General features: G+C 34.5%; 6 protein-coding genes, 1 non-coding gene and 2 pseudogenes across 7 annotated transcripts; 4 read left to right on the forward strand and 5 right to left on the reverse strand.

Moving 5' to 3' along the window:
- The first annotated feature begins 10,230 nt into the window (after nucleotides 1–10,230).
- LOC140892891 (uncharacterized) lies at nucleotides 10,231–12,430 on the forward strand. Its single transcript, XM_073301926.1, has 2 exons — nucleotides 10,231–11,192; nucleotides 11,648–12,430. The coding sequence occupies exons 1-2, from the start codon at nucleotides 10,244–10,246 to the stop codon at nucleotides 12,397–12,399; spliced, it is 1,701 nt and encodes a 566-aa protein (XP_073158027.1). The 5' UTR covers nucleotides 10,231–10,243; the 3' UTR covers nucleotides 12,400–12,430.
- Nucleotides 12,431–23,630: 11,200 nt separating this feature from the next.
- LOC140894107 (small nucleolar RNA R71) lies at nucleotides 23,631–23,741 on the forward strand. Its single transcript, XR_012153657.1, has one exon. It is a non-coding gene; the product is annotated as a small nucleolar RNA R71 (small nucleolar RNA).
- Nucleotides 23,742–27,602: 3,861 nt separating this feature from the next.
- LOC140888322 (uncharacterized) lies at nucleotides 27,603–28,479 on the forward strand. The gene is made up of 2 exons (XM_073296007.1): nucleotides 27,603–27,927; nucleotides 28,034–28,479. Exons 1-2 carry the CDS (start codon nucleotides 27,603–27,605, stop codon nucleotides 28,477–28,479), a joined length of 771 nt encoding a protein of 256 aa, XP_073152108.1.
- Nucleotides 28,480–36,579: 8,100 nt separating this feature from the next.
- Nucleotides 36,580–38,653, reverse strand: LOC140888323 (uncharacterized). The gene is made up of 3 exons (XM_073296008.1): nucleotides 37,966–38,653; nucleotides 37,547–37,663; nucleotides 36,580–37,313 (listed from the first exon to the last, which is right to left on the reverse strand). The coding sequence occupies exons 1-3, from the start codon at nucleotides 38,651–38,653 to the stop codon at nucleotides 36,580–36,582; spliced, it is 1,539 nt and encodes a 512-aa protein (XP_073152109.1).
- Nucleotides 38,654–47,955: 9,302 nt separating this feature from the next.
- LOC140892344 (uncharacterized) lies at nucleotides 47,956–49,408 on the reverse strand. Its single transcript, XM_073301195.1, has one exon. The coding sequence runs from the start codon at nucleotides 49,218–49,220 to the stop codon at nucleotides 48,153–48,155; it is 1,068 nt and encodes a 355-aa protein (XP_073157296.1). The 5' UTR covers nucleotides 49,221–49,408; the 3' UTR covers nucleotides 47,956–48,152.
- A 10,698-nt stretch (nucleotides 49,409–60,106) lies between these two features.
- Nucleotides 60,107–64,471, forward strand: LOC140890522 (benzoate carboxyl methyltransferase-like). Its single transcript, XM_073298372.1, has 5 exons — nucleotides 60,107–60,181; nucleotides 60,945–61,158; nucleotides 61,269–61,444; nucleotides 62,716–62,973; nucleotides 64,041–64,471. Exons 1-5 carry the CDS (start codon nucleotides 60,107–60,109, stop codon nucleotides 64,389–64,391), a joined length of 1,074 nt encoding a protein of 357 aa, XP_073154473.1. The 3' UTR covers nucleotides 64,392–64,471.
- Nucleotides 64,472–64,650: 179 nt separating this feature from the next.
- Nucleotides 64,651–72,831, reverse strand: LOC140890523 (ATP-dependent DNA helicase Q-like 3). The gene is made up of 19 exons (XM_073298373.1): nucleotides 72,490–72,831; nucleotides 71,604–71,711; nucleotides 71,473–71,480; nucleotides 71,289–71,372; nucleotides 70,438–70,578; nucleotides 70,260–70,294; nucleotides 69,358–69,441; nucleotides 68,890–68,978; nucleotides 68,404–68,556; nucleotides 68,220–68,316; nucleotides 67,468–67,471; nucleotides 67,225–67,374; nucleotides 67,043–67,135; nucleotides 66,902–66,967; nucleotides 66,668–66,801; nucleotides 65,856–65,947; nucleotides 65,621–65,751; nucleotides 65,383–65,489; nucleotides 64,651–65,241 (listed from the first exon to the last, which is right to left on the reverse strand). The coding sequence occupies exons 1-19, from the start codon at nucleotides 72,638–72,640 to the stop codon at nucleotides 64,806–64,808; spliced, it is 2,163 nt and encodes a 720-aa protein (XP_073154474.1). The 5' UTR covers nucleotides 72,641–72,831; the 3' UTR covers nucleotides 64,651–64,805.
- A 1,689-nt stretch (nucleotides 72,832–74,520) lies between these two features.
- Nucleotides 74,521–78,756, reverse strand: LOC140888324 (uncharacterized; annotated as a pseudogene).
- Nucleotides 78,757–84,944: 6,188 nt separating this feature from the next.
- Nucleotides 84,945–98,908, reverse strand: LOC140888325 (uncharacterized; annotated as a pseudogene).
- Between the last annotated feature and the right edge of the window lie 23,581 nt (nucleotides 98,909–122,489).

Raw genomic sequence — 122,489 nt, forward strand, 5'->3', positions numbered from 1 at the left:
GACGACTTTTATTGCATTCTGGGAATAGATATGTTGACTACCTATCGAGCTTCAGTGGACTGCTATCAGAGATTAGTACGCTTTCATCCGGAGGGGAGTGAGAGCTGGTTTTTCTATGGTGAGGGAGCGCGACCCCCGATACCTTTGGTATCAGCTTTGAGAGTCTGTCGAGCTCTAGAGTCTGGCGGGGAAGGCTACCTTATCTATGCAGTTGATTTGTCTGCTGAGAGTATTGAGATAGAAAGCATTCCCGTTGTGAATGAATTTCCAGATGTATTTCCTGATGATATTCCGGGTTTTCCTCCTGCTAGGGAAGTCGAGTTTGACATAGAGTTGATGCCGGGTACTTCACCTATTTCTCGAGCACCGTTTCGTCTGGCTCCATCAAATATGCGTGAATTGATGAATCAGCTACAGGATCTTTTGGACAAAGGGTACTGCATTGACTATCGGCAGCTGAATCGAGTCACTGTGAAGAACAAGTATCCGTTGCCTCGTATTGATGACTTGTTTGATCAGCTGCAGGGCACATCAGTTTACTCCAAGATTGACTTGAGATCTGGCTATCATCAGTTGAGAGTCCGTGATCAGGACGTAGACAAGACTGCATTCCGTACTCGCTATGGGCATTACGAGTTTCTAGTAATGCCATTTGGTTTGACTAATGCACCGGCTATATTCATGGATCTGATGAACCGTGTCTTCAGGGAGTATTTGGACAAGTTTGTCATGGTCTTCATTGACGACATCTTGGTGTATTCGCGTAATATAGAAGAGCATGTTTCTCACTTGCGGTTGGTACTACAGACTCTTCGAGATGAGCAGTTGTACGCCAAGCTGAGCAAGTGTGAGTTCTGGATGGATAAATTGGTCTTTCTTGGCCATATCATATCCAGGGAGGGGATTTCTGTTGATTCAAGCAAGATTGAAGCGGTACTTAATTGGTCGCGTCCGACGACAGTTGCTGAGATCCGTAGTTTTCTGGGTCTAGCAGGGTATTATCGTCACTTCATTCTGAACTTCTCTCAGTTAGCTCTACCGTTGACGCAGCTTACTCGCAAGGGTGTGGATTTCGAGTGGTCCTCCGAGTGTGAGGAGAATTTCTGTGAACTTCGACGGCGGTTGACTTCTGCGCCGGTGTTGGCATTACCGTCAGGATCTGGAGGGTATGTGGTATACACTGATGCTTCTCTTCAGGGGTTAGGTTGTGTTCTGACTCAGAATGGGCATGTGATCGCATACGCTTCTAGACAGCTGAAGCTTCACGAGGACAACTATCCAGTCCACGATTTGGAGTTAGCAGCCATTGTGTTCGCTTTGAAGATCTGGCGTCATTATCTGTATGGCGAGAAATTTGAGATCTTCACCGACCATAAGAGTCTCAAATATTTGTTCACTCAGGCGGAGTTGAACATGAGGCAGAGACGTTGGATGGACTTGCTTAAGGACTATGATTGTGAAATTAAGTATCATCCGGGAGCTGCTAATCTCACCGCTAATGCTTTGAGTCGCAAGGTGCGACTATCCGCACTTCAGACTTGTTCGATGTCTAGTGCGATCAGTGACTGTTGTACTTCAGGTTATACCTTCAAGCATAAGAAAGGTATGCAGAGTATCCAGATGTTTGCGATATTATCTGAGCCAACCTTGTATTCGCGGATCCGAGATGCTCAGATGTCTGATTCGAAGACCCAGCGTTTAGCTCGTCTAGCTAACGAGGTTAGCTCGTCTGGATTTCATTATCAGTCAGATGGCTTTCTGTGTTTGTCTGGTAGGCTTGTGATTCCGCAGGATGAAGAGTTGCGAGAGGAGATTTTGTCTCAGGAATATCGCACTAAGTTGAGTATTCATCCTGGGAGCAACAAGATGTACAAGGATCTACGTACTCGTTTCTGGTGGAAGGGAATGAAACGCAGTGTTTATCAGTTTGTTTTGAGATGTTTGGTGTGTCAACAGGTCAAGGAAGAGCATCGACGACCTGGAGGATTGCTTCACAGTCTGCCTATTCCTGAATGGAAATGGGAGTTTATCACAATGGACTTTGTGACCCATTTGCCGGTATCCCCGAGGAACTGTGATGCTATTTTGGTTGTAGTGGACCGACTCACCAAGTCAGCGCATTTCATTGCCTATAGCCGAGATTACTCTGTGGATCGCATGGCACGGATGTACATTCAGGAGATCGTTCGACTTCATGGAGTGCCTGTGAGCATTGTCAGCGATCGGGACCCCAGGTTCACTTCTAGATTCTGGGGGAGTGTTCAGCGTGCGATGGGTACTACTCTCAGTTTGAGTACTGCCTATCATCCGAAGACTGATGGTCAGTCAGAGCGCACTATCCGTACTTTGGAGGATATGCTTAGAGCGTGCGTCATGGATTTTGGTTCAGCCTGGCAGGATCATTTGCCGTTGATCGAGTTCGCGTACAACAACAGCTATCATACTAGTATTGGGATGACACCTTTTGAGGCGTTGTACGGGCGACGTTGTCGTACTCCACTCTTCTGGGAAGAAGTGGGGGAGAGACAGGCTGAGGGACCGGAGTTTATCCAGCAGGCGATAGACATTGTTGATCAGATCAAGAAACGGATTAAGACTGCACAGGATCGTCAGGCCAGCTATGCTAATATCAAGCGTAGGCCTTTGCAGTTCGATGTCGGGGAGAAAGTGTTTCTGAGAGTGTCACATTTCAGCAAGATTCTCAGATTTGGCCTTAAGGGCAAGTTGTCTCCCAGGTTTATCGGTCCGTTTGAGATCTTGGAAAGCATTGGCAATTTGGCTTATCGACTAGCTTTGCCACCGCATCTATCCAGTATTCACGACGTGTTCCACGTATCTCTGTTGCAACGATATGTGGCGGATGAATCTCATATTCTGCAGCGGTCTGAGGTTCAGGTGAACAAGGATTTGACTTATGTTGAGAAACCTATTCGTATCCTGGATTATAAAGATAAGGTTTTGCGGAACAAAGTCATTCCTTTGGTTTTAGTTCAGTGGCAGCGCCGAGGCACTGAGGAAGCTACTTGGGAGCTTGAGGACAGGATGCGTGAAGACCATCCTGAGTTGTTTTGATTTCATTCTTAAGTTGTATTCTGTTGCAAACTCTGTAAACGTTTGATTTGAATAAATAATGTTCCTGATTTCTGTATTGCATTCAGTACTTAAGATCTGATTTCGAGGACAAAATATCTTAAGTGGGGGAGAATGTAGTAGCCCGAAACCAAAATCAGTAATTAAGGAATTAATCATAATTACTTGAATAGAGTTCGGAAGCTCCGAAGGTAGGTTCGGAAGTTCCGAACAGGATCGGAAGCTCCGATGCAGGATCGGAAGCTCCGATCATATTACGTCAGGCATGACGATTGGCTAGATCGGAAGATCCGATCAGGATCGGAAGCTCCGATTACCCCTATCTGAAGTCAACAAGTGATATTTTGACACGTGGCAGATCAGGATCTTCGGAAGCTCCGATGGCAGGATCGGACGTTCCGATCGAAGATCGGAAGTTCTGATCGTTGTCTATAAATAGAGGGCTGAGGCTTCATTTCCAATTGCCAATTCCGAGTGTTTCCCTCTCCTTTCTAGTCTATTCGAGTTGTTCTAGCCTTCCTAGGCTTGACCCGGCGGTCGACGAGGCGTTCGATAGTCGTAGCGGAGTTGTGCCCAAGTTCTGGAGGCATCGACATCAAAGGGCTAACGACGGACGAAGGTATAGCTTTTGCTTCCTATAAATATTTAGGAGTATGCAATAGCTTAGTTACGGCTTTTAGAGCACTTTAATGATAGTAGTATCATTTGGCAGTGTAGAGCAGACTATAGGCGTGGACCTAGAGTTGGTAGAGCTTGCACTGATTTGAGGTACGAAAGTACTGTTCGAGATATCCTGACTGAGTATGTATGTATTATGTGACTGCATGGTTTATATGTCATTGATTTATGCTGCATTCATTTGCATACTGAGCTATCTCTTTCGAGATGTCTGTTAGTAGGGTTTTTCCCTATCCTGTTAGTGGTTGAACTTCCATCGATTTGGGTCCGGCATATCCACTGGTATTATGGTATGGGAGCCACCCCCTGAAGCGACGGCACAGCGTGCTACATACCAGGGCCCGGTCTGTCTCTGTTATCTGATCCTTGACCTCGAGTTTATAGGGAGTTCACTTTGCATGCATGTATACTCATACTCTCGTACTGAGCGTTTTATGCTCACGTCTCGTACTCTGTGTTTCTGGACACCCTATTTCCATGGGGCAGGTTTGCGATTGGACGAGGCGGGTGGATCCAAGAGGGGCTAGTCAGTGGTTGACCAGCTGGAGCTTCGTTTAGGTTTTATTTCTGTTGTTTTGAGGTTGATACAGCTATTCGATTTGGTTGTATATTATTTGGATAAATTACAGATTCCTTTACTTGGGATTGTATAATGTTATGGTTTCCGCAGTTTTATTTTTGATATCTATTTAATTAAGTTAATTGCATGTCTAAGTTCTGTTAGTAGGTGATCCGGGTAAGGGTCACTACAGTTTTCTTCCTTACATCTGTAGCTTAGAGTTTCACTATGAATCGCTATTTTTGGTGGACGTTCAGCCTAGATCGAAGCCTTCTTGTAAGATGTTTCTGCATAGATTTTTGATTCTCTTTCTTCCTTGATTTTGTCTTCGATTTTTGGTGTTTCCTCACCATGTAAAGGTGTTATTTTGAAATTAGGAACAACTGAACAATTTTTTGGATTTTGTCTTCCTTCTGCCTTTTAGCATGTCTCGATTTCGTTAGAGTGAGGCTAGATCTCTACAAGTCGAAATTGATTTCCACTCTTCGAAGAGCAAATGCAAGTGCAAGTTTTTACTATTTTAAAACTCATTCAAGAGTATAAATATTTTGATATGAAAATGTATGTTGATGTTCACATTTTAATGGTTTTATAATTTTGAAAAAGCATGAAATTATGAGTATTGAAGTTGTGAATTGTCAAAATCGTGAAACTGGATCGTTCTTGACGAGTTCTTGAATTACGATTGAGAATTTGAACCTTTTGGAGGTTTGTTGTGTTCTTGATGTTTTGATAAAACTTTATCTAAGTTATGTATAAAAAGTATGAGTTTTTAGATTTTGAAAGCGTTGAGTTAGTTTTCAAGATAAATCTTTGAAATGTGACATGTGATCGGTGGCATCGAATTAGCGACACTTGTCACAATTTTGAAAATAAAGAATAGTGTACTAATTCGAATGAGATGAGGCTAATTTTTTTTGAAAGCTAGTTTAAATGTCTACAACTTTAATGCTTTGAGTTTTGTCAAAATCGATTTGAAAGTTTGGCCAAATACGCCCCGAATGCATCGATTGTTTTGAATTTTCTGCACTAACCCATCCCGGGAGAATGAGCATAACGTTTTACTGAAATATCCAATTAAGGTGAGGTTTTTGGCATTGGAAATTCAAAATATATGGCTACAACTTTCATGTTTACGATTTTTCCAAATTTCGAATGACAAATATAGTTTAAGCGCCTGCAACATGCAACCCTAGTGCAGATCTCGCTCGAGCGCGAAAACTTGCGCTTGAGCGAGGATGGTTCTGCCCTGAAGACCTTTTGTTGCATGATTTTAAGTTCTAAATGCATGTTTATGATGTATTAAGTTGTTTTAAGAATTTTTAAGAGTTCCTATGCATAAAGTTTCAAGTTTTAAGTCAAGATTGAAGAGAACGACTCACGTGGATCGTTTACGTTATGTGATGTATGTACATGTCTAAGTTTCATTCATGAAACCTATGTTCAATATGAAAGTATGATTTTATTATCTACGATATGCATGAAGTTATCGAGTAAAGATTTATGTTAATTAAATGAAAGTTAAGACGGAAATTACGATTTTCAATGATGCTTCATAATGAATGAAATGATATGATGGAATGATAAGTTATGATGAAATGAAAGATGTTGAAGCATGATGATATGATACGATACATGAAAAGTTTTGATGATTTATGTGTTTTGTGGTGATTACACGGGTTATGCACTTCGGGATGAGCTCCGGAGCGGCTATCCAAACATGGCTCACGAGATGGATTACAAGGGGTATGCACTTCGGGATGAATTCCGAAGCGGCTATCCAAATACTGAAAGTTTACGGGCGTAATGCCATATGCTTGTTGTACAACAGGAAACTATGAATGACTCATTATGACGGTTACCACAATTCACATGCTTCATCACCCCAAATTGACAAGTTTTTAGGTTATGTTCATTTTATATAAGATGTCATTTTAAGTCTCATGATTTTCATATGATTTTAATTGCATATATTTCATTAAGTAACATAGTATTTATGTTATCTAATAATGCATGAAGATTATTTTCAATTTCTTTAAGTTAAGTATGAAAATGGCTATGTTTAAGTTCTTTGCATTTCATATAGTTTTGAAGATCATATCCAGAGTTTTTAAGTTTAAAGTATCGTGATGTTTAAGTTTAAGTTTTCAAGTTTAAGGATATCATTTTATGTATGTTCTAGTCATTTTAAGTATAAGGTATTTTGAAGTTATTACGTTATCGTTATGCATGCTTTTAATCTTGTTGAGTCTTTAGACTCACTATACTTGAATGGTGCAGTTGGATAACAGTTTTGATTTAAATGCTTTGGTGGGAAGGCTAAAGAGTCCAAGAGGCAAAGACATTGCATGTCACGACAGTTTCGAAGCTCTGACGTTTTTTTTTTAAGAAAAGAGATTTTTCTATGTTTATTTTGATTATGTTGTTAAATTATTTTATGATAAGTCTTTAAAGATCCAGATTTTAGTATTTTCATTGTCAGTCTTTTAAATGTTTATTTCAGTTTGATATTGTTGTGAGGATTTCTCGATTATTTTCAAATGTATTTTATGTAAGTAGTTTGTTTATTTTATCTCACATTCCCACATCCTTTTAAGAAGTTAGTAGTAGGTTTTGACGTGCCGTATTTTAGTTCGTCTTGACTGTAGGGTTGCATCCTCATTTCAAATATTTAGTGCATGTTAGAGACATGAGTTTTATTGTTATCGTTTTAAATTTTAAATTCCATTTTAAATGTTGACCGAGTTAGTGCGATGCATTCCCTGCACTTTTGAATAAAATAAAATAAAAATTCCCCCACACTTTTCCGCATTTACATTATTGAAAATGTATAAAAATACGGGACGTCTCATCATGCATCAAAATCTTATTCTAAAAGCCTTAACTAAGCTAAAACATACTTCCTGACTATTTATAGAGAACTTGAGCATACCTTCGTCCGTCGCCAGCCCGCTGATGATGATTGCCCCAGAACTTGGGCACTACTCCGCTGCGACTCTGGAGTACCTTGCCAACTCCCAGACAAGCCTAGGAAGGCTGGAAACCTTCAAAACACCACTCAACACGAGAGAAGAAGCTATAGAAATGGGTGCAAAAATCTGAATCTCGTAACCCCTATTTATAGGCGGAGATCGGACGCTCCGATCTCTGCATGCAGACCACATCATTGCATGCACCGTTCGGACGCTTTGAACTCCTGTGTGTCCGATCAGTGTTGGCACCTCATCAGCTGCATGACCTAACTGAGTTCGAACGCTCTGATCCTGGTTCGGACGCTCCGAACTCAACGTAGTCTCCGAACTATGTACTAAGCCTCCAAAGGGTTCGGACCCTCCGAACTCTGGTTCGAACCTTCCGAACTGTCCTTGGCCAAAAATCCATAATTCGTCCAATTAAATCCAAATTAAGTATCTAATCCATGCTTAACTATTTTTAATCATTAATCTTGTAAAATAGAACCGGGCTACTACATTAACCGCAAACAAACTATTCTAGTGTTTAAAATTAGTAACTAGCCCACTTTAAGGGATACATTTTATGAATTGAGCACCTTATTTATTTATATATTTAATTTTAGATTACACTAAAATTACTAAAATATGCTTACATCCATCACAACACAATCTATATTTGTACTAAAAAAATGATACTTTTCGCGAGTTAGATTGAGTTGAAAATCTGTACAAAATTGATATGCGAGACAATCTTGTAAAATATTTTTTTAATGTAGTAAATATATACTTTCTTGTGTCCTTGAATTAATCAAAGCATTTATTTGGGTAGTTCACAACTCATAAGTTTGGGCTTCAAGTCAAGCATTTGTATTGGTTTCAACTAGTCTTCAATCCAAGGGAGAGGGGAAAAAGAGAGAGGACAAGAAAGGATGCTTTTGGACGGGTATATATTTTGATCTGAGAAATGGATTTATTAGTCAATTTAATATCAATATAATATTAAAAAAATTATTACCACATAAACTTAGGTCATGATGATGATAAAAACAATTACTGTTGAATAATAATAATATATACTATATATAAAACATTTGTACATTTGACAAAAGAAGACATTATCTTTTGTTTTTCCAAAAATTATCTTATGTGATATAGATATTTTACTTTTGTTTTTTCTTTTATTTTTTTATTTTGATATTTTAAATTGCAGTTTAGACTCTTGATAATTTTTACAACTATGATATTACTCGTATTTCATTATAAATCAAATTAGTTAAAAAAATTATTGTACAAGCACAACGCATACACTGGTAAAAATAAAAATTGTTAACATAATAAATATAATATTATTAAACATTAATTAAACAAAAATAACAATTAAATAATATAATATATAATATAAATAAATAAAATTTTAATAATAATATAAAAATAAAATTACTATTTTTAAAAAATATTATTTTTAATAATAATAAATATAGCAACAACAGTAATAATTAATATAATAATAATATTTTCAGATACAATATTAATAATTATTATTTAATAATAAAATAATTCAATTCAAAAAATAATAATTATAATTGTAAAAAACACAAATAATGATGATAATAGTAATATCAAATAATTTTAGAATAATTATAATATGATTTAATTATTAATAATAATTGTATGTCATTCATATATTATTCGTTTTGACACCAATCATACGAATTGAATAAACTTATCATTCAACTCTAAAATCCTTCAATTCATATCATATTCCGTTACATCGTACCAAGCATGACATTAAGTTAAAATTGTAGTTAATTTTTTTTAATTAAAATAATGCTTTTAAAACTTTTTTAATGAATAAAAACTGTTTAAATAAGTCGAGTAAACTTATATAATAGTTTCAATTAATATACTGAACCAAATAACGCCCTTATCCGAACGTACGTAAGTTGAAGGCATTCATTGAATAATATGAATTTAAAGCTTGCTTTATAAGCCAACCTAGCTAGCTCGAATGGGAAATGGAATATTCCAGTTTTGACATTCTCCAATAAATTGTTATTTCACGTTCAAATGCAATGACTTTCAAGTCAATTGATAAAAACACAATTGACATCATATTTAAATCTTTTCATAAATGCAGTGTAAGAAAATATCCTTGCAACTTGTACCCATTTCCCATGATTAATCATGCACACTTGGTCCTTGATTCAAATATATGGAACCCATGTAATCCAATAATTTTAAGACGACAAAGTGTCATTCTCTAGGACTAGGAGTAGCATCAATTGAGCCTCAGTTTTGCTTACAATTTTTCTGTCAAGTAGTCTAGTACAATTCCTTGCTTGAATGCTTCCAAAGTTGCAGAAAAATATGAAAAAAATATTGAAACCGATAAAAATCCCACATAGATTAATTTACCCTTGTCACAATTTGTCCAAAAGTTGGTGTAATTCTATGTATGTTCGGGAGTGGACTGGGATAACTTACCGTCGTCGAGTGAGAAGTTTAGATATTTCTGCAGTGGACGTCACAACAACTTTGCGACCACAATTGGAAACTTCTCGATTCTGGTATACCATGACAGTCAATGAATTTTTTTTTGTAAAATTACAAACTTTTGATCCCAAGTCAACATTACGAGTTCGATTTTCTTGAATTGCGAGTTGGCACATTAGTATGTAGGACTAGTTGCATATAATATCTTTGTGAAATAACGAGCTAGATTAATGCTGAACACAAACACTTATAATTGAAAACACGTATAGATAAGGGGATGATCAATACTCAAAATTTTTAAACTATATACGGGGATATATACATTTGAAAACATAGGAAGATATATGTTCAATTCAATTATTAATTAATTCGAAAATCTATATCATACATTACAGCCTACATATAAATGTAAGAACATTTCCTTGATTTCCCATAACTAGATATTTGCCACGCGCGCTCACTTGATCTCATGCTACCGAAAGCCATGAGAATCGTTAGTTACTCCTTTGTGCTCACCTTTTTGCTGTCGACTAGTGCTAGTCTACTTAATTGCTCAACTATTGCTTATAAATTCACAAAAGATCATATCAACACGGATCGATGTTCGCTCCTCGCCATAAAATCCCACCTTATAAATTTGGACCCGTATCACATTCTGTCCAAAACTTGGTCCAACTCTAATCATGTTTGCAACTGGACTGGTGTAGCTTGCAGCCCTCGGCAGCGCGAAAGAGTGATTGCTTTAGACGTTTCCGCTATGGATATCACAGCAACTTTGCCACCACAAATTGGAAACCTCTCGTTTCTTGTGTCCCTCAACATAAGCCACAATCACTTTCATGGCGGCGTGCCCCAAGAGCTGAACCAGCTAAGGCGATTGGCGGTCATCGACTTCATGTCGAACCATCTCAGCGGAGAAATCCCGTCATGGTTCGGGTCCTTGCCTCAACTTAAAGTCTTGTTCCTCATGGATAATAGTTTCCAAGGTGTCATCCCACCTTCACTCACTAACATATCGAATCTTGAAGTTTTGGACCTATCATTGAATCAGCTAAATGGACACATTCCCCAAGGTATTGGAAATCATCAGAGTTTAAGAATCTTCATTGCACAAGATAATCAACTCACCGGCTCTCTACCACCAACGTTATTCAATGCGTCGAAATTGGAAGTTTTGTCTCTTCAAGGCAATAATTTAACTGGAAATATTCCTACCAACATTTGTTCTACTCCAAGAATCGAAATCTTCTCCCTACACTCAAACATGTTGACTGGAAAATTGCCTGCAAACTATTCTCATTGTACCGAGTTACAAGTCCTATCACTGTCGTACAACTTTTTTCATGGAAGAATACCAAGAGGAATTGGAGAGCTAAGGAGTCTTAAAATGTTATATCTCGGCACCAACCGTCTTACCGGTATGTATATAAATTGGCAATTCAAGTATGCTTAGTTGGTTTCTACTGGGGCTCTGTTTCGTTGCAAGATATGATTTCTAAGGTGTAATTATATATATTACTCATGTGAAATATCGAGATTACTAAAAACCTCATATCAAAAAAAATGATCTATTGGCTTTTTGTGTTTTTGAATCTTGAGCACATACATCCTATGTTTTCAAATTTTAAACACACAACCTATTGTCCGTACTTGTGTGCATGTTTTCAGGTGTACGTGCGCTCAAAATTTGAAAACACAAGAGATTAATTGTAGTCATCAGGAGTTTTTAGCAGTCTCATGATTTCATAAAAATGGTGTATGCAATTACCCTTTCATTAAAGATATCTTATGAAAACTTTCTGTATATCTACAATATTACAGTTGATGGAAGTCACCTAATTAAGGTTATGATCCACTTTATTAAACTTTTCAGGAGCCATTCCAACAACTATTTGCAACTTGCAAAATCTGGATGTATTGGTCTTGGATCACAACCAACTACGCGACTCAATTCCGAACTGCATAGGAAACATGGTTGCTTTGAGGGAAGCTTATTTACATTCAAATAAACTGACCTCTGCAATCCCAACAAGCTTGTGGCTTCTCAAAGATCTTCTATATTTGAATCTATCATCGAATTCATTGACTGGCTCTATATCCCCGTCAATAGGAAATCTAGCGGTTGCAGTGGTGGTTGATTTGTCGATGAATCAATTATCTGGTGTTATTCCAACAACAGTAGGTAGCTTACAAACCGTATGTTATTTCTCCGTCGCAAACAATAGAATAAGAGGATCTATTCCAGAGACAATAGCTAGCATGGGGAATTTGGAGGTCCTTAACCTTTACCATAACCATTTTTCCGGATCGATTCCCATTTCCTTGGAGAAACTTCAGTATCTCACACATTTTGACGTTTCTTTCAATGAATTAAGTGGTGAAATTCCTTCTGAAGGCCCTTTCAGAAACTTGGAAAGCCAATCTTTCTTGCACAATAGAGGTTTATGTGGTGATCAGAGGTTTCATGTCTCACCTTGCAATGTCCACGAGGATCCAAAGAGAAACTTAATGTTAGAGTATACTATTATTGTTATTGTTATTTTCGGGCTTTTCTATTTATCAGTTATGAAGGGTAGATTAGTCTTTTTCTTGAGTTTGCGCTGGATGTTTAACATAGCTATATAGAAATCTTATTGTGCAACTTTTCTTCATACAAGTTAATAATAAAGTAAGCCTTAGTTTTCCCTTCTCAATTTCTTCATGGTATCATCTTTCATTTTTTGGTGCATCCGTACAGTTTTTCGTTCGTCGCTTCTTGATTGGGCTTCTTTTGCTCCGCATCAACTTGGTTTTGTTTACTGTTTGGTTATTCGTGAACTCTGTTTCTATTGCCACCATGAATGGTCATAAAGATGATTTGCTTCCAACGATTCGTGTCCGACTAATTGAAAAAACTTATCGTACTTTACCTATCGAAAATCGTACATCATACTGCAAATTACGGTAGAAGAAAATTTTATACCAATAACATACAAAAAATTTTGGTACACCAAAATTTTCGGTACATATAACTAGCATACCGATTATACCAAAATTTACATTATACCAAGATTTGGGTACGATATCGATATATATCGTTTTATATAGAAAAACTTTATATATTTTTAAAATTTATAAATTAAAATATTATATATTTTAAAATTTTTATATATTGTTTCAGTATTCCGGTACATAAGTTTTCAAATTTCATACCGTTACCATACCGAAAAATTCGGTATTGTTAACGTGCCGAACAAAATTCGATATTCCGAAAATTCGATATTGTTTCGGTACGGTAAGTCGGTTGTTTTTTTAGTGAAAATTAATAAAAATTCAAATAGCCTTTAGGCTTCTAAAAGACCACTAACATTTGGATTTCTGAAAGATCAATAACCTTTAGGTTTTTAAAAGGTCAATAACCTTTGTGTTTCTAGAAGGTTAATAACTTTTTTTATGTGTCAAATAACCTTTGATATGTCGAAAGGAGACTGACCCTTGGCATACTGAAATGTCATTTATTTTCCTATATATATGTCATTGATTAATTTGGAAATTCATAACTTGGAATTAAAAGTTTCTTCACTCTTCTTTCAACTTTCTTCTCTTGGTTTCTGTCTGTGCTATTTCTCTCCAATTCGTGATAAAGTTCAGATACTATTCAGTTCGCCTGTATCGAACTTTGTGCTAAGTTGTTGCAGGTTTCAACTTTGTATCCCGAGAAACTACCGTCTACAGTGAACCTCGAAGAACCGTAGGAAGAGACGAATATGTTTTAAGAAAACTGTAATTTATTACAGGCCTCATTTTGGTTTTGAATTCTTTATCTTTACAAGATCTATTACTGTATTGTTCAATTTATTGAAATTGTAATACAAGTTCTTCCACATTCAAGTATTATCATGGACGAATCCATGTAGCACAGCCCATTTTTTTGGGGTTATATATATATATATATATATATATATATATATATATATATGCTTATTGTTTAAATTTTTTTTTTATAAAATTCAGCTTATGACTTCGGCTTCTCAAGTCTTAAATACAGATACAAATGAAATATCTTTTTGTTTCAGATTAATTTTTAAAATTATAATAGAATTGTGTGATATGAATGTAATAAAAAGTGATATTTTTTTATGATTTGAGAGAAAAATATATTACTTGAATAACAAAATTATTTGTTTTTGCATTAAAATAAATTGTTGTGGTTGAAAACAATGAAAATTTTGAGTCTTATTTATTGTTGTATTATTCTAAATTCATGAAATTTTCAAATGAGTTTCAAAATATATTATAAATAAAATATATTATATTTTCTCATAATAATATATAATTTATTAAATTAAGTTCAAGCCCACTCTATTTCTAATTCCTGGATCCGTCCCTGAGTATTATTATTGCTACAACTTAAATTGTAATTCACCCAAGTGTAGGTTGTCTGCAAGTAATATACTCGTGAGTACGAGATCGATCCACGGAGAGGATGCTGTAAGTTTAATTTTAGCAATGATATATTATAGATGGAAATATTATTATAAACTTTCAAATTCACAAATTATAAAATTGTCAAGGCTTCAAAGGTTCATTGTTGGTTTATTTAAGATTGCTTAATAAAAATAAATAAAAAAAACTAAAATAAGAATAAACATAAAAGAACAATGAAATATTTAAACAAGTATATCATATAATATAGTTCCCACTATATTAATATCAGATTAACCGATATTTAATACATGGTACCCATAATATATATATAGATAAATAATAATAAACATAAAAAGAACAATTAAATATTTAAACAAGTATATCATATAATATAGTTACCACTATATTAATATCAGCCGATATTTAATACATGGTACCCATAATATATATATATAAATGCATAAATATAAATTGACATAAAAGTAAATGTTAGATCAAATCACAATATTTCATTTAGAACAACCGGCAGAGCCACGCTATCGTCTAAATAAAATATATGACTTTATGTTAGATGCGATAAAGTAAATGTTAGTTGCGGAAAAATAAATGTTATATGCGAGAAAGTAAATGTTAGTTGCGGAAAAGTAAATGTTAGTTGCGATAAAGTAAAAGTTAGATGCGAGAAAGTAAATGTTAGATCAAATCACAATATTTCATTTAGAACAACCGGCAGAGCCACGCTATCGTCTAAATAATATATATGACTTTATTATAAATAGATACTTATATTTATAGTATATAATTATTGTAGTATTTATTGTATCATATTTGACAACAAATCAAGGTAACCACATTCAAGGTACCAAGCATTTGATGTAAATAGATAACAACAAATCATCTAAAATTATACCTACAAATAAAGATCAATTAGTAAAAATAAAAATAGAAAAGAAAAGAATATACAAAATATAAACAATCTTACTTGACCAACAATGAAACCTTTTCACCTTGACATAAAAAGATTTAGCTTTCCATGAACATGAAACTCAAGAATAAAGATAAAAGAAATTTCATACTTGAACTTGAGAAACTTGCACACTCAAACTTTTATTCTCACACACACAATATTTATTTTACAAATGAGGAATTCTCTACACTCTTGCACACTACAAAGCTTATACAATACATCTATTTATAGGCCAAATGAGAGCAAGGGTCCAAAACTCATTAAATATTGAATAGTAAAGTTGGTGGATGCTTGTCTCCTTGAATGTCAATACATTGACCCAACTTTAATTGGCATGTTTGATGCCTTAGACTTCCGATTTTGCTTCTGTACAAAACATATAACACGTAGCCCTTTGTCTGTAGATGTGTTTTGACAACTCATTCACCCCTTTTGGATAAAAATATGAAATACTTATGATATTTTTACTCCAAGCTGGTCATAGTAAAAGTAAATCTATCTCCATTTTGATGTTTGATTATTTTGATCATCTTAATGAAGTTTTTGGAATTTCTTGTCTTCTACAAAGTTGAAGATGCCTCTTTTGTGATTCTACAGGTTTTGAGATTACTCCATTATGACCTCTGTAGCTTGAGTAATTTTATTTTTACCAAACCTGCGCAAATCGTAAAATACAACATTTTAGTAAAACATTTAAATATAAACATATAACACTAAAATAATACAACTTCATAATTTTAATTAAACTTAAATTTTAAAACACACTTTTTAACATATAAATAATTATAAATTTTAAGTTTCATCACACCCTCAAACCGGCTAATTACTAGTCCCTTAGTAATAAAATATCATAAAATCACAAGTTAGATTTTTATTCCTTAATATATATATTCAAATATGCAAACTTTAAAATTTTAAAAACACACTTGTGAGGAGATCATATGTTTATTTATAAATCTCATTATCAACCAATATATTAATATGTAATTGGATGGGCTATACATATATATTTCACACAATATCAAAATATTAAATATATATAATTTTTTTTTATAAATATTTTATAAAAACTTTGAGAATAATATAATTAAAAGGATAATAGAAATCATTTTCATAACATGTATATCATCAGAAATATTAATGTAAAAGTCTCAACTCCATATTCTCTCGGGTTAAAGTATTTCATATATAGCTGTTTTTCACTCATGGAGTTGGAAGAAAATTATACACTCTTTGAAAATGGCTAGTAAAGCAGACAATCAAATAACCTAATATTGAAAATAAGTTAGGATGATTTACAAAGTATAAACCCATTTTTTTTTGTTTTTTTTTTGTTTTTTTTGCTTGGCTACAAAATTATTTTTACATAATCAAATACCTCCAATAAACTATAAATATGTAACACTTTTTTTTTCTTTTTTCTTTTTTTTTTCTTTTTTTTTTTCAAAGTTTATTTATTTATTTATGAGGTAAATCTATTAAGAATTTACCATGAGAATTATAGTAGAGATATTAATACTCTACGTCTTTACAATCAAACTTCAAACAACTTTGCAGCCAATTTTGTATGCACATTTTTTTATATAATTTTTTTTTTCAAAATGGGTTTAATCTAGCAATCAACCATTTCTTAATAATCAATAAAAGCTTATAAGTTGTTTTCTCAATTCTCATCTCTCATTCACAAAATTTATGTGAGTATATATTGCACTTTTACAAATTAATTCCTTCAATTATACATGTTATTATTCATTCAATCAATATCACTTTAACTATATAATCATAAAAGTTTTAGAAAATATGTTATTTGAAAACACACAATTATATATTATTTATAACTTATATCCCATCAATTATATATTTTCTATTAAATTGATAAAAAGAAGTGTAAACAAACATATATACAAAAGACTTCATTTTCTTAGTAGTTTGCAATTTAAATATATACGGAATATTAAAATCTAATATATTGTGATAATATGATAAATAAAAACTAATGCGTGTCAGGAGTTTTTGATTCCTTACTCTGCCATTGAAAAGAAAAATAAATATTATTATAGCAATACTTTTTTTTTAAAATTTTAATATTTTTTTTTTAGAGATAAACCCTCCACCAAACCTGAATATTACATTGTTTTTAATTTTTTTTTAAAGAAAAATAAAGAGTACATGATGAAAGAGATATCACCTGGAATTATTGAAGATGAGGAACAAACACAAACCATTTCATGACATGTTGAATCAATGATCCAGTTTTCTTTTCTTACTGGTTGGTTGAGACCAATTGATCTTTGTTATAGCTGAATCAGGTTGATGAACAAAAGCTTGGAGATCATCAATTAATTGGTCTTCATTCGAAGCAGAGATGAGCATCCTTCGTGAATTTTCTGAAATAAAATTTTGTTCCACGGCTACATCAAGAAAAGTCAACAAACCATCATAATAGTTATTGATATTCAACAAGCCAACAGGTTTATTGATATTAAGTTGTGTCCAAGAAACAACATGAAAAATTTCTTCTAAAGTACCAAAACCACCAGGTAAGACAATAAAAGCATCAGAATTTTCTATCATTTTAGTTATTCTCTCGTACATTGATGAAACTTTCAACTCTTCCCCAACCGTAACACCTGTAATATTTCCTTCAGCTAAAGCTGTAGGAATAATACCCAAAACCTGACTACCTCCAAGATGAGCTGCTGTTGATATAGATCCCATTAACTAAATATTGCCTCCTCCGTAAACCAAGTGAATTTTTCTCTCTGCTAACTTTTTTCCAAGATTAATTGCTGCATCAACAAATATTTCATTCTTTCCAGTATTAGAACCACAAAAGACACAAATATTTTCCTTTTTTTGTGAAGAAGATCCTGTCATGTGTTTTTTTTCTTTTCAAAAATATAGAGAGAGTTGAGTGATTTTATAAGAAAAACAAGGAATAAGACAGAAATAGGAATACAGATGTGAACAAAATGATGAAAATAGTAAAAAAAATAATATATAATAATAACATGCATGCGTATAAACAGTGATGTGATTGTGGCTCACAGTGTTCCTTCAATATTTATGAGTCGAGGGTTGGCTTACCATCCAATTTTCTTATAAATTGGCAAATAGGGTCTTTTTTTAGTCAGATTCCCAAGACCATTACCATGACGCTGCGCTTGGAATAGTTTCCATAAATGGAGAAGTTGACCTTGAACATCTCCACTAGAATGCGTCTCAAGAGTCAATGAGATATCATCTAATGACTCTTTACTCAGCCCATTCTTAATGAAATCAATTTTATCTTCTCTATTTATGGAAACATATCCCAAAGATCTGCATTGTCTATTACAAGTCCATCTGGCACAATTATGACAAACATCTAACCTTTTAGCCCTTCTTTTCTTCGCATAGGTACTTTTTTCTAGTTCAGACATATTTCGAACAAGTAAGAATTTTGGAACTTCACCACCTAATCGAACCTTGGCTTCAATTATAAGACGAAGATCCTCCTGGATTCCTTTTTGCATAAGCATTCTCAATCTTTCACATCTGCCTTCATAAATCATTCTCAGAACTTTTTTAGAAACAGATGGAAAATATTTACCAAGTTTTTTGATAGCTTCATCCATAATATATATATATATATATATATATTCAATTATTTTGGGAAATTGAAATAAAATCGACTGAAAGTAGTCACGGAGTACCGTTATCCGCCACTTAATCGGAAAGTGAACTTAATTCTGCAAAAATAAAATAAAATATAAGTAACAATTAAGTTGGATCATATAAAGGCATAAACTCTTCATTAAGAACTTCATTTTCTATAAACGGTTTAAGTCTTTGCCCATTAACTTTAAATACATTATTATTTTTAGGATTTTCAACATCAACAGCACCATGAGGATAGATAAATTTAACAATAAATGGTACAGACCATCGCGATCTAAGTTTTCCTGAAACAAATGCAAGCGAGAATTATAAGGTAAAACTTTTTGTCCGATTTCAAAAGATTTCCTCATAATATTTTTATCATGAAATGATTTTGTTTTATCTTTATAAATCTTTGCATTTTCATATGCATCATTTCTTAATTCTTCTAATTCATTTAATTGCAATTTTCTTAATTTAGATGCATCATCTAAATTAGTATTAAACGCTTTAATTGCCCAATAAGCTTTATGTTCAATTTCAACAGGTAGATGACAATGCTTTCCAAAAACTAATCTATATGGTGACATCCCCAATGATGTTTTAAATGCAGTTCTATATGCCCATAATGCATCACTTAATCTTAAAGACCAATCTTTTCGATTTGGATTGACTGTTTTTTCCAAAATTTGTTTTATTTCTTTATTTGCAAGTTCAACCTGACCATTCGTTTGAGGGTGAAATGGAGTAGAAACTTTATATGTAATACCATATTTTCTTAACAATGAAGAAAATGATTTATTTATAAAATTACTTCCCCCATCACTGATTATAGATCTAGGTATTCCAAATCGACTAAAAATATTTTCTTTCAAAAATTTTATCACAACTTTATGATCATTAGTTCTACATGCAATTGCTTCAATCCATTTTGAAACATAATCGACAGCCACTAAAATATAAGTGAATCCAAAAGATAATGAAAATGGACCCATAAAATCTATTCCCCAACTGTCAAATATTTCAATAATCATGATTGGATTTAAAGGCATCATGTTTCGTTTTGAAATTGAACCCATTTTCTGACAATTTTCACAAGATTTGCAAAATGAATGTGTATCTTTGAATAAAGAAGCCCAATAAAATCCACATTGAAAGATTTTTGCAGCTGTTTTCTTTGACGAAAAATGACCTCCACATGCCTCAGAATGACAAAATTTAATGACACTACTTACCTCATTGTCGGGTATGCATCGTCGAAAAATTTGATCAGGACAATACTTAAACAAATAAGGATCATCCCAATAAAATTTTTTGACCTCTTTCAAGAATTTATTGTTATCTTGTGAACTCCAATGAGAAGGCATTTTATTTGTCACAAGAAAATTTACAATATTAGCAAACCAAGGCATAGTAGTAGCATAAAATAGTTGATCATCCGGAAAATTTTCATTTATTGGTATTTCATTTTGAGATGATTCAGAAATTATTCTTGATAAATGATCGGCTACTACATTTTCTTTTCCTTTTTTTATCTTTTATTACAAGATCAAATTCTTGTAACAACAAAATCCATCTTATTAATCTCGGCTTAGCATTTTGTTTATTTGATAAATATTTTATGGCAGAATGATCAGTGTAAACAATAGTAGTAGAACCAATTAAATAGGATCGAAATTTATCTAATGCAAACACTACTGAAAGTAATTCTTTTTCAGTTGTTGAATAATTGATTTGAGCACTATTTAAGGTTCTACTTGCATAATAGATCACATAAGGTTTACCTTCTTTTCTTTGTCCTAACACGGCTCCTACAGCATAATCACTTGCATCACACATTAATTCAAATAGTAAAGACCAATCAGGAGGTTGTAAAATAGGTGATGTAGTTAAAAGATTAATTATCTTTTTAAAAGCAGTTTCACATTCTTGAGTCCATTCAAATTGTGCATCTTTTGTTAAAAGATTTGAAATTGGTTTCGATATTATGCTAAAATTTTTTATAAATCTTCTATAAAATCCCGCATGACCCAAAAATGATCGAATTTCTTTGATCGTGTTTGGTGATGGTAAGTTAGCAATAACATCAACCTTAGCTTTATCAACTTCAATTCCTTTTTCAGATATGACATGCCCTAACACAATTCCGGATTTAACCATGTAGTGACATTTTTCCTAATTTAAAACAAGATTTTTTTCTTCACATCTTTTTAAAACTTCTTCCAAATTTTTAAGACAGTTTTCAAATGAGTTTCCAAAAATAGTTATATCATCCATAAAAACTTCCACAAATTCTTTAATCATGTCACTAAAAATACTTAGCATGCATCTTTGAAAAGTAGCCTGGGCATTACATAAACCAAATGGCATTTTTTTAAAAGCAAAAGTTCCGAACGGACAAGTGAAAGTAATTTTTTCTTGATCTTCTAATGATATTGGTATTTGATAATACCCCGAATACCCATCAAAAAAACAATAATAAGGATTACCTGCCACTTTCTCTAAAATTTGATCTAAAAATGGTAACGGAAAGTGATCTTTTCTAGTTGCATCATTTAATTTTCTATAATCAATGCACATACGCCAACTAGATGGAATTCTAGCTTGTAATAATTCTCCCTTTTCATTTTTTATAACAGTGATGCCTGATTTTTTTGGTACTACTTGTGTTGGACTTACCCATTTACTATCCGAGATTGGATAAATAATTCCGGCATCTAATAGTTTTAAAACTTCATTTTTAACAACTTCTTTCATGTGTGGATTTAATCTTCTTTGTGGTTGTTGATATGTTTTAGCATTTTCTTCCAAGTGAATTCTATGTGTGCAGATTAAAGGATTTATACCTTTTATATCTTGCAAAGTCCATCCGATTGCATTTTTGTGTTTTTTAAGTAGTGTTATTAAATCTTCTTCTTGTTTTGGTAAGAGGGTAGAAGATATTACAATAGGATATGTTTGATTTTCACCAAGAAAAGCATATTTTAGTTCTATTGGTAAGAGTTTTAATTCAAGTTTTGGATGATCATTTTCTTTTACTTCTTCAAGTTCATTAATTTCTTCAAATAACTTTGATTTAAAAACATTTTTTGAATCAAAACTTTCCACTAAACAAACTTCAGATTGTTGATTTAAGTTTTCTTGGTGTATATTTTCTTCCACGATTGTTTCTATTGCATTATCATCTTCATCTTCATTAATACTTGGTTGTTTACATAAATTGAACACATTAAGTTCCAAAGTCATGTTTCCAAAAGATAATTTCATTATTTCATTTCGAAAATTTATTAAAGCATTTGAAGTTGTGAGAAATGGACGTCCCAATATTATTGGAATTTCATTATGCACTTCTATTGGTTGTGCATCCAAAACAATAAAATCCACAGGATATATGAATTTATCGACTTGAACTAACACATCTTCTACGATACCTCTAGGTATTTTGATTGACCTATCGGCTAGTAAAAGAGTGACAGATGTAGGCTTTAAATCTCCCAACTTAAGTTTTTCATAAACTGAATAAGGAAGTAAATTCACACTTGCTCCCAAATCTAACAAAGCTTTTTTAATTTTATTTTTTCCAATAATACATGAAATTAATTGTTGGACAACCAGGATCTTTATATTTTACGGTAGAATTATTTTGAATAATAGAACTTACTTGCTCCATTAAGAATGCTTTCTTCTTTACATGCAATTGTCTTTTCACAGCACATAAATCTTTTAAAAACTTTGCATAAGAAGGCACTTGTTTAATAGCATCTAATAATGAAATATTTATTTTTACTTGTTTTAAAACTTCATAAATATCAGAATCATTTTTTTGTTTTTTATTATTAACTAATGCATGAGGGAAAGGAACATGTTTATTTGACTCACATATTATTTCAGATAATTTATCATCAACTTTCTTAATCTTAGGACTCAAAGTATCATCTTTCTCGAAAGTATCAAGATTTTCATCCTTACTCTTTGAGTTTGACTGATCTTTGTTTTCATCACTATATGGATCATTAACTATTTTACCACTTCTAAGAGTAATAACAAATTTTACTTGATCAAATTTTTCTTGATTTTGATTTTTAGGATTAGGTTGTGGTTGAGATGGAAATTTTTCTTTTTCATGAATATTAAGTGCAGATGCAAATTTTGCAAGAGTTTCTTTCAAACATTCATAGATTGAATGTTTTGAATATTGATAGACTCTTGCTTTTGAATGTATGCATGAATTTCATCTTCAAAATGTTTTCTTGGAGGTGGGATATAAGGAGCATAACCTTGATGACTTTGGTTATTGTGAAAAGGTTGTTGTGAAGGTTGTGCATTATTATCGTTCCTCCAACTAAAATTAGGATGATTTTTCCAACCAGGATTATATGTTTGTGAAAAAGGATCTAATGTTGGTTTTTTAAAATTGTTAACATAATTGGCTTGTTCATGGAGACATTCTTTAAATGAAGGCAAAGTAGGACAATTTTTTGTAAGATGATCATGTGTGTCACATATATGACAAACAATTTCTTGAACACTTTTTAATTGATCACTCTTTTTCATTTCTAATGACTCGATTTTTCTTGCTAAAGATGCAAGTTTAGCTTGAACATCTACATCATCTTTAAGATGATAAATACCACCCCCATTTGTTGAATTATTGGTTTTACTTGGTGGTTCAATTGAGCCTATATTATCCCAATTTTGAGCATTTTCTGCTAATGACTCCAAATATTCTATAGCTTCATTTGGGTTTTTATCTTCAAAAGTTCCATTACACATGAATTCTATCATTTGCCTATCTTTAGGTATTAAACCTTCATAAAAGTGAGAAACTATCCTCCATATTTCAAAACCATGATGTGGGCATGTATTAAGTAACTCTTTATATCTATCCCAACATTGATAAAATGTTTCTCCTTGTTTTTGAGAAAAAGTTGTAATTTGTCTTTTAAAAGAGTTTGTTCTATGGGAAAGAAAAAATTTTTTAGAAATTGTTGTTGCATTTCTTCCCATGATCTTATTGAACTTGATCTCAAATTTTGCAACCATGTTTTAGCTTTATCTTTTAAGGAAAAAGGGAAAAGCTTTAATCGAACAATATCCATGCTACAATTTTGATCATTATAAGTGTTGCAAACTTCCTCAAATTCTCTTAAATGTAAATATGGATTTTCAGAATCTAAGCCATGAAAATTTGGTAAAATTTGAATGACTTGTGGCTTAAAATTGAAATTAGATGCATCAGGAGGAAAAACTAAACAAGATGGTGTACTAGTTCTTATTGGATTCATATGGTGCCTAAGTGTTCTTGGTTGTTCATGTTCTTGATGATGATGATTATTATTATTATTATTATTATTATTATTATTATTATTATTATTATTATTATTATTATTATTATTATTATTATTATTATTATCATCTTGATTATTAAAATTATCGTCCATGTTTAAAATATTTTCAGTTACTCGAACAAGTCTACCACTTTGTTTACGACTCCAAACAATCATACAATTAAAAACAACATACTATTTACATAATAACATAAATAAAAAAATTAAACTTAATTTATACCTCCCCGGCAACGGCGCCAAAAACTTGCTACAACTTAAATTGTAATTCACCCAAGTGTAGGTTGTCTGCAAGTAATATACTTGTGAGTACGAGATCGATCTACGAAGAGGATGCTGTAAGTTTAATTTTAGCAATGATATATTATAGATGGAAATATTATTATAAACTTTCAAATTCACAAATTATAAAATTGTCAAGGCTTCAAAGGTTCATTGTTGGTTTATTTAAGATTGCTTAATAAAAATAAATAAAAGAAACTAAAATAAGAATAAACATAAAAGAACAATGAAATATTTAAACAAGTATATCATATAATATAGTTCCCACTATATTAATATCAGATTAACCGATATTTAATACATGGTACCCATAATATATATATAGATAAATAAGAATAAACATAAAAAGAACAATTAAATATTTAAACAAGTATATCATATAATATAGTTCCCACTATATTAATATCAACCGATATTTAATACATGGTACCCATAATATATATATAAATGCATAAATATAAATTGACATAAAAGTAAATGTTAGATCAAATCACAATATTTCATTTAGAACAACCGGCAGAGCCACGCTATCGTCTAAATAAAATATATGACTTTATGTTAGATGCGATAAAGTAAATGTTAGTTGCGAAAAAATAAATGTTATATGCGAGAAAGTAAATGTTAGTTGCGGAAAAGTAAATGTTAGTTGCGATAAAGTAAAAGTTAGATGCGAGAAAGTAAATGTTAGATCAAATCACAATATTTCATTTAGAACAACCGGCAGAGCCACGCTATCGTCTAAATAATATATATGACTTTATTATAAATAGATACTTATATTTATAGTATATAATTATTGTAGTATTTATTGTATCATATTTGACAACAAATCAAGGTAACCACATTCAAGGTACCAAGCATTTGATGTAAATAGATAACAACAAATCATCCAAAATTATACCTACAAATAAAGATCAATTAGTAAAAATAAAAATAGAAAAGAAAAGAATATACAAAATATAAACAATCTTACTTGACCAACAATGAAACCTTTTCACCTTGACATAAAAAGATTTAGCTTTCCATGAACATGAAACTCAAGAATAAAGATAAAAGAAATTTCATACTTGAACTTGAGAAACTTGCACACTCAAACTTTTATTCTCACACACACAATATTTATTTTACAAATGAGGAATTCTCTACACTCTTGCACACTACAAAGCTTATACAATACATCTATTTATAGGCCAAATGAGAGCAAGGGTCCAAAACTCATTAAGTATTGAATAGTAAAATTGGTGGGTGCTTGTCTCCTTGAATGTCAATACATTGACCCAACTTTAATTGGCATGTTTGATGCCTTAGACTTCCGATTTTGCTTCTGCACAAAACATATAACACGTAGCCCTTTGTCTGTAGATGTGTTTTGACAACTCATTCACCCTTTTTGAATAAAATATGAAATACTTATGATATGTTTACTCCAAGATGGTCATAGTAAAAGTAAATCTGTCTCCATTTTGATGTTTGATTATTTTGATCATCTTAATGAAGTTTTTGGAATTTCTTGTCTTCTACAAAGTTGAAGATGCCTCTTTTGTGATTCTACAGGTTTTAAGATTACTCCATTATGACCTCTGTAGCTTGAGTAATTTTATTTTTACCAAACCTGCGCAAACCGTAAAATACAACATTTTAGTAAAACATTTAAATATAAACACATAACACTAAAATAATACAACTTCATAATTTTAATTAAAATTAAATTTTAAAACACACTTTTTAACATATAAATAATTACAAATTTTAAGTTTCATCAATTATACTCCCTCTTATTTCCCCAAACTTGATTTTTGAGATATTCATTTTGTGATTTTTGTTTGAGATATGAATAATAACTCGAATGGGTCAAAGTTAACTCTTCAAGTTATTAAGGTGACGACATCTCAAGTTATTGATCTTGTTGGTACGATACCAGTGAACCATGCTAACAAACAAGAAAAATTCGATTCCATTTCAAGATGTGGCAGCAGAAGATGCTCTTTTACCTCACTACTTTGAATACGTCAAGGTTCTTGACCGAAGATGCTTCCAAACTTGTTGAGGCCGAGGGAGATCTTCAGACATCCATTGTTGCTGACGTATGACACCAATCAGATTTCTTGTGTAGAAATTATTTATTGAATGTGATGCCCCCATAAATAATTGGGTCTGGTCCGACCCGAACCCGACAACCCATAATCAGGGAACATGGTTCAAAAATCACCTACTATTGTTAGGAGACATGATTTAAGACAATACAAAGCTCATTCGATCATGCCCCATGTACCAATTCAAGTTAGATGGACATATTCAAGATAAAGGGAAGAGCCCTTGACTCAAGCCCTAGCTTCTGAGCTCACTGGGCCGAGCCCTATCTAGGCATGGTAAAAGCCCGACCCGAGCTCAATAATCCATATTTTTGGAAATATACTTTGAGGCTCATCTAGTCTTATTTTATGAAAAGCCCAGTCTGGGATGGCCTTGTTAGGGAATGGGCTCATGATCATAAATTCATGGGCTTGAACCCTAACTGGTATGGTTGGAGCCCGACCCAAGCCCATGAAGGGCCCAATATCTAGAACCTTCCAGTACTCTCGGACACATGAAGATCTGCAACAGATAAGGACAATATCTTATGAATCCAAGATTTGATTTGATTTTCAGACTCATCAATTAGAGTCCTACTCTAACACATGTTCTACCTTGACAAGGTAACCTATCCCTCCAAGCCCCTATAAATACAGGTGTGGTTCATGGTTTATTCATTCATCTCTTCTATTCACTTCTTGTTCACACACTCACGCACGCATATTATCTTGTTCTTACTTTAGTCAAGATCTTTTACTTTCGAGCACTGACTTAGGCATCGGAGGGATCACGCCGAAAACACCTTCGGCGTCCCTTAACTTGGCTTTTTTTTGTGCAGAACTCCGTTGTGTCCTACAGACCCGATTTATTGAAGATTTGGAGATCCACTCTACCAGACCGATCTCGGATGAAAAAATCGATATCATCAATTGGCGTCGTCTGTGGGAATTTGAAGAAAAAGAATTGAGATGGCTGATGCGAACAGAGTCAACGCATAAATAAATCAACTTGTCACTACCACTGTCGAACGAGCGTTAGCTGCAAGGGGGGAAGCCAATCTCCCCCCACCAGATCAGAATGCACAATTGGAAGAGATCAAAAAATTGAAAGAAGAGATGGAGAACTTGAAGAAGAAGCAGTCCGGATACCTAGCCACGCCAGTCCGGAATATTCCTTTCTCTGCTGAAATACTGGAGTCCGAACTCCCCAAAAAATTTAAGTTTCCACATGTTGGGGAATATGATGGAAAAGGGGATCCGGAAGAGCACATGTCCCGTTTTGAGAATGCTGCGCTGTTGCACAAATATTCTGACCCGATCAAGTGCCGGTTCTTCCTCAATACTCTGATAGGGCCAGCACAACAATGGTTCAACCTATTGCGTCCAGGGGATATCAAGGAATTCAAGGATTTCAGCAAGGCCTTTCTACACCATTTTGCTAGTAGCAAAAAACAACCCACAACTAATCTCAGTCTTCGCTATCAAACAGCAAGGTCAAGAAGATTTGCGAGCATATATTCGTTGATTTAGTGCTTTGGCCCTTGAAGTACCTACTGTCACTACTGATCTGCTCATCATCGCTTTCACCCAAGGACTTACTACAGGAGATTTTCTTAAATCCTTGATCAAAAAACCGCCGTCTACATACGATGAGTTGCTTGCTTGGGCCAAGAAATACGTGAATTTGGAGGAGATACAAGTTTCTCGGTTGAATAGGGAGATAGACAAGCCTCAAAGCCCAAAGGACACCATGATCCCTAACACGCCTCGGAAGATGGGACCAGCTCCTCGGCCCGAGCTGCTAGGACAATTCACATCCTTCACCCCTCTTAGGATGAGTAATACTCAGGCCCTGCGAATATGCGAAGAAAAAAGACTTCTACAAAGACCCCCATGGAGTGAGCAGGGGCCTCGCTGGCCAAAATCTGATAAGTATTGTGATTTTCACAATGAATATGGGCACATACTGTCGACAATTGGAACAAGAGATTGAGAGGATAATTCAACAAGATGAGGTGATGAAAGATATATTGGTAGCGCGACAAGGAGGAAGGTATCGGCCCAAAAAAAGGGATCGGGATGGTCCAGACCATTTTGAGCAAAAGAGAAGAGGTCACGAAACGCCCAACACTTGAAGAAATATTATGCATAGGTGCCTGGACAATCCTACTCCACTACCGAGCCTCATAACACAATGGGTTATGAGTTATTTCATTAATTTTGTTAACAATAATAACCAAGTTATTTTGTTATTTTTCAAATTTTGGAAATATCTTTTTGAGTTATTAATGAAAAAGACATGTTTTTGTCAAATGCGAAGAATTCAAAAGCCCGACCAACTCGGCAATATGTAAACTCATGCCACTCATGGTTATCTCAAAAGCCCGACCAGTTCGGCAATATATAAATCCACGCCACTCGTGGTTATCTCAAAAGCCCGACCAGGTCGACAATATATAAACTCACGCCACTCGTGGTTATCTCAAAAGTCTGCAATATATAAACCCACGCCACTCGTGGTTATCTCAAAAGCCCGAACAGCTCGGCAATATATAAACCCACGCCACTCATGGTTATCTCAAAAGCCCGATCAACTCGGTAATATGTAAACCCACATCACTCATGGTTATCTCAAAAGGCCGACCAGCTCGGCAATATATAAACCCACGCCACTCGTGGTTATCTCAAAAGCCCAACCAGCTCGGCAATATGTAAACCCATGCCACTCGTGGTTATCTCAAAAGCCCGACCAGGTCGGCAATATTTAAACCCACGCCACTCGTGGTTATCTCAAAAGCCCAAACAAATCGACAATATATAAACCCAAGCCACTCGTGGTTATCTCAAAAGCCCGATCAGCTCGGAAATATGTAAACCCATGTCACTCGTGGTTATCTCAAAAGCCCGACCAGCTCGGCAATATGTAAACCCACGCCACTCGTGGTTATCTCAAAAGCCCGACCAGCTCGGCAATATGTAATCTCATGCCACTCGTGGTTATCTCAAAATCCCGACCAGCTCGGCAATATGTAAACTCACGCCACTCGTGGTTATCTCAAAAGCCCGATCAGCTCGGCAATATGTAAACCCACGCCACTCGTGGTTATCTCAAAAGCCCGACCAGCTCGGAAATATGTAAACCCACGCCACTCGTGGTTATCTCAAAAGCCCAAATAGCTCGGCAATATGTAAACCCATGCCAATCTTGGTTATCTCAAAATCTCGACCAAGCTCGACACCTACCACACACTTTGTAGTCAAATTCAAAGCTCAACCAGCTCGGCACCTACCACGCACTTCGTGGTCAAATTCAAAGTCCGACCAGCTCCGCACTCACCCAACTACTCGTGGTCAAAATCAAAGCCCGACCAACTCCGTATACAACACGGAATTCATGATCAAACTTAAAAGCCCGATCGGCTCGGCATACATCATGCGATTTGTGGTTGAATTTTAGCAAAATTCCAGCTCGGAGTATGCTTTACACTTGTTAAAATTTCATTATCTTATTCCAGCTTGGGAATATACTTTGCACTTGGTGGATATTTAAATCATGTTTCCAGTTAGCGAATATGTTTAATGCTTAATCAAAATTTTGCTATATTCTAGCTCGGGAATATGTTTAGTACTTTGCAAAATTTTGTCATATTTCAGCCTCGGGAATATGACCCATACTTGTTAATTCCATCTTGGGAACACGGTTTATAAAAAACTCACAGTTGTACTCCTATTCGAGATATGATCTGTACGGAGAAAATTTTTCCTAATCGGTTCGGGATCCAACCAAACCACTTGGTCTAAACTTCATACTTATTTTAGACCAGAAAGGGAGGTACTATTGATGCCCCCATAAATAATTGGATCTGGTCCGACCCGAACCCGACAACCCATAATCAGGGAACATGGTTAAAAAATCACCTACTCTAGTTAGGAGACAGGATTTAAGACAATACAAAACTCATTCGATCATGCCCCATGTACCAATTCAGGTTAGATGGACATATTCAAGACAAAGGGAAGAGCCCTTGACTCAAGCCCTAGCTGCTGAGCTCACTGGGCCGAGCCCTATCTAAGCATGATAAAAGCCCGACCCGAGCTCAATAATCCATATTTTTGGAAATATACTTTGAGTCTCATCTAGTCTTATTTTATGAGAAGTCCAGTCTGGGATGGCCTTGTTAGGGAATGGGCTCATGATCATAAATTCATGGGCTTGAGCCCTAACTGGTATGGTTGGAGCCCGACCCGGGCCCAGGAAGTGCCCAATATCTAGAACCTTCCAGTACTCTCGGACACATGAAGATCTACAACAGATAAGGACAATATCTTATGAATCCAAGATTTGATATGATTTTCAGACTCATCAATTAGAGTCCTACTCTAACACATGTTCTACCTTGACAAGGTAACCTACCCCTCCAAGCCCCTATAAATACATGTATGGTTCATGATTTTTTCATTCATCTCTTCTATTCACTTCTTGTTCACATACTCACGCACGCATATTCTCTTGTTCTTACTTTAGTCAAGCTCTTTCACTTTCGAGCACTGACTTATGCATCGGATGGGTCACGCCGAAAACACCTTCGGCGTCCCTTAACTTGGCTTTTTTCTATGCAAAACTCCGTCGTGTCTGACCCGACCCGATTTATTGAAGATTTGGAGATCCACTCTACCAGACCGAACCCGGAGGAAAAAATCGATATCATCAGAATGGTTTGGTTGATTCGTTATATAATGTGTAAAGTGAAAAGAAAACGGCTCAGAAATCTAGGAGTCTCTGGATCGGAAATACAAAACCAAGGATGTCGAGGCCAAGAAATTTATTGTTGGCCGATTCTTGGACTACAAGATGGTGACCGTGATCAGTCAAGTTGAAGAACTCAAAGTGATATTGCATGATATTCATGTGGAGGACATGTTGCTAAATGAAACTTTTCAAGTGGCAGCTATCATTGAAAAAGTGCCTCCGACTTGGAAGAATTTCAAGAATTATTTGAAAGACAAACGAAAGAAAATGAATGTAAAAGAACTTATTGTCAGGCTTCACATTGAAGAAGATAACAAAGGTTCTGAGAAAAAAAATTTTAATCTTGTTGTGACGGAAGAAAATATGGTCGAGCATTGTCTGAGCTCAAAGTCCAAGAAAAACATTAGTAAATTTGGGAGAGATTCCAAGTTAGGACCCAAGAAAGACAATTTCAAGAGAAATTTTTCTGGAAAATGTTACAACTGTGGCAGTCCAGGTCACATTGCTTCTGAGTGTAGGAAACCGAAGAAAAATACGGAGATAAATATGGTGGAGGCCATGTCTCAAGAGATCTCTATTATGAATCTTTGTGCTATATTTATTTCTCAGGCGGACTTGGTGGGTTGACACTGGTTCCACTCGCCATATGTGGCAGATGTTTGCAATTTTTGATGAGTTCGAGAATGATGAAAAGGTGTACATGGGAAACTCTGCTACATCTGATATCAAGGGACAAGGAAAGGTCATTTTGAAAATGATTTTTGGGAAAGAGCTGACTCTTAAAATTTCTAATATGTATCGGAAATTTGAAAGAATTGGTGTCCGATTCACTTTTGAATAAGCATGGCTTCCGTATTGTGTTTGACTCAGACAAATTTGTTTATCAAAAAGTTGAATATTTGTCAGAAAAGGGCCATGTTTGACGAATTATAGAGCTACTGTTGATTCTTTCCATGGAATGGTTATATTTAGACCTTATTATGGCAGAAAAGGAATTTTTACGATATGATTCACAGTCTTGCATCCCATTAGTGTCTGTGATGGAAATGTTTAGATTGTTGTCAATAGGAAATGAAGTATTTATGATTTATGATGTTGATGCGACGAATGAAGAATAATTGAAAGTTTCATATATTCATGTTGTCAAGGATTTTCTAGATGTATTTCCTAATGAGGTTTTGGGTTTTCTGCCTTAGAGGGAAGTATATCTTAGCATTGAGTTGATACCGAGGACAAGTTCTATTTAATTTCCAGAGCACAATATCGGTTAGCTCCAGCAGAATTGAAGGAACTCAAGACACAATTATAAGACTTGTTTGTTCGGTGCAATAATTGTCTCTGCTGGGTAGAGCAATCGAACCATGGTGCTTGGGATACTGTGCGGTTTAAAAGATTTGAGTTGCACCATTACCACCAGCTAAGCTTTTGGTAAAACAGTAAGTGCTCGGTCCTAAAATTGGTATCCGAGCCAAGGTCATGAGTTCGATTTTCATTTATTGCAAAGAGTGCAATTATTGGGAAGGATATTACTTGTGTGCAATAATTGTCCCTGCTGGTAGAGCGATCAAACCATGACGCTTGGTTTGCTGTGTGAGTTAAAAGATTTGAGTTGCACCATTACCACCAGCTATAGCTTTTGGTAAAACGGCAAGCGCTCGGTCCTACATTGTTGGAAAAAGGATATATTAGACCATGTATGTTGACTTGGGGAGCTCGAGTATTGTTTGTAAAGAAGAAAAACGGAACTATGAGAATGTGCATCGATTATAGACAATTGAATCGGGATACTATGAAGAATAAATATCCTCTACCATGTATTGATGACTTGTTTGATCAGTTGCAGGCTACATCTGTGTATTCTAAAATCAATCTTCTTCCAGATACCATCAACTTAGAGTTCGATAAGAAGATGTTCCTAAGACAACATTTTGGACGCGTTATGGGCATTATGAATTCCTAGTCGTGCCTTTTGTTTTGACTAATTCTCTAGTGGTTTTCATGGATTTAATGAATCGTGGGAATTCATAGACCGATTTGTTATCTTTTTTATTGATGACATTTTTATTTATTATAATTCAATGAAGTAGTATAAATAACATTTGAAATTAGTACTTCAGAAACTCATAACATCACAATTATATGCCAAATTTTTTAAGTGCGAGTTTTGGTTGGGCAGAGTATTATTTTGGTTGGACGGACTCGGTGACAATGGTCGTTGAGCTGCAGTGGTTGCGTGGTGATCCTATTTCTGTTCAGGTTGTTAGAATGTATTTTTACAACCTTTCGTTTGATGGGGTTGTATAATATTTTATTTAGCCCGATTGTTCTGCCGGTGTATGTTGTATTTATGGTTCAAGTTTTCGCTGGATTTGATAATTTTAATTTAAGATTTAATTGCATGTTTAATGTTTGAGTAGTTAGTGATTCCGAATTGGGTCACTACAAGCTATGTTGAAGGATATGAGAGCAAGGGTAGTGGACGGTGGGACGGCTGTTGGTGGGATAACAAATTCAGGGACAACCATGATCGAAGGATGGAAGGTGGCATGAGCCTAAGGGCTTTCTGATACCATATAAGATGAAGAGAATTGTATTGATATCTTTGTGAAAAATATATACAAGATACAAGAGGTAACTTCCTATATATCCATATCTAAATATATGAAAGATTTTATTCTAAATTATAAGGCACAAAATATGGAGATCAGGTTATATGCAAATATATGCTAACACTCCAATGGCTTGTATACTGAGTCAGGTTATATGATGTAGATACAATGTTTGGCTCCTCCTTCCAAATCAGTCTATTAATTACCCGCTGGAGTAGTGGTGGAAATATATGTGGAGACTTAATGTTCCTCCAAAAGTTCGAATATTTCTGTGGAAAGCATCTCGGAATCTCCTCCCAACAGCTATCAATTTACAAAATCACCACGTCCCAACGAATGGTATTTGCTCTTTGGTAAGGTACATTATGCTCCTACTACGTTTCACTGTCTTGTTGCATGTCGTGATATTCGTATTTCTTGGAAAAAAAACAACTTTCTGGAGTTTGCTGAGAAATATGAAGTTGGATTCATTTGTTGATTATGTTGGGTACCAGTAATATATATGGTGGTATGTGGGATGTTAACAAGCAATTAATATGATATTGGAAGCTTTTGATTTAATATGAACACTGAGCAAAAAATATGCGAAAGAATGAATCAGAGAAAGAATGGAGGAAATGATTTTTATTCTGCACGATACATTCTTCATACTGAGTATTGCCTTTTATAGGCAATTGATGATTACAATTCAAACATGAACACTACAAATTCAACACGCATGCAAAGTAATAAATGAAAGAAGACAAACACTAGCTATGCTTAAATTCCATCCGTTCATGTAGTCTTCTAGCAATAAATGTTGTGTTTCACAACTTATAAAATGTGGTCGCCGTCAATAATGATGTGTTTCACATCATGATTTACAATCACAATAATACATACAAATTAATATATTATATATTTTACACTCCTCCTTAATTTGTAATGCATATGCGATTTTTAAAATGTTCCAATTTTTCTGAAGATACTACCTTTGTGAATGGATCTGCTATTTGTTCTTCAGTGCTAACAAAAGTTAGCTAAATTTCTCCATCATTGACGAGATTCCTGATGAAATGATGACGAAGTTCTATGTGTTTTGATCTGGCATGAAAAACAGGATTTTTCGTCATAGCAATAACAGACATATTGTCACAAAATATTTTCGTAGGACTTTTTGACTCTTGTTGTAAATTTTTGAGAATTCTTCGTAGCCATATTGCTTCACAAGCAGCATCAGTATCAGCAATATATTCAGCTTCAGCAGATGAAAGTGCAACTGTCTTCTATTTTTTAGAAGACCAAGAAATTGGTTTTGTACCAATACAGAATACATATCCAGATGTGTTTTTCCTGTCATCAATTGATCCAGCCCAGTCACTGTCAATGTAACCAATTAGGCTATTGTCATCTTCTCTGGTATATTTTATACCATGATTTTTTGTTCCTATCAAATATCGCAGTATTCTTTTGGCAGCGGAAAAATGAATTTGACTTGGGTCACTCATGAATCTGGATATCATGTTCACAGAATGAACAATATCTGGTCTGGTGTTAGTGAGGTACATTAAAGAACCCACTAAACTTCGATAAATTGTTGCGTTGGCCTTTTTTGCTCCATCATTTTGCTGCAATTTTTCATTTAAGGCCATTGGAGTTGTGATAGGATTAAACATAGACATATTGAATTTTTTCAGTAAATCTTCTGTGTATTTTTCTTGACAAATAAATATTTCTCCTTTCTTCTGTTGCACTTGGATGCCAAGAAAATATTTCATAAGGCCCAGATCTGTCATCTCGTATTCTTTCATCATGGCCTTTTTGAATTCATCTAGCATCACATGGTTAGTGCCAGTATATATCAAATCATCAACATAAAGGCACACGATCAAAAATTCATTTGTACCTCCTTTTTTGACATAAAGAGATGGCTCACTTGGGCTTCGATGGAATCCATTGTTGATAAAGTAACTGTCAATTTTACTATTCCATGCCCGAGGTGCTTGTTTCAAGCCATAAAGTGCTTTGTGAAGACGATAAACCATGTTTTCTTTTCCTTTCACTACGTAGCCATCTGGTTATTCTACGTAGACTTCTTCCTGCAATTCTCCATTTAGGAAAGCTGATTTTACATCAAGTTGATAGACTGACAGCTCCTTTTGTGCAGCAATAGCAAGAACAATTCTAATTGTTTCCATTCTTGCAACAGGTGCAAATGTTTCATTAAAGTCAATCCCATGCTGTTGTAAGTATTCTTTTGCAACAAGTCGAGCTTTATGTTTTTGTAGATCTACTTTAATCCGACCACATCTTTATTTTTTGGGAGATCAACCAAGCTCCAGGTTTGATTTTTCATAATAGTGGTCATTTCATCATTCATGGCTTTTTTCCAGATTTCTTTTTTCACGGCCTCTTCAAAATTTTGTGGTTCACAAGAGAAAAATGCAACATTTGATAAATCATAAATTTCTTTTAGTGAACGTACCTTTCTCACAGGGGATTCTGAATCAGAATCTGAGTCAAATATATTTTGGCCGTGTACTGGATCCACTGAAGAACTTGCACCAGAATCTTCTGTTTGTTTTGATTCAATGGGATTTTTGTTTTTCCAGTCCCATGCTTTCATTTCATCAAAGTGTACATCTCTTGAAATTGTCAATTCGTTTGTTTTTGGATTAAACAAACGATAGGCTTTTGATTCATCACTGTAGCCAATAAAAATATATTTTTCACTTTTTTCGTCGAATTTCTCTCGTCATTGTGAAGGAATGAGAGAATAAGCCAGACATCCAAAAACTCGAAAATGTCTGATTTCTGGTTTGCGCTTGTGCCAATCTTCATAAGGAGTTTTATTTGGATTGGCCTTGGTAGGTGATTTGTTGAGGATGTACACAGCAGCATTGACAGCTTCCGCCCAAAAGGTGTAGGGAAGACCTTTTGCTTTCAACATACTTCTGGCCATTTCGACAATTGTTCGATTTTTTCTTTCAGCTACACCATTTTGTTGAGGTGTGTAGCGAGCTGTCAACTGCCTTTGGATTCCTTCTTGACTGCAATAATTTGAGAATTCTTTAGACAAGAATTCCCCACCACGATCAGTTCTGAGTGTCTTGAGCTGAAGATTGCTCTCTCTTTCAACCATCTTCTTGAATCGGACAAATACTGCAAAAGCTTCTGATTTTTGCTCCAAGAAGTACACCCACATCATCTTGCTAAAATCATCAACAAAAAGAAGAAAATATTTTTTGTTTTGAAATGATGATGTCCTTGTTGGTCCACAAATGTCAGCATGTATCAGTTCAAGTGGTTGTCTTGCTCTCCAAGCAGTCTTAGGAAAAGGTAATCGATGCATTTTATCATATATACATCTTTCACATGTTTGGTCCAAAAGTTCAATATCAGGGAGTCCAATCACCATGTTTTTCTGTTTCAACAATCTCAGTCCATGGTAGTTCAAATGCCCATATCTCAAATGCCACAAAAGTGATTCTTCAGATTTTTCAACATTTAATGAGATATTATTATCCAGTGGCATTGCCAACGAAAATACTTTGTTCGGAGCCATTTTAATTTCCGCAATCAGTTTCTTATCTTTGTCCCTTATTTTGCATTTACTTTTTCAAAATTAACTGAATAACCATTTTGAATTAATTGTCCAACACTCAGTAAATTTGAAGTAAGATCAGGGACATATAGGACATTTTCAATAAATTTTGTGTTACCTCCCTTTGTCCTTATGGCTACAGTTCCTTTGCCTTCAACAGGTTGCATTTTTCCGTCTCCCATCTTGACTTCCGATGAGAAACTTTCATCAAATTTGATGAAGTAATCCTTGTGTCCTGTCATGTGATTACTGCAACCACTATCCAAGTACCACATATTCAAGGAATTATTGGTCATATTCATACATGAATAAAACATGATTTTTTGATCGTTCTCCTCCGTGAAGTTGGCTTCGTTTCCTTCATTTTTTTGTCTGTGCCAACAGTCTTTATAAGAGTGGTTTGGAATTTTACAAGTTTTGCATCTATCCCGACAATTTTTTGATTCATGACCCGTTTTTCTCTTCCTCGTCCACAGTATCGATAATTTTTTAATTCTCCTCTTTGTTGAAATTGTTGGGATGTGCTTGATTCTCCACCTTCATATTTTTTCTTCTCCGCTATTTTGAGCTTGGACTCAAAGGCTTGCTCAATGGAAGGTCCAACGAATTTACACATCCTTTTTTCATGGGCTTCTAAAGAACCCATTAACTCCATCATCGTGAGTTTTGACAAATCTTTTGATTCTTCAATTGCAGCCACAACATGTTCAAATTTTTGTGGTAAGCTCCATAGGACTTTTTCAACAATTTTTTTGTCTTCAATGGTATCTCCGTAACTTTTTATTTGATTGATTATTTCAACTACACGTGAAATAAATGTACGGATTTCTTCGTTATCTTTCATGGCTAAAGTATCAAAATCTCGCCATAAAGATTGAAATTTGATGGAGATAACTTTCTCGGACCCTTGAAACTCCATTTTTAGAATATCCCAGGCTTTTTTGCAATTTTTGGCACCTATGATTCTGGGAAAAATGGATCGATTTACGCCTTGTTGAATGAACAATAAGGCTTTGGCATCTCTCCTGATATTTTTCCGGTACTCCTTTTGCTTTGCTTGAGTCCACGTGGACAAGGTTTCGGCATCTGCTGGTTCTGGTATACCATTCTCTACTATCTCCCAAAGATCTTGAGAGATAAATAGAGTTTTCATCTGGACTCTCCAAAATTCATAACTTTCCCCATCAAATACGGGAATGGGTGTAGTTAATGAATCTTTAGACATTTTTTGTCTTTAGAATATTTTTGCAAAGGAGAAATCGGACGTGGCTCTGATACCACAATTTTGTTGGGTACCAATAATATATATGGTGGTATGTGGGATGTTAACGAGCAATTAATATGATATTGGAAGCTTTTGATTTAATATGAACACTGAGCAAAAAATATGCGAAAGAATGAATCAGAGAAAGAATGGAGAAAATGATTTTCATTCTGCACGATACATTCTTCATACTGAGTATTGCCTTTTATAGGCAATTGATGACTACAATTCAAACATGAACACTACAAATTCAACACGCATGCAAAGTAATAAATGAAAGAAGACAAACACTAGCTATGCTTAAATTCCATCCGTTCATGTAGTCTTCTAGCAATAAATGTTGTGTTTCACAACTTATAAAATGTGGCCGTCTTCAATAATGATGTGTTTCACATCATGATTTACAATCACAATAATACATACAAATTAATATATTATATATTTTACAGATTATACGTACTGCTTTAATAAATTTGCTGAAAGTTGAGGATTTTGAGATGTTTGCCATGATGGCATGGGCAGCTTGGATTGAGTATTGTGACAGGAAAATATTAATTTTGATTGGGCAATATCAATGCTGGATATCTATCGAAGTGCTAACAGATTGGAGGGAATCGAAACGCCTTAATGGAGACCAGATATAAAGGGATCGGAGATGGACACCACCTCCAGGTAATTGTTTGAGGATGGATGTGGATGCGAGTTATGATGGGAACCGAATTGGAGCGAGTGTCGGGGTTGTCGTGCGAGATTATCATGGCCTTGTAGTGGGTGCAAAAGCTTGTACTATACAGTATCCGGGCTCAGTGAAAGGAACGGAGTTGGAAGCTATTCGCACTGGAATGGATTTTTGCAAGCGCCGGGGTCTGAAAAATATTTGCATTTACTCGGATTTTATTTTTTTTAAAAAAAGTTGACTCCGAAAGGAATCTCATCCCACATGAGTCAAAGATTAATTGTCTCATGCGGGGTTAAATCGAGGGATGTGCACGAGCGGTAGGGACCTGAGGGAGGGAGCAACATGACCAACTCCCAGTGCACGCCCCACAATATTTCTGCAAAAAATATGCTTCACACGAGGATCGAATGCTGAAAAATTTCTTCCCACGTCACCTTAGATCTTACCAACTCGCCTATGCCCCTGGAAGCTTACTCGAATTTTTTTATTGGCGGTTCAAGTGGTTAATCGCCAATCGGGAGACAGAAGCCTAGCTGGTGCAATAGCTATGAATTAACATCCAAGAACTTCTAGCACAACCGACTTTTATTTCTTTACAACATGTTAGAAAGTCGGCCAACGGGCACAGCTCATATTCTTGCTCGAAAAGCCCTTTTAATGGGCTTAAATTCTTGATGGATTCAAGAGGCTTTGCCTCGATGGTTGTATGATGTAATCACAATCACAAATGACCGTGGGTTCTTTCTTCCTACCTAATGAAATTGTGGTTCTTCTAAAAAAAAAGATGAATAGGACTTAGGAGAGACAAAACACGATATATATTTAAAATATTTGTTATTGTTTTAGCGTGTGTTCTTTTTATTTATTTTTGGTTAAAAAATTGTTATTGTTTTAATTCACATGTGGTATAAAAAACAAATATATATTTTAATATCGTCTATAAACCGACATTTATTAATACATAGTTTTAACACACAAATAAAGTATTTGGCTTAATTATTTTAATTTCTCACTTAATTAAAAATAATTATTACTAGATCTTGTCAATTAATTAAGAATTTATCATCAGGTCCTTGCATCCTATATATATTTTAAGCTTTGCCCAAGAACTCATTTTTTTCTAATGACCGTTAATGTACATGATAAAAACAATACAATTTTATCTAATGAAATATGATGCAAAATAGTCCGAGCTGGGTCAGCTGGACTCATCCAAGGAAAACAAGTTTGGGTAGTGCAAAAAGAAAGTTATTTACAAATGAGTGCTTGTTGTAATTAATTGGTTCCCCAACTTATTGGTAGCTGCAAATTAAATTAAACCAAATTAAAGCCGAATGGGGCATGAGTACTCACGAGGATTCGGATGAAAAGTAATTAATGGCAAGCGTGAAGCATGCATGATTCATCCCAAATCATGTCCTTCTCACTACGGAAACCATTTTTATCAATACTACTTTACATGCTTCCATGACCTACTAATTATAGACACATTTTTATGGGTTTTGCCCATTTTCTCATTCTCATCGCTAGACCAAATGTCGTCGGAAATTAAAGGAATACGACAACTAAAAAGTGCACCTACACATTGTCTCGAAATCGTTTATTTGATATGTAAACACCGTAATTACAACTTTTCGTTCTTATTATTTGATACATATTGTTCTGCTAGCTGTTGTAACATTGAATTAATTAATTAAATCGAAGATTAAATGCTTCTGCCACTCACAATTCGATCGGTTCATTACAAACACTACACAAGGGACGAGAAAAATAATTAACCCATTTATGCACGGGTAATTTGCACTTATGATTGTTATAATTATTTTGATTCCTAGCTGCTTTTTCATGATCATAGTGGGTTAGTGGCCAGAATGTATTTCACTTAAGATTTAACTTTAGCATCGATTCTTTCTTTCTTTATTTTTTTTCAAAAAAATATATTTGTCTGTTGACGTAAAAAGGTTGATAGATGGTGTATGTAGGACCGAACGCTTGTCGTTTTATATTTTAAAAAAATTATATCTAGTGTAACGTACGATCAATTCAAATCTTTTAAACCGGACATTGTCATTGATTGCTCTACCAAGCAAAGATAATTATTTCACCCAATAGATGAACATAACCATTTGGTTAAAATATCCCAATCTGTTTCTTCTGGATTAAAATTTAAAAGGAATTTTCTATGAATCCGTTTGGATAAGGATTTATAAATTATTTTTTTAATATAAAACTTTTTGTTTTTAAAAATAATTATAAAATATCTCAAAAGTTATTTTAAAAATAAATATATGTTAGGATAACTATTCTATAAAACACGTTTTTACAATTAAAAATTTAGAATGTTTTGTTTTAATCATGACTTTCATTTCTTAAAATTTTAAAAAATATATATGTCTCAATTGTTATCTAAAAACTATATTTGAAAAAAACTTTTTTAAAAATATTTTTCAATATAACGTTTTACAAAAATTTTATCAAAACACATATTTTAATTTTAATTTTTTTTTCATTTAAAAAAATATTTTTTAAAAAAAGTAATTGTACAAATGAATCTGATAAATGATAAATCCAACAAACAAAGTAAATAAAACTAATACAAGGAAATGCCATTAATCGTGAGGGGATTTAAGAACCCAACGGTGACAGTTGGAAAAACAGAAGGGGTCACTCTCCTTATAAAATCACGTAATAATTGGCTTTAACACCTGTAATTTAGTATTATGGCAATAAAGCATAAAGGCCACACAATACACTTCACTTCCAACTTTAGACCGGCCCCCACGGTCCACGCTAAACATTACTACATGGTTTAGTACACAACTTTTTCCAAACTAATTTAGGTTGAAATATTTAATAAGTAATGTTAAGTTAATGAAATCCAGATATATCCACAATGGTATGATATTGTCCACTTTGAGTACAAGTCCTCATGGTTTTGATTTTGGGAACCCACCCAAAAGGCTTCATACCAATGTAGATATCATTCCATATTTTAATCCATGATCTTTTTACTTAAACTTCCAATGTGGGACTTTTTTGGTCATCCAATGTGGGCCTTTGGTTGACCATTCCTAATAATCTTCGAATGTGGGACTTTGGTTGACTATTCTTAACAATCCTCCCCTCAAACGAAGTTTCACCAGGCCTCCCCTCAATCCGTCCCTCCAATCGAGCCTATTCACCTTCAATGCGTTGCAACACACGCCTTACATGAATTTTCGGGAGCGTCCCTCGAGAGCTTTTTCATGGATCTTTAATCGGGGCCTCAAACTTCTTCTCCTTGAGTTTCCGAGGATTCCACCCAACATTTGTTTTTATCAGACCATGACTCGTTTCCCAAAGACGGCGCCATTTGTTAAGTCAATGGAATCTGGATATCTCCACAATGGTATGATATTGTCCACTTTGGGCACAAGCCCTCATGGTTTTGATTTTGGGAACCCACCCAAAAGGCCTCATACCAATAGAGATATCATTCCATATTTTAATCCATGATCTTTTTACTTAAACTTCCAATGTGGGACTTTTTTGGTCATCCAATGTGGGCCTTTGGTTGACCATTCCTAATAATCTTCCAATGTGGGACTTTGGTTGACTATTCTTAACAATCCTCCCCTCAAAAGAAGTTTCCCACAGACGGCGCCACTTGTTAGAAATCAATCCGAAATTTGGTATTCGAGAATTCACTAAGCAAACGAACACACAAGACCAACAACACAATCCCAGAACAGATAAAATCAACGCACACAGATCAATCAACCAACTCACGCGAAAGCGATTAAACGACGCAAGTATTTACGTGGTTCGGCAAAGATTTGCCTACGTCCACGGGAGAGCAACACAACACTTTTATTAATCACCAACAGAACAACCCAAGCTCAAAAACAGAGTTTATTACAGAGATGGACTCAGACAAACTATCAAGCTAGATACAGACACGATTCAAGCTATTGATACTTGAATCTTTCCGTCACAATCTACGCTTTGTTTTCTCCTCCGAAATCTTTCTTCTTCTCTCTCAATATATTCTGAAAAATTTTGATTTTCTGTTATTCTCTTTGCGGCCATCTTCCATCTGCTTATATAGATAATTAGACCGACTTTCATCTTGGGCTTTAGGTCAACAGTAACTTACGACCCAATTATAAAGTCAACAAGGTCCAGCCTGATAAGCCTTCATTCATCAGTCTGATCTGCCCTCGTATTTCGATCTGCATTGATCTGCCTGCAAGCGTATAGCTTTCTCGGACACTTCATCTGACTTCTTAACCAAGTCACAATACTCGAGCAATCTATCTGCATGAACTCATCCGAAGTCTCATCTGACCATCACTTCGATCTGATCCCAGTATTTGATCTGACCATGAAACTCATCTGATCACCGAGCTCATCTGATCTGTACTATTCGATCCGATCTCTTTTTTATACTCATTCAATATGATAGAAGCATACTTCAACAAGTAATGCTACAGGTACAACGAAATTTATACAACAAATCTTACAACACAAAAAATTCAATACAATAATTTAATTTATCAAAATCTCACGATACATTAAATGCAAAATCTCGCGATAAAATAGTAAAATATCACGATATTATTGTTGTAAATATCGTTGTACACGATATTTGTTGTACCTCTATCATTTTCCTTAATTAATATCACTGATACCTCATACAATTTATTGCCTTGGGATTCTTGATCAATATCTTACGGGGTAGATTTTTAATCTCTCTTTCTTGTCTCTTTTTATTTTGGGTCAGAAACCTCAAATTAACCTTGATGTACTTGTGACCATTCTACATGTAAATTCATTCTATGTTTGCTCAGAGGGAAGGTTGCTTTGTGCTTCCCTTCTTCATAGATGAGTGTCTTCTCCTTTCTATTAGCTTTGTGCTATACTTAGTGTCGTTGCCTACTCTCTCGTTCTTGTTCCTGTGCATGAGCTCTTGCTGGATTGAGGGCAGTGGGCGTGTAGTTGAGATTAGGGGAAATCTTTTCGGTCTTCGTCTTGGTTCTTGGTGAATCGGAGAAAGTCTAGTGTCTGAGCCCCGAAAGCTAAAAGCTTAAGATTCCTATTTCCTACTGCTTCGTTTCTTTGTTATTATTCTTGTTATTATTCTTGCATATTGGGTGTATTGCTTGATGCTTTCTTTGTGTTGTTGTGCAGCTTAGGAACAGAAGCAAAAGCTCGACGAAGTGGTTTGAAGTCGGTCGGAAAATACCTAACAGTGGTATCAGAGCCACTGGTTAGTCGCCGAGCTGCCGTCGCCGTTGGGTTTTGCCGTCGGTCGCTGGGTTCAGAAATGAACAGCAGTAGCCGTGGCTGGACAGCACCCGCACCGCCTGGACAGCCTACTTTCCACAGTCGCTTTGGTTCGTGGAATCGAAACTCTAAGTAAGGGAGTTTCGCGCTGGTATATTGGCTTGACCTTGAACTTTTTTTTATCGCATTAGTAGCCGCTGGCCGCGGTTTAGGTACTGGGATTATGTGCTGGTAAAAACCTAGGAATTTCGTGCTTACTTGGTGCTTCCGCTGTGTTTGCTGAAATTTGTATGTTTACTGCTTGCGGGTATTGCTTAATCAGATTTCTGTGTGAAAATCTGATTTGTTTGGTTTAGTGTTTTATGTGTGAAAATTTGTTGGTTTTGCTCTTTGTGTTCTTTCTGTGTGAAAATGTCTTTGACTTATAACCTCGTACCTTTTAATAGTAAAACAAATTTTTCAATATGGGAGTAGAAAATGAAAGGAATTTTGATTCAACAAAAAGTTTTCAAAGCGATAAATCTTTCATATTCTGCCTCTGAAACTGACGACAAAAAATCTGAAACAAATGAATTTGCTTATTCTTCGATAATATTGAACTTGTCTGACTCTGTGTTAAGAAAAATTGGTAAACTAAAATCTGCTAAGGAACTTTGGGAAAAATTAGAAGAACTTTATACTGAGACTTCACTACCTAGTAAACTGTTTCTGCTTGAAAAATTTTTCCGGTTCAAACTTGATTTGAATAAAGATATAGATGAAAATCTGGATGTGTTTACCAAACTTGTTCAAGATATTAAGCTAACTGAAGATGAGCATATTGATGATTACACCCCTATTGTGCTTTTAAATGCTATTCCCGATTCTTACAGCGATGTGAAATATGCCATTAAGTATGGTAGAGATAAGATTTCATTAGAAACTATTGTGAATGATTTAAAAAGTAAAGAGATAGATTTAAAAACTTATAAGGGTGATAATAATTCTGGTGAGGTTATGCATGTGAGAGGAAGGTCTAGAAATCGTTTTCAAAGATCTTCAAACAACTTTTCTGTTGAAAATCGAGGTAAAAGTAAGACAAGATAACAGTCGAGGTCTAATAATAGAAAATGTTATAATTGTGATGAAATAGGTCATTTCATTCGAGATTGTACTTGGCCTAAGCAAAACCAAGACTTGAAAAATCAGCATGATGACGATATTGCTAATATGGCTACTTTTAGTGAAAGCATGGGTGATGTTTTTATGGTGACTGAAGTATGTGATGTGCCTATTGTGAATTCTGTGCATTCAAGTTTTCTGTGTGAAAATGAATGACTAGTTGATTCTGCTAGCACTTTCCATATGTTCCCATTTAAAAACATGTTTTCTAGTTATAAAGAAGTAGTGCATGAGTGTGTTTCTATGGCTAACCAGAAATTGTGTCAAATTGTTGGTGTTGGTGATGTAACATTGAAATTTGATTCTGGTTATGTATTGACTTTGAAAAATGTGAGACATGTGCCAGATTTATGTCATAATTTGATGTCTTGTGCTGCTTTAGAAGAAGAGGGTTTGCAGGGTAAATGGGGTAGTGGAGTGATGAAAATTTTGAAAGGTTGTTTAGTGATTTTCAAAGCCTCCAAAAGGATAAACTTATATGTTTGGCATGCTGAATTTGTTTCTCGTGTTCATGGTAGGCAATCTAGAGATAAGTTTCCTAATTCCCCTGTTTTCGAACCTGCCACACCTCCAAACAAGGTGGAGCACTTATCTGTTTCATGTCTTAATTCTGAAAATTTGCATAAGGTGCCAGTTGTGAACTGTAATGACCTCTTTGAGGTCAAAAGTGAATCTGAATTTGTGGTGGGTAAGGATTTTACTCAAAAGAAAAGAATAGAAGATAATGAAATATTTTCTCCTATTATAATGTTTGCTACTTTGAGTATTTTGATTGCGTTTATGCTTCAGTTTGATTGGGAGATTAAATATTTCGATGTTAGATTCCATTACCTTCTTGACGTGGTTGCAAAAAGGTATGGTTTATCTTGAAAAATTCTTTTCTTGCATGAGAATTTTGTGTTCTTATGATAATTTTAGATTTTGTTTAAGAATTTGTGAACTTTGTGTTGTAGCTTGTAGCTTACTTTGCGTTTTCTGCATGTTTTGGTTTAAGGACTAACTTTGTGTTTTGTTGTGGGGCGATGATGATGCTATAAATGACTCTCCGAACTAGTGAACCGACGTTGAGCCAAAAGGTGGAGATTTGTTGGGTTTTGGCCCAACTAATACCCAATATTCTCAAGCCCACTTTGAAGCCTAATATAACCCCTAACCCTAATAAAAAACGAGTGTGCGTTCCATTTGTTTGTGAGAGCCGCCAGAGAGAGAGAGAGCCGAGAGAAGCATTCCATTTCTGAGAAGGGCCGTTCCCCCTTGCGAAGTCTGCTGCTGCGTGAGAGCTGCTCAGAGGGAAGGTTGCTTTGTGCTTCCCTTCATAGATGAGTGTTTTCTCCTTTCTATTAGCTTTGTGCTATACTTAGTGTCGTTGCCTACTCTCTCGTTCTTGTTCCTGTGCGTGAGCTCTTGCTGGGTTGAGGGCAGTGGGCGTGTAGTTGAGATTAGGGGAAATCTTTTCGGTCTTCGCTTGGTTCTTGGTGAATCGGAGAAAGTCTAGTGTCTGAGCCCCGAAAGCTAAAAGCTTAAGATTCCTATTTCCTACTGCTTCGTTTCTTTGTTATTATTCTTGTTATTATTCTTGCATATTGGGTGTATTGCTTGCTGCTCTCTTTGTGTTGTTGTGCAGCTTAGGAACAGAAGCAAAAGCTCGACGAAGTGGTTTGAAGTCGGTCGGCAAATACCTAACAATGTTCCTATATTCCAGTACCATCATATGAAAACTCCAAATCAGTCTCATGACATGTGAGGATCACGGCCATTTCCATTAGTTAAAGTATAAACTTTGAAACATAGATCCTGTCAAAACGGATTAACGAGATAGATTTCACAATCATGTTGAAAGATCATAAAATTATCAACCTAACCTATATATCTTTGGTAGGGGTTTTTCTATGATCCACCGGGTGAAATTCACCCGGTGGAATCTGGGCCATTCATGGCCCGGGCCCCACACACAAATTGTGTGGGGTCCAAGTCCTATAAATTCATCCGGTGCAGCATAAAATGATCCTTTTGATAGTGGTCCAATAGAACAAAAATGTCTGACCAATTTTATTGAACAAATCCAACTCATTTTGATATCTCGAAGTATAAGGTTTGGCCATGCATGCTCCATTTTCACCCATCTGGCTAGCACAACACAACCAAATAAGTTTTTACATATAACTCTATTTTAAGTGCCTAAAAATAAACATTACTTATAGTATGTATATATGTATGAATGATATAATATGAAATGCTCGTAACATGAAAGTTTTTTAAATTAATTATAACCAAAAAACAAAAAAGAACACATCTCATGATAAATTGTCACTGATATCTACGGCAGAGATTACGCCACGTCACACTCGAAACTAATCACACGGTGTACACAATCACAAAGCAAGGAAGAACAGCCCTGGGATTAAACACCAACAGCTCCTCCTCGAACCCGCCACTGCCCCGACCCACCAGCGAATCGAACCCGGCATCCTCCTTGTCCACTATCCCCGGGTCACACCCGACCCGACCCGCCACGACCCGACATACAAGCAAGGCCCGTTTCACGTTCATGAACCCGAACTCCTCCTCGATGTCCTCCGGCACCGCCACGTGCGCCGTCCAGCTCGTCGGGAACGTGGAGATTCCGTCCATTTTCGAAGAGAATCCCGACCGGATAATCCCGCAGACGCAGCAGTACTGGTGGTTGCAGACGGCGGAGTCCGACAAGTCACACATGAAAGTGGTGCAATGGAATCTCAGCAGCTCGTTCCCGTCTGCGATGCATCTTTCGTCCCTCGACGGCTTGCTGATCTTGGAGCCGGCCGCTTTCGACTTGACGAACTCTCTGTAGTCTTCGAACTGGGTTAGGATCTTGGAGCTGTTGTGAATCTTCAGGATCCGGTGGATGGCGGGGGGTCTTCCTTTCTCCGGCCAGCCCATTTTGAATATGATCCGGACTATGTTCTCGCCGTCGACGAGCTCCGAAACCGCGTGCTTCGCGGACTGGTGATGTTCCAGATGAGCCAACTTCTGGAAGATTTCGCCGCAGATGGTACATGGGAAGATATCGTCCGGGGGCAAGAATGATTCTGAGGGATTGTTATTTTCTTGATCAGCGTGGAAGAAAATGGCGGGAGGATTCAGACGTAAGGATCTGGTGGAGGAAGAAGGAGATGGGATGGAGGACGGATGAGGGATCGGATCAGAGGAAGAAGAAGAAGAAGGGAGGAAAAAGAGGCGTCTGAGGAAAGAGGAGATGTTTTTGGTCGGCGGGGTGAGCTTTTTCTTGAAGCTGGAGAAGGAGGAAGCTGGGGAGAAGAGGTGGTGGTGGCCGCTGCGGCGCTGGTGGCGGCGGGAGGTGGTGAAGAAGCAGCCGAGATGGAGGAGGAGGACCAAGAATGAGAGGAAGCTGGAGAAGAATATTGGAGGGTGTTTAGGCGCCATTGGAGAGGAGTGAACAAAATGATGAGTGGAGAAGGAAGAAGAAATGGAAGAATAAAGATAAAGTTGGTTGAAAGGCAATTTCGTTCATGGATTCTCACAGTATCAGAAATCTCTCGTGGACCATCATTTGTAACCCTTTTCTTGTCGTTGATATGTTTTTCTTTTTTCGGGTTTGATAGACGATATCACGGATTTTTTTATGATTCGAATTGAGTAAGAGTTTCGTCACATAAATTAATAATCCGTGAGACGGTTTCAAAATATAATTTTTGTGATTTTTATACCGCCATGTTCCAAATTATTAAATTATTCATATTGTATATGGAGCTTCTGTCCATTTATCAAATCCTATAAGAAAAATAATAATTATATAATTAGAATATTTTAAGTTTACGTAAATCAAAAACTCGAACGCACAATTTCGATAATAATTAGAAAACTTTTATCGAAAACTATAACTCATGATAAAATCACGACTTTAAGTTTTCAAAAGGGTGCAATGGCCTCCATATGTATCACTTGTGAAGGATGTTAGTTTTGATAGAGCTTGGCAAGTTCGACTAATTTAGGAACTATTTCACGTGAAGCTAAAAATAATGTTATCTTGTTTGAGTACTCATCAAGGACTTGAGTTCGGATTATCTATTTATTTGTTTGTTATTATATATTGTAATGTTATTTAAATTGTTATTATATGTTAATTAATTCTATAGATTGTATTTGATTTGGAGTGAATATTTTGATTACTAGTGTCGGTTATGTAATTAAAGTTGTATGATATTTTATTGTTATAAAAACGAACATAATAATGAGATGAAGAGAGTGACAACTATTATCTAGTATTATTGAACTTCCGTATCCCACAATGGGCCATGGCATGTGATTGATGAGTCGTGATTTAGTCTCCATTTTCTGATATATATATATATATATATATATATATATATATTATTCTTTCACTCTCCTTTCCTTTGAGCCCACGGATTTTCCTTTCGCCATGTCTCATCAAACTCCAAAAATCGCCCGTGTAAAATATATATATTTCTTTGCAATTAATTGATCCGCAATAGCATCAATTTACAGCTACGTATGGTTCGTTTCTTAGCATAAAATATACACAATATGTTTTTACGAGATTGTTTCACAAGTTTGTTTTTTGAAATGAATTTTTATTCGACAAATTCCATGAAAATTTATTGTTTAATTATTATTATATAAAAATATTATATAGATCTGATCGATACATCTCATGAGTACCATATATAAATTCGTGAAACATTTGACAAGAAACCTAAACTAAACGCATTATTTTTAATTTTGTGATCGATCCATGATCATCGATTAGCCCCAACGACAAAAACAAATTTGAATAGCGAAGTTAGGAATCCATTGGTACAATTCAAAAGTTCGAAAAAACCTCTACGCATTTTAGTTTGTGTGTGTACTATGCTAGAATGTATATGCTTACCAGTAGTAGTATAACTAAAACTTTATAATTATTCTCTTATTCATGGGATTGATCATGTGATATCATATACATCAATGTTATATCAAAAAATAACTAAAGTTATTTATAAAAACAAAGATAATGGACTAGACCAAAATTTGATAAAACAGAAAACTAAAATCCAAAAAAAACACACACTGACTTTCCTTAATATCTTAAAGTTGAACTAGAAAGATAGAATTCCCTAAACCCAACAAAAGGATTTTTTTTTTTAATTTAGAAAAAAATAAATTAAAAGAAATTAAACATAAATAATATATATATGGAGCTTATCGAGAATGTGCCAACTGTCGGCTTTGAGTCAAAACTAAGCATTTAATAACGATGATGATGGTCACAATTATTGGTAGTTGTAATTAAACAGTCAAAAAGAAAATTAATCGTCAAGCAGAGATGATAATGGGATGGGACGGGGCATCCCAATCTTCGTCCCCAAATACAAAATTCGTTTCCATTTCCGTACCATTCTGGCATTCTTTGTTATTTTTATCGAGAATTTTGTTGAGGATTTACTGTGTATGTAGAGGGGTGAATATGCATTTTTAAAATATTTTGAGCTACAATAGCTCATTCTAGAAATGTTTAAATATGAACCGAACATCGAAAAATTATATCGAATTTTGTTACAAAACCAAACGAAAAACACTTGAAATAATCTCTCAAAAAATTGATTAAGAGCTTTGAAAATCGTTTGAAAAGAATGCAAGTTGACATAATAAAAATAATTTGGTTGAAGCATTTTATCAAACACTTTGTATGCAATATTTTTGTATTTTTAGAGAACACATAAAATAAATCAACAAATCATCCAAAACAGCAACAATAAGTAAATGCGATAAAGTAAAGATGCACGAATTTGTTTATAGATGTTCGGAGACTCAACCGCTCATAGGTTACCCCTTCTTCCTCACATGGAAGGATACACTAGAAGACCTTAACTATTACAACGTCTTGTAATACACTCACTCCAACCTTAGGAGTTACCCCACTGCCTAAATCGGAACTCCTAAACTTTCTCATTCCAAGTTGGGACTACACATCTCACGATTGGATACAGGATACACATTTTTAACATCTTTGTGCAAAGATACTCACTCAAATAATCTATACAAATCATATAACAAATATTTGTGATGAGTTGAGGTGTAAAGAACTTGAATGTGAAAGTTCAAGAAATTTGTTGTGTTCTTCTCACCAAGGGCAAGCTCTTGACTAGCTGAATGGATCTGTTTTGATGTCCTCTCTTCATGTGGAAAAACTCTAACTAGCTGAATAATCTTTTGTTCGTCCACTCTCTCTTCTCCTTAATCTTCAGATCTTGTATTTATAGCTTCCAAGAATGATATAGACATTAGATACAAGAATATGATTTTTGGAAAGGTTTTGTACTGTTTCTGACAACACAACAGTCATATTTATGCTTCTGGACAGTAGCTTTGATCGGTTAACTAGATCTGGATCTGGAGCAGTCAACTGGCAAGAGGAGGTGACAAGCTTGGTGAGCGGTCGAGTGAGAACAGGTGACAAGCTTGGTGAGCGGTGGTCGAGTGAGAGAAGGTGACAAGCTTGGTGAGCAGTCGAGTACTAACGGATGAGTGAATCACGTCTGTTCAGATGCTTATAACTCTTACTACGTTGCTTTTTGGGCAACGTGATAAACATAAACGTTGTATCCCTTCATCTTGGCTTTCCAACGCTTCAAGAACCTTTCAATTTAGAGTTCATATGAGAAAGTTACGCTCGTAATACCAGAGCTGCTCAACAACAGTCAAGGAGAATTTTCGCCAGTCGAGGACCTCAACGGTCGAGGAGATTTGAGTGGTCGAGTGTTTATAGATCTTGATGCGTTGATTTTTGGGCAAAGTGACAAACATAAAAGTTTTATCCATTCGTCTTGGATTTCCAACGCATCAAGAAGAATGCAATTTGGATTTCATATGAGAGAGATATGCTTGAAATACCATGCCTGCTCCAAAACGGTCGAAGACAAAATTGGCAAGTGAATGTGTTCAGATCGAGTGATTATATCTCTTGATTTATCGATTTCTGGATAAAGTGATAAACATGAATGTTGCAGTCCTTTCTCTTAAAATCCAGAATCACTTCATTTCGATTTTTTATGAGAGAGATATGCTCGAAATACTAGACAATGTATAGACTTGAGTTCTGTCAACAACTTGTGCTGAACAAGAAACTTCCACTCAATATATCAGCAACTTAGGCTCTGATTCAGACTTCTACTTGTAAAAATGATTTGTAGTTCATGTTCTTAGCTTTGAAACGCATACTGAATCATTTCATTTGGATAATGAGGCTAAGAGATGTGACCATTAAACCAGAGCTGGGGTCTGTCAATCCATTTGCCATTTCAAGTTCATCCAACCCTAATCTTCCAAAACATGATCTTGCAACTGCACACTTGAGTAAACTAGCAAAAAGAACGTGCGATACACGTTGACACAAATTAAATATAATATGAATTAAAAACAAATATATAGTTTAAAATTTCTTAACTTGTGTTATTAACAAACGATAATATAATAAGCATAACACATATAGAATAATATGGATTGAAACAAATTTTTAAAAAATGTTTATCCATCCATATACCATTACAATAAAACAAAAGGTAACAAAACATAATAAATCAACAATTTACAATTACAAATGTATCAAAGTATAATGTTCATAACCAATTAATATAATAAAGAACGTCTATAAAAAATTTGAACATATAACATTAAGTTAAATTATCTACGATCTTGTTAATTTTTTTGGTACATTTAAATAGGTAAGATAAATAATTTATTTTTAAATGTTCATAATTATTGGTTATTAATGTTATTTAGGTAGAAACTATTGGATATTGGACTAACTTTTTTATTAATTTAATTTAATACAATTTTTAATATACCATGATACTTGGTTTATTATTTTTTCATGATTTCTAAATTGTATAATTTTAGATAATGATTATAGAATATAATTAGGTGATATTCTTCTAACTACAATCATGATGCCATTTTACGGACTACATTTAATAAATTCTAAATTAAATTAACTATATATTCTATTGAGTATAATTAAATTAGGACATTTATATCACTTAAATTAAATTAATATGATATAATAAATTATAAAATGCGAAAATAGAATAAACTATTGAAAATATCGCATTAGTTTCACGTTTAATTGTTTATCAATTTTGTCATTTTATCAATAGTTAATTATTTATCATTAGAATAGTATAATTTCAAATTAAAACATGAATATAACCCGATCAACTATACTTTTATATTTTTAATAATTTTATTGGACTCCAATTTAAATAATGAATTAAATTAATAATGTTATTTATGGGGCTATTTTATCATCCGTTTAATAAACTTAATAAATTATTAAAAATAATTATAATGTAATTAAATAAAACTCCTACGGAAATAACACAAAAAATAAAAATAAAAATCACAAGCATAGCCAATTATTAATCATGAGTATAACATAACAACAAAAAATATCAAGCTAATTGTAATCTTGATTAAAAATAAACATATGATGCTAATAGACCATATATCAACTCATTTTTAATTATAAATAGAAAAATATTTACAAAAAAGATGTCTAAAAAATTGAGGAAAATGTGGGTAATTTAGTTGGTTAATAATTAATTATCTATTAGGTAACCGAAAATTTCTAATCTCTCTTGATTTTTAGTACTCTATTAATGACAATTAACTATATCCATACTGTGTTTAATAAATAATATTTTAAAAAATTAAAAAAACCAAACAAATTATTATAAGTTATATTGATTTTAAGTTTGATTTTTAATTCTTTTTTTTTCATTATATAGATAGTTTATTAATTATAATAATAACAACTAATTAGTGGCAATGATAAGTTGAGGAAAATGTGGGTAAGTATTTGGTGGGTCAAATTAATAATACTTAATATTTAAAGTAGGATGTTTTAATGAAATTAGTTATCTTGATTAATTATCAATTATCAATTAGAGGAGCAAATAACTGAAAATTTATAAACAATATTTATCCAAAAATTTATAAACAATATTGATTTTTTATGGTTTAATGATTAATGATCTTTGATGTTATAAAGAACTGAAAATTTATAAACAATATTTAACCGAGAATTTATAAACAATATAAATTTTTGATGTTTTAACGACAAGTAATTATATTAGTGGGAATAGTTAATTAGTTGAAAAAAATGTGGGTAATTTAGTTTTGATGTTTTAATGACAAGTAATTATATATATATATATATATGTTAGAAACACAATTGAATGTTTTTTTTATCATCAAAATCAATATTGCTTGTTTTTTCGGACCCAACAGATTTCCCGTCCCCATACTCGTGGGGACTTAATCTCCATCATTGTCCTCATACCCGAATATACATAAATATATATTATTCAATTTTATTGTAAAATACATAAAAAAATTTGTGTAAAAAATTTTGATTGTAAAATTAAAATTTAATATCAATAACAATATCTTAGATAAGAAATATCTTTATCAATCAAGATTATTTTTTTAAAAGAATGAAAATTGTTCTTTTAAAATAGAATATTATATAACAAACTTTTGGTAAGAATATATTTTTTTCATAAAACTTTTTCAAATAAATAATAAATATACATTTAATAGTTTATTTATGTTCTACGTAAAAAAAAATAAAGTTCAAATAATATTTTTATATTATAAAAGTTATATTATCATAAGCCTATACATTATAATCTTATGAAATTTTTTATTTTAAATAGTTTATTGGTTTCACAGTATTAATATTTGTTTCGTACAATGTTAAAAGAGTAGATTTTAAATTTTGAAAATAAATTAAATATTATAAATATTTATAACTAATATTATCCACAAATTTTAAATAAATTATATATACTCACGTCATGGATAAATATAGTAATATGTTTAGTTTGAGTTATTAATTTTTGGTATTGAGATTATGATTAAATAACGCATTATATTTTTGTCATCTATCAATGATAAATAATCTTATGTTAGTTTCATAGTCAATCGACTAAGAGTCTAAAATGGTGATTATTATTAATTCATGTGAAAATGATGACACGACATAAAAAATGTTGATGTAGTATTTTAACTTGTTAGATGGCACATTATCAGTTAGATTAAAATAGCTAAAAATTAAAATCTGGTGTACGTACCAAACCAAACTTTGAAAACTTAATCAACTAAATCCAAAATTGAGCAAGTTAATAGACCAGTATAATCATTTTCCCAAAGTAAAACATGAATTAAACATTCCGAAAAAATACGACCGAGACAAAAGATCATAGTTAATGTATCAAAATCAAAAAATTTAAAAACTTAATGGATCAAAATCCAAAATAAGAAAAATTATTGGACTAAAAAAATTATTTTAATGAATCTTGAAAATTAATATTACATTAGTTCTTCGAAGTACGTGATGTGTGCTAGTAACATTGTGGTTTTGTTTCTAATTTGTTTTGTTTCATCAATTTTTTGTAATTAATTTGTAGAATGAGGATACTTTGCGTAATTTAAATAAAGATAAAAGTAATGTGGTAATCATAAAAAATTAATAACAACACTATGAGAATACATGCCTCAACTTTAATATAGAAAAGGTGAAAGAAATTTTGAATTTATCAATTAAAAACTTCAACCAACCACGAAAACCCTCTAGATTGAAATATTGTAAATGACATAAATTAAATATATGCGCAAAAACGGTATAAGATAGTTTCACGGGTCAATTTTGTGAGACGGAATTTGGATCACCCATAAAAATATATTATTTTTTATGTCACAATTAGTATTACTTGTTATTTTAAATATGGGTAGGATGTGAATAAAACATCCATAAACAAAAACCAACATAAAGTTATAAAGTATATATCATGCAAAATAACACCATTCTTTCAAGACAACATTATCTTAATGAAAATGGCATTAACATAATGAGGAACTAGCTTGAAGAAAACTTTCAACTGTTGTGGATTGTTGTTTCGATTATATTGTCAATTATATATATATCCACTCTTCCTCTTGGATCTTTCTGATATTATTTTCGTTAAGAGGACTCGCCAGAAATATTTCTTGTCGATCCCATGACTTGATATTATCTTCTTCAAAACTAGATATATATATGTATCAACGTCATTCTCAATGTTAGTCCCAATTTTAATTAAAAAAACATTTTGCACCGCATGTCCGCATCAACCAATCCTTCAGCATCATCACCATAGGATTTTGATTAGGACTATTTTTTCCTCATTCACCATCAATAGATATGTTATCCCTTATTAAATTAATGATAAAAAATAACACAAAATGGGTCCGAAATGACGGGCTTGAGAGAAACATTGATGAGATCGGATCGATAAGCTAATTTTATGGTTATTATCTCAAGTAAACACAAAAGGGTTCGAAAAACTCTCCAAATTTAATTTGTATTCTCATTATTAGAACAAATTGTTCAAACGTCAATATCCAAATTCCAAACCACCATTGGCTCAAAAAAGTATTCAAATAACCGAGGGCCTTGAAAAATTTTCTGAAAATTGAAAAGGTGAAAATTACTTTTTGATCACCATTGGCTCAACCAAGCATGACTAGGGTGGAAGATTTTAATAAAACTATTTTGCCTCTATAATATATGTGCATGATATTTTCATGAATTAAATAACATCAAGTATTATTGTACTTCTGGTTGATTAATGAAGAATGAAGTGAGTCTATTCGAACATCTCGACTGCAAAATAATAATAAAAAATATATATTGATGAATAGGACTTACATTTTTTTAATTATGAATTGAGATGTTTTTACGAACATTTTTTTAAATGAATCGTTCTATTCGCGTGCACTATCGATATAACATATACTCACACCGAAGAATCTTGTTAACCTTTTGAAAATGGAACTCCAAACCAAAACAGCAGGCTGTCTCCGACGGCAGACCGACCCTACGCCAAGGTGCGATGATCAGCAATGTCGCGACATTTTTATTTTCAGCACGTAATCGGCAGATTCGACCACCCAATTGGACAAATATGGGGCCCATTTTATTTTAATCAATAGATCATATTTTACTATTTTCGTTTTATTTGTTTGACAAAATCGATCTCTTAAGGCATTTTCTTTCGGTTTTGGCTATTGTAGCCTACTTTTTATATACATAGGAACACCGACGTGACCTCGTACGTATGTATGAATGTCACGTTAAAATCGGGGTTTGTAACTAGGATTTTGCGATAGGGGGACTAATTTTACATGAAAAAAATATGAATAAAACTCATAGGGTCAATATACATATTAGATTTATGTTAATATTTTATTATTCATATATCTTTCAACTTGTTTATGATTTTAAAAAAAATTGAATATCAATCATGCTAGTAATGACACAAAATTTTAATATATCAATATCCTTATAAATATTTTCTATATTCAACAGTGAATGTATTTCAATAATTAAATTATATTTTATAAAAAAAATTTGAAAATTTGATCGGTTAATGAATCAAAAAAATTTCTCTTTAAAATAAGTTGAATAATTGTTTTATATTTTATAAATTATAATTTTTTTTATTGTGATAATGTACATAATTATAGATTTAATTTGAATTTATGATGTTATTTTGTACTCAATAGCATATAATGTTCAATATATTGAATGTTCCATGAAATGGTCTATATAAACACAAAATATAGAACCCTAAATAACTTAAATAAAACTCATATATATCAATAAATTAAAAAATCCAATCTATTGCAAATAATAATTAATATATATAATTAACTCAATAAATATATATATATATATATACACTAACTATATGGGCTGAAGCCCAGCCCAGCCCCCATATAGTTCCGTCCCTGGTTAAAATTATGTTAGCGTCACGTTGGTACCATATCAGTTACACACGATAGAAAGGACCAAATAACGGGGAAAAAAATACTATTGCTTGGAAATAGTTTATGTACACATAGCTCCGTTTGATTCAATAGATATGATAATGTATGGATAAAGTATATTGGGATAATTGAATGAATTGGATAAGATTGAAATAAATAATGATATGTTTGATTTGGATGATTAATATCAGGATTGAAATAATGATAAATTGAAAAATTAATTTTTTATCCTTATCATTATGAATAAAAATTAAATATTATATTAATTATTAAATTTTCATTAATTTTAAATTCAAACCACAAAAAATAACTAAAATATGAATTTTAATAATAATATAAATATGAATTTATTTTGATAATTAAAATATTAATAAATAATTTTAATATTAATATTAAATTATAATTCGTAATAATTAAAATATTACTGTTAAATAATTAATATATTAATAATTAATGATAATTAAAATATGGTGAAGAGTAATAAAATTAATTATTAAATTCGTTATTTAATAAATTATATTTATTCATTATTATATTAATGATTACATTTTCACTATTTTCAAACTAAAAAATAACTAAAATATTAATTAAAATATATAAAATCATTAGATTTAATAATAGCATAAATATGCCTTTACTAGGAAATAGTAATAATAATCTGAATATTAATTTTAACGTTAAATAAAGGTTTTAACATTATTAATTGTTAATTAATCATAAATTGTCCATTACTAATTATTAAGTAATAACAATTTTCTATTTATCATAAATTGCCCATATTTATTATTATTTAAAAGATATATCTATAGATTAATAAATATTTATAACATCATTGAAAAAATATTTACAGAATCAATTTTATTAAATTAATTTAATTCAAATATATAAAATAAAAATATAAAAAAAATTACTTGAATCGAAAGTAAAATAAAACTTATAACAACTTATTTTCATCACGATAATATAATGTTACATTACATTGTCAACGAAATTTTGTTCCTGAATTCTCACGTCTAGTTTATAGAATTTTGGATGGGGTAAATATGGAAATTGGTACCATTATCCTTGTATTGTCAGAATTGTCACAGCTAAAGAGGTCGGATGGTTTTTCCACCGTAATCATACTTTTTACCGGGCCCCTTAGTTTAGTAGATTTTTCTTATATTTGTATCAAACATGAGATAGAGGTGGACTAATTATATTTATCCACCGTAATCATTTCTTAATTGACTCTCAAAACACACAAGTGAGAGGACGAATCTAGTTTTCTTTTCTTTTCTTTTCCCAAAAACAAAACTATGTTTCACGGACCTTGATTATTCGTTATTGCCGTTTCATGAAATTAAAATAAATTTTTGTCTCTATCGATCGGTTTTATTTGCCTATATATAGATAGCCAAATACACTATAATTTTCTCACAATACTTCACAGAGAGTTTAAAATGGGACTGCAGAAAATTCTACATACAAATGCAGGAGATGGGGAAACCAGCTATGCCAACAATTCAATAGTTCAAGTAATAATTAATTATCTCTTCATTTATTTTCCTTTTTCCCCAATCCCCCCTATACATAATAAAGGAAATAGAAAATCAAGAATTTCGGGGATAATTAGTAATCATATCCTTATAGTTTGTTCTTGTTCTGAATTTTTTCCATCGAGTTTTACATGTGCGTGCTAATTATTTCCCTCACGTTTTTTCTTTTATGCCTTGATTTCGTTCAAGCCATTAGTCGTGCTTTAAGAGTTGACTACCAGTGCACGTGACTTCGGAGTGTTTGAGATAGCTTCTAGGAACCAATTATCAACTTTTTCTTAACAAAATTTCAAAATTTTGTTAAGGATCGAAAAGCTGAGAAGTACGTTTCCTACTAGCTCTCGAAATTAAACCATCAGCATCCATAACCTCTAGTTTCGTTGTGTTTTGCATCCTTAAGTCCTAAGGATTAAGTGATGTGGAACGCGATGAATTAGCAATATTGAAATTTGAAAGTATTGTATATCAGTTGCTCAAGAAATGAAATTTCATGTCAATCAATTCAATATGTCAAAAACTATATGCAATATTTGTTAACCAATGAATGTCATGAATCATGAATAAAAATAAAAGTTGACCTGAAAACTTACACGACGAATTTGACTATTTTTTCGACTTGAAAAAGTCTTGCTTGTTACATACACAGAGCTCGGAAATTTCTATGTTGTCAATTTGTCACAGAAAATATATGTATATAAACCAATCTTCTCTATATTATATATATATATATATTCTCTCTCAGAAATATGGAATATCGAAAACATGGCCAATATTAGATGGAACCCTAAAAAACATGCTCGATACCGAGAGATTCGACGAGTGCTGCTTCAAGATGGTGGATCTTGGATGCGCATCGGGTCCGAATACATTGTTAGTCCTCTCCCACATCATGGATACTCTCCAAGATTTCTCCAGTAGATTTCAAGAAATTCAAGTTTTCTTGAATGATCTTCCAGGTAAAATGTATTATAGTAAATTTCCTCTGAATTTCATTAGTACGTACTCCAAAACTTGAAGCCAAAGGATATCGATCCACTAAATGTTTATGGTTTTCATGTTAATATAGATAACGACTTCAACAATTTGTTCAAACTGGTGCGAAATTTCTACCAAGTGAAGGAAAATAAGACGAAACCGCGGTGTTTTATATATGGATCGCCGGGATCTTTCTATGATAGACTATTTCCCAACAATAGTATGCACTTCGTCTACTCTTCTTACAGCGTCCATTGGCTCTCTGGGGTATGTACTCGCACACACTATATTTATTGGACCTTGTCTGCTCAAATTTCTCGAGAATAAGGCTAGCTATACATTGGTCGGTTAGGTTTTTGGTAAAAAATTTTTTTTTGAATTTTTTGGTTTTAGAAATATATAATAGGAAAAACTGCAATTTTGGTCCTATGTGTTTGTCACTTTGCGATTTCGGTCTTTTATGTTTTCATATTTCAGTTTTAGTCCTGCATATTCTGAATTTTGGCAATTCCAGTCCTTTTTCTAAGAAAATGCTTACGTGGCACTGTACGCGTCAGCTCCACATCAGCACTGCATTGGTGCCATATCAGCGCCACGTCAGAACAAGGACTAAAATTGCCAAAAAAATAAAGATAGCGACTAAAACTGAAATCTGAAGATATAGAACCGAAATCGCAAACTGACAAATATACAGAACTAAAAAAGCAATTTTCCCTATATAATTTGATATTCGAATTATTTTTCTTTCTTTAGTTTCAATTCAACAGTTTTCTACCAAAAAGATTCGGTTTATTCGCTTATGAAAATCCGTGAATTTACTAATAAAAATATATTTTAAAATATAATATATTACAGATAATTTTTAATTTTAGTAATATTTTTAAATGAATTAAATAAACAACCATCAACTAAAAATCATTTAAAGTAATTTTTAATTCACTAAATATCATCTCATAAAATATATAATGTAAATAAAATCATTAATCTATTGAAATTTTGGTTTTTTCGGTCATTTTGATTTTGACATATATAATCCGAAAGGACCGAACCGAACCATACAAACTACAATTTTAACTTAAATAAAAGAATCGGTTTTTTATTCGGTTCGAGTATTTGTTTTTTGGTTTTAATAAAAGTTTGAAAACTTAAATAAAAAAATCGGTTTTTTTATTCGGTTCGAATATTTGTTTTTTGGTTTTAATAAAAGTTTGAAAACCCTTACTCCTACATCTTAGTCATTTGTCTTGAAACTTTAGTACTTTTTTCGTGGTAGCGTTGAGGTAACACTATAAACATACATCGACACCACATTAGCACTTCACAATGAAAAAGTATAAAATTACAAAAAAATAAAGACAACGAACAATACAAGATTTTTTTCGTGTTTTTTTTAAAGAGTTTTTACTTGGTTTCAAAATATCTCATGCATCTATATATATGTACATGAATTCCTCGATTAATATCATTAGACTTTATCATCCAATTCTTATGGTGCATGCATGATATTGATAGACCATATTTGGCGTAAAAAATGACAGGTTCCCGAAGGACTTGAGAGCAATAACAAGGAAAATATATACATAGCCATGACAAGTCCCGCCAACGTATTGGAAGCATATGCAAACCAATTTCAAAGAGACTTTTTCAAATTTCTAAGCATTAGAGGTGAGGAAATGATCCCCGGCGGGCGTATGGTGGTGTCGTTATCCGGTCGACGTGTCGAAGATGCTTCTTCCATGGTTGAAAATGCACATTACACAATTCTTGCAGAAACACTTCATGAAATGGTCGTCGAGGTAACGCTTCTATAAATACAAGTACATGTTTCACTCGATAAATGATCCTCTGCAGCAGCGCGCATGAGTAGGGGTGGACGTTCGGTACGGTATACCGCATACCGTACTGAATACTATATATCGTACCGAAAATTTTGATACCGAAAATTTCGATACCGATACCGTACCGAAAATTTCGGTATATCGATATGTCGGTATACCGAAATTTGGGTATGACAGAAATTTATACCGATATCGTACCGAATACCGAAATTCGGTACGGTATCGGTATGATACCGTGTATATCGATTTTTTTATATTATTTTTTTAAAAAAAAATATCGGTATATCAATTTTTTTCCGGTATATCGAAATACAAAAAATGCAAAAATCCTATACCGATATTGATACCGAAAATTTCGATACCGTACCGAAATTTTCGATATATTCGATTTTTTTCGGTACGGTAACGACGGTATGACGGCATTTCGATATTTTTTGCCAGCCCTACGCATGAGGTTCGTTGATCCAACGACGGTGTTGTACACAGCAATACCAAATCCAAAACCGTTTCATTCGGGGGAAAAGACCCTTTTGTCGCACACCTTGTATCTATAGAGTCATTTGGTATTAAATAAAACGTATGTGTATAATTAATTTTATTATATTATAAGGCGTGTGACAAAAATTATTAACATGAAGGGGTCAAACTAATAATCTACTTAAAGAACTCTTTTAAGACTGTCTAGTGGTCAATTTTATGGGATAATTTTTTGACACGATCTACTCATAAAAAATATTATTTTTTTATGTCAAAAATAATACTTTTTTTATTACAAATATAGATAAAATCGGCTTGTTTAACATATTTAGATACATGAGACTATTTCACAATAGACTTATTCATCAATCTAAAAACCCATCAGATCATAATAACTTACTAGTATATTTTTAGAAAAATGAGGTGGTGGTCTAGTCATTTAGTTTTATAAAAATTTAGTGTAGGATTGTGTTTTGGTCTTTGGTCCCTCGGAGCACATATTTAATATTTATAGTGCGTACACTGCCTTTACGCACATAAAATGACAGGGCCAGGTCGAGAAAGATGATCTATATTCTTTTAACGTGCCTATATACATCCCGTGCCCACGAGAAGTTGAGACGATAATCAGCGGCGAAGGGTCCTTCAAATTGGACAAGATGGACGTTTTTCCAGTCCCATGGGACGCTAGCGAAGACGAAGATTTTGAAAAAAGTAGAAGCGCAAAAGTTGTTGCGGATAGTGTTCGGGCTGTGGTCGAGCCAATGCTGGCCAGCCATTTTAGCAGGGTCGTGAATTATGATGCGGTATTTGAGAAGTATACAGAAAAATTGGCTGAGCATTTGTCCAAGGAGAAGCCATCTCACTTTACTATAGCCATATCTTTGAGAAGGAAATGATAAGAAGATGCACTGTAAAAGCTCCTATGAAAGGAATAGATCAACCAAAAGCTACAAGTGTTTGTATGAGCATTTCTTGTTAAGATATCAAAGATTCCTAAATGTATTAAACAAGTAACTTCACATAAACACTGAGATATCATCTTGTCTATACCCTGTTACGGAAAATTAGATCCTGACCTATTAACAGGTGTGTAGACTATTAGAAACCAGTAAACCACCCAAATGCTTTTGTGTTTTATATGTGACTTTTGTTTTGAAATGTGAGAGGTGGAAAATATTTTGGGGGAATGAAATGGAACTAAAGCATAGTGTTCTTACAGCCGTGATTGGCTCAGAGTTTTGCAGCTAACCCAAAGAGAACATAAGCAAACAGTTGTAGTTTATAAAGAAAACATGACATTCTGTAAAAAACTACTGAAACCTACTCTTCTCCATAGCTCTGCCAACCCCATCATCACTTGAGTGCCTTTTAAACATCGAAAATTTGTTTTCTGTTGCTTTTTTGCTGTTAATAAACTCTGAGAAAGACGGAACTGGTGGTAGAACTGTCACCTGGGAAATAGGAGCATCTGTCTTCATACTGATACCAGGATTTTCATCATGGGCTTGTGATACCACTGGATTCAATGTTGAGGATGATGGGGATAAGCCATCTGGTTTGGGTCCAACAACTTCCGATGCAGTACCATCTTCCGCACCCATTCTGCTTTTCAGCTCATCAGGACTTGTGGTTGACAACCACCTTACAATACTTGCCATCTGTGACAAATAAAATGACTTCCCACTCTTCCCATACTTGTGATAGCATTCATTCTCAAGTGTCTCGACGGATGTCCAGAAGTCAATCCTGACATTTTGTTGTTTAAGGAAGTAGATATATCCGGTCAATCAAAGGCATGAATTATGTGCAACAGTTTGGGGTCAATGAATCAAGAATATGATTAAAAGAAGGGTCAATGGATCGAGAATATGGTTAAAGGAAGGATACCTTAACTCGTTGAAACGGTGTTGGTTTTGCTTCATTGCGTCTAGTAACCTTTGCTTTCCGGAGTCTCTTAATGTTCCAGATATGGCATTTTTGACAACTTTATTGGCCTGCCAATAAACAGCAGATGCTTAGCAGCAGCACAGAGAGGAAAAAGGACAATAAGTGACTAAATGACCAAAGATTGCAGTCTGCTCAAATACGTTGAGCCCTTATAGGGAAAAACGAATACGATGTCAACCTGCTTTTCCGAGTCATTTTCATGCCGGTAATAATTCTCTTCTGCCTGTTGCAATGTCTCAATCCTGTCATTTAATCTTCTTTTCAATGATTTACTTGAATGTGCCACACTCTTTGCAATTTCAATAGCCTCTGGAGTTAGCAAGTCAAAAGAATGTCATGCTGAGGAGACGATAAAATGGCTAAGCATTCTAACATACAAACACTGCTTTTAATATTTTAGCGCATGTTTATACCATCAGAATCTGATATATCTTCCTCAGATTGACTAGCGTCATCTTCCCGATTCCAGAATTCCGAAAATTGTTCTCTATTGAAATTTGAAGCGCTGTAGCACAAAAACAAATGAAATCAATCAAGGACATCAAAAGACTGAAGTTCATTTAATGAAAACAGAAACAAAGCACAATATTCTAAAACCATTTCATTCACTAAGGAAATCAAACGAATGAAGTAAAACAAATAAATTTATTTAATGAACAAAGAAACGAAGAAGTATATTCCAAAACAATGTCATTCACAGAAAAAAATAGATGGCTTGCGAACCTGTTGTACTGGAAACTAATCAATGGTACCATAAACAAGAGTGAGGAAAATGGACACTTTTTTTAGTGTGGTGGGGTGGGGTTTGGGGAGGACATATTCTTTACTAAACGAAAGATTGAAGAAGAATTATCAGTCAATAATGTCTCACACAAGATAATATAGCCACTCAAGCCCTTTCACTAAAAAACATTTTTAACAACCATTTCGCCACATATCATATTAATCAACTCAGAGGCAGATCAGCCACATGGATCATCTTTCTCCATGTGGCTCTATAAAATGGCACATCACAATTCAAACAATGATGATTCAAGGTCTTCTTAATTACCAATACCATATGTTTTTGTTCTAACACTTCCTTTGGGGTGTGGTTGGAAGTAATATGTAGATAGACTCATTTCCACACCAGAGTATCTATTATCCACATAGCAAACACCATCACGAACATGGAAAAAATATGTATACATCAACAAAATAGTAATGAGAAAAAAGAAATGGAAACCTGCTAACGAATACTTGAGAGGACTCATTTCGGTATTTAAAAGAAGTACTGGTTGTAAGCTCCTTCAGGTGTTTTGAAACTAAATTAGGATGTCTGCATCCATCACAAGATTTTGCACATAACGATGCAGATACCTACTTGCAGAGAGACAATTACATGACATTATTTTCCCATCAGAATCAGATTCTCACAAGATGTCTAACCTACATGTGAAATGGGTATTGATCAGCGCACCTGCTCCCCAAAACTCTCAAGTATCTTTCTTCTACGGCAGCCAACATCCTCACAGTAGTTAATCATCTGTAAGGAGACAGGGCCAAAGTAGAATTAATATAACAGGATGTAAATGTTATCTCAGGGACGATGTATTCTTACCAGACAGAAGTTCGCTAGGGACTTCTTAGAGGAATCCACTTCCGAGCTTGAAGAATGTAACTTTTTGCTCTTAGCATTACCCAGGATGAATTCCTGCAATTATGTTTATTATGTTTTAGAATGATACAGTGCAAACCTGAAAAATCAAACATAGTAGTTCCATTGGAAAGATGATAGCTAACCATCTTTCTACGGTCATCCACCCCATAATATAATAGACTTTGGGAGGGCAACTGATCACGACCAGCTCGGCCGGACTCTTGATAAAAGGCCTCCATGGACTTTGGAATATTAAAGTGGCAAACAACTCTGACATCTTTCCTATCAATGCCCTAGCATTAGAGTGAACAAACCTTTAAGGGGAAACTCTTCCCATTAACAACGCTGAATAGGGAGCTTCACAATTTATCAAAAATAGTTCATACCATCCTGCAGTAAAACCACCAGCGCAAAACATGAGTGATTTGTATGAAGATCACATATATATCTTCAAATTAAATTAACTAGAAATACTTTTAGATTCTAAAGGATAAGGTCGTTATAAGTTCAACCTCTGCAATTCATATAGTAAAACCAGGTTTCCCAATTCCCACTATCAGACCGTACATCAGCCAGCCTAATTTACGTTTTGACATGAAGGAAATCAAAACAACTTTCATCAGCTTCTACTCTCCTCTCGCAATCACCACCACACGTTGCCCCCACCCCAACAGTCTCAAACATCTATTCCAGACGATCTGCCACTGCCCCCAAAGAGTAAACATTTGGTTGGAGGGGAAGAAGAAAACAGAAATAGAATGCTTACTCTATTTATTATGCGATGAAAGTATTATTATGACTCCATTCCACGTGATTAATAGATTCAAAACTGCAAAATTGGACTTCAGTTTGTTTCATCCAACAATGGGAGAAATTCTGACCACACTGTCTAAAGCATTTACAACCGACCCGATACTTAGAAACATAATAGATTTGTGCTTGCTGCTTATTTCTTGCCCCTTTAAAATATGGCGACAAATTTCCTACTAGCCATAGCAGCAAAAAGAATTTTTTACGACATGAGCTGCCAAATTATATGATGCAAATTTGCTAAGAAAAATGGAATTCACAAGACAGATAAATGAAATACCAAATAACTTCACTAGTTGAAAGAATAACAAAGAAACAAAAAATATACCCAAAAGCCACTGTAGCAACAATTACTTGTGTTTTGAAGGAAATCCAATCATCCAATGTAGAACTCCGCAATTTACTGTTCAGTCCTGCATGATATGCTAAAGTGCCGGAAAAGACCCAATTTAGAAATCTAAATCTAAAAGAAGAATACTTATAAAAACTGCCACAAAGCATCGCTCCATTACCAGCACAAGAAATTCCTTTCTTTGATAGGTGGACAGCCAAGTCATCGCAAGTTGTCCGCTCAAGGCAGTAGACTATAGCACAAATATTCCCAAATGATTTAAGATACTCACAAAGATCAGAGTATGGATCATCCAACAGGTCTTTGAAGCGAACTGCAGGATGAAGTGGTTTGAGAAACGTATATGACGTTACTAAATCCTCTCTTTAACACTCATAACAGAGTGATCATTCATTCAGATTCCTCATTAGTGGAATCACATTTAAGATTAGTTTCCCTGTACCGGGTTTAATGAGTTGGAGGAGTTTATGAATTTGAAAACTTTTGATTTTATGTTAAAAGTAGGTTATTTTATAAATATTCATAAAAGATGAATCAATGAGCATCATTACTGTCATGAAAGCTTTATCGTGATACAAATGAGCATGGATACAGAGACTGGGGCAGAAGAAATTAGGTGACATTGATCAAGCTATAGGAACTCCACCTTCATAATAAATATTTGGGCGGTTGAATGATGACTTCAGTACGAGAGGGTTTTGTAAACACAAGGACTCTATCACGTCCTCCTGAACTCTGCAGTAGTACCAAATCTAAGATTAATAACTCCCTGCCACATATTACAGAGAGAATGATGTTACTTTGGACAGCAGTGTGGAAAAAAGGAAGCCTCATATGAATTTAATCCAACCACAAATAAACCACAATTTCAAATTCCCAACCAAATTCAGAGACCAAAACAAAAACTGGTATAGAAGATGACAATTAACAAACCACTCTACTGTTACTTTGCAGATGATATCTTTGACGAAGCAGACATACCAAATGCTTTCAACATCTAACTGAATTGGGTTGCACAGTCGCAAAACATGAGAAGACATGATATTAATAACAAGAAGTATTTCAAAATTTGGTGCATGAAACCGCAATTGCTAGTTAACATGGACACACTCACTTGGGAGCAGCTGTAGCGGTCAAGGCCATAACTGGTATGTTGGGCAGTCGTTTCCTTAGAGAGGAAAGTTTTCGGTAGCTTGGCCTAAATTAAATAGACAATCAACAAAAAATAACAATTAACAACAGTAGAGCAGAGAAAGAAAATAAGAGAAGTCAACACCATGCACACACACACACACAAGGGCAGGTGCACACACAAAGACAAAGAAAGGGAGAACAATTATCTCGTCTTAGTCCAGCGAGTTTGAGCACATAACAACAAATGGGAAACCATAAGAAAAGTAGTAGTAGTCATACAAAAAAAGGTAAGAAAAATAGCATGTTAAGGGAGTGGACAGACTCTCCCTCCCATTGTACGGAAGAAGCTGGAGACCACATTAAAAAATATATATATTAATGTTCACGAACATGATAAGAAACCCAGGATTAAGTCAAAAGAGGAAGTTGAAATGTGTAAACCAATAACGAATATGGATTAAATAATTCTCATCCTAGGCGATGCTTAGCTTAGTGGGTGATAAATATCATAACTAGACTCAAAAGCAGCTCTAGTTTATAATTGAAAAGCTACATATACGGTTCCTTACACAGTCAAAGACCTTGAGCCTGGACATAGTTGACCCACAAGCAAGAAAAAAATATACTTGTCAAGATTTTGCAATATGAAATGAAACATAAAAATTTAGGAAATGTATACTTTCTTTAATGCACAAGTAACACTAAATATATAATTTATTTCCGATATTACAGTGAGCAGTAGCATGAACAAAACCAACGAAAACATTGAAAAGCATAAAGCTGATGATACTTATCTGTTGTTATGACATGCAAAATAAGGTAAACCAAGTCCAATGAAATAGGTTCAAACAAGGAAATATACATCAAAGTTCAAGAATCCACCTGAAATCATGACCCCATGTGGAAACGCAATGAGCCTAAAAAGTTAAAAAATTGGAAGTAAATTAGTTTCCTGACAGGTTAAAAAAAACAGATAAATCATGAGGCAACTTCAAAAGCTTCTTGTGACAACTAACAACTATTTATACATTGCCATTAAAAAGCACAAGCAGTTAAAGACCTCATCTATTGCAATAAGATTTAGCAATCCTCTGGAATGAATTTTTGCCAGCCTTGCCATAAAACCAGTTGTTGCAATCAGTTCGGGTGTCACATACAGTAACCTCAAAGATGGCTTCCCTGATTCAAGGTCTTCATAAACCTACACGTGCATATGTGAATCGGATGAACACCAATGAATAATGATATATCCATACACACTGAGAGATAATATTTAGGTGCACAATTTTTACACAGTGAAATAGTAGGCTATGATAGTGGAACTTATTGTATGTATAAAGAAGCTTCTTACTCAACGTCTAACCACAATACGAACTGAAATTTATATATCTATATACATAATGAAATAGAGAAGGAACAGAAAGATAGAAAAATCAAACTATTTGAGAACTAAAAACTGGAAAACCTCTATTGCAAAAACTTTTAGTCACATAAAGCATAAAAAAATCACGAAGTGGTGAAAGAAAATATTCAGGATTGTATTATTATAGATGCCGAAAGTCAAAGAAAGAGATCGGAGTTCGATTGTTTCAGGTTTTACATGGATTCTCAAAGAACATCAAATATGTTTGCAAGCAAATGGGATAAGTTTTACCCCCACCATCTGAATGTCTCCGCAAATATTGTAGAGGATGTATGCCAGGTGCTACAGAGCTATAAGTAGTTATTAATATTAGGGTTGCCTTAACAACACACTCAAAACAATATTAAATAGCTCTCGTTAACGCAACTGATTTGTGTGACTACTCCATACTTCTGCTCTGCTCACTGGATCCACCAGAAGGTGATTTGCCAATCTGTCTAATCAGTAAGCACTACTCCTAGTTGAAGCAAAATCTATATAATCTCAACCTTATTCTTGGCACTCGCGGTCTGGGTAGAGGAAAGATATTCAGCAGCAATCCCTTTCTCTTTTAACGCCATTACTTGATTTTCCTGAATAAAAATTAAGATGAATTTATAAAGTAGAAATGACATTCACTCCCGTAAATAAATTACAGAAACAACAGGCGGACGAAATGTGCCATGTACTCACCATAAGGGCTGAAATTAAATGAAATGAAGCAGAAGAGATCAAATCTTATCCTGAAAGATGAAAGAGCAAAAGAATCTGTGCAGGTCTAAGCTTAAAAAAACATATATCAACAAAGACTTTCTCTAATTCACCTATCAAAGGACTGACAACAAGAACTATTCCTGGTTTTGCTAGTGCTGGAATCTGATAACAGATTGACTTTCCCCCACCAGTTGGCATCAAACAAAAACAATCTCTACCTGCATTAGAATCAACAAATTGCATCAATTACCTTACTACATTCACAGCACACCAAAAAACGAAATTATAAGCATTAGGATAAAAGGGCCACACAAAACACACGTAGAAGCATATGTGCATAGATGTGTACGCCTATATAATGTAAGCATGTGTGCAAGACAATAGTTATTAAAAGCCTTAAGGCATGCACCCATGATGAGGGCGCATCTGCACCTCAACACATGCTAAAGTGAAATACCTCTATGAAGAGCACCCATGATGAGGGCACAGCTATGATCAACCCTTGCACCTCAACACAAGCTAAAGTGCAATACTGCAATCCTTTTGTGAAGGGAACCTTGTTGATGAATCCCCAACGTTGGTGGATTTAAATGATTCAAAGTGCTTTTTTAAGCATACCTTACGTTTCAGATGCAGCAATTCCAACATGAAATGAAAGATACTACTTATCAATAGTTTTGCTAGTATAATTGATGAGTGATGGTTTCATTGGTATTTATTAATTCTTAAATCACATGTACATCATATGGGATGAAATTTTCAACTATTTGACCCTTGCACATTATCCCTTATGGTGTTTCACTTGTGCAAGGAACACGATTTTAACTCATGACGATCAGAATCGTTCCATTAACAATGCCTATCTTCTAGAAAAGAAAAATGGTGCAATTCTGAATGAACAAAAACGAGATCGCGGTTAGTTCCAGCTGCCAATGCGATTGCAATTTAGTTCCATCCCCTCCCCACACATTATGCCCACACAGGAAAAAATCAAACCTGACAAAACGGATTCAATGGCTTCCAGCTGCTTCCCCCGAAAATCAGAGTGGCCAAAATGCCATCTCAAAAGCTTCACCAATGCTTCCTTCTTGATCACCTGCTTCGGAGCCCCGCAAAGAGAGTGCAGTGGCAGCGGTGGTTTATTCATTTTTAAAACCCCAAAGTAAAATGCTTTGGATTATGTATGCATATCAGCAAACGAAAGTTACAAGTCTCAAAAAACCAAGACACAAACTTTCCTCTCTTCCACAATCGTCCCCCCTATGCATTTTCAATTTGGAAATTAGGGTTCTTCAATTTCTCAAAACTAAAGGAAAACCTGTAGCTTATGCTGTTAGAAATGTTTTCTTTTTCTTTTTTTTCTTTTTTTTTCAATCAGAAAAAATTATATATTTTGAATTTTTGTGAAAAGAAAAAAATTATAATGCATATATGTACGCAACATCAACATTGCGTGGAGTGGTGAACAAAACATAGATTTAACCCAAAGAATCGAACCGAATTAAATCAAAAATTTGGTTCGGTTTATTCGGTTAATTGGTTTTTCAAAATATTGGTAAATTCGATTTATTCAGTTCGATTTTGGTTTTGGATTTTAAAAAATCAGTTAAACCAATTTAACCAATATAATATATATCTATCTAAAAAAATTATTAATGAGCCTGATTTTGACTTTGATTCAGATTATATTGGTGTTTCTCTTCCTCGTTTGTTTTCTGCGCATTTTCGAACCGCGTCTAGCCTTAAGTCATTCAACTTCCTCATCTTCGAACCAATGGACTAGAAAGGTTTGAGGTAAACCTTTTTTTTTATGTTCGAAAAGAGTAAATCTTCATCGTCTTTGAACCAATGGTATCTCCTACTGGTGACATCACTGTCGAGTGTTCTCTTAATTGTGGAAAGTTATACGATAATCGAATTTGTCAAGAAGCCAATGGATCTGAGGACTACTTTGATAGTATAATTAATTTTTTTTAAAAAAAAACATCGATAACCGAAAAGATCGATGTTTATTTGGTTTGGTTTAGTTGGTTTCTATGTTAAAAATTTGTCGGTTCGGTTATTCGAAAAAAAATTTTGGTTTGTTCGGTTTTACTAATTTCAGTTCGGTTCTAACCGATTGCACACCCCCTAATTGTGATTTGTGTTTGTAACATTATACATAAACATTAAGTTTGTATTTATATAATATAATATTTCTTTTTAGAGTATTTGAATTTAATTTTTTTTTCTTTTGCAATTTAATAATTTTGTGAGTTTTTTTTTAAAAAAATAAAATTAAAGACGAGCATACCAAGATATCACTAAGTTGTAGTTTTTCCTCCTCCACAAAACTTAGAATAAAATAGTTAAAAAGAAAATACGATAGCCATTAATTTTGTAATAACATGTAACCGAAAATTATGAATTTATTTATATTATATATAAAAATTAAACTCCTATATTAATTATTTTGATGTGTTGATGAAACAATATATATCCTTAAAACATTCCAATTTATTTTTTCAAAAAAAAAAAAAACATTCCAATTTATCACCCGTTCTCCCCTAATTTAAGTATATCTTTAATCTCTTCTCATATAAAAATTTATTAATAGTTGATATATTTATAATTCTATAATTTTCATTTTATTTCAAATTAAATTAATCATATACCATTAAAAAATTATATTAACATAAGATTATTTTATAAATACAACTAGTATACTCACGCAATACGTGTGCATTGACGACTAATATTAATTATCTCACTATCTTATTTGGGAGTTGATATTTACATTCCATTTTGTGTTATCCACACTCCACTTCATGTGTAAAATATGTGTCCAATGTACTTACAAGTGGAGTGCAAATAACAAAAAATGAAATGTAAATATCAACTCCCATCTTATTTATCAAAGAAGAACATCACTAGGTACAATTATAATATAAGTTATAATATATCTAATAAAAATAAAAGATTATTTAACAAACACTGAATAATTTTAATTTTATACAATGTTGGTACTTGGTACAATTAATTCACCAGCTATTGTGGAAAACACTGAAGGAGCTTAGACATGATCTTCTTCAATTCTACAACAACAGATTTCATGTTGGTTACCCTTTCACGAGGATTCTCCACGGAACATTGTAGAGCTATCTCCATTATCGACACCAAGCATTCCATTTTTTCATTGAAATGCTTTTCTTCACCTCTCAACAATTCCAAATCTGTTACTTGTACAATTGCGTTAGGCACAGAATCATTCACCCACCTCCTTAGGCTTGAATCTCCGGTAAATTTTGTATCGTCTGGCTTCGTTCTTGTAAAAACTTCCATCAACATTATACCGTAGCTGTAAACATCGCATTTTACAGAGACCAACCCTTCTGAACCGTATTCTGTGAGGCCAAGAAAATTAACAAAGAAGTTCATCAAATGTATGGCGAAAGAGAATAAAAAGAATGTGATTGATGGTGTATTGGAGTGAAGAATGATATGTTTACCTGGTGCGATGTAGCCTAATGTGGCGAGGGTCCTTGTGAGCGTAATGCTGACTCCATCACTTAATAGCTTAGCGACTCCAAAATCGCTCAAGTGGGCAACCATATCATCATCCAAGAGCACGTTACTTGGCTTTAAATCGCAGTGAACTATAGTTGTTGAGTAACCATGATGTAGATATTCTAATGCACATGCTACATCTATCATTATTTTCAGTCTTTGAACCATATTCAAGAAGTTGTTCTCCAAATATAGCCAATTTTCGAGGCTTCCATTGGGCATATATTCGAGAACCAATGCCTTGAAGTCTTCACTTGAGCAACTACTAATGACTTTGCAAAGATTTCTATGGCGAAGCCTGCGCAGGACTTCACATTCTGTATCAAAACTCTTGAATCCACCTTCTGACTGCAAATTGAACACTTTTATCGCCACATCCTCTCCGTTTTGAAGCGTCCCTTTATAAACAGAACCATAACTTCCTTTGCCAAGTAAATGGATCTCATTGAATCCTTCAGTTGCTTTTACAAGCTCCTGATATGAAACTCGTGATGGTGCGGTATTGAATGAACTCTCTGTTGGGGTCTCTGTCTTGTTTTTCTTCCGGTATCTTGCAAGTATATATGACAAGGAAATGGCAAGAACTAGCACTGAAATCCTAAGATAACATACACAACACGAAGAATCACTTTTTTCCTTTTGGACTTGGTGATTGTATTTTCGTGACAATGTGAAACTCCATATTTAGAATCACCACAAAGTCCTACGTTAGACATGAAAAACTGGCTTGAAAAGGATTTAAAGGGGCCACCGGTAGGGATTGGACCGCTCAGCTCGTTGAAAGAAACATCAAAGTACTTGAGATACTCAAGTGTTTCTAATGACGTCGGTATTATTCCAGAAAGATTGTTGTGCGAAAGATCTAGTGTCTCCAAACTCACTAACTTACCGACTGACTCAGTAATAGATCCTTCAAATCTGTTTCGTGCCAAAGAAAGAAAGACAACACTTTGTAGGCCTCCAATTGAGCTAGGAATGATGCTTGAGAGTTGATTGTTCGACAAATCAAGGTTGGCTGCAACCTTCAGATTTTCGATGTCTGAATGCAGGACACCAGTTAAAAGGTTTGAAGATAGATTCAACTCGAGAAGATCATTCAGTTTCCATAGGCTCGTGGGTATGACAGAGTTTAATCTGTTGTCCCCCAAGTATAGTTGTCTTAGAGAAGTTAGATTTCCCATGCAATCAGGGATAGAACCAGTTATTTCATTTTGCTCAAGCCGCATTCCATTCAAACTCGGTATCATACAGAGACTATCAGGAATAGGTCCACTTATTTTGTTGCGGAAAAGAGCTAATCCTTGAAGTTCTTTCAAGTTTACCAATGTATTCGGAATAGCTCCTGTGAGTTTGTTACCATATAGGCTTAAGATAATCAAACTTTCAAGGTTCCCAAACGTGTCCGGAATGCTGCCTCGAAGACCACAGTTGTAAGCATAAAAATACTGAAGAGAAGTTGACAAATTCCCAACAGAAACTGGAAGAATTGCATTGAAAGGATTATCTCCAAAACCTAAATTTGTTAGGTGGCTGCAGTTTTTCATTGGACCGATGAAGCTTAGCTCTGATGTTTCACTAACAAAATAGTTCTCAAATAACATTAGTTTTTCTAAAAGATTCAACTTGCCAAAGGAGTTAGGAACTTGTCCACTGAGATTGTTGGAAGAAAAGTTGATGATGGTGAGTTTCGAAAAATTCGAGATAGATTCAGTGATTTCTCCAAAGAAAAAATTGTCATTAAGGTAGAGTTCTTGCAGATTAGGTAGCCCATGACTCAAAATCGATGGAAGGTAACCCGAAAGTTGGTTGTCTGAAGCACTTATCATGTTTAATGTTGAGATGTTGAAGATTTTTTCCGGGATATAACCTGTTAAGTGATTGACTCCCAAGTACAATACCTCCAAATTGTAAAGATTGCCCACTTCTCCTGGAATTGTGCCTGAAAAGCAAGAACATTTTAGTGTCAGTTTCTTGGATTCACAAGCTAAGCTCTACAATCTCATCAATTACTATACCTATCAGCTTGTTGTAGCCAATATACAACATTTGCAGCATTGTTAAGTTTCCGACCCCTTTTGGTATGCTGCCAGATATGTTGTTGTAAGACAATGATAGAATCTGAAGTTTCGAGCAATAGCCGATGCTTTCTGGAAGATGGCCTACTATTTCGTTCACATGGAAATAAACCCTTTCCAGTTGAGAAAGAGGAGAACACATACCAGATGGAAAGGGACCGGTTAGATTACAGTTTGCGATGTTAACATATTGCAAGGAAGAAATATTGAAGATAGATGAAGGTATAGAGCCCACAAGAAAGTTATCTCCCATTCCCAACTCCTGCAAATTATCAAGCATACCCAACTCTGCTGGGATTTCACCTGTCAAAAGAGTGAAACTTCATAAGGACTTAATATATATTTTAGTTTTTGAAATTGTCTTGATATTGTTCTGAAAAGGTTAAAAGACAGTTAATGGCATCAAAAAGCACCGAATAAGCCCATGTAAACTAGCTGGATTTCGAGACAAAGCTCAGGTTACAACCTCCAAACACAGTTAACAAATTTAGAGAAATGTCTCCTAAAAGCAGCAGCAAATGAAGCTGAGTTGGATGTTGCAAACACTACCTTAGAACACTTGTGGTTCCTAAGGTTCTAGCTATAGGAGAAACATGAACCTCAACAAGTTTCCTTCCAACAAATTTTAACGCCCCAAGAGGCACGATCTTATTCGAAAAGTTTTTGATAGCATCGGAGTAGTTAGAGTCTTAGAGAGACATGTTATATAAACAAGAATAGTACATTAATTAACACACATGCATTTGCATTCACACAAAACTTTAAAGTGAAGTTTTTGTTGGAAAACAGAATACATACCTGTAAGATGGTTGGAGCCAAGATACAGTATTTCAAGTGCCCTTAAGTTTCCAATTTCTCTTGGTATGGAGCCACTAAATTTATTGAATGACAAGGAAAGAAGACTAAGCTGTGAACATCCAGAAATATTTGGCGGTATGGCGCCTTCCAACTCATTGGTAGACAGATAAAGCTCTTTCAGATTCGACGTGCCGCGACACATCCCTTCAGGGAGATTACCAAACAACTTATTCCCTGTAAAAGCAAGACTTTCTATGGTGGATATGTTGAAAACGGACGCAGGTATAAAACCAGTAAGATTGTTATATTGTAATCGCAATTCCCTCAAGTTAAACAAACTTCCAATCCATTCTGGTACGTTTCCCTGCAAAGGATTATATGATATATCCAAAACTTGGAGCTTGGACATATTTGTGATGGAACCTGGGATAGGACCAGTAAAACTATTGTTCCTAAGATTCAAGAATTGAAGTTCAACCAAGACACCGAACCAAGAAGGGATGTCACCGGTGAAGCCATTGAACCGAAAATCCAAGAATCTGAGCCTATGCAACTGGGTCAACTCTCGGGGAAGTTGACCATGAAAACCGTTACCGCTCAAGTTGAGTGAAACTAAAAACGAGAGGTTTCCGAGTTGTGAGGGGAGATTTCCGACAAGTTCCATGCCGGAAACATCTAAAGCACTCACTCTTTGGTGGCGAGAACTGCACGTAACTCCGATCCATTTGCATGTTGGGAAAGAAACCGACCAGTTTCGGGACAAAACATGAGAAGGGTCTAACCCGAGCTCGGATTTGAATGCAAGAAGCGCAGACTGATCCGTGGTTATGTTGGTTAACGCCATAGCCAAACATGCCATTAGAATATTTAACAATGGAACTACCACAAGAAAAGGCTGGCTATTCATGCCCATTTCCTGAAATATAATTGGCACTTCAAATATTTGATAGAGATATATGACACAGTACGAATATTCTTGAAATGCATTTGAAGTATGTATAAATCAATGATTGTGTTGTTTAATGATATGAGTCAAACTACTCGTGTAATTGACTTCGCAGAATGAAGAACATGTCAACAGTATAAAAATATTAAGCAAGAAAATGGGATTTTGTAGAGATTTTTTAAAATAAGTGCTTTTAAAAGCTACAATTTTTGGCTTTTAAAAAAGCTTTAATTTTGACTTAAATAAGCACTTTTTTTGTCAACCAAACACCTTGTTAACTGAAAAACACTTTAAAAAGTGCTTTTTTGGCCTAACTTTTGAAACCAAACGGGGCCTATATATTTCAGAGTTGAAAGTGTCTATTTGTAGGATTACAGCTGGAACCTTAAAATGCCACAATTCCAATTACTAAAGAGTATAAAAATTGAGTAACGAAAGGTGTACAATTAGATTACATTAATTAGCATATATATCTAACAATGATAATGAGTTGAATCTAATCCATCTTCGTATAAACCCGTATCCATTTAATCCGGTCAAATGGGTAGCAAGGCGGGTCTAGAAGCGGGTCAGGGACAGATGCCAGATTTGGTCGGACCCACCACATATATATATATAATATTATTCTAACATGTGTATTTATATTTCAATATATATTGCTAAGGATTTATTGGCCTAACAATAAGAGTGAGAGTTCAAAACTAAGGTAATATTTGAGAGAGTTTTTAGAAAACACTTTTCATCTTTTCAAAATTTTGTTAAGAAAAAGTTGATAAATGCGTCCTAAAAATTATCCCAAACACTACTGAATTTGATCTTGAATTCAAATCCCAACGGTGTGGATATATTATATTAAAATATATATATATATATATATATATATATATTTGTATATGCATATTAATAAATGTTCAAATATTGTAATTATGGGCCATCATAAATCAATGTTATTACAAATGACAAGAATCATACACTATTATTGCATCAAAGACTCGGCCATATAACTTAAAAGGATTACAAGAACTTGGTAAACAAGGATTCTTGGATCAAAAACATATCACTGCTTTGGACTTCTGTGAAAACTGTGTTCTTGGGAAAACTCATAGACTTAAATTTAACACAACCTCTCATAATACTAAATTACCTCTGGATTATATACATGATGATATTTGGGGCTCTCCACAAGTACCTCTATCATTATCAAAATGTCAGTACTTTATTTTCTTTATTGATGATTACTATAGAAAAGTTTGGATTTATTTTCTAAAGTCAAAAGATCAAGCTTTTAGTAAGTTTGTGGATTGAAAAACCTTAGTTGAAAATCAATCTGGAAATAAAATCAAGATCTTGAGAACTGACAATGGTTTAGAATTTCGCAATCATGATTTTGATGAATATTGTGTTAAACATGGTATTGTTAAACATAGAACTTGTACCTATACATCACAACAAAACAGAGTAGCAGAGCGCATGAATAGAACAATTATGAACAAAGTAAGGTGCATGCTTAGTGAAAGCGGTTTACCACCAAAATTCTGGGCAGAGGCAGCTTCTACTGCCTGTTATTTGATAAATCTGTCACCTTCATCTGCCATTGAATTTATGGTGCCCGAACATAAATGGTCTAACTTGAAACCAAATTATAAGCATCTAATGACTTTTGGTTGTGTTGTGTATATTCATGCTAATCAAGGAAAGTTAAGTCCAAGAGCTAAGAAAGGTATCTTCTTAGGTTATCCCACTGGAGTAAAGGGTTACAGAATTTGGCTTTTAGATGAGCAAAAATGCATAATTAGCAGGGATGTGGTGTTTAATGAGTCTGTTTTTTATGCTAACAAATATGTCTCAACAGCAGCCAACTCTAAACAAGCTGAGAAAGTTTTACAGGATACAGACCAGGTTTACTCCCAAAGCAGTACACAAAATAAGGCTGAAGGTGGAGCTAATCACCAATTACCTGAGGACTCTTATGATATCAGTCACATGAAAAATCAGATATCAAATCAAGAATTTGATGTTTTAACAGAAAACAAAGATCCACATGTGATGATAATGATCAATAACACAATCTGGAAGGCTATAAACTGGCAAGGGACAGAATCAGAAGAGAAATCAGGTTTCCATCTAGATTTGCAACATCTGAATTCACTGTCTTTGCTCTTAATGTGGCTGAATTAACGAATCTGGAATAACCTACAACCTATGAATTCACTGTATTTGCTCTTAATGTGGCTGAATTAATGAATCTGGAAGAACCTACAACCTATGAAGAAGCAATGAGAAGTAAAGACAATGCTCTATGGCAGAGAGCTATGCAAGAAGAATATAAGTCCTTGATTAAGAACAACACATGGACTTTAGTCAACAAACCAAAAGATAAAAGGTTGATTGGCTGTAAATGGATATATAAAAAGAAACCTGGAATTCTAGGAGTAGAAGGTCCAAGGTATAAAACCAGATTAGTGGCTAAGGGATTCTCACAAATAGAAGGAATTGACTACCATGAAGTATTTTTCCCAGTGGTGAAACATTCTTCTATTCGAATCCTATTTGCAATCACAGCAATGCAGAACCTGGAACTTGAGCAATTGGATGTTAAAACAGCTTTTCTACATGGAAACCTTGAAGAAAAGATTTTGATGACTCAACCAAAGGGCTTTGAAATAGATCATCAGGCTGATAAAGTGTGTTTGCTGCAAAAATCCCTTTATGGTTTAAAGCAATCACCTAGGCAATGGTATACGCGTTTTGATGACTTCATGATACAACAAAGATATATTAGATCAAAGTTTGATAGATGTGTTTACTACAGGAAGCTACAAAATCAGTCTTATATACACCTATTGATTTATGTGGATGACATGCTCATAGCTTGCAAAGATCTTAAAGAAATCCAGAAGATAAAGCAGTAACTCAATATGACATTTGAAATGAAAGATCTTGGGCTAGCAAAGAAAATCTTGGGGGTAGAAATTAGAAGGGATAAACAGAAAATAATTTTGTATTTGTCTCAAGAACCATATATAACCAAGGTTCTAGAGCTCTTCAAAATGGCAGATGCTAAGTCAGTAAACACTTCTATTGATGCTCATTTCAAATTAAAGGCTGTAAAGGAAGATCAAGAGGAATTATAAAATATACATATGAAGAATGTTCCATATTCTAATGCAGTGGGAAGTATCATGTATATGATGGTCTCAACTCGACCAGACATTGCATATAGTTTGGGTCTTGTGAGTAGGTTTATGAGTAAACCAAGTAGAGAGCATTGGAGGGCAGTGCAGTGGCTATTAAGATATATAAAAGGTACAAAAGGGTTAAGGCTAAAGTATTCTAAATCTGTTGAAAACACTTGTGGAGTCACAGGTTATTGTGACTCAGACTATGCAGCAGATTTAGATAGATGAAGGTCAATCTCAGGTTATGTATTCACTGTTGGAGGAAATGTAGTGAGCTGGAAATCACATTTGCAAAATGTAGTTGCGTTATCCACTACCGAAGCAGAGTACATAATTCTAACAGAAGCTGTAAAAAAAGGTTTGTGGATCAGTGGTTTTGTGACAGAAATTGGATATGATCAGAAGGATGTTACTATCTTTTGTGACTCACAAAGTGCCATAATCTATCTAAGAATTCTATTTTTCACGAGAGGACAAAACATATAGATGTAAGACTGCATTTTGTAAGGGACATCACGTCGAAAGGTCTAGTTCAAATTAAAAAGATTGATGCAAACACTAATCCGGCAGATATGTTGACAAAGGTAATACGAGTTAGCAAACTCAATCAAGCATTGAGTATGTTACAGATTGTTGTGTAAGTCAGCCTAAGTCTGGAATGGGAACTCATTGAATTCATTTGATAAGCAACCTAATCTGTCAAAGGTGGATATTTGTGGATTATTGACAAAGCATTGGTTGTTATCAAGGGCTCAGATCAGTCAAAGGAAGTCAAGGTCTAATCCAATGGCTATGATTGACTCGGTTAGTTAAATCAGTTAATTATCCAAGTTAGTTTAAGAAGGACTTGATCGGGGCATTAGTAAGATAACAAACCAAGAACTCTCAGTGATCCAATTTTCATCTATCGCTCAAATCCTCTAAGAACATCGAAGGGTATCTTTTGGATAGAAGATTAAAGATCGAATAACATCTGTATTGAGCTGAAACTTCGGAGATCTAGTCCCTAAGATTCTTGTTTGTATTAGCCATAGGTTTTTGATTTAGCTTATGGTTAATCGGTAAAAAGAGGATTGTATTGTATTGATTTACGTTGATTATTAGTGAATTCTTTGGGTTGAAGCCCAGATCCTTGGATGTAGGATTAATCTCAATCCGAACCAAGTAATTCCTTGAGTTCTTCTTACTTTTTCTGCTCGTGTTCTTATATTTCGATTGATTTGTGTTCATCGGAAAGTTGAGTTATCTGGAATCTGCTTGTGTTATAAACTCTTTCTTGTGCTCTGAGATTCAACAAAAACACTCGAGAATATTTAATGATAAGGAAAGAATCTCGATAAACTCGGGATAAGGTCAAATCTACTAAATCGGTTAAGAGTCTTAGACGATCTGGCAACCGAGCCCTACTCGCACCGGTCTCCTACCTTGGGTAGAATTCTACCCCAACATGGATTCTACCCCAGCAAGTAACCTATCCCTCCCGCTCCTAATCCTATAAATAAATACCTTATATTTGTTATCGTTTTATATTTTCACCTCAATTCACTTACTTTCGTTTTCGTGCACTCTTCGCATCTTTGTATTTATTTGCCCTTCCCATTCATAACCCAAACACTGACTTAAGCATCAGTTAGGTCAGGCCGGAAACATCTCCATTAAAAGATGATACATGTCAATTCTAAGTCATATTGGCGTAATATATTGAAATATATATATATATATATATATATATATATATTTAGCAACTTATCAAGTAATTGTATCATGAATTATTATGAATTGATGATAATGTTTTAAATTTTATGCTCGTCTTTTAGTTGATATAAACTACGCATTCATGATTATTTATTAATTGTATCCAATAACGTAGCCATATTTTTATTTATATTCAAACTAAAGTTTTCTAAGCTCTCTATTTTTTGTGTTGAGCTTGCATCTTTTTATTTTAAAAATTTTTCACGGGATATTGACAAAGTGGACTAAACTTAATGTATAAAAAAAAGAAAAAAATTAAGCCACACAAGCGACCACACGGGCGAAGCAACACATGGCTCCGTCCTTAAAATTTGTATCTAAAAAAGACAAAAATATCCCTACTTAAATAAATAAATAAATAAATTTTGTTTTATAATTCTATATTTAATTGAATAAAATAATCAAATTTTAGTTCAATAACTATGAAAATTATATATAATCATTTTATCTTAATATTTTTTATACGCGAAATATATTTTAATAGTAATTAATTGTATTATTACATTAAATTAAGCAATAATTTTAATTATTTTAAAATAAAATTAGATATTTAAATTAATTAATGTGATTGTATAAATAAACTTAATTGAAAATATAAGTTAATGCATTGATGTTTTAATTTAAATTTTTAATAAAGAGTGATAAAAAAAGTTCATAAAAGTCATTTAAGGACAGTTTAGTCATTTTTTTAATCGAAAAGAGTGTGTATGTTACAGATCTAGAATCAAAAGGGACTACTAGCTCAACAAAATTTTCATGATGGTTATCGACAAACCCAGGATTTCATTACTCCTATAATTTTTTGATGACATACCGAATTAAAAGCCATATTAATATTTAATTTTTTTTTCTTTTTTTATTGTACTAAATTAAAAATTCTTTTATAGTGCTTTTTCTTGGCACTATTTCATTGGATCGCCAAGTACATCTAATATGTACATGATATAACGTTACTCTTGCAAGTAAGTTGATCCTTTTTTTCTTCCCACCATGAATATATAGTTTGAGATTATAAAATATTAGTAATTAATTAAGGGGAGACCAAATCAATAATAAATACTATAATAAGCTTATTATTACATCAAATAGCAGCAAAACGTAACTAATATATAAGAAGTAAACGATGGATAACACCCTAGATTTTTTATTTCACAGAACACAAGTAAAATCCAAATATTGCCTAGCTAGCTACTTGTGAAAATTTTGAATGAGATGAGCCATGATCTTCTTTAATGCTACAACTACATATATCATGCTTATTGTCCTTTCGTTCGGATTCTCCGTGGAACATTTTAAACCTATCTCCATTATCGACACTAGACATTCCAATTTTTCGCTGAAATATGTTTCATCTGCTCTCAACAGATCCGAGTCTATAATTTGCATAATCTCATTTGGCATAGATTCATTCACCCACCTCCTTAGGCTTAAATCCCCTGTAAATTTTATATCGTCTGGCTTCATTCTTGCGAAAACTTCCATCAACATTATGCCATAGCTGTAAACATCGCACCTTACAGACACCAATCCTCCGGAACCATATTCTATAGAACAACAAAAACAAGAAATTCATCAAAGATGTATAGTAACTAGTAAGTGAGTACAAAAAATGGGATTGATGGAAAATATTTGAATGAATCATGGAATGTTTACCTGGGGCTATGTAGCCTAATGTGGCGAGGGTCCTTGTGAGCGTAAAGCTAACGCCATCGCTTAATAGCTTTGCGACTCCAAAATTGCTCAAATGGGCAACCATGGCGTCATCCAAGAGCACATTGCTTGGCTTTAAATCACAATGAACTATAGGCATTGAGTAATCATGGTGTAGATATTCTAATGCACAGGCTACATCTATCATTATGCTTAGTCTCTGCATGATATTCAAGAAGTTGTTTTCCGAATATAGCCAATTTTCGAGGCTTACATTTGGCATATATTCAAGAACCAATGCCTTGAAGTCTTCACTCGAGCAACTGCCAATGACTTTGCAGAGATTTCTATGGCGAAGCCTGCGCAAAACTTCGCATTCAGTGTCAAAACTTTCAAATCCACCTTTTGACTGCAATCTGAACACTTTCACCGCAACCTCCGCTCCATTTTGAAGCATCCCTTTGTAGACAGAGCCATAACTTCCTGTGCCAAGTAAATGGCTCTGGTTGAACCCTTCGGTCGCCTTTACAAGTTCATGATACGAGACTCGTGATGGTGCTGTATTAAATGAACTGTCTGTCAAAGTTTCTGCCCTGATTTTCTTGTTGTGTCTTGCAAGTATATACGACAAGATTATGGCGAAATCTAGCACTGAAATCCCCAAGAAAATTTACACCGCACAAATAATCACTTTTTTCCTCTCTGTAATAATTTCATGACAGGGTGGAACTCCATATCTAGGATCACCACAAAGTCCTCCATTAGACCTGAAGAACTGACTCGAAAGGGATTTAAAGGGGCCGCCAGTAGGGATGGGACCGGTTAACTCGTTGAAAGATACATCGAAGTATTTGAGAAACTAAAGTTCTTCTAGCGACAATGGGATGCTTCCAGAAAGGTTGTTGTGTGAAAGATCTAGCATCTCCAAACTCAACAACTTACCCATTGACTCGGGAATAGATCCCTGAAATCCGTTTCTTGCCAAAGAAAAATTGACAATGCTTTCTAAGCCTTCAATGGAACTAGGAATGATGCCTGTTAGCTGATTTTCTGACAAATTAAGGGTGGCTGCAACCTTCAGATTTTTGATATCCGAAGGCAAAAAACCCGTTAGAAGATTCGAAGATATATCCAACATGACAAGTGTAAGGTTTGGACAGTATGAAATCACAGAAATACCAGAAAAATTTTTGAGTGTGTGTTATCTTTCAGTGTTGACAACACTTCACGATAACACTATGCAGCAGAATATTTAACTAACAGTAAAAGTAAATAGCACACAGATATTTATGCACAAGTACTAAGTACTTGTACTATACCTCATGACGAAATAATCACTAGAAAAACAAATTAGTTTACAAAAAACCAACTAGCCATTGTTTTATGAAAAACTACTTTTCTCAACAGATTGAGAAAATAAACGACTTCCTAAAAACTAGTAAGAACTAGAATAATAAATCAATAGGAAGTTCTAAACCGAAAAACGAAAAACCAAAGAAACACTTTCTGAACAACACTTCACTCGTGTGTTCTTCAGTGTTTCCAACACTACTCGGCAACACAACGTAGCAGTAGTATCTCTTCAGATATTCTTCAATGATCGATCTTCAATACTCTAGAATTTTTGCAGTACTTTCTCTATGTATTTTGCTCTCTACGCTTCACTCTCTTCTCTCTTGATTGTCTCTTCTGATCGGTCCAAGCACTTCTATAAATAGATCTTCAATATATTTTCATAAATAAGATACCACAAAGAATGAAAACCATATATCATTAGAAATAACATATTTCGAATCAAGATATAACAGATATTACCAAATTTAAAACATGTTCTAAGAAAGGCAAAACTATAAATATAGAAATTGAATGCAATAAGTAAATAATTTAAAAGACATGTGCACAACATGTTCTTTCAAACTCTTTCTTTTTGCCTTTCTGGACAAAACACACACACAAGTGCAAATAACTCCCCCTATCTTATGCAACTAAAGCTCCCCCTGAATTTAATCATCTCAGAACACAGTGTTGTGCGGTCGTGTTGGCAACACCAATTCTCAACACTTACTAGATTAGAGTAGCAAATAGTTTAATATTATATATCAGAGAGTAATAAGGAGCACAACCTAATCAACTCAGAAAAATATTACTAACTTAGAGCAAAATAAAAAATAAAAGATAAAAGATAAGAATAAGAAAAAAAATCCTAAAACCAATTACGATCAACCACAACTAATCATCTTCCTCATCTTCAGCTTGATCAGCACTTGATCCTACTCCCCCTTTTTGTCCAGAGGGCCCTGGTATTCCAAGTTTAGTCCTGTACTCAGCCATTAATGCTTCATAGTACTCGAGATCAGCTTTGGCTTGTGCAATTTTTAGTTCAGCATGAGCCATTTGAGCATGAATTGCAGTAGAATTCAACATAATCATAGCAGTGTTATGAATGGTCATGGGTGGAACAGACTCAGTGTTGGCAACACTGGGTACAGCACCATTCCATGGTAGATCAATCTTCCTATTTCCTTTCAGCAAACCAGGTGCGATCTTGATAAGCTCATCTCCTCCAATCAATTCTTCATCATCTTCTTTCGTGAACCCTTGAGATTCCAGCATGCCATAGATCAATGAAGGAAACGAAAACTTAGTTGCTTTCCAATCACCTTCTCTAAAAGTCATAATACTTTTAAACACCAAATTTCCAAAGTCCAAAGAAGCTTGAGTTCCAATGGCAAACAGCGCAAGTGCTTGTGGCTTAGTTACCACTGTTGTATTGGTAGATGACGTCCAATTCCTGATCGCAATTTTGTGAAGCACAGAAAAGAAAGAAGTAAGCTTTGCAGCTGACAACCTGTCTGGGTGCAGTGGAAATTTTAGAACCATTCCTCCAGTGATCACTTTAGTGACTTGATCAATATCCTCAGTAACTGCATCATCATCTACATCAGCAGTCTTGAAGTGTTCATTGATCAGAACAGGAGTAAAATCATACACCTTTCCCCGGATTTACACTCTTCCAAACTTAAATGATTCTTCATCTCCAGTCTTTATGTTCATATTGCAGTAAATTTCTAGCACAGCTCTTCTTGAAAATGGTCCGGCAGTGGTGACAGTAGAAAATAAATTCTGCTGTTTCAAGAAAGTCACCAAGTTCTGCTTTTCGAAGGACACTTCATCAATATTTCTTTCTTCCCAACAGTCTTTTCCAGACAGAGCTTCCCATTCATCAGCAGATTCCTTTGAATAAAACTGAATATTGTATGCCTTAGCAGGATCAATATCATAGTCAGGTTCAGCAGCAGTGTTGTCATCAGTGTTGGAAACACTGTTATCAACAGTTTGTTCCTCAGAACTTCCAGAACCATCAGAAGCAGCATCCTCATAATCTTCTTCCTTAGAACTCGAAGAAGATGAACTATCAGACTCCTGGGGCCGGTTATTCTCAAACTCTTGCATCATTTCAGCATCTGGTTCATCACCATCAGATGGAACTTGTGAAGGTGTAACTGGTTTAGCCTTGGTTTTCCGAATATTCTCCATGAAAGTGGCCAGTGAAATTTCCTCATCAGTAGACACTGGAGCCTCTGTGGTTGTCTTTGTGGTATTATCAGCAACAACAGCACTAGATGGCTCTTTTTCAGTAGAAGCCACATCAGTAGAAATTTCATCAGAAGAATCATCACCACTAGATGAATCTCATTTCTTTGATTTGGCCTTTTCAGCAACAACGGTTTTTGTCCTAGCAACCACCTCAAAATTCTGATCCGCAGAATCATCTCCAGATGAGAAATCTGAATCATCCAACATAGGACGTGAAGTCTCCCACTTACCACGAAATCTCTTATTGGTAGTAAAGTCGGGGTTGAAGCCCGCTTGGTGCTTTGACCTTCTCGCTATTGGCTGTGTTGGGAACACACGATTCAACATCAAAAAATCAGAAGGATTCTCAATGTTGATTTCATTCCCGGGTTCTCCTGGAGCAATTTTTGCCAACGGTGTAGGTTGAACGGCAGCAGGTACAATCGTGAGAATAAGATCAGAAGATACCTCCGAAGGTTTGTCTTCCTCTTGATAACCCATCTCCGATCGTATATCATGCGAATCGAAAGCTTTGTCTGCCATTATAAACAATTTAGAAATTAAGGGTTTCAAAGAATTTTTGCAGAGAGAGTTAGAAAAGGTTGAAGACGATAAGATCAATTTCTACAGTGCTTAAAAATATATAGGGATAAGGGGTTCAAACGGTAAAAAAAATCAAAAGCCCCTATCTCTCATATCAGACTAAGAATCTCCCCCTAACGGTAACAATTCTCCAACGGATAAAAAAAATCTCTCTAATTAAGGAAATTAAATTTGATTAATTAAGGATACCTTGAAACTCTCACTTAAGAATATATCAATATTCCCCAAAAATAAATAACTCCACATCGAGTTTTAACGCCACTGAAACATATTCAATCTCAACCAATTCAATTTTCAGCAAGTTGGGCAATTTTTCCAATTTTTGTTCGTCTTTGAACTTTTAACCCTGAGCACGATATGATCACAATAAATGCAAAATGCATGACCTAATTTATGTTTAAAACAGAATGTAATGAGATTAGATCAAAAATGCATGCAAAGTGTGTGCAGTACGTGTTAAGAACCAGTATTGGCAACACTTCCCAACAACACTGTAGTCTTCAAAATAATTTTGAATTTGTCACACTTTCAAAGCCATGTGTTTCTTCTTTTTATTTTGATTCAGAAGTAGTAGCCTGCACACTAAAGGAACGGTCTTCATTGGACTCTCTTAGTTAGCTTTTTCCAATTTTCTTCCAATTTTAGTTTGATTTTCAAGACATTGGTCACTGAAATTTTATCAAACCATGCTTTTTAATTTTTAAAACCACTTTTCACATGAGACAAGATCATGGAATACACGAACATCCCTCAACTACTTCGTGGTTTAAAACATATTTTCATGGCAAGTGTGTTCTGAAAATAACTTTGACAGAAGAACTACAAAGTGTCAGTCAGTATTATCAAACAGTGCAAAACATAGAACATTATGAATATGCAGTATGCCTAAAGTCCTAAAAATGCACATGCATGTTTGGTGTTGTCCTTCAGTGTTGGCAACACTTAAGGATAGCAACCGTGAGTGCTTATAAAGAACACATGTTGAGAGATTTCCTAAGATTGGAGAATCTCTCGAAGTTTAATGCTTTTGTAAAAATATCGGCCAGTTGGTTATTGGTTCCAACAAACTCCATTTGGATCATATCCTTCTCAACCAAATCTCAAATGAAGTGATGTCTTATGTCAATGTATTTAGTTCGAGAGTGTTGTACTGGGTTTTTTGATATATCTATAGCACTTGAGTTATCACAGTACACAATTGGTGTTTCACTTTTAAGACCATAGACTTGTAGCATTTGATTCATCCAAATTAATTGAGAACAACAACTTCCCGCTGCCACATATTCGGATTCAGCAGTGGAAAGAGACACACAGTTCTGCTTTCTACTATACCATGAAACCAAGTTGTTACCCAAATAAAAACAACCACCCGTGGTGCTTTTCCTCTCATCAACATCTTCTGCCCAATCAGCATCACTATAGCCTACCAAATTAGTATTGGTTTTTTTAGTGTACCATAACCCTAAGTCTAAAGTGCCTGCAACATACTTCAAAATTTGTTTTACAGCTTTCATATGTGTGACTTTAGGATCATATTGATATCGGGCACACAAACACACACTGAACATAATATCAGGTTGACTTGCACTCAAATATAGCAGACTTCCAATTATGCTTCTGTACAGAGTGTTGTCAACACTGTCAGCAACACTGTCTTTGCACAGTTTTTCATTAGTTCCCATTGGTGTTTTCATATGTCTAACATGATCAGTACAAAACATTTTCACCAAATTCTTAGCATATTTGCTTTGACACAAAAAGATTCCATCACTCAATTGTTTTACTTGTAATCCTAGAAAATAATTCAACTCACCTACCATGCTCATTTCAAAGGCAGCAGTCATGCTTTCAACAAAATCATTTACAAGTTTTTGATATGAAGCACAGAAAATTATGTCATCAACATAGATTATACAGATAAGAATGTTACCTTGTACTTTTTGAACAAAAAGTGTTTTATCTACCTCACCTCTTTTGAATCCAATGTCAAGCAAATACTCCGTGAGTCTTCCATACCAAGCACGAGGTGCTTGTTTCAATCCATATAAGGCTTTCTTCAACTTATAAACATGATCAAGATGATGTGAATCTTCGAATCCCTTAGAATGTCTTACATAAACTTCTTCACTCAAAATTTCATTCAAAAATGCGCTTTTTACATCCATTTGAAAAAGTTTCATTTTCATGTGACATGCAATAGTCAATAACAATCTCACAGATTCTATTCGGGCTACAGGTGCGAAGGTTTCATCAAAGTCCACCCCCTCAACTTGTGTATACCCTTGAGCTACCAACCTAGCCTTGTTCCTTACAATATTTCCTGATTCATCAGTTTTATTCTTAAAAATCCATTTTGTTCCAATGATATTACTATGATCAGGTGGAGGAACTAAGATCCATACATCATTCCTAACAAATTGTTCAAGTTCATCATGCATAGCATTGACCCAAAACTAATCTTTTAAAGTCTCACCAACATTTTTTGGTTCAATACTAGACACAAAGCAAGAATGTCTTACCTGAGAGTATGCGGAAGTCATGCACACTAACCCGCTCATCTTTTGATAATCAACTTTTTCCTTTCTTTGGGTTTGCATCCTTCCTTGTGCATCTCCTATGATTTGTGAAGTAGGATGGTTTTTCTGAATTTTGCTAGGTACATCATGTCCAGCATCTTGTATTTCATCTTCAAAATCATCCTGATCTTCTGTACTCTGTTCATTCATATTCAGTGTTGGACTCAGTGTTGTGCTGGGTGATTTTTCAGGTGGGACAACACTAGTAACAACACTGAAATTAGTCTGGCAAGAAACAGTATCTAGCAGATCATCAATATTGTCTTCAATTGTTTTCCCCTTCAGATCTGCATAATCATCAAATACCACATTAATAGATTCAATGATAGTTCTAGTTCTCAAGTTAAACACACGATAAGCTCGACTATTTAAAGCATATCCAAGAAATAAACACTTATCGCTTTTTGAATCAAACTTAGCCAACTGCATCCTTTCATTCAAAACATAACATATGCATCCAAAAATATGAAAATATTTAAGGTTAGGCCTCTTTCCCATGAGCATTTCTTAGGATGTCATAGTAGAACCTTTCCTTAAATATACCCTATTGGATATGTAACATGCAGTATTTAAAGCCTCAGCCCAAAATCTTTTTGCAATATTTTTGGAGCTTAACATGATCCTTGCCATCTCTTGGAGGGTTCTGTTTTTCCTTTCGGCAATGCCATTTTGGTGAGGTGTCTTAGGTGCTGAATATTCATGTGATATACCTTCTTTTTCACAGAATTGATCAAACAATGAGTTTTCAAATTCCTTACCATGGTCAGTTCGAATCCTGATAACCTTCAAAGCATACAGATTAGTAATCTGTTTTATTAACTTTTTGAAAGCTTCGACTGTCTCAGACTTTTCTCTTAGAAAACTTACCCATGAGTACCTTGAAAAGTCATCAACACACACAAATGAATATTTCTTACCTCCACAGCTTTCAACCTCCATAGGTCCCATTAAGTCCATGCGTAGGAGTTCAAGACATCGTGTTGTCCCACGGTGTTGTAACACTAGATGTGACACACGAGTTTGCTTACCTTTTTGACAGTCTCCACACACATATGGAACTCCAGAAGTTAGATTTGGCATTCCCCGTACAACATCATACTGGCTCAGTTTCTTCAGTGCTTTGAAGTTGGCATGTCCCAACTTTTGATGCCATAGATTCAAATCATCAACCTTGGTGAATTTGCAAGCAAGTTCCTCTCCAAGTTGATAACAGTTGTCCGATGATCTAGACTCTGTCAAAACACACGAATTACTCTTATCAAATACTTGACATAAATTCTTATCAAATTTAACATAAAAGATCATCATCACAAAGTTGACTAATGCTAATAATATTAGCATTTAATCCTTCAACATGTAGAACATTGTGAAGCTTCGGCAGTCCTTCTACATTCAAAGTTCATTTTCCAACAATCTTTCCATTGGCTCCTCCTCCATATGTCACTTTTCCTTTATCCTGTTCAACATAGTCAGAAAGATACTTCTTCAATCCTGTCATGTGGCGTGAACTGCCACTGTCGAAGTACCAATGACCTGCAACATTAGTTTTTAAAGAAGTATAAAAAACATTACAACTGGATTTAGCTTTTGGTACCCAAACCTTTTTCTCAGTATTTTTCTTCCTGACAGTGTTCTGGTTCAGTATTGGCAACATTGATGGCAACACTTGCCTGGAGTTCCAGAACATATAGTCATACCTGAGTTTAAAACAATAAGGCTTGATATGAACTTGCTTGTTACAGTAATGACAAACAAACATACGCTTCCTTTGCTTTTTTCCTTTGAACGGGAGCTTGTGTCTTCAATGGAATTGGTTTTTCCTCTGGAATTGCAATTGGAACACTAGCAGAGTTACTGTTCTCTTTGACAAAAACAGTTTGTGATGACTCCCCAACTTCAAACTTGCTATTATGAAATCCTAGACCAGCTCTATCATCTTTTCCCATCATCAGAATTTAATCCATCTTGGTCTTGCTTGAATTATAGTTTGCGAGATTTGCATTTGCTCTTCCAAGCTCTTCTTTGACCTTGCCTAGTTCTAAATCCTTCTTGCTCAGAACAACATCAAGTTTAGCCACTGAAGCTTTCAGTTCACTGTTCTCCTTTGTTAAAGCAGAATTTGTCTTGTTCCTTAATATCCAGTCATTATACAATTATTCATACATCTTCTGAGCATTATCACAAGAAAGTTCTACTTCACCAGCTTCCTGATTTGAGTCTCCAGAAACAGATGCATTCAGACACAGTACCTTTTGGTCAGTGTTGTGACCAAGTGTTGTGACACCAGTGACAACACTATGTTTCTTCTGTAGCACCAAAACTGAAAGGGCATTGTGAGTCTCTTCTTCTCCTTGTTCTGTTCCTTCCTCACCTTCATCATCACTTAGGGAAGCACACATCCCTTTGCGAAGTCTGGTTGGACACTCATTAGCAAAGTGACCAATCCTGTGCACTCATGACACTTCACAGACTCAAATTTCTTTGAGATAGTCATTGTTTTTCCTTCTTTCTGAAAGTGATTTTGACTCTTTGAAGGGATGGTATTCTGTTCTGGTCCACAAATCCTTAATGGTTTTCCAACAGCAGGAGCATTCAAAACTTTGGGTTTGTGACCAGGTTTCTTATAATCTCTCATTCTGTTCAAATAATTACCAAATTGTTTGGTAAGTAGGGCAATAGAATCATCTCCTAAGTCAGACTCGTTGACTCCATGTGTTAGATCAACAAAATCATTGTACGAGTCATTAGAAACTTGGAGTGCAATGGACTTACCTTTTTCCTTTTTTCCAAAATTCATCTCCAACTCATAAGTTCGAAGAGAACTCATTAATTCATCCAAACCCAGAATTGATGTGTCTTTAGATTCATCAATTGCACAAATATTCATTTGAAATCTTTCAGGCAGTGATCTCAAAACTTTTCTTACTAAACGTTCGTTTGAAATAGCATCACCAAGATCAATTGCCTCATTCTCGATCTTCCTCAAGCAGCGTTCATAATCATCGATTGTCTCACTCTCTTCCATTCTCAGATTTTCAAACTGAGTAATGAGAATCCTTTTTTTGGTTCGACACACACTATCGGATCCTTCACAGTGCATTTGAAGTTTTTCCCAAGTCTGTTTAGCACAAACACAGTTAGTTACAAGTGCAAATATATTAGAATCAAGAGAAGTAAATATAGCATTAAGAGCTTTGTTGTTCATATTCGAAGCAGCAGTTTCATCGGCATTCCATTCCGTTCCTGGTTTGAGGAGAAAATCTCTTTCTCCATCAGTTCTCCTTGGTGGATTACATCCTTGTAGCACACGCTGCCATGCCTTTTCATCAATTGATTTGATGTAGACACGCATCCTTACTTTCTAGATAGAATAGTTGGATCCATCCAAAATTGGAGGACGTTGAGCAGTTCCTGAATAAAGTATCTCCATTGTGATGTCCTGTCAAACACAAAAACAGAATCACACTTAGTATCGTCAAGTGAATGTCTCTGACGCCAATTGTAAGGTTTGGACAGTATGAAATCACAGAAATACCAGAAAAATTTTTGAGTGTGTGTTATCTTTCAGTGTTAACAACACTTCACGATAACACTATGCAACAGAATATTTAACTAACAGTAAAAGTAAATAGCACACAGATATTTATGCACAAGTACTAAGTACTTGTACTATGCCTCATAGCGAAATAATCACTAGAAAAATAAATCAGTTTATAAAAAACCAACTAACGATTGTTTTATGAAAAACTACTTTTCTCAACAGATTGAGAAAATAAACGACTTCCTAAAAACTAGTAAGAACTAGAATAATAAATCAATAGGAAGTTCTAAACCGAAAAACGAAAAACCAAAGAAACACTTTCTGAACAACACTTCACTTGTGTGTTCTTCAGTGTTTCCAACACTACTCGGCAACACAACGTAGCAGTAGTATCTCTTCAGAAATTCTTCAATGATCGATCTTCAATACTCTAAAATTTCTGCAGTACTTTCTCTATGTATTTTGCTCTCTACGTTTCACTCTCTTCTCTCTTGATTGTCTCTTCTGATCGGTCCAAGCACTCCTATAAATAGATCTTCAATATATTTCCATAAATAAGATCCTACAAAGAATGAAAATAATATATCATCAGAAATCACATATTTCGAATCAAGATATAACAAATATTACCAAATTTAAAACATGTTCTAAGAAAGGCAAAACTATAAATATAAAAATTGAATGCAATAAGGAAATAATTTAAAAGACATGTGCATAACATGTTCTTTCAACAAGATCATTGAGTTTCCATAGATTTGCCGGTATGGCGGAACTTAATCTGTTGTTCCCCAAGTTTATTTCCCTTAAAGAAGTAAGATTTCCTATGCATTCAGGGATAGAACCACTTATTTGATTTTGCTGAAGCCACATTCTATTCAAATTTTGTAAAGAACAGAGACTATTAGGAATAGATCCGCCTAATTTGTTGCCGGCAAGGGCTAATCCTTGAAGTTTTTTCAAGTTTCCCAAAGTATTTGGAATAGCTCCCTCGAGTTCATTCATGTCTAGGTATAAAAAAACGAGTTTTCAAGATTTCCGAATGCCTCAGGAATGCTTCCTCGAAGACCACACATGTCAGCTCCAAAACTTTGAATGGAAATCGACAGATTCCCAACAGAAGCTGGAAGAATCCCATTGAAAGGATTAAATTCGAAACTTAATTTTCTTAGATAGGTGCAATTTTTCAATGGAGTAATGAAGCTTAGCTTTGATGCCTCACTAACAAAATTGTTATCATCTAAATGTAAATCTTCCAAAAGATTCAACTTCCCAAAGGAGTTGGGAACTAGTCCTTTGAGATTGTTGTAAGCAAAGGTGATGAAGGTGAGTCTAGAAAAATTCGAGATGGACTCCGGGATTTCTCCAAAGAAAGAATTGTCATTGAGGTAGAGTTTTTGAATATTTGGTAGCTCATAACTCAAAAGAGATGGAAGGTAGCCCGAAAATTGATTGAACGAAACACTAATCATGCTTAATGTTGAGATGTTGAAGATTGTTTCCGGGAATGAACCTGTTAAGTTATTGTATTCCAAGGAAAGGACCTTCAAATTGTAAAGATTACCCATCTGTTCTGGCATTATGCCTGAAAACAAAAGGCATTTTAGCATAAATTTCTTGGATTCACAAGCAAAAAATCATCAAATATTATTATACCTGTCAATTTGTTATAGCCAAGATATAGATTTTGCATCATTGTTAAGTTTCCAATCCCTTTTGGTATGCTTCCACTCATGTTGTTAAAAGACAAGGACAACATCTGAATTTTTGAGCATTCGCCGATGCTTTCTGGGAGATTCCCAACTATTTCATTCACATGGAAAAAAACACTTTCGAGTTGAGAAGAAGGGGAGCACGTACCAGACGGAAAGGGACCTGTTGGATTAGAGTATGTAATATCAATGTGCTGCAATGAGGAGATATCGAAGATAGACGAGACGAAGAGGGACCTGTTAGATTACAATCTGAAATGTCTGTGTACTTCAACGAGGAAATGCTGAAGATAGATGAAGGTATAGAACCCACAAGAAAGTTACTTCCGATTCCTAGCTCCATCAACTTGTCGAGGTTACCTAAATCTTCTGGGATTTCACCTGGCAAATAAGCTAAATTTTGTGAGGAATTGATATCATTAAAGATAGTTAAAAGATGTAGACAATAGACAATCGAAAAACAAACAAATTTACATTCATAAGCCTATGTTAACGAGCAAAGTTTCGAGCCAAAACTCTCTTAAATAAAACATATATACCTGTTAAATAGTTTGAAACAAGATACAATGTTTCAAGGGCCCTCAGGTCTCCAATTTCTCTTGGTATGGTGCCAGTAAACGTATTATGAGACAGAGCTAAAACACTAAGCTGTGAACATTCCGAAATATTAATCGGTATAGGGCCTTCCAACTCATTTGCAGCCAGAGAAAGCCATTTCAGATTCGACAGGCCGCGACACATCCCGTCAGGGAGACTACCAGAGAAACTATTCCCTGAAAAAGCAAGCGTCTCCATGGCGGATATGTTGAAAATCGACGCTGGTATAGCACCGGTGAGACCGTTAAATTGCAATAGCAATTTCTTCAAGTTCGACAAACCTCCTATTGCTTCTGGAATTTTTCCCTGTAAAGGATTAAATGACATGTCTATAGCTTCAAGCTTGGACATATTCGCGATGGAACTCGGGATCGAACCGGTAAAACTGTTGTTTCGAAGATTAAACAGCCGAAGCTCGACCAAGCTTTGAAACCAAGAAGGGATCATGTCCCCTGTGAAGCCGTTGAACCCGAAATCCAAGAATCTGAGTCTACGCAACAGGGCCAACTCTATGGGAAGTTGGCCACTGAAACTGTTATTTCTCAAGTTGTGAGAAACTAGGAACGAGAGGTTTCCCAGCTGTGACGGCAGATTTCCGACAAGTCCCATGTCTGAAACATCTAAAGAAGTCACTCTTTGGTGGCGAGAATTGCACGTAACTCCAATCCATTGGCATGTCGGGGAAGAATGGGACCAGTTTCGGGACAAAACATGAGAAGGGTCTAAACTGAGATCGGATTTGAATGCAAGAAGCGCAGATTCATCAGTGATTATGCTTCGTAACGCCACGGCCAAACCAGCCATTAGAGTAGTAAACAACGAAATTGCAAGAGGAAAAAACGTCCGAGGTCTCCGTATGTCCATTTCGAAAAAGATAGGAATTTTTTTGGATTACTGAATATGAATCTCGCGTTGTATTTGAAGTATAGTCTATAGATCAAACTGTGATGTGTGAATTCCCTTTTTCTTTAAAAAAAAAATTATAATTAGAGGGTGTGAATTCAGAGAATATTTCTTGAGATCATTTTCATTTGAAAGGTACGTGATCGACTGATCATACTATTTTTTTTAAACAAAAAATTGTAATTGTGACTCGCTTTGGCCCTGCTACTAATGTTTGGATCCCAAATTTAATGTACAACACCAATGTTGTTTCTTTTTACACAGAGGGTCTTTTTTCCTAGTGTTTATGATAAATAAAGTAGTTGGATGGTTGTTTATATACAGTGTTCTAAAAGGCGCCGCCTAGGTCCGCCTAGGCGCTAGGCTGTTGCTCACCACCTCGCTTTTTTGTTAGGCTATGCCTCTAGACGCTATCCGCCTAATCTCCCGCAGCGTCACCCAAGCCACCTAGGCTGACAAAACGCCGCCTAGGCTGACAAAAATCCGCCTAGGCGGTTACTATTTTTTGCAAAAAAATAAAAAATAAAAAACTGAAAGAGAGAGTGGCGACGCGATAAACAAACACGGAAAGAAAGAAGAAGCGCAAAAAAAAAGTAAAACAAAAAATTAAATCTCATATTACATATGAAAACTTGATATCTATTAATATCTATGTAATTGTTGTTGTTATTATTATTATTATTAATAAAATTTTATAAGAGTTTCGTACAAAAACTGAAAAACATAAGACATAAAATTTATATTTTATAGTAAAACTAATGTATATTTCAAATTATTTATTATTTAGGTTTAAAAATAAAAATCGCCTAGGCGAGGCGCTAGGCAGTGGGTCACCGCCCGCCTACCGCCTAGCGTTTTTTAGAACATTGTTTATATATGATAATCTATAAGTAAGAGGAGTTTCGATCCGACCCACACCTACAATAAAATGTAATCCTATTAACATAAGATATATATAATCATTTTTCATAAATCTGGTCAAATAAATGATTTATTTCACAAGATTGATCATGGGTTCGTTTACGAGTTTTTGTGATTTGGTTTTTTCATATATATATATTTTTAAGCAGTGATTTGGTTTTTTCATAGGGCAACTTGTAAATAACTCCCTAAATTAAACATAACTTTCAATTTACTCCCTATATTTGTCTTTCCGAAAATGCCCTTGTCGTTATTTTAATCATTATTATTTCTTGAATTATCAAATGTGGAATCGGATTCAAAATCTGATTCACTTGATTCATCAAGATAATAAATATTTTCATCGTCGGATGAAAATTCAATTGTTTCTACGGGATAGAATCCAATAGTATATATTTCTTCAAGAAGTTTAATTTTATTTTTGTTTTCGTTTCGTTTTGGACATTCATTCGCATAATGTCCTTCTTCGTTGCACAACCAACATGTGCAATTCTTTCCTTTACCCTTTGGGCAAAGTGGTTTTTTGTTATCAAACTTTTTATAAAATTTTATTTTATAAGGTTTTCTGAAGAAATTCTTTTTAAATTTCTTTTTCTTATAGGGAATAAATTTCTTATTAAAAGATTTATAAGGTTTATTAAATTTATTCTGTTTCTGTCGTTTTAAATATTTGTGTGACATGTTTGTTTTGCAACCGTATTCTTTTACTGTGAATTCTATTTTGTCACAACAAAGTTTATTGTTTTGTTTGTAGGATTTAGAGATTCTTTTATTTAATGTTACTTCATGACATTTCTTTGTTATTATGTCTTTGATGAATTTAATAGCTCCTCCTAAAGTTTTAGCATAAGGACTAGTTAAGAATTCATCTTTACTGTGTATAGGTATATTAGGTATCTTATTAAAGATACTTAGTTTATAATGTTCCTTTTTATCAGCATCTATTAATTGATAATAGTTTGTTTCATAATCACAAATAAATTCTTCTAAGTAACATAAATTGCATAATTTAATATTATCTAGTATAAAGATTGCTCTATTTTGTTCTATATTCTTAGCTACCAAATTAGCATCATTATTAGAAACTCCTAAAAATTCTTGGTACAAGGCATCAACAAATAGTTCGAAATATCGATGTCCTATCATTCCTTGTGGTAGATTAGTAATTACTAGGTTTTCAGCCCAAGTTCTTACTGCTCCTACCAGTGTCATTTTTATCATCCCATGAGTTAAAACTTGAATATTCTCACTTTTGTCTAATAATGGTGTTAATTGAATTTGTACTGATAGTTCATTTGCCCAATGATCTATATTTGATTTTCTTTCTTTGGCTGTTGAACAACCTAAATCTAAGATATTCTGTTTCACAAATCCTGATGTTTTTGATTCTCTAAGAATATCTCTAACATCTTTATAAGATCCAGAGTATTGGTCTCTGTTATATTTAAATTCTTCACCATCTCTTCCACCACTACCTTCTACATTCGTTTGTAGATTTAATCGTGGTCTAGAATCATCTTCAGATTCTGAAATATCCATATCTCTGTATTGTTCTGAGTCCTGATGTGAATGATATAATTCTTCTGTATTTACTCCTATTTGTTCAAAATCAGATGAGTCTGTTTCACTAAAAATCTCCATACTTATGTTTGCCATAACTAAGAGGATTTCTATACCATGATTCAATTTTGAATGGTGGTTCTTCCTCCATTTTTCTTTTTCCTTTATCTATTGGAAGAACTTCCTTAAGATAGTTTAATATTTCATTACTATGTCTTTCTTGTTCAATTATTAATCTAGTCGTTGCTAAATCAATATATTCTTTGAAATTCTTCTCTAATTCTTGTATTGATAGATTGATATTATTAATATTATTTTCTAAATCTCCTAGATCTTTTTCTAATTTTATTAAGGACGTCATTGCGATGAGGTTGACTCATTAACAATAGCTTGTTTAATTTTAAGAATATTTTGATTCATGGTTCCAATCTTATCAAGAATATCTTCATCATTTCTAGCAAATGATAATGATCTTCTTGGTACAGACTGTTTTGTGATTTGGAGGTCATCTGAACTCCATCTTTTATAGGGATTTATTTCTTTAATAAATGCTTTTCGAGGGTGTTCAATTCTTGTAATATTTTCAAACATTCTTTCAACAGAAATAGTTGGTTTTGTTGAAATTATTCCTGTTTGAGAATTATTACTTATTGCTAAACCGACAACATAGTTTATATTGATCGGATGACTTCCTGTTAACATAAGATTATTTCTATAAAAGTAATAATCTAATGTTAAAACGTCATTTATGTTTTTATCAAAAAGAGATATATTGTATTGTGGATAAATATAAAATTTCATCTTTTTGTAACATAAATTTCCTTCAATTTTTTCAAGGATAGAATCCTCGAAATTACGTATTCTTTTGTCACGAACTGTTATTTCAATTGGTGTATCTATTCCTTCTCGGTAGTGAGCTGATATTATTATTTCAATTCCTCCGATATGAACATATTTCAGTTCAGATCGTTCTTTTTCACTGGCTTTTGCCATGATCGTATTAATATCTTGAGTTGTTAATAACTTCAGAGTATTAGACCTTGATTCATTATTTATTTTACAAGATCGTTCTTTTGTACGAATCGAATAATAAATTAAATTTTTTCTGGAATTAATAAAATTTGAAATCTTACTTAGTATTCCTGATTGGTCTATTAGATTTGTTTTTGAATTAGAAAACCCTGTTTTCTGTATTTCAGCAAACTTACTTTGATTGAATATAATATTCAAATTATACTCTTGGTTTTCTTCAGATTCTTCAGATTCATCAACCAGGTTGTTTTGATTTGAAATTTTTACTTCTGTCATTTTAACAGATGATAGAACTTCTTAATTTTCTTAAGGCTATTAAAAGCCTTTTTGTTGAATCTATCTGTTCTAATAAATTCTGAAAATCTTCGAAACTATCAATTGAAGATTGACAATTTTTAAGATGTTTCAAATTGTTTTCACAATTTTCTATATCAAAATTTATATTTTGAGAATATAAATTAAAGATATTCATTTTTGTATTTTCATACATTTTCCATTTAGTAAAAATTGTTACTTTTATTATTTTGTTTTTGTTGATCGGATTTCGATAGAAAAGTTTGTTCTTATTCATAACATATTGTTATGTCTTCAATTTCATCGTTTTCAGAAATTTGAATTATCATTTTTCAGTTGCTTGAAAAATGTTCTTTTTTATGTTTTTGAAATAAAAGGTTTGGAGATCTTTTATTTTATTCCATAATTGATCTATTTGACGTAAATCTTTTAGTAAGATTATTTTATCAAATAAATTTTTAATCTCAATATCTAAAGTTAATCCAGGCATTAATAATCTGCTTGATTTAAGCTCTGATACCAGGTTGCGAAATTCTTCAAATTCTTATGAATTTTCTTATTCATGAATTTACAGATCTGATTCATGGATTTACAGATCTGATTTATTTATAACAGATAAATGTTTTCATATTAGTTTGGTTCCATTCATGGATTATTAATACAAATTTTAGTTGATAAATTGATTCAAATATGGTTAAATCAGAAGTATTTAAACGATATTCACGAAATGTATCATATTCATGATCATCTTCTATTTCGAACCAGTTTTTTATTATTAATCTTCCATTTCTTATAAAGGATGATGACATGATTAATGTATTTTGACTATTTCTTTGAATTAAGGGCTGCAGGAGGTTTAGGAAGGTTATCTTGTTTGAATGAATCTTGGTTTTGAGTAGAGGCCAAATCCTTGCTTTCCCTTAGCGATCACTTGATCAACTGGTACTTGCTCTATGGATCTCCAGGTTTACTCTTAACCATGAATATTCAATGATTGGTTTCCAACCTTATCCTCCTTACGTCCTGCTTGTTTAGTTATTAGCCATAAGACTTATTTTGTTTCTGATTTTATGTTTCTTAGTTTCCGATAGTTTTCATACGTCTTGTATGAACCAGATTGTAAGAAACTTTTAAGAGATACTCAAACTTCACTTCCCCTTTTACAGCACAAAACATCTCCTTTTATAGGCGTGGAGAAACGCATACATAATTAAAAATAAAAGAAAAGAGGGGGACCACCCGATACTACATAATGGAAACAGCTCATTTTACATCTGAGTGGATGCCTTTAACATGTGGTGTGGTCCACGATTTCATTTGTTTTTACATTGTGTCACTCTCTGAATCACTGGTGCATTCGGACCATTTCTTTATTGGTTTGTCTTCTTTGACAGCTGGTTTGTCCTCTTTGACATTTGCTTCTTCTGTCTGAATGGGTTGGCAATGTCCACATTTGTGAGTGGAAATAATTATTTTTAGTCTTTGACATAACATTTGTTGGGTTTCTCGGGTCATGTCAACTCTTGCTTCATAGATTGGAGCTTCGAATTGAGCTAACATGGCTTGTTCTTTCTTTTGGATTGTCTCCTTGTGTCCAGTGGTTAATAAAATTTTACTGGTTGCAAAATTTATTTTAACCTTTGAGTTTCCATCAATCTTTCCTGTCTTTGAGATCATATCAATCAATGTCTTTATTCTTATCTCAGGAAGTGTTGAGATATCCATTACTGGTTTCTCTTCATTTGATCCTTCGAATAAAAACTTGTCCTTTTGTTTTCGACATTGAATATATACCATTGGTTGATAGAATTTGTTATCATCCCAATCTGGAAGGGTTGAGTGAATACTTAATGTTAATACTGGATCGTCCTTAAAGACTGCTTTCTTGAACTGGATGATACTATTTCTCAACTGATATGGAAATATTTCTATTTCTTGATTGTTAGGACTGACTTCCAATCCACTTAATAATCCATTTGAAAAAAATCTTGCGACTTCATGCGCTGGAGCACCTTGCAGTGTTCTTGCTCTTGATATGCTCTGTGTGTCACAAGTTTGTAGCCAAGATTCTGCAGATGGTTTGGCTATTCTCAAATAGTTTAGTGTTTCAAAGAATTCAGTCTTGAGTTTTTCTGAAATTTTTTTTTTTTCAAAAATTGGTTTTTGTGGTCGCAGATTGATCATCTTTCTTTCTTTCTTTTCAAGGGCACTTTTAAACGTCCTTTCCTCTTTTTTATTTTTCTCGGTGCTGGCTGTGTCCACCGGTTCTTTTTTCTTTTCTTTTTCTTTGTCAGTGTTGGATGTGACCACTGACTGTTTCTCTTTTATCTCCATTATTTTGTCAAATGGAGTTTCCATTTTGATTGGTGTTCTTGGTGAGGATGATGATGATGAAGTTATCATATTTTCTTCTGTTCTTTGAATTTTTCTACTCAAATTCCTTTATTTTAGTTGAAGAATTTGAATTTCTTCCTGCAATTCAATCAATTGTTCCTTTAATTGACTTAGTTGCTCCATCTTGATTATACTCTGCACAAGAAAACATATTTATATATATAATGGTTAGTAAAATAACTCTTTTCGTGAGTAATTCGGATAGTTTTATTATGCGTATCATTGCATTTATAAATTCTTTTGCAAGAATTGAATCAATCTTAAATTGATTATTTTACTCAAAGAGTAATTTATGTTTCTGAATATAAATCTCATTTTATTAATTTATATTCCCCATGCTTTCTGAGGCATGTTCGGATGACTGAAAGTCATAAAATAATTCATGTTTCTGAATATAAATCTCATCTCATCAATTTATATTCTCCATGCTTTCTGAGGCATGTTCGGATGACTCACAGTCATTTTAGGATCTCCTTTGTTATTCCGTTACTACGGATAGTATAGTTTGGATGAAGTTCTCTGGTTAATGCGTCGGGTAATGAATTATCCTTTCCTTTGACATGTTGGATCTCGAACTGATAATGGTTCAATTCCAATTGCCATGAATTATCCTTTCCTTTGACATGTTGGATCTCGAACTGATAATGGTTCAATTCCAATTGCCATATAATTAGCCTTGCTGCATTTCTCCCTGCATTTCTTGATATTTTCCTTGTTTTGAAATATGTTAAATTCAAATTATCTGTTCTTACTAAAAACGGTTTAGAAATAAGATAAATTTCATAAGTTCTAATTGTGAATATTAAAGCTAATAATTCTTTTTGATTCGAATGATAATTTAATTGTGCACCTTGAAAAGTTCCTGATGTATAGTTGCATAATTCTTCATTATTTCTAGTAGCTGTTTTTTAATAAGTTCTTCTAAATTTCTTTCTCCAGTATAAGCTTTTAAACATGCTCCCCAGTATTCATCTGAAGCGTCTGTTTCAATTATTATTATATCTTTATTTGAAGAAAAATATAATTCAGGAAGATTACTAATTATTTTTTTTAATAGTGTCTATGTAATTAGTATCTTTTTTCGACCATTTCCACTTATAGTCCTGTTTAAGTTTTACCTGAAGAGGTTTTCTGATTTCTGCAAGTTTCTTAATGTAATTTCTAGAATAAGTTAATAATCCTAAAAATCTTCTTAATTGATCTTTATCCTTGATTTCACTAGGAAAATCATGAATTTTCTTAAGTATATGCGGTTGTAAATAATGTTTTCCATCTTCTATTTGTAATCCTAAATAATTTATTTTTGTTTTGAATAATTGTGCTTTCTTTTCAGAAAGTATAATTCCATCTTTATGACAAATATCTAAAACTGTCATGAGATCTTTATAATGTTGATTTAGTGTTTTTGAATAAATTAATATGTCATCTATATAAACACAACAAAAATCTATATATGATTTAAAAGATTCATCCATATATCTTTGAAAGATACCTGGTGCTTGTTTAAGTCCGAAAGGTAATACAGTCCATTGATACTGTCCTTTTGGACAACTGAATGTTGTAAGTAATTGTGCTTGTGGTTCTAGTTGAATTTGCCAGAATCCTGATTTACAATCTAAACTGGAAAAATATTTCATTTCTCCTATATAAGATAGTAAATCATTCTTATTTGGGATATAATATCCATCCATAATTGTTGCTTTATTCATCTTTCGATAATCAATTACCATTCTTTTCTTATCAGTATCTTTCTTACTGACATAAAAGGCTGGTGAAGAGTGTGGACTTTTACTAGGGATGATTATCTTAAGTTTTAATAATTCTTGAATTTTTTTTTCAAATATTTTTACATCATCCATGTTACATCTTCTTGGTGCTTCACGGATTGTGATATTAGGGTTTTTGAGTTTTATTGAAGCAATGAATTGTTTTCTTTTCTTAATTTTGTCATGAGGATTTTCAGAACATATATCATGAAATTTCTTCATGGTTTCTTTTTCAGGATTAATCGTTAAAATATTTTCTATTTTTAGTTCTATTGGATTTATATTTCGTTTATGAAAATTCTTTGTAAATCCTTCATTTTCTACGCGAAATGCTGTTCGTATTTTGGGAATGTAAATCATTGATGATCCTTTGTTTAAAGTTATATGATCTTCAAATTGTGTAAAGGGAAGATATTCTCTTAAAAAGTTATTTCCTATTATAATGTCCATTCCTGATTCTATTTGATATATAATGGGTATTACAAATTTTGTTTCTTCTATTTCTATTTTTAATTTTTCTGCTACTGTATTAAACATGATTATTGATCCATCTCCTATTCGAACTTTTAATCCTTTATCATATTTATTCCAATAATGATTTGGAAGTATAGGCTTGCTTCCTAAACACATACTTGTTCCTGTATCAACATAAGCTTGTATATGATATGGTTTATGTTCTTTGATTTTAATTTGAATTTTTATATATATACTATTTGGATTAGTTTTGTTTTTATTATCCATTCTCTCATATTTTTTTTGTTATAAGGGTAAAATTGGTATTTAGAAACAAAAATTTCTCTCTCCAGGGAGTTGAAAGTAAGTTTTATTTATGTAGGGATTTATAAATAAGTTATAAAGTGGCTTAGGGAGTGATTGTCAATTAACCCTTTGTCATACCTAAATTACTCACGTTATTTTTATACTATATTTCTCCTCCTATTTTAAAGAAGTAAGATCGATAACTATTTTTAAAAGTCTTCAAAATAATCCATCATTTACATTTTATATTATTTCTTCAAAATATATATGTTTCTGAGTGATAAATTTTTCCAATATAGTTTAAATAATAAAAAATAAAAAAATTGAATTAAAATATATAAATTAATATTATATCCACTATTTTCTGCACACATATGTGCAAAAATACTTGGTTCCGTTTGGACATGTATTTTTTAAAAACGTTTTTAGTGTTTTATAAGTGAAAAAAATTTAAAAAAATGTGTTTGGATAATATTTTTGTAAAAAAAAAATTTTGTCAAATATTTTTTAAAAAGTGTTCTTGAAGTATAGTTTTTTTTTTAAAAAAAAAAAACTTGAGATGTGTTTTAAGATATTTTTAGAATTGAACTATAGAAGCCAAAGATGAACAACATTACTTTTAAAATGTTAAAATATTGTTATATAATAGTTGTTCAGACAAATATTTATTCCTAAAACAAATTTTAAAACATTATATAAAAATATTTTTAAAAACAATTTTATAAAAAAAATTATAAGTAAATGTACAAACAAAATCCTAATATTTATTATTTGTTGACATTTTACCACATCACGGGAGGAGAAACACTCCCGGTGTAACATAGACTAACCTGGTTTCTCCAGGAGAACATTTCCCTTCCGGGCAATTTCATTTTTAAAAAATTAGATAAAAAAGGGTGGGTTGCAATGCAGGCTTTAGCATTTTCGCTTCTTTATTTATTTATTTAAATAAAACTTTTTTCATATATACATTGCACCCATACAAACCCCATCTCATGCCGGCGGGTGACAAAAATTCCCGAAATTCCGACCCGGCCTGTCTCGGGACATCCCATTCCCGTCCCAAAAAAATCCCTTTTCGAAATTTTTCCGACCCGAATTTTCGGGATATTTTCCACCCGATTAATATCGGGAGAGGGATCGGGAAAAAAAAACCTTATCCCGACGAGATTCCCGATCCGTCTCGAAATAATATAATAATATATTTTATTAATAATTTTATTAATATACGAAGCTAAATATTATTATGTTGCAACTCATATAACAATTAATTGTGGATTTAATTGACATAATTTTTATTGTTGGAACGATCGAATCGTGAAATCACGAAATGAAATTTTATTATTGTGTATTTTTTTAAAAATAAATTAATAATTTAATTAATTCATATTTATAATTATCTAATTAGAACAAATATGTATAACAAAATATCAATTTGACAATATATTTAACTAAATTTATTTACTAATTTTATTCGAATATTTTATTAATAATTACCCGATGCACTTTAATTTTTTTTACCAAAATCTCAAAGCATTATTTGGAATATATCCAGAATATTTTAATATTATATTTTTTAAGTTTTATTTATTGTTTATTTAGAAATATAAGTTTCTAAATAGAATTTTTAATAAAATAATCACTTTTTTTGTTTTCATAACAAAATATTAAATTCAAAAATAAAATTCGGGATTTTTTCTCTCTATCCGAACATTCGGGATCCCGAATATTCGGGTCCCGACATGTTTCGGGTACGAGATCGGGAGATAAAAAAATTTTTCGATTCTTTTCGGGACGGGAGTTGGATAGAAGGATTACGGGACGGGTCCCGATCCTATTCCACACCTAGTAATATTTGTCATATTTTTGTATTGTTATGTTCTATCGTGTTAAAAAAAATATGTTTTAGTATTAGATTAATTGTACTAGTTAATTGTCAAAATAATTACATATATTCAATGTTAAATGAAAGATATTAATTAAAAATTATAAATGAAATCAATTAAATTAAAGATAACTTAAAAAATTATAAATCATTTTACTTAAATGAAAACATAGAATGAAGATTAATAAAGTGATAGATGAGTAGATCAATCAATCAAATGTTTGGGTTGTTGTGGGTGTCCTCAATAGACAATGCAAATTTTCTTGTGATATCTCCGTTTTCGATCATTTTAGGCCAAAAAAAAAAAAGTAACTGCACGTGGAAGAAGAAAAACTTCAATTTTTCCTACTTTAAGTTTTTTAAAAATAAATCTTATCATTATAAGCTCATAATTACGTATATCTTGTGTACATATTATAAAGGAAAAATGCAACATTCATTTTGAATATTTTTGCCTTTGTACGTATTCTACAAAGATAACAAGTTTTGACTACTCAATGGATAAAAATAGCAATAATGAGATCGAGTATTTGACTGAAACTGCAGTTTGTGTGGAACACTTCAACTTCGTATACTTGGTCATAATATAAATTAATTTATTATTGTATGGAAAATTAATGATCATAAATTCCTTATTTTCTTTTGTTAGTTGAGACACTTGTTATATTCAAATTATAATAATGGCGAAAGTAATGTATGATTGGTATGTAAGTTCCATGCATCAAATTATTTTTGGTTAGTTATGAATGCATTAAATACGAATTCATTATCATAAAAACTGAGAGTAAGTTGATCTCTTCTTACTTGTGAGACAATCTCACATATTGTAGTGGCCTGTATTAAAAATTAATGATTAAATAATAATAATCGAGTAATCATATTTAGATTGAATAAAACATGATTAAAGAGTTTCCAACTGGATCCAGGAAGTTCAAAAATGAATCCAGAACACTCGAAAATAGCCGAGAAGGTTCCGAATCTTTTGTAGGATCGGAGGCTCCGAACTTAGGATCGGATGGTCCCAAGTGGTTGGGTTCGGATGGCCTGTTCTAGTTCAGAAAGGAGGAGTTCGAACGATCCGAAGAGGGATCAGACGGTCCGATCTCCCTTAGATAGGATAAGATAAGGAATGGTATTGATTGGCCGAGAATCGAACTTCGGACGCTCCGAATTCTTGGATCGAACGGTCCGAACAGTAGTCCAGACAGGTGTCTGAGCAGGTAACATCACGGATGACATAATTCTGGAGATAGGACGATCCGAAGTACCCGATCTGACGGTTCGAAGTGCTGGCAGTGACACTTGTCAAACATGCAGAGTTCGGACGATCCGAAGGAGGGTTCATGTAAGGCCCTAAATTATTTAATTTTAATCCAAGAATATTTAATTTTAGAATATTTAGAGTTTAGAATTAAATTCTAATATTCTTAAATTATTTAGGATTGAAATTGAATTAAATTGATTTTCCGGGGAATGAATTGCAAATATGCCAAAGTACAGGGAACAAAGTGCAAATAGTTGAAATTGAACACATGGACTTTTTATACATTTAAACATGTATACATTATATTTTATCAGATATTCTTGGCCAAAAACGTACACATCAGAATTCCCTTCAAGTTCTCAAGTTTCAAACTTTGATTTCTCAATAACCGTTCATCCGATTTTTAATCCGGCATAGTTTTGGAATCCTTGCAAGAAAGGCTACGCTTTGATGTAAGTATCTCAATGATTCAGCATATTTTGAGATTTTTATGTTGAAGGAATCAGATTTTAATTGTGACTATGTGTTCTTGAGAATATATGCATCGATATATCGCAATCGGATTGAAGAACAGACAAGTATTGAATGTGTTATGAAATTCCAGCCTTTATTCAAGATGTATAGCTTCTAATATGTTGGCATATGCTGTTGTGTATGCTGATATGTATGTGTTGTAATTTGGAAAAGATTGGAATATTGAATTCGATATCATTTCGTTTACCGATCTTGTATCGTTAAGCCGTTAAGTCAGGAATTGGCTAGTATTGGATTCTCCTTGATTGAGCTATGATTGAAGTGAGTTTCTTAATGATATTTTTAGTTAATCTACTGTGTTGAAGTATGCTTCTATCAGATTGAATGGGAATAGAGAAGAGATCAGATCGAATAGTACATATCAGATGAGCTCGGTGTTCAGATGAGTTCATGGTCCAGATCGAATAATGGGATCAGATCGAAATGATGGTCAGATGAGTCTTCGGATGAGTTCATGCAGATAGATTGCTCGAGTATGGTGACTTGGTTAGAAGTCAGATGGAGTTTCCGTATAGCTGGAAGCTTGTAGGCAGATCGATGCAGATCGAAGTACAAGAACATATCAGACTGATAAATGAAGGCTTATCGGGTTGGATCATGTTGACTTTATAATTGGGTCGTAAGTTACTATTGACCTAAAGTCCAAGATGAAAGTCGGTGTAATTCTCTATATAAGCAGATGGAAGATGGCCGCAAGGAACAGAATAGAAAATCAAATTCTTCAGAATATATTGAGAGAGAAGAAGGAGAGATTTCGGAGGAGAAAACTAAGCGAATATTGTGACGGGAAGAATTCAAGGCTTATTGTATCTGTATCTAGCTTGAGAGTTTATTTTAGTCCAACTCTGTAATAAGCTCTCTTGATTGAGCTTGGATTGTTCTGTTCGTGATTAATAAAGTGTTGTGTTGCTCTCTCATGGATGTAGGCAAATTCCTTGCCGAACCACATAAATACTTGCGTTGTTTATTGCTTTCGCGTGAGTTGGGTTTGATCTATGTGCGTTGGTTTTATCTGTTATGGGATTGTGATATTGTTCTTATGTGTTCGTTTGCGTGGTAAATTCTCGAATATTAAACATCCGGATTGATTCCTAACAAGTAGCGCCGTCTGTGGGAAACGAGTAATGGTCTGATAAAAACAAATGTTGGGTGAAATCCTCGGAAACTCAAGGAGACGAAGTTTGAGGCCCCGATTAAAGATCCGTGAAAAAGCTCTCGAGGGACGCTCTCGAAAATTCATGTAAGACGTGTGCTGCAATGCATTAAAGGTGAGTAGGCTCGATTGGAGGGACGGATTGAGGGGAGACCTGGTGGAACTTCGTTTGAGGGGAGGATTGTTAAGAATAGTCAACCAAAGTCCCACATTGGAAGATTATTAAGAATGGTCAACCAAAGGCCCACATTGGATGACCAAAAAAAAAAGTCACACATTGGAAGTTTAAGTAAAAGATCATAAATTAAAATATGAAATGATATCTCCATTGGTATGAGGCCTTTTGGGTGGGTTCCCAAAATCAAAACCATGAGGGCTTGTGCCCAAAATGGACAATATCATACCATTGTGGAGATATCCGGATTTCATTGACTTAACAAATGGCGTTGTCTGTGGGAAACCAAGCAAAGATGGTGGGATCAATGAAGTTTGATATTGAGAAGTTTACGGGCAACAACGATTTCTTGCTCTGGAGGATTAAGATGCGTGCAATCCTGATACAACAAGGATTGGTGGAGGCTCTTAAGAAGAAGAATGATATGTCCGATGAGATAAAGAACAAGGATGAATTGCTCGAGAAAGCATACAGTGCAATTATTCTCTGTCTGGGAGATAGACCTCTTCGGGAGGTGGCCAGAGAAGAATATGCAGCGACTGTATGACTTAAACTTGAGAATCTATACATGACGAAATCCCTGGCTAACCATATGTACATGAAACAGAGGTTGTATTCCTTTGTGATCAAGGATGAGAAGAACCTGGAAGACCAGATCGAAGAATTCACAAAAATATTGGATGACTTGGAGAATATTGAAGTAAAGCTTGAGGATAAAGATCGGGCTTTGATACTTCTGAATGCTCTTCCAAAAGCATATGAAAAAATCAGAGATGCTTTGCAATATGGAAGAGAACAGACGATAACATTGGAAGAAGTTATGTCTGCTATTCAATCCAAGGAACTTCATAGAAAGTCAAACACAAACACTGAATCACATGGAAAAGTCTTACGACGAGAGGCAGAAGTGATAAGAGGACATCCAGTGGGAAATATAGGCCAAAGTCCAGATCGAAGAGTCAAGAAATATACCAGAACAGAAACTTGGGTAATATGAAGTGCAATGCTTGTCAGAAGGTTGGACATCTGCGAAGAGATTGTCCGAAAAGGAAAGGGAAGCAGCAGGAAAAACCCAAAAAAGATGGTACTCTGGACGTAGCTACAGATGGATATGACTCAGCAGAAGTATTGGTGGTTTCTAAAGGTGATCAAAACCACGAATGAATATTGGATTCAGGATGCTCCTTTCACATGTGTCCTATAAGATCTTGGTTTGAAAAATTGGAGAAATCATATCAAGGCATGGTACTGTTGGGGAATAATCAATCATGCAGGATAAAAGGCTCTGGAAACATCAGAATAAGAATGCATGATGAGATCGACAGAGTACTCACCAAGGTGAGGTATGTGCCGAGTTGAAGAGAAACTTGATATCATTGGGAACACTTGTTGCTCAGGGATATTCATTCAAATCAGGAGCAGGAAGTATCTCAGTGTCAAAAGGATCTCTGGTTGTTATCAAGGCTGTCAAGAGGAATCTCCTGTATGTAATACAAGGTGACACGATTATTGGAAGTACACCAAGTATTCAGGAACAGCAGGACAGAACCTGTAGTGACCCTGCATGGTATCACCTACTAACTGGCAACTAATAGCATGCATTAAAATTAATACAGCAAAATAACTTAACAAAGTAAAACGTGCGGAAACATAACCATAAATTACATATCAGCTTAGTATAAAAGTGTCAAGCTTATTCATCAGTAGTGATACAACCATATCGAAATACTTAAAAGTAAACATTATACAGCTATATCGAATCCTGCTGTATAATTAACTCCTCAAGGCCTGCTCCCTAATCCTGCCTTGAACCACCAGCTCCGTCCATCCTGCGACCTGCCCCATGGAATAGGGTGTCCAAGATAACAACTAGGACGTGAGCGCTAACGCCCAGTACATGAACATGAGTACACGTATAAATATGATGCATGCAACATGATGACTGGTAAAGGGTCATCTGAAAAGTCATGCTCAGAACCGGTGCCACATGAGTGCTGCCACCGCACGGATCAACCTCTGGGTGCAACCACACTCGTCAAGTACATCAGAGTAGTCAGACATAAATGCCCCCGTCATTGCGGTACTCTCAGTGACAGACTATCGAATATAGAGCTGAGCGGCTCTATAGTCAGATATAACAAGGTATAGGCTCAACGTGTATATGCACATGACATATGAATAAAAAAAATGGTAAATCATATCTCATGCCATATAATAATGCCAAATAAATGCAACATATAAACATGTATACTCGCTGGCAATCTCAGTCAATGTGTACGTACCTTTAGGCTAGTCAAGTATAGTAGGATCCTAGGTTCCAAGCCTATATGAAAAAGTTCACCGTATCACTACATAAATTCTATAAGCCTTAACTAAGCTAATAAGTACTCCCAAAACTTAAATAGATTCCCGGACCATACCTTCGTCCGTAGATATCCCTTTGGAGTTGCTAGTCCCGGATGACTATAACCACTCCTTGGTTATTCCAAAACCTCTATTATAACCGATAGGGCCCTCAAGTTTATAACTCACACTATATAATTGAAGAAGGAACCTCAGGAATTCGTATTTCAAAATAAAATCAAATGAGCCCTATTTATAGGAAAAGTTTCGGACGAGTTCGGGCCCTCCGAACCTGAGTTCGGATCGTCCGATCCAACTCACTGTCTGCATGCGAGACACGTCGAGTTTGGATCGTCCGATCTCTACTTCGGGCCGTCCGAAGTGCTCTAAGTCCGACACTTGTCAAAATTCATTGCTGAGTAATCCTGCCTACTTGGCACAAACAAGTTCGGGCCGTCCGAACTTGAGTTCGGATCGTCCGAACCAGCCTTAACTCCGAAGTCAAAAAGCTCACCTTCAGAGCCCCCGGTGGTCAAGTTCGGGCCGTCCGAAGTCCTCTTCGGATCGTCCGAACTGGCTCAGACAATGAAATTTCATTTCTTGCTTCTGAAGTCCAATTAAATCCCGGAATTGGTTAATTACTAACCCTTAATCATGTTTAACATATTATTATCTTAAAATGAGTTCTGGGTTACTACATTCTCCCCACCTTTAAATATTTCGTCTGCGAAATAACATCTAAAGACAAATCAAGATAAAAATATGAAATATCAAACCACGTTTTATTACAACAACTGTAATTACAACTACATGGTAATAAAAAGTACAAAGCAAACAACTCAGGATATTCTACTTGCATACGACTCTCATTTTCCCAAGTTGCTTCTTCAACGCCTCGGCGCTGCCACTGTACCATCACAAGTGGTATAGTCTTGTTCCGAAGAACTTTCTCCTTTCTGTCTAAGATACGGATTGGTCGTTCAACAAAAGACAGATCTGGATCTAGCTGAATATCAGTAGACTGAATCACATGAGATTCATCAGCTATATACTGTCGAAGTAACGACACATGAAAAACATTATGTATACTGGAAAGATTTGGCGGTAAAGCCAAACGATATGCAACATCTCCGATCTTCTCCAGTATCTAAAAAGGTCCAATAAAACGAGGAGACAACTTGCCTTTCACGCCGAGTCTCATCACCTTCCTGAAAAGTGATACTCGTAGAAACACATATTCACCAGGCTTAAACTGAAGTGGCCTGCGACGAATATTAGCATAACTATCTTGTCTATCTTGAGCAACTTTGATCCTATGCTTGATCAAATCTACCTTGTCTACAATCTGCTGCACCAATTCAGGACCCTCGACTTGTCGTTCCCCGACTTCATCCCAGAATAACGGAGTACGACACCATCAACCGTACAATGCCTCGAAAGGTGCCATATCAATACTACGATGATAACTGTTATTGTAGGCAAATTCGATCAAAGGTAACTGATCCTGCCAAGATAAGCCAAAGTCCATGACAGAAGAACGTAGCATATCCTCCAATGTACGAATCGTCCGCTCTTACTGTCCGTCAGTCTCCGGATGATATGCAGTGCTCAAACTCAGAGTGGTACCCAACGCCTCTTGAAAACTACCCCAAAAACGTGAGGTAAATTGCGGGTCTCTATCACTGACTATGCTCACTGGAATCCCATGCAATCGCACTATCTCCTGGATGTATAAACGTGCCATGCGATCATAAGAATACTCCCGGTTATAAGGAATAAAGTGTGCTGATTTCGTCAAACGGTCAACAACGACCCAGATAGCATCACACTGACGTGAAGTCATAGGTAAGTGGGTAACAAAATCCATAGTTACGTGCTCCCACTTCCATTTGGGAATCTCTAGATTCTGCAATAATCCACCTGGTCGTCGGTGTTCAGCCTTAACCTGCTGACAAACCAAACATCTTGAAACAAATTGATACACACTCCGCTTCATCCCTTTCCACCAGAATCTAGTTCGCAAGGATGAACTGATAATCGACTCCTGTGAGCTTGAGATAGAATATCGTTCCTGAGCTCCGCAACATTAGGTACAACCACTCGATTAGATAAGCACAATAAACCATCTGCCTGAAAATGAAATCCAGATGTATTAACTCTATTGGCTAAACGTGCAAACGCTGAGTCTTAACATCAGATATCTGAGCATCTCTGATCCGAGAATACAATGCTGGCTCAGACAAAATAGTATACAATCGAATCCCATTTCTCCCTTTCTTGTGCTTGAGCGTAAAACTCAATGAACAGCACTCTTGAATCATATGAGATACTTCACTAGTCTGAAGTGCAGAAAGTCTCACCTGCCGACTCAAGGCATCAGCAGTAAAATTAATAGAAACTGGATGATATTTGATTTCACAATCATAATCCTTCAGAAGATCCATCCAGCGTCTCTGTCGCATATTCAACTCCGCCTGAGTGAATAAATACTTCAAACTCTTTTGATCCATGAATATCTCAAATTTCTTGCCATAAAGATAATGCCTCCAGATCTTGAGTGCAAATACAATGGCGGCTAACTCGAGATCATGTACTGGATAATTACTCTCATACGTCTTCAACTATCGAAAAGCATAGGCAATAACATATCCATGCTGTGTCAGAACACATCCTAACCCCTGACCAGAGGCATCAGTATAGACAACATAACCTCATGATCCAGAAGGTAGAGCTAGCACAGGTGCAGTAGTAAGACGTCCACGCAGCTCGTGAAATGACTCCTCACAATCCGAGGACCATATGAAGGCAACATCTTTTCGTGTAAGATGTGTCAAAGGTCTGGCCAACTGTGCAAAATTCTCGATGAACCGACGGTAATATCCAGCTAGACCCAAGAAACTACGAATCTCAGCAACCGTCGTCGGATGAGACCAGTTCAGCACTGCCTCTATCTTACTAGGATCAACAGATATCCCTTCATTAGAAATCACATGACCGAGAAACACTACCCGATCAAGCCAGAATTCACACTTGCTCAATTTCGCATACAGCTACTTATCTCGTAACGTCTGTAAAACAATCCTCAAATGCTGTGCATGCTCATCCTTGTCATGAGAATAGACAAGAATATCATCAATGAAGATGATGACAAATCTATCCAGATATTCTCGAAATACCTGATTCATCAGATTCATAAAGACTGCCGGTGTATTCGTCAAACCAAATGGCATAACCAGAAATTCATAATACCCATATCTGGTCCTAAAAGAAGTCGTAGAAATATCTGAGTCTCGTACCCGCATCTAGTGGTATCCAGATCTCAGATCTATCTTGGAGTAAACAGAAGTACCCTGTAGTTGATCGAATAGATCATCAATCCGCGGCAAAGGATACTTATTCTTGATGGTGACACGATTCAACTGCCTGTAATCAATACACAATCGCATCGATCCATCTTTCTTCTTGACGAACAAAACAGGTGCTCCCCACGGAGAAACACTCGGATGAATATATCCCTTATCAAGCAGATCCTGTAACTGCTGTTTCAATTCCCTCATCTCTGATGGTGCTAGACGATAAGGCGCTCGGGATATAGGCGTAGTTCCTGGTACTAAATTAATACCAAATTCAACCTCTCGCACCGGAGAAAAACCAGGAATCTCATCAGGGAATACATCAGGAAACTCACTGACTACTGGTAACTGATCAATACTTGTACTACTCATGGACATATCAACTGCATAGATAAGGTAGCCCTACCCACCTGACTCCAAGACATGACATGCCTTCAGAGCCGAAACAAGTGGCATCGGAGGTCGCGCACCCTCACCATAAAAATACCAGCTATCACCCTTAGCAGGATGAAACTTTACCAGACGCTGATAACAATCCACAGTAGCGTGATACAAAGTCAGTATATCTATTCTCAAAATACAATCAAAATCTACCATCGCTAATATCATCAAATTAGCTGACAATACATTACCCTCAAACTCTAGAAGGCAACCCATCACTAGACGCTTAGTTACTATCTCCTGCTCCAGCGGAGTAGATACAACTAAATCCATATCTAATGATACATAAGGTAATCTATGTCTCTTAACAAAGCGACTAGAAATAAAGGAATGCGATGCTCCAGTATCAATTAAAACAAGTGCAGGAATACCACATAACAGAAAGGTACCTGCCAACATGCGATCACTTCCCTCAGTAGCCTGTTCTTGAGACAAAGCAAATACCTGCCCTTGAGTCTGGGGACAGTAACCAGAAGAACTCTGTGGTGGTGGCTGCTTTCGTGGAAAAATAGAAGCCTGAGATCCAACCTGTGATCCCGATCCACTAGCAGAACCCATGCGCTGAGGACAATCTCTCCGCAGATGTCCCTACTGACCGCAAATATAACAAGCACCAGTAGCTCTCCGACATGAAGCTGCAGGATGCTTCCCTCCACAGTGACTACAAAACTCCTCCTTCTTCTTCTTCTTCCCAAAACGGAACATACCTCGTGAACCATGAGATCCAGATGAAGTAGTAGGAGTAGAAGAAGACGTAGGTCCAGTTTGCACAATAGATTGAGCTCTAGGCTCAAATGATCCACTAAGCTGTGCTGACATCATCAACTGTGCACGCCTGTTGCTGGTCTCCACAAGACGACAACGGTTCACCAAAGTCTCATAAGATACTGGGTCATCACAGACAACAACCTGTGAGTAGATATCTTGGTTCAGGCCTTGTAGAAAGAGATCATACTTCGATGCATCACTCTTATTAATATGAGGACTGAAAGGTAGCAGATCAAGAAATCATTGCTGATATTGATCAATAGTCATTGATCCTTGCCTCAGAGTAAGAAACTCCATCGATCGTGCTTGGCGATCAGCTGGAGGAAAATACAGTTTCTGGAACTGCTGACAGAAATCTCCCCAAGTCACCTGTCCTCTCTCAGTACGAGCCTGAGCAGCTTTGGCATCCCACCAAAAACGTGCTCGATCCTCTAGAACAAATTCTAGAACTTTCAATTTCTGATCCTAAGTACAATCAAAAGCACGAAAAGTACTCTCGAGTTTAGACATCCAACTTCTTGCTTGTTCAGGATTCTCGCCTCCCACCAAAGGTTTCGGTCCTACTTGCATGAATTTATTGATAGAGTAGAGGCGTCTACCCTCATGATGACGATGTTGATCATCATGATGGCGGTGATGACGATGATGATGACCACCTTCCTGGCCAACACTACCGTGACTCTCGTCAGCCATATCCTGAAAAGAATTGCACATTAAAATCTCAAATGCGCAAGAATTACTCAAAACTAATTCTAAATCCCAAGTACTAATCCCAAAATCTAAGCATGCTCTGATACCAAAAATGTAGTGACCCTGCATGGTATCACCTACTAACTGGCAACTAATAGCATGCATTAAACTTAATACAGCAAAATAACTTAACAGAGTAAAACGTTCGGAAACATAACCATAAATTACATATCAGCTTAGTATAAAAGTGTCAAGCTTATTCATCAGTAGTGATACAACCATATCGAAATACTTAAAAGTAAACATTATACAGCTATATCGAATCATGCTGTATAATTAACTCCTCAAGGCCTGCTCCCTAATCTTGCCTTGAACCACCAACTCCGTCCATCCTGTGACCTGCCCCATGGAATAGGATGTCCAAGATAACAACTAGGACGTGAGCGCTAACGCCCAGTATATGAACATGAGTACACGTATAAATATGATGCATACAACATGATGAATGGTAAAGGGTCATCTGAAAAGTCATGCTCAGAACCGGTGCCACATGAGTGCTGCCACCGCATGGATCAACCTCTGGGTGCAACCACACTCGTCAAGTACACCAGAGTAGTCAGACATAAATGCCCCCGCCGTCGCGGTACTCTCAGTGACAGACTATCGAATATAGAGCTGAGCGGCTCTATAGTCAGATATAACAAGGTATAGGCTCAATGTGTATATGCACATGACATATGAATAAAGAAAACGGTAAATCGTATCTCATGCCATATAATAATGCCAAATAAATGCAACATATAAACATGTATACTCGCTGGAAATCTCAGTCAATGTGTACGTACCTCTAGGCTAGTTCAAGTATAGTAGGATCCTAGGTTCCAAGCCTATATTCAAAAGTTCACCGTATCACTACATAAATTATATAAGCCTTAACTAAGCTAATAAGTACTCCCAAAACTTAAATAGATTCCCGGACCATACCTTCGTCCGTAGATAGCCCTTTGGAGTCGCTAGTCCTGGATGACTATAACCACTCCTTGGTTATTCCAGAACCTTTATTATAACCGATAGGGCCCTCAAGTGTATAACTCACACTATATAACTGAAGAAGGAACCTCGGGAATTCGTATTTCAAAATGAAATCGAATGAGCCCTATTTATAGGAAAAGTTTTGGACGAGTTCGGGCCCTCCGAACCTGAGTTCGGATCGTCCGATCCAACTCACTGTCTGCATGCGAGACACGTCGAGTTCGGATCGTCCGATCTCTACTTCGGGTCGTCCAAAGTGCTCTAAGTCCGACACTTGTCAAAATTCATTGCTGAGTAATCCTGCCTACTTGGCACAAACAAGTTCGGGCCGTTCGAACTTGAGTTCGGATCGTCCGAACCAGCCTTAACTCCGAAGTCAACAAGCTCACCTTCGGAGCCCCCGGTGGTCAAGTTCGGGCCGTCCGAAGTCCTCTTCGGATCGTCCGAACTGGCTCAGACAATGAAATTTCATTTCTTGCTTCTGAAGTCCAATTAAATCCCAGAATTGGTTAATTACTAACCCTTAATCATGTTTAACATATTATTATCTTAAAATGAGTTCTGGGTTACTACAGAACCAAGCTATGTCATCTGAGGCTTGGACATGTAAGTGAGAAGGGATTACATGAACTGTCTAAACAGGGTCTGTTAGGTGGAGATAAAATCAAATCACTGAAATTGTGTGATAGCTGTGCTACTGGGAAATCAAAAAGAGTATCGTTTGGACAAGTAAGTCACACAACTGAGCAACCATTGGCCTACATTCATTCAGATCTATGGGGTCCTTCTCGGACAGAAACTCATGGTGGAGGCAGATACTTCATGTCTTTGATAGATGATTACTCAAGGAGAGTATGGATATTCAAGTTTTCTACATAAATTTGTTCGGCCCAATCACGCCGTCTTGGGTGAATAAAAACTACTCAATAATTGAAAACAATAATTCAAAAATAAAAATAAGAAGAAGAAAAGAAAAGAGAAATCTTCTCTCCCAAGCCTTGTAGCTGCCTCCTTTGTGTTGTCTGCGTTCTGGAACTTCGGAACCCTAAAAAATATTATATATCTTCTATTTATATGATCCGGAACCCATACCAATTAATTTCCTTCCAATACAAGGACTTTTTGAAACAGTCTGACGCCAGAACTTGCGTGCGAGCGAGTGGAATTCTCGCTCGCAC

This window comes from Henckelia pumila, chromosome 3, assembly GCF_033568475.1.
Source record: "Henckelia pumila isolate YLH828 chromosome 3, ASM3356847v2, whole genome shotgun sequence".
Classification (NCBI taxonomy): domain Eukaryota; kingdom Viridiplantae; phylum Streptophyta; class Magnoliopsida; order Lamiales; family Gesneriaceae; genus Henckelia; species Henckelia pumila.

Coding starts and splice junctions, on each gene's coding strand:
- LOC140892891 (XM_073301926.1), top strand. CDS start 10,244: ATGCTACCGAAAGCCATGAGAATCGTTAGTTACTCCTTTGTGCTCACC. Junction 11,193..11,647: donor CGGCACCAACCGTCTTACCG/GTATGTATATAA, acceptor TAAACTTTTCAG/GAGCCATTCCAACAACTATT.
- LOC140888322 (XM_073296007.1), top strand. CDS start 27,603: ATGGAGAACTTGAAGAAGAAGCAGTCCGGATACCTAGCCACGCCAGTC. Junction 27,928..28,033: donor CTTTCTACACCATTTTGCTA/GTAGCAAAAAAC, acceptor TGGCCCTTGAAG/TACCTACTGTCACTACTGAT.
- LOC140888323 (XM_073296008.1), bottom strand. CDS start 38,653: ATGTCTAAAGATTCATTAACTACACCCATTCCCGTATTTGATGGGGAA. Junction 37,664..37,965: donor GGAGAAGAAAAAATATGAAG/GTGGAGAATCAA, acceptor ATCACATGACAG/GACACAAGGATTACTTCATC. Junction 37,314..37,546: donor AGCCATAAGGACAAAGGGAG/GTAACACAAAAT, acceptor AAAAATCTGAAG/AATCACTTTTGTGGCATTTG.
- LOC140892344 (XM_073301195.1), bottom strand. CDS start 49,220: ATGGCGCCTAAACACCCTCCAATATTCTTCTCCAGCTTCCTCTCATTC.
- LOC140890522 (XM_073298372.1), top strand. CDS start 60,107: ATGGGACTGCAGAAAATTCTACATACAAATGCAGGAGATGGGGAAACC. Junction 61,445..62,715: donor GCGTCCATTGGCTCTCTGGG/GTATGTACTCGC, acceptor AAAAAATGACAG/GTTCCCGAAGGACTTGAGAG. Junction 62,974..64,040: donor TTCATGAAATGGTCGTCGAG/GTAACGCTTCTA, acceptor ATAAAATGACAG/GGCCAGGTCGAGAAAGATGA.
- LOC140890523 (XM_073298373.1), bottom strand. CDS start 72,640: ATGAATAAACCACCGCTGCCACTGCACTCTCTTTGCGGGGCTCCGAAG. Junction 70,295..70,437: donor ATCTTATTGCAATAGATGAG/GTCTTTAACTGC, acceptor TTAACTTTTTAG/GCTCATTGCGTTTCCACATG. Junction 67,136..67,224: donor TGGATGACCGTAGAAAGATG/GTTAGCTATCAT, acceptor ACATAATTGCAG/GAATTCATCCTGGGTAATGC.